Consider the following 144,179-nt stretch of genomic DNA (forward strand, 5'->3'; position numbering starts at 1 on the left):
TCAAGACCTATAGGTCCTGAATACTTGAGAGCGATCACTTCCATCAGCTCCATATTATGGCAATTGTAGATGAGGCCCTCCACCATATTGGTCTGAACAGACAATATTCACCGTAGGGATATTCCAACAATTACAGTCAGCGTGACCGAGCAGAGAGTGAGTATGTAACCTGATTCACTTTCCAGAGCAGAGTTAGGAAACCCACTTACGCATCCTTTGCTGTGCAAGAGCAACAGCAACATATGAGGGTTGACGAGCTTCACGGAAACCCAGCGGTCACTGTTGGTGCCATACTGGCTGCTGAGGAAACATTGCCACTCCAGAATCATGAAGGGATCCCACTCGATCAATGAACAGCTGCTTCCACCGAGCCTCCATGATGCATTTATGCTGAACTAATTATCTACAGCAGGCTTTTGACATTAAGCACAAACTAAAAGGACAGTTCCTCAGAGACCGAATCTCTCCTCATCTGTTCTTCTCATGAGTGCTATGTAGCAATCACAGACTGAAGCAAAGCTCAAAAACAAAGGGGCCCATAAATTAAAAGCTGGTTTTGCCAGAGACATCTACGGCTATAATTTCTTCAAGCCAGACCACTGACGTCCAAAGTATTCCTTAAGGTACATTAGCAAATTACTGGGAATTTAGAAAGCAGGAACAGCAGTATCTTCACAATTACATTTGCTTCCTTCTCTCGCATATAATTTTCCACCACACTTTTGTCTAGTTAGCTCCATCCAAAGAAAGAAGTTGATCCATACACTGAGCAAAAGAAGCAAAGCAGAAATGCCAACAAGAATTACTTGCAATGATTTAGTGCCTTTGAAGTAATAAACTTAAACAAATATCAGGCAAGCAACATAGAGAAGCATTCAGACAGATTTAAAGTCGTAGGTGCTAAAACATCACAAAGGTTGAGAGGAAAACATACCAGGGTTCAAAGAAGAAATTTCAGACACAAGTGTTTGGACAGCTGAAGGAAAGGCTTCCAAATGTAGTGTAATTACAATCAAGGATATCCCACAGAGCAGAACTGGAGGGGGAGAGAGTGGGTTCATGGACGCATGGAGCATATAACGTCCCCTTTGGTCCACTCTATCTATACCTACATCCATGCTAATCCTAGTTACCAGTACTTGATCCATAGACCTGGATCAAATACTGGTAAGTAGGATTAGTTGGCAAATTAGGGCAGGAGAAGATTATGGAGATAGCAATGGACTAGACTACAGAGGGGTTTGAAAACAAGGATGAGATTTTAAAATGAAGGCAGGTCAATAGGTTTAGGGATGATAAAGTCTTCATAAATGAGTAGTGCAAATAGAATACAGGCACAATATTATATATTAGTTTTATGTTCAGAGGTGTTAAACACTGGAGACTGATGGAAGGATATTTGAAATGAAAGGACAATGCAGAGGTGGAGTTAAAATAGTTCAGAGGTGGAAATTCCCATACTTGGTGATTGATAGCCAGAAAATCAATTTAGGAAGTTACAATGGCAAGACTAGAAATGCTTCTATCTTAACTAGTACTCAGAGTGGAAGGATGCCTACACTTTGGAACATAGCTTATGATGAAGATTGAAGATAATACTATTAGCCTTTACATTATTTACCAAAGGAAAGGTCTAATCATCCTGTAGCAGTTGTTAAGGTGAACATCGCCTTCTGCGGAAAGTTCAAAAGTGGGAGATGAAAGGTGCAGTTCGCTCTGTTCACGGTACACATGGGAATGTGTCACATCTTTAGATGAGGCTGCTGGCATTGTGTTCCCACTTGTCAAATTTTATTCAGCTGCTTCGATAATTTAAGGTTATTTGTTAAATAACGAAACAAAAATCAGTTCTCGATGAACATTTTCAACTCGTTTTGAACTGCACACACAACTAAAACAATTGGAACAATGAGGATCTTTAAGGAGACAGACAACTCCTGGCATTAAAGTACAAGTGCAAAAAAAAATCAATGAAATATTTTGCTAAGAATATATTCTATTTGAAAGAGTAACGGCTAAGAAAATTTAATAATGCTGTTGAGACTTTTATCATTATTTATTCATGAAACATTTTGTCCTCAACTATGTACCGGATATGTAAAATGCATAAAGTGCAAGAATGTTGACAGATGAAATATATTACATATATTCTTCCTGATGGATATATGAATGGGTACATCTTGGAATTAGCAATGGTATTTTGATCTTAAAGTATATTTTATAGTGTGAAAAAAAGAATAGATGACAGCTATCTTCAAAAATGATTGGCAATGTATCCCAACATGCATGGAAAGGCCGGAGCCTGGGAAATGACTGAAAATGGCTTTCCCAGAAATAGCAAAAGGTTTAATCTCTTGACCTCTGCCCATTGAACTATAAATATTATGAGAAGCCTTGATGGAGAAAATGGAAAGGACCCATTTCCCTTTGTCGAGATTGCAGTAAACAAACGGCGTGGGATAAAATTAATTAATGAACAGATTAGAGGAAGTATTAGAAAAAAAAAGATTTTATTCAATACTTGATGGGAATCTCAAACTTGCTACTTTAAAAAGGAAATTGATGATAACTTGCAGAGCTGTAACATTCGTGGCATTCAGCCAAATGCTGGGAAATAGACTCAATCTAAAGTCCATGTTTGCACCAAGTGGTCTCCTTCTATGCCAAGTTTTTTTTAATGATCGAAATTAATTTACTCAGATTGTAGGAGATGCTCAGCGCGTGACAATGCAAATAATATTTGCTGGCATGCAAGTATTGAAAAATCAATCACATATTAGCATAGGTTTTGTGTTACTGAATCTAAATGCAATGAGATATACCTGCGCAGATGTTTATTCCACTTTGATCTTTGGTAGTATCTGGCAGTGACAACACATATCACTCAGACTTTCATCTGCAATGGATTTTATCTACTTTTGAAAATGTTGTCTGGATTAGAGAGGAAGTATTAGCTGTAAGGAAAAGTCTTACATTGCATTGTTTTCTCTGGACCATCTGAGACTTCAATGCTGACCTGCTAAAAATGTATAATGCCAAATAGGTGAGAGGCATAGAAAGGGTAAACAGACAGAGGTGAAAATGTCAAATACTAAAAGGCACAGCAGCAAATTAAGTTTTGTGGTGCACTGTTAGCCAGAATCAGACACACACAAAGTTAAAGACTGTACAGCAGGCTTTAATCCACAAAGACTTCCACAGAGCCAGGCTGGCTGTAGCTGCAGCAACTCTGAGTGAGGCCTCGGGAAGTCGGCGCAGGATTATATCCCGGAGGGTGATTGACACCAGACTGGTGTTGTCCTGTCCTCTTACACTCCTGCAGGTACAGAGGTTGCCCCCTGCAGTAGGCCAGTGGTGTACCACCACAAGTTTAAAGAAGATTTTCAAGATTTATTTTCTACATAGAGAGTGGAATGCAATATCAGGGGGTGGGATAGATGTGGAAGCAGATACAATAATACATTAAAAGGCATTTAAACAGGCATATGAACAGAGAGGATTATGGAAATATAAACTGTGCTCAGGCAGATAGAATTAGTTAAATCTGACATCATGTTCAAGCACGCACAGTATGGATTGAAGGGCCTATTCCTGCACTTGTTCTATGCTCTATGAATCAATATTATCAGGACTAATTTAAAATACATGAATTTTTCCACATTGGTGTCTGACTTGAATCTCTTCGGCTAACTTATTAAGTAAAAAGAACTATAATCTGAAAGATTCAGAGCATAATAGAAGTTCATAGAGGGCAAATACAAAATAAAGTTTGTATTAATCTGAAGAAAATGACAATGGACTGTGAAAAGATTGTTTCAAAAGGAAATAATCGATGTGTTAAAGTGCATATTACATTAGAGACAAAGCTAGTGAATAATCTCTTTCAATTGAGGAAAAATTGATTCAGACTGAAAATGACAGAATCTCTGTATTAAAATTCACTGCTAATAAAGTAACACGTGTCATCAGTTGAAACTGTAAATATGCAGCTCAACAGGGTAATGTCCTCTAATCTAAACGATAGCAATATTTAATACATTGTAAATACATGGGTACAATACTTATTTTTCCTTAATTACCTATAATGTAAACACAATCTCTTACTGTGTAAGAGTCAAAGATGATCAGTTTTGAGGGGATGATGGAGCTGAATCAGATCATGACTGATTTGATGATAGACTCATCTCCACCTAGCAGGCTTTTCCCCATATCCTTTAATTCCCTTATTATGTAGAAATCTATCCAACCTTGTCTTCAATATACAGGCATTTATTGAGGTCACTTCTAAGATCAGGGATAGAGAGGAGTTAGATCAACGGAAAGCCGACTTCTGCCCTGTACGCTTTCTGGAAGGAGCATTGCGAGGGGAAATCCCCCGAAACCTTTCCACTTTCACTCTTAACCCATGTTTTCTGGTTTGTATGTTGCCTACGTTCATTGGAAAAAACCTATCTATATTTACTCTGTCTATCCCTCTCATAACTTTAAATTCCTCTTTCAAAAGTCCCCTCACTCTTCTACATTTCAAGCAATTAAGGTCCTAACCTGTTTAATCTTTCCCTGTAATTCAGTTCCTGAAGTCCGGACAACATCCTAGTAAATCTTCTCTGCACTCTTTCTATTTTATTAATATCTTTCCTGTAGTTACATGACCAAAACTGCACACAATACTCCCAATTTGGTCTCACCAATGTTTTATACAACTTTATAACATCCCAAATCAATACTTTGATTTATGAAGGGCAATATGCCAAAAGCTCTCTTTACAACCCTATCCATCTGTGATGCCACTTTCAGGAAATTATGTATCTGTATTCCCAGATCCCTCACTCTTCAGTGTCCTACCATTTACTCTGTATGTCCATTCTTGGTTTGTCCTTCCAAACTATCTCATTACTTGTCTGCATTAAAATCCATCTGCCATTTTTCAGCCCATTTTCCCAGCTGGTCCAGATCCCTCTACAAGCTTTGAAAACCTTCTTCACTGTCCACACCACATCCAATCTTGGTGTCATCTGGAAACTTGCTGATCCAATTTACCACATTATCATCCAGATCATTGAAATAGATGACAAACAACATTTCCTGAGGCACACCACCAGTCATAGGACTCCAGTCTGAGAAGCAATCATCCACCACTATTCTCTAGCTTCTCCCATCAGCCATTGTTGAATCCAGTTCACAACTTCACTGTGAATACCTGGAGTCTGAATCTTCCTGATTAACCTTGCATGTGGGAATTTGTCAAAGACCTTAAAGACAACATCAACTTTCCTGGTACCATCCTTAAAAAAAACTATGATTTGTTAAACCTCACCTACCTTGCACAAAGTCAGTTGACTATTCCTAATCAGTCCATGGCTATCTAAATAATTGTATATCCAATCTCTTTGAACATCTTCCTGTAATTTACCTACTATTGTCATCAGGCTCACTGGCCTATAATTTCCAGGGTTATTTTGGGAGACTTTTTTAAATAACGGAAAAACGTGCTACCCTTCAATCCTCCAACACCGCATATTAATTATTTCTGCCAGAGCCCCTGCAATTTCTACACTTGCCTCCCTCAAGGTCCGAGGGAATGTCTTTCAGGCCCTGGAGATTTATCCTTATTTGCTTTAAGACAGCAGGCACTTCCTCCTCTTTAATCTGTACAGGTTCCATGACCTCACTGCTCACTTTCCTTACTTCCAACGACTCTGTGCATGTTTCCTAAGTGAAAACTGATGAATAAAAACCATTCAAGAGCTCTCCCATCATTTTGGCTCCATACAAAGCTGACCACACTGATCTTCAAGGGGACCAATTTTGTCTCATTATCTGTTTGCTCTTAATATACCTATAGAAACCCGTAGGACTTTTCTTCACATTGTCTACCAAAGCAACCTCATGTCTTCTTTTAGCATTTATGATTTTATTCTTGAGATATCAGGAGTTTCAGTAAAAAGAATAAGTGGAGGCAGAGAGACAGTAATTGACCAGAGCTATAGTTTAAAGAGTCTTCCATTAAATGTAGATACTATTTAATAACAACTCAGCAATTGTACACTTAAAAAATCCTCCAGCCTTACCAATGCTGCATTACAGTGGAGCTAAAAAACCTTGAACAATTGGTGTCTATGAAGTTTATCAATTTTATCATTACAGAGATATACACTACAAAGGTCTGATTAGTTAACACATATTGTATTCACGGAAATTAATAATTAATAACGCTGAGAAATTGTACTGAGCAAATGAGTGTCATTAAGCTTTTCATGTTCAGCAAGTAAGATAATTTTTTAACTGTAAATTTTCATGTATGTTTGAAAGCTTAATAGATCGGTGTCAAAGCATTTAATCACATATTTTTCAACATTTGCTTTGTTGGGCTAAGCCTTAATTCTATCTTTCTGTTATCACAGTTGACTATTCCTAATCTGGCATTTTTTCTGGATCGAACACACAAAGGTATTGTGAAGAAAACATGTCAGCTATTTCCTCAGGAGTTTGTGGAGGTTTGGTATGACACCAGAAACCCTGGCAAATTTCAACAGATGTGTGGCAGAAAGTGCGCTAACTGGCTGCATCACAGTCTGGTACGGGGGCACCAATTCCCCCTAAGCAGAAGGTAGTGGACACAGCCCAGGGCATCACAGGCAAAACCCTCCACGGTATTGAGTATATCTACAGGGAATGCTACCGTCAGAGAGCAGCAGCAATCATCAAAGACCCACACCACCCAGGACATGCTCTGTTCTTGCTGCTGTCATCAGGAAGGAGATATAGGTGTCATAGACTCGCACCACCAGGTTCAGGAACAGCTGCTACCCCTCCACCATCAGACTCCTCAACAACAAACTCAATCAGGGACTCATTTAAGGACTCTTACTTGTGCAGCTTATTGATTTTTTAATTCTCTCTGTATTGCACAATCAGTTTGTTTACATTCATTTTCTGTTTACAGGTATTTATTTGTTTACATGCATACGCTGTGTACAGTTTTTTTTGCACTACAAATAAGTGGTAATTCTGCCTCGCACGTAGAAAAAGAATCTCAGGTGGTATGTTTTCTGTCAATAAATCTGAAATCTGATCTTTTATTGTGATAGATACAAATAATGTTGATGAAAATGTAGGTGGACTGATTGTTAAATTTTAAAGTGACACGAAAATTGGCATAATTGTGGACAGTGATGGAAATTATCAAAGGATTCTGCAGCGTGTAGACCGATTGGAAATGCAGCCGGGAAATGGCAGATGAAGTTTAATCCATTCAAGTGTGGGGCGTCACACTTTGGGAGGTCAACTGTAAGAGGAAGGTATACTGTAAATAGGAGGACCCCAAGGAGCATTATTGAAACCTTGGTTTGCACACCCATAATTTGTAGAGAGTGGGAACACAAGTTAAAGGGGTGGTAAGGAAGGCATACATATTGGTCGGAGAGATGAGCCTAAGTTATTCTGAAGCTGTATAAAACTTTATTTTGGCCGCATTTGGAATATTGCGTGCAGTTCTGGCCATCGCATTGAAGGAAGGGTGTGGGGCCTTTAGAGGCAGTAGAGAAGAGTTTCTCCAGCATGTTGCCTTGATTAAATAATATAAGGAGAGATGCGACAAACTTGTTTATTTTCCCCCACTGAAGCCTCAGAGGCTGAGGGAACATCTGAAAGAAGTAAACTTTTCCCCAAAATGAATTTGGTTCACAATAAAATTAAGTACGAAAGAAAACAGTGCAGTAGTTTGCATAATTAGTGCTACATTCATATATTCATTAATGTATATTACATTAATTCTCTAATTTACTATGTACCATCATTGCCAGCTCCTGTGCTTGAGGGCCTTCCACTCCAGTCTCAGCCTTTCAATATCTGATAACAGAAGGACTCCAGGCTGTGGTATTTCCCCACATACCCCTTGTGATGTATCGATGGCCTGTATGTCCCTCATCACGTACTCCTTCAACCTGCAATGTACCAGTCAGCAGTATTCCCTCACTGACATCTCAATGTGCTGGAAGATCAATACGTTTTGGGGAAATCAAAGAGTTTTTCACCGAGTTGATGATTTTCCAGTAGTCCTGGATGTCTGTCGCTGTATGTATCCCGGGGTACAGCCCGTAAAGAGAGTCCTCTGTCAGAAGAACTGTGACAAGGACTCATACATCCTTCTCACACTTTTAGCAAATATACAGTCTGCAAAGTGCTGGGCGACTGTCTCCACTCATTGCTGTTGTCTAGGGGGCAACATACATTGTGGGTGATATTCAGATTGTACAGGAAGGATGTAACCAGAAGGGCTCCTCTCACCGCCATCCAGGACAAGTGGTTATTTATGAGCTCTGGTAATGAGGCATTCTGCCAGATGTCCTGGACAGTGTGCTCAGGGAATACCCCACAGTAGCTAGAGTCCTCATCTCCTGGTATCTGCAGGTCATTCATTTCTGACCATTACCTGATGGATGTGGTCAAAGGGATTTGTCTGTAAAAACTTTTATTATGAGATGCATACCCTCAACAACAATTTATTTTAAAAGGTTCACTTTGTGAAAATAAATTGGAGATTATAGTGGGCCAAGTGACCGTGCGGTTAGACGGGCCAAGTCGCCACCCCAGTTGGTTGGTACAAGATTGCGTGGCCCCCCCTTTCCTTCTCAGAAGCCTGCGTTGGGTGACACGCGTTGCCTGGCGATGTCGCCACTTCCTGGTTGCACGTTGCTGGACAGGCAGTGACTCTGTAACACGCTGACGTCCCCTAAAAGCCACATGAGAGATTCAAATAAAGTCAGTTGCTGGATCATCCTCATGTTGTGTGGACATACTTCATTTCAGTAGTGCTGCTGTTAGCAGCCGCTACAAGATCATGATAGACAACTTAATACTGAACACAAAGTTAATTTCAGATTTGCTCTATCACGTAGGAAGTTGGAGAAATATTAAATTAACTTTTATTGAATTTAACATGCTTAATCACATAATGATGCTGAGCCAAGCTTGTAGGTTGACTGTACATGTCACATAACAAATGTGAGGAGCCCAGGGTTTGTCTTGGTCACCAATTTGTTGTGACATTGACGAGACATTTCTGCTGTATTGAATCTTCCTAAAGACAATAAATGATACTGTTAATTATACTCACTATGATTTTGCCTGAAGAACATGTGCATCAGTGTGTTCAATATATATTCAATGTAATGCACAGCATCTATATATGTGAGCTGCTTTAATACCTGTCTGCAACTATCCTGACAAAGCATAATCTGGCTTATGAGACCATTTGCATAACACCTGCACTGAGCACATGCCCAGGCCTGCTTGGACTAACCAAATCAGCTTGCTTTGCAGGCAATATAGTAGTAGACTTAAAATGTGACATGAAATCACAAAAATAGGTTATATCTAAAAATGCTACATAATAGGAAAACTTCAAGGGAGAGTTTCATGATCAGCAGACAAAAGCCATGAAATGATCCAACAAGTTTTCGGGAAGCAAAATCTATGTTGACCCGTGTAATAAATCTTTCTTACCCCTCCCACCCGGACCAGGGTGGGAATTTTAAGTACTAGAGGGTATAGCTTTAAGGTGAGAGGGGAACGATTGAACAGGTATTACAAATTTTTACTTTATATGCACGGAGTGGTCAGTGTCTGGAACATAATGCTAGGGGAAGTGTTGGAAACTGACACATTTAAGAGGCAGTTGCACGGGTGCATGAACAGGCAGGGAATGGTGGAACATGGAATTAATTTATTATAAATTGGCATCATGGCTGGCATGGACAATGTATGCCCAGGGCTTTTTCCTGCACTGTATTGTTTTATGTGCGATGATGTCATTGGTATCCTTATTTTCAGACATATTCAAAATAGACTGAATGCCTCGTCAATAAGCAGGTTTCATCACTGTTCTGATGACTGTAACAGATGTCCAAAGAGGATATTCCTGCCGATTCTTTCTGAACTTTTAATTAAAATTAGTGCTGGAATGTTATTTGTTGCTGGAGAGAGGAGGTGATTCTCACACAAAGACTGAAGACTGGCACACTTTGATAGAGAATGATTCAAGCCTGTAACATTGTCCAGAAAGGGCTACAAGAGTTAACGTTTTAAGGTGGTCACCCTTCGTTAGAAATTCGACCTGAAATATTAACTCTATATCTCTTTTCACACAGATGTTGCTTCATCCACTGAAACATTCCAGATTTTCTGTTTGTATATCAATTTTTTTAAATTTGAGATTTTATTTTCATTTATAAGAGTAATGTGTTAGGTACAAATGTGGATTATTCAAAGCGATAAATATTTTTATCTCGACATACAGCAAAGCAGCAAGGCTTTCTGGTCCTCGACCCAGTGCCCGTCCCTTCCTCAAATACATGAATTAGCCTGCAATCCCGGTATGTTTTTCGAGGGCTGGAGCAAACCTGAGCACCTGGAGGAAACCCACGCAGACCTGGGGAGAATGTATAAACTCCTTACAAGAGTGCCAGATTTGAAATCTTGTCACTGGTGCTGGCATTGCACTAACCGCGATGTGCATTTCCCTTAGAAACTGCATCCCTGCACAAGTTGCTGTTCAAAATTTGCTTCACAACTGGTGCTTTGTTTCAATAAAGAATATGGGTCTGAGTACCTAATTGCACAATCAGTATGGGAACAAAACTCCAATTTAGACGATTGTTGATAAGATATAGTCCAACTGGCCTGATTCTGTTAAAGGCTGTTTCTTCTGTTGTACAAATCCTTTATTTAAGGTATGTTTCAAAACATACTCTCTGAGACACCCCGATTATCTCGCACTGAACCGGAAACTGCCAGCAGACAGTTATTTGGGAATCTGGTTGCAATCACTTTCTCAATCAATAAGACATCTATAGCATAGAAGAGTCATGATCATATTGAAAGTGGGGAATGTTGAGGAGACTTTTGATCTCCACCTGCTCCGATTGTCTTGTGTTCTTGTGTAGAAGTGCAGGTCGACGGTGGAACTTTGGAATGGGCACCATTTGTAACAAAACTCAAAACCTATAAAGAAGGCAAACTGAAGACTTTGTGACTGAAATAAATCATTCTGAAATCAGATCACAATAGATATTTAGCCATTGTCAAGATTTTCAAGTGAAATCAGAACTTTATTTAGAGGTCAACGACAGGAAGCCTGTAGCTCTGTTCCTTAGCTCAAAGGAGAAACTTGACACAAGGGCTAATGCCTCCCATTCGGATTGACCAGAAATTGCAAAACCTGCTGATCAGGTCAAAACCTCAACAGAGCTTTAAGAGTCCACCTCCATTCCATTTTCAATTGGCATGTACATCATGAATTAGATTTGGAATCATTAATGGGGAATACCTATGTTCAATTTTACTCTTCCCAGTAAATTAGATGCAAGAGTGACCATCTGCTGTGATTGCTATCTAAAAGATCAGTGTTTTGCAGAGTAATTTCCAAATCTGTTCTTCCATGAGATGCTTAGGAAATCCAGTTTATTAAAAGCAAAGCTGAACTACTAACCCAACCTGTATGTGTGGCAGTTTCTACTGTAGCGAGCTAATATATTATTGCTTCCCATCCACTAGTAAGCCATATTTGGTATTGTATTGTAAATCAGTGGTAATGGACACTGGGATTGGAATCAAATCAATGGTGAATGGATCGCACTTTCAAATTTCATTAGCCATGACAGAGAAGGTAACAGTTGTTGTTCACTGGGAATATCCAGTTAATGTGAAATGGTTATCAAGGGTATTTCAACGTGAATTGGAAGATTATTTTAATCCTGTACAATTGATTAATAAGGCTGTATCTGGAATCTTATGTGCAATATCACTTTCAAGGAGGTATTGCGTGTTCAGAATACAATATTAAAAATGATCCTTGGACTTAAGGCGTACATTATAAACCTGAAAAGAATGATGAAATTCATCGCGGTGACAAATATGAATAATGCAAATCTAAATCATTGACTTAAATTTGACTGTGAGTGTAGATTGAAGAACTTAGATGGTAAATTAACTCACACTGGAGATTTCCAGATGAATTATAATACCTTAAATAAGGGATTTGTACAACAGAAGAAACAGCCTTTAGCTGAATCAGGCCAGTTGGAGTATATCTTATCAACAATAGTCTAAATTGGAGTTTGGTTCAGATACTGATTGTACAATTAGGTGCTCAGACCCATATTCTTATATTTTACTAATAAAGGTATTCAGGTTTATAGAGGCTGTGAGGAAGATTAACATTATTATAGTTGTTAAATTAATTTCCCCAGATGCTGTGCTCCATTCCCCTTCCTCCCTCCTTTACTTCCTATGGACACTGCGTGACCTGCTAAGTTTCACCAGCACATTTGTGTATTGCTCTCGACCCCAGCATCTGCAAACTTTCTTGTTTAACTCTTCACACAAAACCTTCTCTTTAGCTCTGTTTGTCCAAATATTGAAGGGAGACGTTTTATTTTATTTATCTCAAATCACCTTTCGTTAATTGGTGAATCCATACCACAGAGAACCAACCCTATTAAATGCAGCTACAATGGACCAGTGAACAGCATGTTCAATGTTCCTAACTCATACATGGGAATCCAGCTATAATTTTCCATTCCTTATATAGGTTTTTGGAGGCTGAATGCAATACATTGACCTGATTATACAATAATATGTTTAGCTAAATCAAACAGAAATTAATCACCAGGGCAGCGCTTCTTTTAACATTTTCTGATTCTGATAAGACACCATCCACCTGAAGTGCCTGTGTTTGAGGCATGTCCATCCAAATATTTCCAACATTTTCTTCCCTTTTAGATTTTCAATATCTGCACTGTATTCCATTGTTCCTCATGACATCTAAGAAGACTATTCTGCCCATCAAATCTATATTTGACTCAGAACAAGTAGAAACACATAAATGCTACAGACACGGTTAACGGAGTGGTTAGTGAAACACCATTACAGTGCCAGCAATCCAGGTTTGAACCCAGCGCTGTCTGTAAGGAGTTTGCATGAGTTTCCTCTGGGTGTTCCAGTTCTATTCCATTTCAGAATGCACGGGTGTTGTAAGTTAATTGGGGTATTTGGGCAGTACAGGCTCATGGGACAGAAGGGCTTGTTACCATGCTGGATGCATGTCTAAATTTAAAATTTAACTCAGCAGGTCTTGCAGTTGATAGAACCACTACACTGCCATGTCCTATTTAGATCCTTGTATGTCTTGTCCTAATAGAACAAGGCTGCATAAAATCACTGAGAAGATAAGGAAGTGTGGATAAAGACAGGTGGAAAACATAAAGCGTGCTGAAACTGATTAGTGGTTACCCAAGTATAGTTATTTTCCTTTGGAGGATGAGAATCTTGTGTGAAAGTGAGACTGGAGGTTTGGTACTCCAAGGATCAGTATAATCCTACCGTTTCCTTTTTCTTATAGATTGTCCCTGAATCCACACTTGCCTAAGCTGCTGCAAGGCACACAATTCCTTCCCTTCTGATGGATTTCAATTCACTCCCTTGCTGAGATTCAGAAATCTTTCTGCTTCTTCAGATAGAGCTAAATCAAACTTCCAACAGGGGCAGCCAAACTACGGCCCCCGGGCCCATTAGAAAAAATTGGGGGCGCTGCTGGAGTTGCTATAATGGCAACTCTGCCACTGGTGTGGATCCATGGAGAGCAGGAGCAAAGTCTCAGCCCTCCCCTGCACGGACCAACCGTCCAGTCCAACTGTCAACGGCTCTGTACAGGCTTCAAATGACTTGTTAATGGTGGTTGAAAATGGCCAGGCTTAATATTGTTTGGTCCACAACCAAAAAGTATGGACCCTGCTGCTTTAGAGACCCAACGGTCTGTAATCTAGAGCAAAATACAAATTGCTGGAGGAACTCAGCAGACCAGGCAGCATCTGTGGAGGGAAATGGATAGTCAACACTTGGGTCAAGATTCTGCCTCAGAACAGAAAGTAAAAAGGGTACATAGCAGCAAAAATGTGAGAGAGTGGAGAGTGAGGCAGAGGCTGGCCATTAATAGATGGAACCAGGTGATGAGCAGGAATAACCAGTTGCAGGCTTGGGAAGCGGTGGATTTGGGAGACAGTGGATGGTGGATGAACGCAAACACAAATAAGGAGAAAAAAGAAAGGGACTGATTTGAACAGGCAGAATATGTGTTATAAAGAACAAGATCTCATACTCAGAGTGGCCTACAACCCAATGGAATAAACGGCAAACTATTCAAACTCACATAACCCACACTACATGTTCATTTATCTGCTCCACCCCCCTCCATCCATCATCATTTCATTTCTCTCCCTCACTTGGGTTCTTCTTCTCACCACCTTTCTCTTATCAGGTTCAACTTACCAAGCCTTTTTGTGGAAGCAGAGTGACGTAATTTGGCAGCAGAATCATTGCTAATACCTCCTGTTACACTTGCTTGGACTATAACCTCTTCACGACCATGTATTATTTGAAAGCCAATTGATGCACTGATTGAGTTGCCTAGATTTTTAGCAACATTTTTGAAGTTCATCATGTATCCTTCTGATCCTGACTGTTCAGGTTATTATGCAATATATTAAACTCACATCTGATCATCTTTATAATTGGAATTCCATTGAGGTAATGGTTGGATTAGTGGCTCAGACATTTGGATCTTCACTTCTAAGTTATCACCTTATAAGTGAGACCACAGGATCATAAAGGATAAGACCAGATTTAAGTCATTCAGCCCAACAAGACTGCTCCACCATTTGAATCATGGCTGATATACACTTCCTTTCAACCTCACTTCTTGCCTTCCCCCAATAATTATTTGCACCCTTACTCATCAAGAAGCCGCCAATCTCCCCTTTAAATCTACCCAATTACATCTGCCACAGCCGTCTGTGTCAACAAATTCCAGATTCATCTCCCTCTGGCTGAAGAAAAGTGTCAAGACAAGTTGGAATCCCAACTTACATGCACAGTATGGCAGAGATCTTTCACCTGCTCTTTCTTGGTATTTGGTTCAATGCCTGGATCAGTGAAAAACACACAAAACCAAAAAACTATACAACAGGGTTTATTCGACGTAAAACTCCACAGAGCCAGCTGTGAGATTGCGCTGCTGTAAACTCTAAGAGTGACTTCGAAGGGCCGGCTCAGGCTTATATCCTGAAGGGTAATTGACACCTGACCAGGTGGGGCTTGGTCCATTCTGGTCATCTGATTGACAGCCAGCCAGGTGTTGTTTTGTCCCCATGCTCTTCTGCAGGTACAGAGGTTTCCCCCTGCAGTAGGCCAGTGGTGTACCACCACACCATCTACCCGATTAAAGTCCCAATATTGTATCCATTTCCTGTCAACATTTTAACCATTACAATGGAGAAGCTAAGAGCTAGGGCAATGTTGTAAACGTCTGATGGCTTTATTCATGAATTGGATTCGTAATGTTGTCAAATGGGACCTTGATTGAGAAGTAAAAATAGAAAATGCTGGAAAATTCAACTGGTCAGGAGCATCTGTGGAGAGAGAAAACAAATGAGTCTAAATCAGCCATTCTCAACCTTTTTTTGGGGGGTATGGTCCCTTTAGGACTCTTCTCAATGTTCATGAGCCCCCTTCCCTGTGAAGCAGTCAAGTTTTGGTTTCTTCCGTACTTCTCTCCTGACGACTACATTAAAAAACAAAATACTTCTGTTTCGAAAGGTGAAAAGAAAACAAGGCTTTTACTTAATATGCTGTAGCCCCCAGTGAGATTGGCTGATATAGTTAGCAAACAGGAACAGGTGAACAAAGGGAATAAAAAGTACAATCTGCTGGAGGACTTCAGCAGGATGTGCAGCATCCATGGGGCAAAAAATAAATTGTCGAAGGTTTGGGCTAAAATCCTTCATCAAGAGCAAAGCAAACAAAAACATCGTCAATTTAAAGGGTGAAATTATATAGAGACTGAATGGACTGATAAGCTCCTTTTTTCTGCATGACGCATGCTAACGTCATGATGTCCAGGTGATGTTGTAAGGACTGCCCATCTGGGATGCGCCCAATTGGCCAGAAGCTTTAAGTGAAAAAAAAAGTTATCGGTTGTTGGAAACATTAATTCAATTAATTCAAGTGTCAGGAGATAACCGGTGAAGTCCTGAGGGATCACGAGCGAATCCAGTGATGAAACTTTGTGGGTGGAACAACAGGCTGGATTTTACCCTCAGTGACAATGGGGCCATGAGGCAAGTCTGAAAAGACCAGGAGACTGATTGAGCACAGATATCACAAAACACAGATGAAGAACTCTCAGGAGGAATATCAGCTTGTGGTGCACAAGGAGCAAGGGCCCAAATTACAAGACAAAGCTGAGAATTTGGGAGTCAGACAGGAGCAGGAACAGGAAATGACAGGGTTATCCAGGGAAAGTGGAACAAAATGCTCAGTCATCCCAACTTAAAGGCAATGCTGAGAGTTAGGCCACTGTGTAAAATCTATGAAATCAAAGTCTGGTTAGTTTGATACCTGTATCATAATTATTGAATTCGGTAGCCAGTTAAAAATTTGTGAAAGTGCTCTAATACAGGTAACCTCCACTGCAGTATGCTTAAGAGTTTTGCCCACTAGCCTCAGAGTCAGAATACTGTAGAATGAAGACTCCCCATATGGCCCAACACCAATGTGAACCAAGCTACTCCATTTATCTGAATTTGGCCCATATTTCCAAACCTTTCCTTACCACTACTTGTCTAAATATCTTTTGAATAATACAATGGTTCTTGCTTCTACTACTTCATCTGGGAGCTCATTCCATTGTGACAGAGTATATAGATATATATATATATATATATTATATATAGATATGTTTCTGGGAGATAAATTGGGAAAGGTTTGTTCGAGTAGGTCACATGCAAACACTTTAAAACAGATCTTATTTGAAATACTGAAGCTATGTTAGACATAGTGGCTTCTCACACCTTTCTGCAAGAGCTTTGAAGAGTGCTCAACAGAAGTCACTAATGGATAGTTGTTTACACAAATGAAAAAGAATGTTGGCACTGCTATTGTCTGCAGGAGAAGGTCATGCGGTTTTGCAAGCAGAGAGAGTCAAACAGTCTTTCTATCAGAGTGTGTGTGTGAGAGAGAGAAAGAGAGAGAGAAAGAAGGAGAGATCACTTGACAGTGTCAGCCAGCAGAAATTGCTCGGACTGAAACAGGACAAGCTGGCAAGTTTTGGAAGACAACCTGGTTGAAGCCCTTGTGGTTCAGGACTGGCTGTCTAGTGTTTCACTTGGAATAAGAGAAACAAAAAGGAACTCTGTAGTAACCTGAGAAAAGGAGGTTATCATCGAGAGAACCCTGACGGGGCAAGTTTTATCAGCAAGACATTGAGGTGACTGATGGAAGTACATCAGTTGTGGATGTCCTGGAACTACACATCTCTCTCTGAAAACCAACAAGAACCTTCCTGAGTGGTAACCATTTACTTTGTGAACACCAAAGCCTGGTGAACTTTATAAATGTTAAATTCTGTGCACAGTATAAGAATTGCCTGCAACCAGTGAACTTGGAGGAATGAGAAGTGAGATTGAACTGTGAATCAAAGAACTTTTCTGAACTTACACACACATTACATACATGTGTGCTTAGAATTAGGAGGGGGTTAAGTTAGGTTAAGTTAAGTTAATAATAGATAAGTTGAAATTTGATTCTGTTTTCACGGTTAAAGATAATTAAAAGCAACTTTTGTTTAAGTAACCATTTGTCTTGGTGAATACCTACTGCTGCTGGGTTTATGGGTCCTCTGGGCTCGTAACTCCATAAACTCTCCACCTTTTTTGTGAAGGTACCCCTGAGGTCCCCTTGCCTTTATTTTCCTCTCACCTTAAATCCAGGGCATCTGGTTTTCAGTTCCATTGCCTTGCAAAAAGGCTATTATGTTTGACTTTATCTATGCCACCCCACAATTTTATAAACCTCTGCAAGATGCCCACTTAGCCTCCTATATTCCTGGGAGAAAAGTCCCAGCCCATACAATCTCACCTTATAATTCAAGCCTACCAGTCCAGGTAACATTCTCATTTATCTTTTTCTGCACACTTTCCACCCTAGTTATATATTTCATACAGTTGGATGACCGAATCACAATCCTACCAACATTTTGTACAGTGGTAACATGACATTCCTGTCACTGTACTCAATGTCCCATCCAATGAAGCATACAAAACACCTTCTTTACCACCACCTACCTATATCACCACTTTCATGAACTATTGTATTCACTCACAGTTCCATAAGATTAGTATTCAAAGTGATTGAGTCACTATTTGCATTGGCGATAAAATGTCATCTATTTTGTCTTCTATAGATCATCAAAGCTGGAGAGAAAGAATATCTTAGATGTCATGGCTACGTTTAATAAAGCCCATCACTCTCAAATTCATAAATTGTTTCCCTGATTGGTTTAAATGCCCAGTAGAACACAAAATGTAGAATAGGAACAGATCCTTCAGCCCAACAATGATGACAATTTTAATTGACTCCATTAGCCTGATCAAAATCTCTCTCCCTCCATTCCCTGCCTATTAATATGTCTAAATGCCTTTCAAACATTGCTCTTGCATCTGCATGTTCCAGACAACTACCACTTCCTGTGTATAAACACCTGCCTCAGTGTATCAGGGAACAGTCGTAGAACAAGCTGGCATTGGAAGTGGTGGATGCGGATTCGATTTCAAGATTTAAGAGAATGCTTAGATAGTGACATAGATGGGAGAGGATCAAGGGGTATGATCGGGGGTCGATCGGTCTTGGCAGAATACATACTTTGGCAAAGAATGGCTGTAGTGTTCTATAATTCTATAAATAACTGTTAAACTTTCCCCCTCTCCCCTTGAAGGTATGTCCATGACCATTTGACATTTCCACCCAGGGAAAAAAAACTCTCTGATTAGGCACCTTTACTATGCCCGTCATAATATTGTAAACTTCGATCAGATTGCCCGTCAGCCTCCGACACTCAGGAGAAAACAACCCAATCTGTCCAATGATGCCTTCAGAATCAGAATTAATCGTCATAAACATGTCATGAACATCATTGTTTTGCAGCTGCATCAGAATGCAAACATTTATATAGGGCACCTTACCAAATTAATAAAAATTATCCAAGGAAAAAAGAAAAAGATAGAATAAGGAAGTGTCTATGGTTCATTGTTCATTCAGAAATCTGATTGCAGAGGGGAAGAAGCTGTCCTTGTGCTACTGAGTGCTTGTCTTCAGACTCCTGCACTTTCTTCCCAATGGTAGCAGAGTGAAGAGGGCATGCCCTGGGTGGTGGGAGTCGTTGAGGATAGAGGCTGCTTTCTTAAGACACCACCTCTTATAGATGTCCTTGATGGAGTGAGGACTGGTGCCTGTGATACTACTGGCTGAGTTAATAACCCTCTGGAGCTTTATCTTGTCCTGAGCGTTAGCACTTCCATACCAGACAGTAATGCAACCAGCCAGAATGCTCTTCATGGTACACCTGTAGAAGTTTATATTGAATCTCCTCAAACTCCTTAAAAAATATAGCTGCTAGCAGGCCTTCTTCATGATTGCATCAGCTTGGAGGCTCCTCTGGGATATGACACCTAGGAATTTGAAGTTCTTGACCCTCTCCACTTCTGACACCACTGGTTCATGTTCTCCTGATTTCCTTTTGAAGTCCACAATCATCTCCTTGGTTTTGCTAATCCTGAGTGCAAGGTTGTTGTTGTGACACCACTCAACGAGCTAATCTCTCTCCCTCCTGTACACTTCCTCATTGCTGTCTGTGATTCTGCTGACAACCCTGGAGTCATCGGCAAATTTGTAGACAGCATTTGAATGGTGCCTAACCACAATTGTGGTGAGTAGAGTAGAGCTTTGAGCTGAGTCCGCATCTTTGAGGTGCACTTGTGCTGATTGTCAATGAGGAGGAGACGTTCTTTCAAATTCATATTGACTGGTCTAATGAGGGAATTAAGGATCCAGTTACAGAGGAGGGTGCAGTGGCCCATGTTTTGAAGCTTGTTGACCAAACTGAGGGAATAATGGTGTTGAAGGCCGAGCTATAGTCTATGAAGTGCAGCCATTTGTATGAGTTGTTGTTGTCTTGGTGTTCCAGAGCTGAGTGGAGAACCATAGATGTTACATCTGTTGCGGAGTGATTATGGCATTTGGCAAATTGCAGGATGTCCACTCCTTAATTTAGGTATGAGCTAATTATCGCCATAACCAACCTCTCAAAACATTTCATCACAGTAAGTATTGAGGAGCTCACTCTGCTCTTCTTCGGTACTGGGATGACTGATGCCCTTTTGAAGGAAGTAGGCACCTCTGACTGCAGCAATGTGAGGTTAAAAATGTCCGTGAACACTCCAGCTGCTTAGGTGGGACAAATTTTCAGTACCTTGTCAGGTAGGCCATCAGGACCTGATGCCTTGCGAGGGATCACCCTCTTGAATGATGCTTTGATGATGGCCTCAGAGACAAATATCACAGGGACCTCAGCCTTTGCAAGAATTCTCAGAGGTACTGTTGAGTTTTCCTTCTCAAATCACCTGATAGCTAATATTTTCTAATCCTGGTTGAAGACAAAGATACTGCAGATTCTGGACAACCTGCTGGAGGACCTCAGCAAGTCAAGCAGCAAAAATGAGGGAAAAGGAATTGTTAATGTTTTTCAGTCTGAATTCTTTATGAAATCTGGGCGCCAACCTTGAAAAATCTAGAACCCAAACATATCAGTTCCTCCGACACCCCTGTCACTAATTCTGCTCAGTACTCTGTGTTCCTTTAGCAGATTGTGGTTAACATCCTGGTGTCTTATGCACCCTCTCCAAACACTTTTCCTGTAATGAAGAGACCAGAAGTGCACACAACTCCAAGTGTTGCCCAACAAATGCTTCATGACTGTTGAAGCCGAATATTGCCATTTCAGGGAGTGAAAATAAAAGAAAATATTCAATTGTCCAACATCTTTTCACAAAGCAACACAAAGGCATTTACAACCAAATAAGTACTTCATAAGCTGAGGTCAGAGTTGTAACATCATAATCAAGGTAGCCTATTTGTGCACAGTAAGTTCACACAAACAGATTAAGCAACACTGATTGAAGCACTTAAATGATCAAAATACCAGAAGTGGCTCCTCTGCTCTTCCTCGAGTAGCATCATGGGAGCCTTTATACTCAACTGAGTGCTTGCCCCAGTTTGAGAGTGCAACTCTGACAATTCTATATTCCCTCAGAAGTGCATTGTTCTGTTAGTCTGGCATTTAGAACCAATGCCTCAGAGTCAGGTCTTTGACCCGAAACGCTGAGGCTCAGAGGTGAGTATGCCAACCAATTAGCCATGACTAACATTCTTTCACTGATAATTATGTGTTGTCTGTAAAGACAAAGGAGAGATTATCTGGAAGACTATCTTTCTATATAAAATTTGGTTTATTGTGATTTACATGGAGAAGTATCTATTTCAACAACAAGGACATTATGGTTTAACAGCAACAAATCTAAATATGTACATGTGCATGTAAAAAACTTCAAGTAACAAGACTGGAAGAATCACAGATGATCAACACAAATCAAATGAATGTGCATTAGAAATAATATTTTGTCTCATGAGCTCTCAGAGGAGATGCTAGTAAATCTATCCCCAGGCAACCTCATGGGGTTAACTTCCATTTATTCTTCATAAATATCTTTTATTGCAGTAGAATTAATGACTGCAGTTTCTTCAGTGAATGAAAAATCAGAACAAAAGCTTGGTTCCTACTTGTTCCATATCAAAAATGTAAAGGTTCAGCATTTAATATACCATACAACTCTTTTAAGGTCACATTGAAGTTTAAAATGTCAATTTAAAAAAAAAATTCATGGAATTCAGACAGACATCTTCAGTGTAATCGACATCAATTCTTATTTTGAACAAAGTTGTACAACCTTCACAAATCTTCTCCTATTTCAATATCAAGTGGAAAATAAACTTTATACATATAAAAATTGGTTTGTGACCATGCTTTATACAATATATAACATTACAAAATTAACAGATTTAATCCCCATTCTAACCAACATATAAACAAATTCAGTCAGCTGGAAAGTCATTAGTCAACAGTTCTTGAGAATGACTATTCTCCAAAGAACATTGTAAGTGAACAATACATATAAACGGGACTTGCATCTTACACTTTTCACAAGCCAAAAGCATATTTTAAAATGGAAAATGGAAATCATTTACATTAGAGGTCTGTCTTGCAAAAGGGTGATAAAGATTTTGAAACAATAACATTAAAATAAAGTAAATTTTAAAAAAATGCCTGCTTAACTGTTAAGAGCCCAGAGGACTCCAAAACCCAGCAGCATAGAAATTCACCAAGACAATGGTTACTTAAACAAAAGTTGCTTTGAATTTTCTTTAAACATAATAACAAGATCAATTTTAAACTTATTACTATTAACTTAATGTAACCTAACTTAACCCCCTTCTAATTCTAAGTGCACGTGTATGTAATGTGGATATGTTCAGGAAAGCTCTCTGTTTCACTGTCCAATCATTCACTTTTCACTTCTCCAAGTTCACCAGTATTAGGCAATTCTCATGCTGTGCACAGAACTCTACATTCATAATTTCTACCAGGCTCTGGTGCTTAAAGTTAAAGGGTTACCACTCAGGAAGGTTCTTGTTGGTTTCAGAGAAAATTTGTTGCTCGTTGGACACACACAAACTGATTTCTTTCAATCAGTCACTTCAGGGTCTTGCCGAAAAAACTTTGCCCCATCGTGGGTTTCCCAAATGATAACCTCTTCTTCCAGGTCACCACAGATTTCCTCCTGTTTCCCTTATTTCAGGAGAAACACTCTATCCAGCCATTTCCTCTTGTACGGACTACAAGGGTTGAGAACAGGCTGAACTCAGAATTCACAACCTGTCTTTAAAATGGGGGTTTCAACAAGCCTGCCAGTTTGCCATTTTGTAGCCTCAACTGTTAACTGTTGAACTGACTTCTCTCTCTCTCTCTCTCTTCCTTTCTCTGCTTGTAAAAACCATATGACTTCTTAGAGGGCTCCAAGCCCAATCTTATCATGATCTCTGAGCCTGGACTCAATATCTAGATTCAACAAAGCTCTTACATTTTAAATGTGATGTCTTTTGTGAAGTGATACTTGTTTGTGAAATGTAACCTACACTAAATCCCTACAATCTATATATCTTAAAGACATATTTTACCCATAACAATTCTAACATAACTCATAACACTGACCTTTTGAAATTGGTGCAATGTTTCTTTTATTGAAATAAAGAAATGTGGATTCTTTTAAAACAATTATTCTTTATTAGCTATAGAATTTATGATTATGTGGAGGTATCCATCTTGAATCCAACTGAAGCTGCAACAAACTAGTCTCTGACTCCCTCTAGTGGTCAGCAATATTACTAGTGTAGCGGCTACTATGGCAGAGCTACTAAAGAAATACAAACACACACAAGAGTAGTCAACTCAAGACTGGTTTATTGAAGCTTTACAAGCGGCTTTTATTCCCTGCCTATCCCGGGCTCCACGGGACAAGGTGGGACTTTGTTAAGGGACAGCTGCTGGTCCCGCAGACCAGCAGGTTTAAACTGAGACTTGTTAACATCCCTTGCCTTTCAGCAGGGGACCCAGCTGATCAATGTGCCGGCCCTCGGCACTCAGTACCACTAGCACGTCAGCCCTTAGTTAAGTCCGTGCCCTGCACTGACAGTGGCGGTACACATTACCGCGCTGAGCACCCGGTCGGCCCACTACCCAGCCACTACACTAGCACCATATCACTATATACCCTTTCCTTGAGATGTTTAATCTAACAACAATACTCACTAATACAGTATTCATTTCAATTTAAAGTTCAACACATATTTAAACACAACATCAGCAGCATAAACTTTTTTAAGGGCGCAATTATTTTTCTTTTAGAAATTCAGTCTATCACTGTGATCTTCTTTACACAGGTACTTGTGTCAGTTCTGCTGGTCCCCTAACGTCTAAGCTCTGTTGGTGTTCCCCTATTGATGGGCAGGCTGGATCTTCTGCATTTATCTGTTGCTGCAGTGCCTCTTGCGTTTTCAGCTGGCTCTTTTAATTCCACCTCAGTATTTGACCATCCTTTGTTCTGACAGTGGAGGATCTGGGATTTACTTCCTCCAGTACTTTTTGTCCCAAGTGCTGGAATCTCCGAGTCTCACTGTGTCATGCTGTGTCAGTGGCTTTATGCTTCTTGCTGGCTTCTCATCATTTTCTTCTTGTCTTCCTTTCAGACGCCTTTGTTTCCATTCGACATCTTTGGCATCCCTGTTCTTATTTGGGTCTGAAGAGTGATGTGGTGTGTAGTGTATCCCATCAGAAGCCAAGCGGGTGACATGCCATGTTCAAGTGGTGAAGCTCTGTAACTCAATAATGCTAGTTATGGATCGGAGCACCCGTCTAGTGCTTTCTTGTGCAACTGTTCAAATATGTGCACTCCTTTCTCTGCTTTACCATTTGACTGTAGATGCAAAGGACATGAAGTCACATGTTGAAAATCATACTTTTCTGCAAAATTCTGGAATTCTCTACAACTGCAGCATAGTCCATTGTCGCTGTAGACAATTGAGGAATTCCATGTCTTGAAAATTTCTATTCACATATTTGATCACACAAGCAGCAGAGATAGTAGGAAGCAGTCCAATCTCTGGATAGGTCGATAGATAATCAATAACCAGCAAGTAATTCTTTCCACCCATGTGGAACAGATCTGCCCCAACTTTCTGCCATGGTTCTGCTGGTGACTGACAGCTGGTGGTGGGGGGGCGGAGACTTACCAATAGTTCCCATGAGTGCGTGACATGTCACTTACCACATCATCATTGAGGTGGGATCTACCTTAAATCGCCAGGTTGGCAATTTAATAGGTAGATCCCCCTGCAGTTTAAAAGATGGTTCCAACACCCTTACCCCTAGTAATCACACCCGGGTCCCAGGAGGGCTACTCAGGTGCTGCAGTTTAAAAGAACCTAGTGATTGAGGAATGGCAATTCTGGTATGTCAAAGTAGAAGCCCATTGACAACACTCAGCTCAGTTCTGATGTTGTAGTATGGCTAATATTCATCTCTAGGCCATCGTTCATTCAAATTCTTAATTACCTTCAGTCGAACTGTGTCCTTTTCTGTTTTGGCTGTGAGCTGCTTGGATATCACGTCAGATACAGGAAGAGATTTAGTGATTAGATTCACATGGAGATTCACATCTGTCTCTGTGGAACTCTCATTGTCTGCTTCACTCTGCGTCATTGCCCTGGAGAGTGCAACCACTAACACAATAGGTTTCCCTGGTGTATACACCCTCTTAACTAGGCTTAACTTTTCACTTTTTGTCACCCAGCAGTGATTCATCTCCATCTGGGACTACTGTGAACCTGAGGTGGTGCTCTTTATCTTTAACTTTCATCCTGAATTTGCATCTACCTTTCGTTTCGATGCTCTGTCCATTGTAGGCTTTGAGCTGTATAGGTTTTGCATGGATTTATGGATTTATCTTCTTTGCCCTAATGTTGTGCTCACAGATCAAATTAAACTTTGACCCCGTGTCCTGTTTAAAAAGAATTTTTTTTTCATTTGTATGCAATGATACAGTTTACTTAGTCTACTTGACGCTTGGCTGTTCAGTGCCTGTTGGTTTATAATCTTCCTGCGCTACCATGCCAATGAAAAATGTATCACTGAGGGCAGTTTCTTCTATAGAATATACAGTGTGCACAATTTCACTTCTGTTTATCTTCCCTTTGGGAAAAAACATTGCTTTACATACTGATTCTGCCCTTTGCACTTATTACAGACTTTTCCATGGGCTGGACATTGTTTTGGTACATGTTGAGTGCCATATCATTTACATTTGAATGTCTATCTATCTTCTTGTTTTTTCCTATATCTCTTTTTTGGTTTGTATGTGTGTCTCGACACTGTGGCTACAACTATGCCTTCATTTTCACTGGCATTTGCATTCTCACCAAACTTTTTTGCATGCTGCAGAGCTAATTCACTGACGTGGTTTATCGTCACAGGTCCCGCTAATGTAAGCTCTGTCTCTCATAGCAACCTCTCTCACTTTCTTATCAATCATCCCAAACACAATTTGATTATGGATCGTTGAATCTCACAGCAATCCAAAATTATATGTTCTTGCTTTTAATTTCGAGTCAGTTAAAAACATATCAAACTCTCTCCCTGCAGCTGCGTGCACTAGTGAAACACATACAACTTAAGTGTTTCATTTTTCTTTGGCAAACAGTGTGCATCAAATAACTCAATTACTTTGTCAAACTTGTCCTGGACTTCTGTCTCAGCAAAAATAACTGTATTGAAAATGTCTACCACTTGAGGTCCTGCCATGGTAAGTAGCAGTGCAATCTTACATGCATCAGGTCTGCTATAGAATCCAGTGGTTTGCAGGCACATCATGAATCTTTGTTTAAACAACCTCCACTCATGGTTGACATTCCAGTCCAATTTACAGCATCAGGATTCTAAACTCTCTCTAAATCTTTACTGATACACATTCTGCACACTCCTGGTGTTTCTTCCACTTCTGATACCATGCACACTCCTGGAACCATGTGATATTTCTTATATTGCAATAAAAAATGAGTTATTTTAAAACAAATTTACATTATTAGCTATAGAACTTATGACCATCTTGAATCCAACTGAAGCTGCAACAAACTAGCCTCTGATGCTCTCTAGTTGTCAGGAGGATCATTCGCACTCTATCACTACAATTTTAAAATGTAAAGTGGATGAACAAAAAGGTTTTGTGCAAAGCAATCTACAATTGGCGAGTAACGAGATTATTTAACATGGCAAGGGACAGTTGAACATTGTATAACAGTCAGGACATTTTCTAGGTTAAACATTTTGCAAAGTAAATTGCAATATATATATAATATCAATTACATAATGACACCGGAAGTTTATTTCTAATCCACCAAGACAATCGTTTCCTGAAACCACTGTATTTTTAAACCACCTAAGTTTTGTGTATGCCAAAGCAGAAATTGAGCACAGGGTAAAAAAAAACATTTACCTGAGTTTTGTAGCATTATCCAAAGAAAAATAAGAAATAAATTATGTGCACAAAATGTGATCTTTCATTTGCAGGTCCAAGGTGAAATTATGTTAAACTGGAAACAAACTAGAAATCAATTAATGGCAACATTAGCAAAAACAGAATTCTACTTAGGTTCAACACTATGCGCGTGAATAGCATTTCCAGAAACAAGCAAACTCCGTCAATCCAGCACACTCAGGATTTTAATGATACTGGATTATTGGAAGATGTTACAATTGACAATACACAAAAAGTATGAGCATTAGAAAATTACTCACTTTGCAATGTGCAGATTTGATCTTGGAATTTACAATTAAGTGGAAACTCTTAGTCCAAGCATGTTGTTCACTTGTTAAGTCACACAGTTTTTATAATTTAAGCAACTGCATGAAAATAACTCGTGTAAAAAGGCTTAACTATGGAATCACCTGATTTGTGATCTAATTTTATTTATCCAGTCTCCTTGTAATCTGATCTTTTTTTGTTTTAGTTCATTTTTTTGACAAAAAAAATTGAGTTATAATGCAAGTTAATCCCTTAATTTGCACTGGTGGCAATAAACTATTTACTGATGACTCTCAAAGAACTCGAATCAATAATACACTCAATTTTTCCTTTTCCTTAATTATACATTTTACTCCATAACTTGTACATTAGCTTTCAGAATGTATTACAGAACTTAGTTTTATTTAAACTTGAGTGAATTGACAGAAAATATTGATATTGTTTCTTCACTGATGATAATTTTACAATTTCTTTTAAACTATTACTTCTGTAAGATGCTATTTATTCAAAAATATGTTTTTGAGTATATTGTTAATGGGTAGTGCAAAATGCATGGCAAGCAATAAAACTCTCTAAATTGCATTGGGTGCAGCCAATCAGTTGTGGGTACCAAGCCGAAGACACCACTGGATTAAGTGATTTGTTCCAGTTAGGTGCCAAGGTTAATTGTTGCTTCCCATCCTGGGCACCATTTGGCAGTACCTGTTGATGGTTATATTTCCCTGTAAGCCCATTATTGCTGAATCATCTGATTCAAAAGTTTATTCCTTGAGGGGCAATCCATTCCTTGCTCCCGCAATGATATGCAAAATAAAATTTCAATCTCGAGATGGGAGGGGGAAGACAGGAAAAGGGTGAATGGTGGAAAGGGGAAAGCATAAAAAGAGGGGATGGAGGGGGGAAATTCAAGTAGAGAAGTGAGGGATAGAAAAGGGAGGAGGGCAGAAGGGTTGGCGTAGCAGTTATCGCAATGTCTTTATAGCGCCAGTGATTTGGACCGGGGATCAATCCTGCGCTGACTGTAAGGAGTTTGTACTTTGTTCCTGTATCTCCATGGGTTTTCTGCAGGGGGGTCCAGTTTTCTCCCACCATCTGAAATGTACTGGGGGTACATTAATTGGATGTAACTTGGGCAGCACGGACCTGGGGACTGAAATGGCCTGTTACCGTGCAGTATGTCTACATTTTTTTTTAAATAGAGAGGAGGGAGGGGAGAGAAAGAAGAGGAAATATCTTTTAACAATTATATCAATAGTTACCTTTTGAATGCAATGAAGGAAATTATTTAACATTTGACAACTGAAATTAATAATTTCATTATTATATAGCACTAATTTAACATTTAAGCAGATCAAATTAGATCAAATATTTTGAATTATTTATTGACAATAATATAGAAAATTACTGTTTAGCACCATTGCTGAGTCACTTTAACTCTATCAAGCAGTTTCCAGGTTTATTTCTGTGATTAATGACACCTTTGCAGATCAAGTTAATGTGAAGTTGAATAATTCAAAAATATTAATGATGCAGTCTTCAACAGCTCTCAAACCTGTGCTAAATGGAGCCACTTCTAAGTGAATTAATGACATAATCATGGAAAATCAATTTAAGTTAATTTATTCACTCTACCTCACCCTGCAAGACCAAGAGCAGATGACTATGGTATCTAAATCCAGTAAAGGATGAGAATAGCACCCCAGGGATGTACGTGCTACCAATTACGAGACACGAGGCCCCACTCATCAAGTTTATTGTCATTCAATTGCACAAGTAAAACCCGACAAAACAGTATTCTCTGGTCCTCGGTGCAAAATGTGCAGGAAACAATTAGACGTACCACACATACAGACGAACATATATGCAGGACCATTGTATGCAGTTTTGGTCATCTAACCACAGGTAAGGTATCAGTATGACAGAAAGAGTGGAGAGATTTATTGGGATGTTGCCTGGACTTGAGGAACTGAGTTACAGGGAAAGGTTAAACAGGTTAGGACTTTATTTCCTGGAGATTCGAAGAACAAGGGGAGATTTGATTGAGGTATTTAAAATTATGAGGGGGATAGACAGAATAAGTGTAGATAGGCTTTTTTCCCCACTGAGGGAAGGAGAGATAGAAATCAGAAGAGATGGATTAAGAGTGAAAGAGGAACATGAGGGGGAACTTCTTCACACAAAGAGTGGTGGGAATGTGGAACAAGCATTCAGCTGGTGGCGAATGCAGGCTCAATTTTAACATTTAAGTGGAATTTGGACAGGAACATGGATGGGAGAGGTTTGGACAGCTGTGGATTGGGTGCTGCTCAGTGGGACTGGACAAACAAAACGGTTCAGCACAGACTAGAAGGGCCGAAGAGGCTTGTTTCTGTGATGTTCTATAGTTCTAACTTAACCTGACGTAGATGTTGAATAGCTTTGCAGGGCATTGTGCCATTTATCTCTCAGGGAGGAGTGTGGAATTGTTCTTAAAAACCATGCAGCCACATGGATAAAAGTCTGATCGATCTCTGCGGAACAAAAGACATCAATGATCTTGTACTTGTTGAGTGAATGAATTGCACTTGCACACACTGCTCGTGGACTTTATTAATTTTTACCTGCTCAACCTGCACATTTTAAGCATATTAATTACAAGTTATGTGGTAAGAACAAGTTTACCATGATAACATCATATTGGAGTGGTGCATTTCTGCAGAGCATTGAACTCTCACGCAGGATGTCACAGTGTGGTAGAACACTGGCTCATACCAGTAATTTTATTCATAAGGTGAATTCCTCATTGCATGCTCCATATTTGAAAGAGAGAAAAATGTCGTACTGAGACCCAGTTGCTCTTCTCCTACTTCCCAGTAGCTAGAAAGGCATTTAGTGGCCAAAGGCAAACGTTTCTCTTGGTTTTGGAAAATGAACAGTGCAGGGTTAAGAGAGGGTTATGAGGAACTATAATTTTAACAACACTCAAACTAGATCATTTATTTAACTTTATTTCTCAAAATATAACAATCAATCACTACAGATATCACAGTTTGTAAAACCATTGAGTACATTATGTTGCTAAGATGTCAAATTATCTTGCACCTTCTGTTAAGCTTTTCATAAAATATATTTATACGTCACTTCTTTCCGACAGTCAATTAAAAACTCATTTTTAATTAATGTGCCGTGGTTTCATCAGCAAGTTATACAATTTTTTTTGTTTCTCCAGGGCTTTGAAATTGCAGACTATCATAATTCAGACATTCTATATGCAGATAAATGGTCAACCCTCAAGAACATTGGAGCACTCCAGAGCAATGTAGTATGGGACTAATGGCAAAATACTGGGCTGTGACACTCAAGTCAAACCAGATGCCAAGGAACATCATGAACAGGTATTTAGCAGTTGTCTGATTTTATTTCCAAAAATTCATGGCGTTAAGCCTGTTAAAAATATTCTAATGCAGCAGATAAATTAATTTCACAATTTGTGATTGCTGCAATATTGAGAATACAAACGTGGTGTTAAGGTTAGGCAGGAGAAAAGAGAGCAGAGCAAGATAGCCATGATGAGAAACCAGTGCAGAAATAGGCATATTGAGTGTAATATTGCATTGAAAATCAGGAATGAAACATCAGGGTACTAATAAAACTTATCCAAAAATAAATGCTAAATTTTAGAATGTTTTAAAGACATTGAGAGTGACACTGAAGGGACTCTTTTGCTTCTCTTTCTCTCATACAGTAAGGGGCTCTAGGTGACATTAATGGTGAATCTTTGCCTTACTGCAGGCAGAAGGCAATTTACTGTAATATTACATGTTCTGTACCATCATATGCCCATAATTTTGGATCTTGAAAAAGTTCAAAAATCAAGAGACTTTGTGGCAAGACAGAAAAGATCAACAGGTTCCTTACCAATTTGACTGATAGATTTCCTAAAGATGGTGGGAGAACATTGAATGGAACCAACCACACAGCCTTTAAAATCTTCTCAGGGACATTGGGCCAAACCAGCTTGTACTGTGGAATATTTCTTCACAGTGGTGTTTATTTTATAAGCATTCTTTGAGTTGATGCCAGATCCTTCATGTTACTCCCAAGTGAGATGAAAAAAACCCCAGAAATTTTAGTGAAAAAAGCATTGCTGGATAAACTCAATGGGTCAGGCAGCATCTATGGGTAAAAATGGTCTGTTACCATTTCAGCTCTGGAAGCTTTATTGAGACTAAAGTGAAAATAGGGTAGTGTTATGTTTATAAAGGGGAAAGAAGCTGGGGATGGAGTAAGAGGTGAGAAATGTATAGGATAAAAAGGAGGAGAGGTGGAGAGACAAGTAGAGAGAGGGACCGCTGGAGGATGAGGGAATAGAAAAGTTAGAGAAAAAAAAGAGTAGGCAAAGATATGGAAATAGTGGAATCAAATGGAGATGGGGATAGCTACAATTTGAAAAAAAAAATCAAGGTTTAAATCTGAATGGGAGGAATACAATGTATTGTTCCCAACGTTAACATTCAGCCTCACCTAAACATAGATTGTGTGACCACTTCACTGAACCTTGAATGATCTGAGCAGAGAAACACAAAAAACTGCAGATGCTGGAATCTCGAGCAATAAATAAGAAGCTGAGGAGAAGCAGCGGATCAGGCTGTATCCATGGAGAGAAATGGTCAGTCAACGACTTGGCCAGGACCCCTTATCAGTCAAGCCCCAACCTAAAATTTTAACTGACCATTTGCACCCATGGATACCGTTCGACCCACCGAGCTCCTCCATCTTCTTGGTTTGAATGGATTCTTACACAATCAGGTGAATTGGGCACATTATACCTCGATATTATTGAAGAATAAGATTGTCAGCTCAGGAGCAGACATTGGAATTATGAAATGATAACTCATGGGTTGAAATCTGCCACAGAAATTCAGTTCCCAGATGAGCAAACTTGGTCTGAACCAAGTTGGGATAGTATGACTAATACGATAAATGTAGGATATACATTAGAATAATATAATTCTTTGCATCAATTATATCTCACACCACAGAAATTAAATAAATTAAATTCAGACTGATGTTTTAGATGTGGCGAAGAGAACAGGAACTTTTTTTTTTACATTCAACCGGGCCATGTTCTAAAGTGAGTCCTTTTTTAGGTCGATCTAGGAAATTTCTCAGAGTAGATTACAGGAATTAAATTTCCACAAAATCCAGAATTATTATTACTGGGTAACATTACAGGGATAAGACCTAAATCGAAACTATAAATATCAAATAGAATTTGTTAAAATTGCATTGGCAGTGGATAGAAAATGTATAGTTGTTGCATGGAAGTCCAATTCACATCCAAGTATGGCACATTGGAATGCCTGGTTGTATTCCACTTGAGAAAATTACCTATAATCTAAGAAATAAGTATGACCTATTTTTACAAGTTTGGCATCCCTATTTACAATTTTCGGGTGTAAATCTTTAATTGTGTTCTGCCTAACCCTTGAGACCTGCGTTGATCTTCTCCAAAGAAAGTGAAATAGAACATCAAATTATGATCCGTGGATTGCGCGGCACTTTTCAGTGATCCATTCAGCTTTCTTTTCTCTTTCTCCTTTTATTGCTTTTTCTTATATCTACTCTTTGGGGTTTTTTCTTGGGTGGGTGGGTAGGGGTTAGGGCATAACCATCGTGGAGTAAGTACTGGATTTACTTTGGTACTTGTAATTTTTAATTTTGTAATTGACTGCATGTATGGCCAAAAATTTTTAATGAACTATTTAAAAAAAAAATTCAGCTTCCTTGAAGTCAATGGAAGTGATTTCAGATGTAGCGTTTATCGCATTTACTGTCCAAAATGTAGTTTGTGGTACCTCTGTGGCTGTTGTGAAACGCAGTGCACATAGCAGAAGACCCACAACCAAATGGGCTTCTTCAATTAGTAGCACTGACTGCATCAGTCAGAATACAGAGAGTTATCTAACGGTGTGTTTTTCTCCTCCTTACACTACACCTCCAGTGTTCAGTCCCAAAACAGAATATAACATTCTCCTCGCGCATTAGCATAGAAGAAGAACAGTAATTAGAGTTTTGCAAAATATTTATTTCCCATTTTTATGTGACAATTGGATCTAGAGTATTGGTAACAATTATTTAGGGCCCAGCATTTCATGTGGTTTAACCCACTGTTCAAACTCTTCTGCTGTAAGGAAGCCCAACTTGACAGCCATTTCTTTTAATGTTGTGCCTTCCTTGTGGGCTGCTTTGGCAATCTTTGCTGCTTTATCGTAACCTGTTAAGAAGGAGAAATTAAAAACCATGACTGCCTGGTTGTGAACAGTCCAGAGCACACCAATTCACTGGCAAGCAGGGCATCACATCTCTCCACAAAGTAATCCATGTAAGTGTGCTCTATTTCCAAGTTTCAATATACTGTATGGTGCTTGCTATTCAAAGATGTACACCAGCTGCTGTAGAAGGTCTCTCTCTGGCGACTGGTCAAGAAGTATACAGTGCAAGAAAAGTGAATCAGAATGTGGGAATAAAAAAACACACAAGCTGACAAGCACGTGCAGATGTGTCACAGTCGAGAGAGCCTATCTAGAGATCAACGAAATATGGCTAGCACTTTCACATTCAACCAGATAATGATCTAGGCACTGCCTGTGTAAATCAAGCCAAAACACAGGTACAGGAACAGTGACTGGAAATAGCCTTCAGGTTTCTCGACAATAATTGCAGTCCTCCGGAATTGCATGCATACAAAGAAACTTGCAGATAAGCAGCTATGCAATCTTTCTCTGCTGGTGGATCAACAGTTCTCCATATGATTGCATCAAATGGAGCTGACGCTGTGAGGGGAAGAAAGCCACAGAATACACTGACACAGTGGGGAACTTCAACTTCCATCACTAAATAATTCACAATCTAAACTGGTTGTAACCTGAAGGACAAAAGTTTAGGGCTGGTTGTGAGATCAAAATAACATGTGGATTTCACCGATGCCAATCGGTCATTCAGATTGGGGTCTCCCTCATTGTGCCACTGTGAAGACCGAGTCTCACCCTGACACTGGCAACCTACAATTCATCACAACTACCAATCAAAGTGCCATAAGATTCAGCAGTTCAAAAAAAAAACAACATGCAAGATACAAGCGGAACATATAAGACACTGTAACCTGTTGGCCCAGCATTGCTCATCCCCAACAGAGTCCAACAGAGTGTACACCACGACACTAGGCCCTTTCAAAATGCCTTGTAAAATGGGGTTAACCTGGCAAATTGGCAAATTACTGGGTGAAAGACCATTTGAAAGGGCCAAACAGGGCAAGCCAGGTCAAAATCCACCTGGGTCCCAGATCTACCTTGGCAGTTGGCAGAGCGGTTCCAGCAGCATGGAGATTATGGGTAAGGAAGATGGCCGTTGCTCCTGCACTCCCACATTGAGTGGCATGTTGCGGCAGCAATCACCCCCCCCCACCCCATTCAGGGCAGCGGCACGTCGTGGCACCACCCTCCACCCCTGATGACTGTGTGGGGGAGGGGGTAAATGGTGTTTAGGAGAACTTTTAAAAGAAAGGGAACAGAAAGAACACAAGGAACAGGGGATTCCCTGTGGGGTTGCCTGTGACTGCATGACACGTCACTCACCACGCCATAGCAGAGGCAGGATCCCCCTTAAATCACCGGGTTTGTAATTTAACAGATAGGTTAGGCTGCTGTTTGAAAGGTGTAGGAGGCACACACTACCCAGTAATCTCACCTGGGTCCTAGGAGGGCTATCTAGGGGATGCAATTTGAAAGTGCCTACTGTAACCAGTCGGCCCAGCATCACTCACTCCCCAGCAAAACGTGAACCCCGAAACTGTTATCTGTTGACCCAGCATCACTCACTCCTCCAGATGTGCAAAATCAGATGAGGAATGAACAGAATAATCAAGCATATATGGACCAAAAGGAACTGCTGCCAAAAGCGTGATGCAAGCTGATGAACCCACAACTCAAGAGTAAACAAGATGGACAGAACCAAGCTAGCCCACCACCAACACAAATTAAAGTTCTGCAGGCCCAACACTTTCAACCCTGGTTAGCAGTGGACCGTTAAAAGATTAAGCTGGAGAGTTTAGTGAAATATCCTCAACAACATCTGTACCTATCTTCATCCACTTCCTGCAGAAGAGCTTTCAACCTTATCCCGGGGTCCAACATCACTGAAGACAGTTGTCAGCCTACTCAATTCTCGTTGCATGACATTGGGAAAGAATTAAGCTCACCAAACAGATCAAAAGCTGGAGACCCCAACCACACTTTACGTAGGCCTGCGTTATTAAATTGCTACACAGTTGGAAATGAGATTAATGGCGCTCTGTCTGCGTTAGTGATTGATTATGACTTTAGTAACTCCCACACAAAAGCCTGTTCGCTTGAAAACCACGGGAAGTTTCTCAGGGATGCTGGCATTACAAGCAAGGCAAATAGCTGATGAGTGAGGTGACTTGCTAGTAATCCCTGCATCCCAAAAGAATGAATAGGAAGCATGCCTAGCATCCTACACCTCCTTTCATTGTATAACAAACTGAAATACTGATTGTATAGAGTTAATAAACCATCGTAATACATCCAATTATCCCCATCCACATTTCTCCCGATTGACAGAAAACGTGTAACTTCTGAGACTCCATTTTTGGTTTTCACCTTGTTACCTGAATATGTCCAGTCCAGGTGTACTATTGTCTTTCAAGTCAACTGCCTGTTATTTTTTTCAATGTTGGCGACAACAACAGATCCAAAATGTTTTGAGTTGCTGAAAGAATTGCTTATTTTTAAGTCTACAACACTATTGAAGAACCGCTGTAAACCTTTCACTCGTTCCCCTGATTCAAGTCAAAGGAGATTCTTTTCTGTGAAGGTCAAGATCTTCTTTCAAAGATAAGAAATGCTTTTGTTTTGCCTTTTATTCTTACACAGCATTACATGGTGGCATGCTAGGTTTATGATACATAGAGTAAGCAAAATAAGAATCTAAAATCAGACCTGAAGTCATGTACCATGCATTGACAGTCAACCACAGCCGGAATATTGTTCCCAAGTACTTCATTCTGGTTCTAACTCACAGTCAGCACTTCCCTAAATCGAAGACAAAGAAATAACATCAACCATTCACTAACTATTCCCTTACCGATATGTGGATTTAATGCTGTCACCAGCATCAGCGACTCACTCATCAACTTGTTAATCCTTTCAGTGTTAGCCTGAATTCCAACCACACAATTGTCTGTGAAGGAGACACATGCATCTCCAATCAACTGGGCTGAATTCAACACGTTTTTAATCTGGAAGAGAACAAAAAAAATCTCATCAATTTGTCTTGGGAGATTAGAACCTACAGTTAATACAAAAATCCAAACATTAGTCAAGCTTTGTCACCATACTGTGAAATATTTTCCCTAACCTGATGCAAAGGTAGAGCAGATTGAGAGATTAATTCTCATTTGAACTCAGCACTTTTAACACAATCCAGCACACACCGTTCAATGGTCTTTACTATAAAGAACAGTTTTTGTTTTATAAAACAATTTTTTTTTTGAAAATTTTATTTAATAGTTTTGTAAAATACAAATCAAATACAACAAATTTAAAAAAAAACTTACAAACACCCCCCCTTACTAAACTAAAAAAAACTCCCTTCCTGGAGCCTTAAAAAATGGGTATTAAATATTCACTGTTTGGTGTGCCAACTCTACAACATTTATTTAAGTTCGATAGACATACATTCTAAATATAAATCCCACATATCAACAAAAAAAGAATAATTATTTCATAAATTATATGTTATTTTTTCTAAATATAAACAGGACTGTAATTCATTATACCATCTTTGTAGACTCAATTGTACATCATTCTTCCATGTAACAGCTCTACATTTTCTCACTAATGCTAACCCTAATCGTACAAAAGCTAAATACAGTTTAATCATTCATGACTCTACAGATAATAGATTCATATAACCCAATAAACACATCATTGGATCCAATTGCAAGTCTATTTTGAACAAATCTCTCAAAAACTTTACAACTTCTTCCCAAAAAGGTTTAACTTTCTTGCATAACCAAACTGAATGTATAAAAGTACCTCTTTGCTCTCCACATCTGAAACACAAATCTGTTAAACTAAATCCATATTTCTTCAAATAAAACAATATTTATGAAGCTAGATTTCTACAGCTCTTTAAAGAAAGATGCAACTGTACAGTCCACTGGAGAGGTTGCAGCTGGAGTATGGTGTGTTGTTCTGGTCTTCTTACTTGAGTAAGGGTAGACTGGCCTTGGAGGTGGTGCAAAGGAGTTTCACCAGGGTGATTCTAGAGCTGAGTGAATTAGCCTAGTGGAGAGATTAAAATGCCTGGGACTATACTTGGTGGAATTTAGGAGAATGAGAGGGGATTTTATAGAAACATACATAGTCGGTATGGTTAACGCAACGCTGTTACAGTGCCAATGACCAGGGTTCGAATCCTGCGCTGTCTGCAAGGAGTTCGTACGTTCTCCCCAAGTCTGTGTGAGTTTCCTCCGAGTGCTCCAGTTTCCTCCTAACATTCAAAATGTAATGGGGTTGGAGGTTAAATGAGTGTAATTGGGTGGCATGGATCTGTTACCATGCTGTATGACTACAAAGAAAATATAAAAATAGGTAAGATAGAAGCAGAAAGTGGGTTTCCACTGGTTGGAGAGACCAGAACTAGGGGACATTGTCTCAAGATTCAGGGGGACGGTAAGTTGGGGAGCAGCCGCCCCAGCACGCGCGCGTCCTCGCAGCCCCAGCTACGAGGGCGTGACTGGCTGCCGGCGCGCGCACCGTTCGTCATTTGCGCCCCCTCCCTCCCCTTGGACCCCGCGATGGGGGGGGGGGGGTTGAATAAGGCGGGCAGTGAGTGATGAAGTCCCTCAACCCCCCATCTTCCCAGGCCTAGGCTGAAGACTCCCTCTCCCCCCCATCTTCCCGGGCCCAGGCTGGAGACTCTTCCCACCCCCCCCACACCCCCACCCAACCCTCATTAGGGGGTGAGAAAAAAAAAATAAAAAAGATTCAGGGGAATCAATTTAAGATGGAGGTAAAGAACTGCTTCTCCCAAAAAGTCGTGGATATGTGGAATTCTCTATCAAAGGAAACAGTAGAGGCTACTTCATTAAATATATTTAAGACAGATAGGCCTTTGCGTGGTAGGGGAATTAAGGTGTATGAGGAAAAGGTGGGTAAGTGGAGTTGAGTCCACACCCATGATCTTGTTGAATAGCGGAGCAAGCTCGACAGTCCAGATGCCCAACTCCTGCTTCCATTTCTTATATTCTTATGGATTCCAGAAATTGGTGCAAAGGTCGAGCTTACATTCACTTGGAATGGATGAGAGCACTGCAAGGGTGAAGCTTGATCATGAACAAGAAAGGAGACGTGGGATATGATGACAGGCAGAGATAGAATAAGCAGAAATGGACGAGGTTTGTGAGGACAGAAACACTTGCACTGACCAAATGGACTGTATCGCGACTATCCATGGTAACAATTTAAATAATTATTCCTCACAGCAGGAAAAGGGCCATGCCTAGGACAATAAATTCGAATATCAACAAACTCAAGGGAGCATCCCAGGCCTTAACAAACCGCTTTGGATGAGAATATGAAGCAGAGGGAGGAATAAATTTAAAAAAGAAAACAACTATTTAGCCCTCCCGCACCATCATAAAGACAAAACAAGGTTAGAGAACTATTATTTATGTATGAGAATGTGGGTGTACGTGAAAGAGTGGACGAGAGAGTGAGAGATCACTGGAAGCACACTCGGATATATGCCTCAAATTAGACTGCAGTTAGGAGACAACCAATCAACTTTACAAAGACAGCTAATTCTTTTGTTATATTATACCATGAGAAAGGACTCATTCACTGACCAATTGCAAATTACTCCAAAAAAAAAAGTCAGCTTTAACTTACCATCATGGGCTTGAAAACGTTCAGCTCAAAGTGGCCGTTACTTCCTCCAACAGTAACGGCGACATGATTTCCCATGACCTGGGCAGCTACCATCGTAACAGCCTCACACTGGGTGGGGTTCACCTTGCCTTTCAAAACACAGAAAATCAAATCTGACGTTTGCAGAAATTCAAATGTTATTTACTCCATTTTAAACTCAAAAACACAACAGCTGAAAAAGAATGAGATGAAACTGCCTCTGATGAGCACGTCCTTTGTCCTTTTCATGACACCATTTATTGTGGGTCTCCACATCCCATTTTCTGCATGTACTCAAAAAGGATTGATGTTTCTCCAAGCAGCCAATGGCTTCAAAACCTCTGAACTCAAATTGGAGTCCTCACTAACTAAAAGAAAGGGATTTAAAAATGATTACATATTGTGCCAGAGCCAGGCAATTTGTCATGTACTTCTGGAAAGAACTGGGACTGTTTTTACACGCACATCAATGCTCTGCTCTGCTAAAGATCTCTTAAGTCCACGAATCAACTGAGATATTTTGCAGACGTCAGTTTGATCTTGAAGGTAGAAATTTGCTCTTTCACATCACTTTTGCAAAGGAAGTCAAGTTTATTCTCACCCGATTACACAAGTACAACCTGACGAAACAGTGTTCGGTGCAAAATACACAGACACACAACCAGACAAAACACACCTACAGACAAACAATACATATCCACAACATGTACTGATGTACACAAATAATTTTTTTTTAATGTTTCATGATTATGAGAGTCGCAGATGGTTAGTGTGAGCAGTTCCTTTGGTCGTTCATTATTCTCACTGCCAGTGGGAAGAAGTTGTTCCTCAGCCTGGTGCTGGCTCTAATACTCCTGTACCTCTTTCCTGATGGGAGCAGCTGAAAGATGCTGCATGCAGGACGGAAGCAGTGGTGGACTAACCATTAGACTGAGTAGGCTGAAGCCTAAGGGCCTTCAAGCAACAATAGAAATAAGAGCCTACAACAATAGAAATGATATTTTAACGATGCCAAAGGGAACTAAGCCACAATATTGAAAGTATTTTAAAATTGCAACAATTTGTAGCTTTGAACACCCCTGATGATTGGTTTTCACCTATTCACTGAAATCAAAAAAACAAGGGGGAAGGGTTGGTGTAGAAGACATTAGGTTTTCTCACATTGCGGGCAAGCGGTGACCCTACTTGGACTCAGGTGAAATTCAAGGGAAGGCAGGACCTCCCGGGTCTTTCACACTGTGGTCCGAATTCCATTTGGGGGGGGGGTCACGCTCCCAGCGATGACATAGTGAGTGACGCATTATGCACTCACAGGAGTTCCACCAGAAGTTGGAAGAGTGTGTGTGTGAGTGTGTGTCAAAACACACAGAGCAATTAACAGAATTAAATGATTTATTGAAGGCAAATTGAGGTTGACAAGCTTAACTGTTGAAATAACAACATGATGACGTGGCACGCAATTGCTGACGTCACGCCTCCGCTTCCCCTGCTTGGCCATTTGCTGATTCAGACCGCTGAAGGAGGGTGGCCCCATAAAATTACCTGGGAATCCCCATTTTACGCGGTAATTTTCCTGGTCCGATATTTTCACACCATCAATTCACAGGAAGCTTCTCGGGAAGATTTCGTGGGAATCCCCATTTTACATGGCAGTGTGAAAATACCTATTGATACAGTGGTGTAGTGTTGCTGGAGCTCACCAGAGCGCCGCTCCAGCACCACATCGGTCCGCTCCGGCACCTCACGGGCCTGCTCAGGGCAGCAGCCCAATGTGGGATCAATGGCTGTCTTCGTACACATCATCTCCCACATAGCTGGAACCACTCTGCCTGTGCCAGCGCAAGGAAAGCGCACATGCCTGTCGTCACCTGCCTTCTATCCGTAACTATGTACCCAATTGTCATTATATTGTTAAATCCAACAATTGTAATCATAATGCAGGTAAGTTTAAATAACCCATACACTTCATGAATTTTTATTTTCTATTCAAATATTTTATTTTATTTTATATTTTATAAAATATTTAAAATATTTTATTTTCTATTCAAACAGGGGTGGGACGTGGGAGTACTAGAAATCTAATGTTAATAAAATTGTTGGATCTGATTTGGCCTTCATGTGAAATAAACAGAAGATAAAATCCACTCTTAATACGTGGGCCAAGGACTGAAACATGTCCTGGCTCCTCTCTGGACATGCAAACAAAAGCACCATGCAAATGTATTCTCTGAAATGGGCAGTGGATTATCGATGTGGTGCTTGTTCCCTGTTGGCCTCCTCAGAAATTAAGTTAAGGGCAATGTGTTACAGGCTGAAAAACAAACCAACAACTGATTGAATTCAATGTCGAGACCAAAAAAAATCTAAAGTGGTAATATTCATACAAATTAGCGTGGACTTTAGTGAAGCCTATCTGCAATGGACTTTTAATAAAACATAATTCTCATCGGATTATTTACACTTTTTTAATTTTGAAGTTCAGAAATGAATAATGGAATGGAGAGTGCCAATTTTTTGCTAGATACTCTCATAATTGAGTGAACATTTAATCTAACCATAGGGGATCACCTCCATGGAGATGTGCATTATTGTGTAGAAATAAAAACACCTATTATTCAAGTTATAATTATCAATTCTGGAAAAAAAAATATTTCCGGTCGTTTTATGACGGTAGCAAAATCGCCTGCTAAAATTAATATTGAGCTACATTATCAGATTGAGGCCAAAGTAAATGTCTCGATTCCAATCAGTGTGTGAACAGAAGAACCTGTGTATTTGATCATATATCCCTTGACAATCTGCTGTCACTGTTTACCAGCATGAGCAGTTACTTTGTGACCCTGTGGTACAGTATTTGTGTAATTACAAAGTAAAAAAAAATGATGTCGCAAAGCGAATACATGACGTTTCTAAATTTTAATCTGGTATTGCAAAACGCTTTGTGTTTGAATAATGATGAAGTAATTTGTACTTCAAACATCATTTGCATTGATGGAGACATTAAATTTGAGAGAGGAATCAAAAACATAATAAAATATGGAGTTGCTTCGATGATAATAGTTGGTTATCATAAAAGTGGGTGAATGCCCCCCCCACCAATGTCACCCACCTGGGGGCTTTACTAAAGCTCAGCCAAGGGCTCGGGTGCTGGTTAATCCTCTACTGGGTGGAAAAGGTCCTCAGTGATTTTGTGCACCCTCTTCAGACAATGATCCCAGTAGATCACAGAGGGGGTTGTGGTGGTGAGAGAGACTCCAGTTATCCTCCCAGTTGCTCTTACAGTCCTGTGGATTGACATCCAATCCATTTCTCTGCAACTGTACCACACTGTAATGCAGCCGGCCAGGACGCTCTCGATAGAGCTCCTGTAGCTTAACTTTGCCTTGCCTGTTTCAGTCTTCTCAAGAAGACAGTTGCTGTTGAGCCTTCCTGACAAATGATGTTTGTCTACAATAGGTCACTAGATAAGCGAACTCCAAGGAACTTGGTGCTCTCCATCTCTCCAATGCAGTTGTTGATGGTGGTCATTCCTTGTCCTCCTGAAGTCCACGATCACCTCCTTTGACTTGACCATATTGAGACCTAGGTTGTTACTCTCTCAGCATATCACAAGATTTTCCACCTTTGATGCTGATGAGGCCAACTAGTGTTGCGTTATCTGAAAACTTGATGACACTGTTGGAGTTGGATCTGACACTGTTGCAGCTGCGGTCAGTAGCATAAACAGGTAGAGGCTGAGCACACAGCCCTGAGGTGCACTAGAGGTCTGCGTGATGGAGCTCGACATTCTGCTACTGACCCAGACAGACTGTGTACTTTCCGTCAGGAAGTTCAAAATCCTGTTATAGAGAAGGATATTGAGTCCCAGCGAGGACAGCTTCTCCACCAGCCTCTGGGGAATGATTGTATACTGAAGTCAATGAACAGCAGCTGAATAAGGCATCATTCTCCAGGTGGGTGAGGACAGGGTGAAAGGATAAGGCGATATCATTGTCTGTGGAATGGATTCTTCTATAGGCAAATTGAAATGGGTCCAGCCTCTCTGCGAGGTGTGCTTTGATGCATTCCATCACCAGATGCTAAAAGCATTTCATAATGGTGGAGGTCAGTGCAACAGGGCAGTAGTCATTGAGGTCTGTTATCGTTGTCCTCTTGGGTAGTGGAAAAGCTGTAAACTTTATGTTCTGTGCATTCATGTTTAAAAAAAGGCAATCTAGCCACATGTATATTCTGTAAATTTCTACCAGTCACTATAGGTTGGAGAATTACCTGGCATGATGCTGCTCCCTGGCTCATTCTCAGGCAGAATGAGTTCCCCCAAACCAGAACGAGGTCCAGAGCCCAGAAAACGAATATCGTTGGCCACCTTCATCAAACTGCAGGCAACAACATTCATGGCACCACTCAGTTCCACCAAGGCGTCGTGTGCAGCAAGAGCTTCAAACTTGTTGGGTGCAGTTACAAATGGCAAACCTGAAAACAAAGGCAGCGTTATTTTCAGTGCTTATTGATTGTAGTGTGTGCTTGAATGTCAGTTTTCACCGTCAGTTTTTCCCTACAAAAGGTCTTTCCCAGCATTTGACAATTTAATCCCTCCACACAGAAGTATGGCTAATCAAAGCAAGATTGGTTTTATAATGCTGAGTGACAGTTGCAGGAATTTTATTTTATTGCAAGATGGCTGGAGGCAAGGGACATAAAAAGCAAATGAAAGGAAAAATTAACACCTTAATATACAAAGTAATATGTTTGTGACTGGTGTGTAAAAATATAAAAAGTGCAGGTCTCCAGTTTTGTTAAATTCCATTCTTTCAAAATATAGCATCTGAATTTGTATCACAGAGTGGGCCTATTGATGAATCCCATTGGTATTCATTGCTGTTATACAATATTCGTTGTCCAAAGAAGAGTTCTCACCCAGGATTGTGATCCAAAATACAAAGAGTTTTAATGTCTGAAAAAAAAAACACTGAACACATTTTTAGCTTTATTTTGGTTTAATCAGCAATTATGCTTTTTTTTTCCCCCTTCCAGCTCTCTGCAATGTCCAGTATTGGATCTGTTCCCTTCATAATCATGTTTGCATTGCAGAAGATTACACCATTTAAACATTTTAAATCATTTAAAAAAGCATTTACTGTTTCGTGTGCAGTCTGACCTGTGAACTCTGAAACTTTGGCAGCCACCTTCTCCGCGAACCCAATCCGAGTGTTCAATCCAGTTCCCACTGCAGTCCCACCAGCCGCTAGTTGGTACATTCTTGGCATTGCAGATGTAATCCGTTCCATGCTATATTTTAGCTGTTGTACGTAGCCACTAAATTCCTAAAATGAATGAACACCAAAAGCTGTGAAGTCCAATGAATATCTTAAAGGTAAATCAGGCTGCTTGAAAGACTATTTCATAGCAGATTACCAGGGTCACAGTAATCTGAAAAGAATTGTTTTATGGAGACTATGCTAACAAGTTAACCTTTTATTTTAGAGTCAAGTGTTCAAAATCAACTTAGATTTATGGCATGAAAGCTTTCTCTCACTTGGCCAATCACAGTTCATTTCCTGATATGGGACACTACAGAAAATCAACAATGTTTTCCCACAAATAAAAATTTCCCTCAAAGAAGCTGCAAAACTGTTGGTGAGCACTGCTGGGGAGAGGAGGGTGGGGGGGGGGGGGTGCAGGATACAGTGGTGGGGAGGTTTGTGGAGGATTAAAATCTACTGCAGCTACATTGGAATTCAATGCAAAATAAGAATAATCTGTCCATGTGTACCTTTACAGTGTTTGATTATAATCTCATGTCTAACTAAAGAGTGTTTGATTTTCCCAGGGATGCGCAACTATGGTCAATGAACACTAACATTTGAAATTACCTTTTTGTTTTGTCATCACTGAAGTCAGCACATATCTGGCTGGACACTGTGAGGCGCTGCACAGTTCGATGCTTAAATTCTCAGCGTCTCTTTCAAATTCTTTCAAAGCTTTGCCCTTTCCTTATGCCTAAAACCTTCTCGAGACCGACAGATTCAATCCCTACCTTCAGCCATTGAGGACCAGCAATCCCTTCCTTTAAATCACCTTCTTTAAACACTGATCTAAATTCAAGCATTCTTTTTATCCCTTTATAGTCAGGCAATAATACAGAAAATATAGTACAGTATGTTTCTGTTTATCCAATTAAAAAACACAACCAAAATCCTCAGTTACCTGAAAAAAAATTTGACGCCGACATGACGGCACAAGTTGAAAAAAATGATCTTTTCTTAAATTTATGCATTTATCTTATTTTGTAAGCAGACATCACATTTTCAGGTAAAAATTAAACATTATTCATGCTTGAAAAACCTTCTGCGTTCTTTCTTGTTTCTCGCAGATACAAGTATTTGGCTGATAGTTTTACTGAGCTATTTAAAGGAATTTCTTAGTTATCTGAAAAATCCAGTTAACAGAAAAACGCCCGTTCGCAAGCATTTCAGATAATCGGAACCATACCATATTACACAAAATTTCCTTCTGCCTGCAGTAAGAGCCGCCATTTGTGTTGACCGGCACCCCTTACACTATAGAGAAAGAGAAGCAAAATAGAGACCATTCAGAGACACTGAGTGTCTGTGGATTTGTCTCCAGCATTCCCGCAACCTCAGCGACTGCACAGAACTCTGTTCGATCCAACAGCAATCCGTGCTCCAACATGATTTAGGAAGCCCTCAGCGCCCAAAGCCCTTCTTGATCTCTGCCTCCTCATGGATTCTGGTTCTGTGAGTCCCACGATCATAAGTCGCTAACCACTTGCAGCCTGTGTTGGTCCTTCAGCCCATTGAGTCCTGTGCTGGTTTGCTACCCTGATCACCATCATGCAGGGTCCTACAGCCGCTGAGCCCCTCCCTGGTCCGCTGCCATGGTCACTGTCCTGTTGGGTCATCTCCTCTGCTTTTCCTTCCCAATGGGGGTGGTGGGGGTGTTCTCCCTGTTTCTGGTACGGTGTGCTAATCTGCTGTTCCCCCAGAGTGTGCAACCCCTCAGAGCCGCGGCCAAGTACAGACACTTATCATCTTGGGCACAGACTCTGAGGTTGCAAAATACTGTCAGCTCCACTAGCAGCCTATTTAAAGCCTGTATGGAGCTGCCGGAATTAGGATTGGGCAGTTGGACCCCACAAAGCAGCCCTATGTCTCTGTTCCCTGCTCCCCCATGTTGTCAACACCAGTGACTACACTGCTGTTAGAGCAGATCCGCTGCCCTACCAGATTCTTTCATATTCACTTTGTCCTTTCTTTTGGACAATTGCTTCAACATCTTTTGGAGCCAAGTGTCAACTTTTGAAGGTTCCATATTAAAGGAAATTGTTAATGTTGTTCCCAACTCTTTCTTATGTAACTTATACAAATACCTACATCAAATCAATTCCTTATGACAGTTAAAGGACAGACATTAGTTCCTATTTAACTAATTGAGAATCCAGGTATGAATCATTTATTATTATTAATTAAATAGGGGAGAAACCTTAGTTGAATAGAATTAGAAATCTCAATTCTCCAATATATTTATGATTACATTAACCTTCTTTCTTTCTTCTTTCTTTCTTTGGCTTGGCTTCGCGGACGAAGATTTATGGAGGGGGGTAAAAGTCCACGTCAGCTGCAGGCTCGATTGTGGCTGACAAGTCCGACGCGGGACAGGCAGACACGATTGCAGCGGTTGCAAGGGAAAATTGGTTGGTTGGGGTTGGGTGTTGGGTTTTTCCTCCTTTGCCTTTTGTCAGTGAGGTGGGCTCTGCGGTCTTCTTCAAAGGAGGTTGCTGCCCGCCAAACTGTGAGGCGCCAAGATGCACGGTTTGAGGCGTTATCAGCCCACTGGCGGTGGTCAATGTGGCAGGCACCAAGAGATTTCTTTAGGCAGTCCTTGTACCTTTTCTTTGGTGCACCTCTGTCACGGTGGCCAGTGGAGAGCTCGCCATATAACACGATCTTGGGAAGGCGATGGTCCTCCATTCTGGAGACGTGACCCATCCAGCGCAGCTGGATCTTCAGCAGCGTGGACTCGATGCTGTCGACCTCTGCACATTAACCTTATTGTGCTTTAAATGGTACGATCGAAACTGAGTGGGTCACGGAGCGTTCTTTTTCCCCTTATTTAATGGTCACTTGAGATCTGTTAAAATGGAGTAAATCAGATGAATGGAAACACCATTCATCAGCCTCATACATAAATAGGTGCAGTGTCTTCTGTATGATACTGGTTGTGGGGTTGAGCAACCTCTGCAGAGAATACCATTAGGTTCTTCCCCCCCACCACCCCGCCCACCCACCCTTCCACACTTATCTTTGCTTCCTCGAGAAGCACAATGCAAATATTTTTATAGATCTGTACACTCATATTTCTGGTATAATCTTTCCAAGTCTTCTCGGCACCCTGTCTTGAACTTGATATCCCTAACAAAAAGCAGCATGCAGTAATCCAAACAAGAGATAATCAAAGTGCGATAAAGGTTTAGCATAGCTTTTACATTTTTCAATGCAATTCCTCTTGAAGAAAATCCAAATACTAGAATTGCTGTTCTAATTCCAAGCCGTTTAATAAAGGCATTACAGAAAAAAACTGCTGGACAAAAAACTGCAAGTGCAGTTTTGTCCTAATAGATTCCACTCTGAATCCAAAACCTTGGTCAAAGTGGTATTGGGGGTTGTTACACCCATTCAAATTACTTTACAGCTTTGTCAAATAAACATTCAGGAAGTGTCTATACTCTCTGCAAGGCAGTTGATATAAAGATTGCTGCAAAGGGGTACTGTCGCAATTATTACTGTATATGCCGTTATATAGGATGATCCACTTAAAAATTTCATCTTAAAATCGGATTGTCCTATACCACGGGTCTGAAATTCTTACCATGACGATGAAGTCGCAACACTGCCGCCATCTTCCTGCTGACTCCCAATGCAATCTCCCGCATGCCCCATTAGTTATTTGCGAAGCCTCAGTGCTCCTCTGCGGGGTCCATCCACCTGGGTCTGACTGCTGTCAGCTCTCCACAGACGTTAAGAGGCCGGTTACTGGAGCTGACTGTGGTTTATTTTAAAATATCCATTTAAAATTTAAACCCTTAAATAACATTATTAAAATATTGTGATTTGCTTTTAACAGCATCCACTGGTCAGCGGTAAGTGCCAGATATTTTGGCGGGAGGGGGGTGTGGATCATCACTCAAAACCAACATTTTAGGTGGAAATTATGAGGTTGTCCTATAAACGAGTCATTATATACAATGGCATATATGTTAGATTTTTTTCCCACCATTCCTACTATATCACACGAGTTCCCTTTCTAAACTGTGTTGGATATTAAGCCTGTTCATATTTATTTTCAGTTAATTATTTCTATTAAGTCAGATTTCATCAAACAAAACCCACCTGCCCTAATGACAGAGGTACTGCATCTTGCGTATGTGTACGGCCAATCTTGATGATGTCTGCAAATTCCTTGGCCTTGGTCTCCATAGCGTCATGGAGTTTCTGTAAACCAGGCAAGAGCACCTCATGGACCTCCTTAGCAGCGGCAATATGCATGGCCGTTGGAAACGTGTCGTTGGAACTCTAGCAACAAGAAAAATGGGAGATCAAAATTAACTGAACACTTAGAATAATTAACACAACAAACTAATTTTTTTTTGACATACAGCACATTAACAGACTCTTCTGGTCCATGACCCCATGTCACCCAAATATGCCAATTCACCAACAATACATGTACATTTCTGAAGGGTGGGAGGAAACCAGAGCACCAGAGGGATCCCACACAGACACAGAGGAAACACACAAACTCCTTACAGATTTGATTCCGGGTTGTTGGCGCTGTAAAACGTTGCACAACCGCTAAGCTAACCGCGCTGCCCATGGTTTATAAGCTGCATTTCAAAATAACTGCATGGGAAATTCCTAATTTAGTCTTAAGTAATTGCAACTGTGGCAACCCACTTAGCAGCAAGCGAACTGGCTCCCAAAGTGGCGGGCGTGCTGTGGAAAACGTGGGAAATCGACCTGCATCCAACACAGGGTTTGATCTGGGCTGATGACATCACTGATGATGTCACATCCTATCCATGCGACAAAGGCAGATATGTATATAAGCCCAGCATGTAAGCCTGAAGGTGTCAGTCTTGCACTAGACTCCGTAGCCCATACATCAACTTGACAACGCGTACAGCGATTCCACAACATGTACAGCAATAACTATAGTTGCTCAGTATAGAATACTTTGCTACACAATCTTATTAAAATTGTGATAGTCGTATATTTGAAATAAATCACCAGGTAATAAAATATTTTTTTTAAACTGCATCTGCTGAAAACCTAAACATAAAAAAACAAAATGGCAGAAGCATTCAGCAGGTCAGGCGGTATCTTTGGACAGAGAAACTAAGTGAATATTTCAAGTCTGAGACCCTGTATCTGCTGAAAGGTTTCAAACATGAAATATTAATCCTGCTTCTTTTTCCACAGATGCTACCTGATCTGCTGAGTACTTCCAGCACTGGTGATTTGTTTTGTTATTTCCTATTACATACAAGACAGAAAATGTCATTCATTTACATGAGTAACATTAGGGTAACTTTGGACCTTGATGTCTATGTCTCGAAAGGACAGAACTGTGGTGGTGACCAGTACCTGGCTCTTGTTTACATGATCATTGGGATGGACGGGATCCTTGCTGCCCAGTTTACCTCCAAGGATCTGAATTGCCCTGTTGCTGATCACTTCATTCACGTTCATGTTAGTTTGTGTCCCAGAGCCTGTCTGCCACACCACCAGAGGAAAGTGGTCATCCAATTTTCCAGCAATCACCTGCATGATAAACATAGAAGGCTTCAATTTAAGGATTTTATTGCATGGAGGCAAAACAGCACCAAGCTTAAGTCAGACTTAGTGACAAAGAATATCGGAAGTTAAATTGTTCTTACCTTTACAATAGGAAGTGAAGAATGTTGCTCAAGTCAGAGAACATCAGACCAAACAGTCCATCCATTCTCATCCATCACCATTACCAATCCTAAACTGAATGCGGGCTGGGACGTCGCTTTGTGGAGCACCTTTGCTCTCTCTGCTGCAACAGCAAGGACCTCCCAGTGGCCAGCCACGTCAATTCCACACACCACGGCCACACCGACACATCTGTAAATGGCCTCATGCATGGCCAAGTTGAGACCATCCGCAAATTGGAGGAACACCAACTTACATTACGTCTCAGCAGCCTCCGACCAGACGCCACCCATCTTCGACTTTCCATTTCTGTTAATCACCACCCCCTCCCCACCAGTCTCTCACTTTCCCTCATCCCTCTGTCTCCTTTCCTCCAGCTTCCCATCCCTTTCCCTTCCTTCTCTTATCAGACAGCCACCCATCTTGGCATTCTGCCCTCTCCCCCTTATCACTTCTCTCTTTTCTACCCTCTCACCTGTAAAAAAAAACCTACCTGTTAGTCTCTGATCATACTCCTTCCCCCCACACATTTATATTCAGGCATCTGCCTGATTTTCAGCACTCCTGGTGAAGGACTCAGGTCTGAAACATCGACTGTTTCCTGTGAATACTACATGACCTGCCACGTTTCTCTTGCACTTTTGTGTACTGCACTAGAACCCAGCATCTGCAGGTTTTATTGTTTATCTCAACTGTTCATTTTCCTGCCCGAATCCATTTGTCTTTTTAAATAATATTATTCTATAATGTAATATTTGGAGCAGCCAACTTCTATATTAACTGAATATTTGCATTTTACTGCATAGTCCTGCCTGATGTTTGGAAAGTGCCACCCATTGGCCATACCAGAGCATGGCAACAATAGTGGCCGGAGGATCATTACAGAGACAGGGGAAGGCAAGGAAATAAAACTGTTTGTAATCACATTTATCTTTGACTATACCCTTAAATATTACGTACTCTGTATGACTGCACCAAAGAACTGTTATAAATTTTTTTCATGGGATTTCTTGGGAATGTAGTCAGGCCTTGAGATGCAAATGATTAACAGGGCACTTTGAAATGGACACATGAATAACCTTTGAGACTAAAATATACTGGACTGATGACTTGGCATCAATACCAATCATTTCAGTATTTGCTAGGTGCGTGTTGTTTAAATTTCAATTAAATATAGCAAAACCCCAGTATCCAGCACCTATTGGGATTGGCAGATGCCAGACAAGTGAATTTTCTGACTGCTTGAGATTGAACATTGCGTAATTGGTGAACTGATCGCTTGGAGGCACCAATTTTAATTTTTTACCTATTTATTTTCTGTGATTTTTTGCAGGTTGCTTGAATTCCAAAAAACGTGGATTTTACCGTACAATCCAAATTCCCACACACCTACGATACAAATTATTGTTGAAGAATGAAATACGTTTTTACTTTGTAATGAGAAATGACTGCTTTTCACCACAACAGCTAAACGTGAATGATTTAAAGGATCGTGCCACATTCAAAGTTTATGTAATAAAAACAGCACTGCCAACCAGAGAAGTACAGTGTAACAGGGTTCTCTCAGTCCAGGGAAGACACAACCCGTTTTACACAGAGATCCCGCTATACTGCCATGAAGAAGGCCCATCATTTACACTGAACCAAACAGCGGTGGCATAATGCGATTTGGCGCTGTGACTATTTCCGCTGCCGCTTAAAGGCGGGACTACAATGACACATTGTTTTCTGAAAACCATTCATTAAGTCAGCAAAATTCAAAAGTCTATACAATGTCCTCTCGATGCTTGGTACATAACACTTCGTCTCATATAATGCATGGTGAGTACAATAAGAGCACAGTTGGAGTGAACTGCTCAGTCAACATGCACCTGTGCAACTTGGTGAAGTAATCTGTGTATAACTTTAGTTTTGATGAAGTGCCCCAACCAAAAGGTTGACTGACCATTTCTACCCATGGATGTTTTCTGATCTAGTGAGTTCATCCATCAATTCTTTTGTTTTCTCAAAATTCCAATATCAGCAGCTTTTTGAGTAGCTGCTCTCAAACTGCCAGCCATCGCAAGAAAGGTAGTAGACTGCAAAGCAAGGTCGCACCTTTCCTTCGATCCATTTTCAAAAATGTTGTTCTCCTTGCAAGCTTTCTTGGAGCTCCTGCAATACCACTTCAGGTCGCCCCTGTTCTGTGATCTGCTTCAACACCTCTAGATTTGCCATCATTTCAATTCAGTTAAAATGGTTTTCTTCCCACACTACCCATGCATATTCCACCGTAGATTTTATAAATCATCAAATTACCTCATCTGCTGCCTTCATGATACTATTTGCAATCTTTGTGTCCAAGCCATAGTCCATATTCACTTCCGCAGCAGCTCTTTTCAAAATGCCAAAAGCTTTTATCATTTGGATCTGTGGACAGAATCAGTGGAAACAACATCAAATATCACTATTTTTTTCTTCTCTACTTCACAACAGAAAGATACTGCTAGAGTAATGTGTTTGGAAAATGTACCTTGATTGAATCAATAAAGAACAGAGTTTCTGTTGTGCTTTAGTTGTACACTTTGACAGATCATGCAATCCATTTCAGTTACAGACACTGCAAACAGGACCTGTGATGTAGTACTGGACAAAATTGTGATTATAATTCTCAAGGGGAACGGAAGCTCCAATTGTGTTTGCTGAATTACTTTCAAAATCCTGTTTTCCAGATTTCAACAGTTTGAAAACTTTCAATGATTCAGCAATGGCACAGAACCCAAAATCAAAATCGCATTTAAATAAAAACAAATGAAAATGAGTGACATGTTTTTCAGTGCAGAACTAATTATATAGAGCATTATTGAGGGAGAACATGGAACAGTGTGTACAGCTTTATTCTCCTTACCTAAAAAAAGAAATTGACAAGTATTTGATTAGTCAGGGCATTAAAGATTAGGGAGAGAAAGCCAGGGAGTGGGGCTGAGTGGGAGGATAGATCAGTTCATGATTGGAATGGTGGAGCAGTCATGATGGACCATTGGGCCTACTTCGGATTCTAAGGTGGTTCAGCTATTGTATTCATTTAAAATATAAATATCAAGGATATCAGGGAATATGGGGTTAGAGCTGGGGCATATCAGCCATGGTGTATGGTGGAGCACGTTTTAATGGCCAGATAACCTACTCCTGCTCTTGGTTGTTATGTTGTTAAATTATATTAAAACATCTTGGTAAAATTATTTTTCATGTAATCAGAAGAAAAACTGCTGCATAACACAATTGAAAAAATTCTTCTAGGATGCCAGGTTCCATCCATCTCCAAAATTTATTGTCCTATTATTCTACCCAATTATTGATAGGCCAGAGACTGCAAACGTCCCTTAACATTTCGAGAAGCAAATTGGGAAATAAAACTAAACACCCTGCAATAAAACAAGGGACAAGCAGAGATGAAATTTCTGATGTTTGGAAGGGTAAGAATCTTCCTTTAATATCCAGTAGTTGCCAAATACTTACTGGCATCTTCTCAGATGCCCCTCCGATTTTGAAGTTCATCATTGATCTCACTGTCTGGGCTCCATAAAACCTGTCATTTGGCACCTTCAATTCACCAAAGGTATCATACTCAATTCTGAATCCATCAGAACTTTCCTGCAAAAATTAAAAGGTTCACATAAAAGTGGCTGTATAATTTTCAAAAGAAATCTCAAATTCCATTAGACATAATGCAATGCTAAGCTTTAGAGATCATGGACAAAACTTCAGAAAGGACATCAAGGTTACAGCAAGAAGCCCAATCAGCTTACCAAGTCTGTACCAGTTCTGCAAGAGCCTTCAAACTAGCCTCCCTCTTTTGCTTTTTCTTCAGTCATGAGTTTCCTTTAAAGTCCCATCCCACTTTTTTTTTAAATGGAAAATGTAAATGATCATTTTAGGTTATTTACATGCATACATCCATCTCCAAAAATTATTGTCCAAGTTGCTCAATTGCACTACCTTAATATACAAAAACATACATTTATATGACACAATCAAATTGTAAAATATCCCAAGAATTTTTGCACAAGCATTATTTGATATGAGCCACGCGGTCAAGCATTAAGATGGGTGATCAACACCTTGGTCAGAAGCAAAAATCAACCATGACATGACAGAGACTAAATTATTAACTCCTGTCTTCCTTAAGCAACTTTGAAAGGTATCACAGAGGAGACAACAGATGCACAAAACTGAAAGGCTGAGCACATGAGGGTCACCAGTACAGATGTGTCAATTAAGTGTATCATGGCAAACAATGTTCAATGACCATGATGTATTGAGGTTAAATGTTTGTTAGAAGTGCAATCTACAAAATCAATGTACTCAGAAAACAGGGACCATTTAAAAACCTGAGTTTACAAGAGGAAAGAATTATACAATATCTCCTGAAGAAAGTCCTCATTAGAGGACAACAAACTAATCTCTACTATTTATAGCAATGTGGTCATAAGACTTGAGTGACCATCAACTCCACTCTGGCTAGAAATATTGGTAATCACTCAAAATAATCCTGGACAATCATTCTGCCCTTCAAAATGTATTTAACTTCTTCATTTATCCTCTTTTCTAATGTCTGGAGTGAAGGTGTGAACCAATATGAAATTTATGCTATGGCTTTAACTGAACCTTCACCAATCGTGAAACTGGATATTCTGGGATTTGTGTTCCTTATAGATGAGGCTGCTTAGGGGAGACCTGATAGAGGTATAAAATTACAAGGGGCATAGATGGGGTGGACAGTAAAATAAATTCCCCCATAACAAGGCATCTAAAACTGGATGGCATAGGTTTAAGAGGAGGAGACAGAAGGTTAAAGGGTTCTGAGTACATATTCAATTCAATTCCCACACCCTATTCCCTTACTGACATGTCTGTCCATGGTCTCATCTGTAAATTGGAGGAACAACTCCTCTTCTTCCACCTGCCATCCTGATGGCATTTACATTTACTTCTCCGGTTTCTATTAGAAACCACCTTCCATCTCCTTTCCTCTAGCTCTGTCGCTCTCTTCCCTTTTCCCTCTGTCTCCTTTCACAGAGCCAAAAACAATGATCACCTTTCCTCTTACCATATCCACTTAACACAGTATGTTTGTACACCTCCCCTCCCATTCTTCTCTCATTATTTCCCCAGCCTTTCATTCACTAAAACCTTGAGGAAGAGCTCAAGCCCGAAACTTCAGTAATACTGTATTTCTTAACCTCGTAAGGATGCTGCGACATTACTGCATTCCTCCAGCATTTCTGTGTTTTGACTACAATCCCAGTGTCTGCAGACTTTTGTCTTTCATTTAAGATAAGATAGATACTTCATGATTAGCATCGAGAATCTTTTGAGCATGGAATCCAAAGAGCTTGTTTTAATTCTGTAACCATGATTCTCAAAATTAAATGGAATTAATGAATCCTAAACACAGTTGGAACTTCATTGTGATGCACAGTACTTAAAAAAAGGTCATAAATAGAAGCATGTCTAATATCTAAACTATTAAAAACATACTATGTTAATTTAAGCAACTGTTTCAGTTTGAGATTCAAAGGGCTGAATAGGACACAGGTCAGCCATTGTCAAAATTGCCCTTTAATTCGACTGTGCAGAATTGTTGAAGGATGTTGAAGCAGATTTTATTTTCTGAATTAGACTTTGTGAAGGTAAAATGACACCAGAGCTGGGCTGATTTGTGAGCAATTACGTTGAATAAGTACCTTTCAATCATGGGCCTTGAAATCAGACAAATTGCATTTTCATGAAAATTATTCCTCCAACTGGATGTCTATTTGTTGCTTGGACAATAAATTGCTTACAGAAAGAGATCCCAACTTCTGGAAATTGTATTTCTAATTTGATTAGATCCCTGTTTAAAAAAAACTACCGAGTCCACTGTTAAGAATCCCAAGAAGGAGGTCTAGGACTTGCTGCCAAAGCCAACTGCTCTGCCTACCAAGCTCTTTCAGTCAGCTCTGGTAATTGGTAATTGCTCTTAAAATAATCCTGGACAATCATTCTGCCCTTCAAAATGTTTAACCTCTTCATTTATCCTCTTTTCTAATGTCTGGAGTGAGGTGTGAACCAATATGAAATTTATGCAATGGCTTTAACTGGACCTTCACCAATCGTGAAACTGGATATTCTGGGATTTGTGTTCCTTATAGATGAGACTGCTTAGGGGAGACCTGACGGAGGTATAAAATTACATTGGATATCAGCGATTCATCAAACGTCTTCCTGTTTCCTTTTCTATCTTCAGAATCGAGCACTAAAGATCAGAAATAGCCTCAATGATCTGACATTTTCAAACTCCTGAAGTGAAATCACCTCATTTGTTCCAGACCCAATAAAATTTATGCAATTTTATATTTGATGTCCTTTGATTAATTTCAAACTCTTCAACATAGGTTGAACTTACTGTTTAATATAAATATTAGAATTAATATGCTCATTATTGGGTAAGACTGTGAAACCAAAGTATAATTTGATGATGAGGATCTTTATCATTATTAAGGATTCTTTTGTTAGGAACATTCTACATTTTGACAATGTCAAGCAATTACCTTTTTTTCTTAATCATTTTATTAACATATTTGCTGGCAGTTATTAAAACATATTCTGAATATTGCTTTCATTTTACCTTTCCGAGAAAGTGTACTTTTCTGCATTTCACTAATTTATCAACAAAATTTAAACGTTCAAAACTAAAAACTATTTCTTAAAATAGGCACCAGATTTTAAACTAGTATTACGAGTCCAGAGGAACCCAAACCCCAGCAGCGATAGAAATTCACCAAGACAAACGGTTACTTAAACAAAAGTAATTTTTAATTTTTTTTAAACATAAAAATAGGATCAAACTTCAACTCATTACTGTTAACTTAACCTAACTTAACCCCCTTCTAATTCTAAGCGCACGTATATAAGTTCAGAAAAGTTCTTTGATTCACAGTCCAATCTCACTTCTCACTCCTCCAAGTCAACCGGTATCAGGCAATTCTTATACTGTGCACAGAATTTAACATTTATGAATTTTCACCAGGCTCTGGTGCTCAAAGTTTTTTTTTAAACTTTATTTATTCGTTCAAAATACAGAAAATAAGTAACATATATAACAATAAACAAAGCATGAATGTTATATTTTATATATATTAAAAAAAAGAAAGAAAAAAAAGGAAAGAAACCCGCCCCTCCTCTTTCAGCCAACTCTCCTAAGGAGAGCCATAAAGAAAAAAGAAGAAAATAAAGAAAAGTAAGGCATACATATTAAAATCTAGTCAATATAAATCAAAATGTAAATATTCTGAATATAACAACCACTTATTAATAAAAAAAACTATAGTTATCTGCGAAACATATGCAATTTTTTCCATTATTAAACAATATTTCATCTCATTATGCCAAAAGTCTCAAATTTAATCATTTCAGGTAAAATCATATCTCTACCGAACACATGTTTTTACCAAAGATCAAACTTGATAAAAATACACTTACGCTTAATCAGACTGTTTAAACCCCGAACATTAAAAGTAGCAAACTTCAACTTTGACATATCCACTAATATTACTAAAAACTAATATCAATATATAAAGACTCAGATCAACGTAAATAGGCCCTCCAATAGGAGAAAAAGAAACCACAAATTAAAGTCTAAATAAAATGAAAATTAAAAAAAGATAAAAAGAAGAAAAAAAAACCCCAAAAAACTACCAAAAGGTAGTAATCCCTAAACAAAAGTTGGGTGTGGATCACGCACCAGTGGCTGATGACTAGTAGAACATAGAGCAAATTTCTCCATCCCCAGCCAAACAAAGAATAACAACAAGATATCATAATGACATAAAAAGAAAATAAAAATAAAAAAGTTCTTCTATTCATCCAAGAAATTCCAGACTCAGCGACCCCATTTCAAGGAAACAGACTCTTTCCGTTCTCATTTCTCCCATTTCTTCTATTTCCAGAACAACCAGATTTTTCTTTAGGAGACAATGGTGGGCTACATCTTTGTCCTCTTACATCTGGCAACGAGTCAGCAAAACTCAGTGCTTCACTCTCATTCTCAAAAAACCGAGATTGAAAGTCTCCACAAAACACCTTCAACACTGCCGGATAGCGAAAAGTAGACTTATAACCTTTACGCCACAAAACATCTTTAACTGGATTAAATCGACGCTGTCGCTGAATAACCTCTTGACTCAAATCAGGATAGAAAAAAACTCTACTATTCTGAATCATTAACGGAGCTTGTCGTTGTCTCGCATTTTGCACTGCTAAACAAAGTATCGTTTCTCTCTCCAAATAATTCAAACATCGAATTATCACGGGTCTCGGTGGTTGACCAGGCAGAGGTCTTCTTCTTAAGGCTCTATGAGCTCTTTCCAATACCAGACCTCCAGAGAAAAATTCCTGCCCCAGTATTTGTGGAATCCATTCGGTAAAAAAATGAAGAGGGTCTTGTTTTTCCATACCTTCTGACAAACCAACAATCTTCACATTATTCCTTCTACTTTGATTCTCCAAATAATCTACTTTCCTCTCTAACTCCCTCTCACGTTCTCGTAATTCATTAATGGATTCTTCCACCTCCAACACTTTTTCTGTATTAGAAGCCACTTGTTGTTGACATTTCAAAAAAGCAGCCTGAAATTGTTTATAAGATCCTCACAAGATGCTTCCACACATATTTTAACTGTATCCAGTTCCAAACTGAGCCTCTGAGACATTTCATTCAGCCTAGGCTGAATGATGAGGCTTAGCTGTTTACACTGTAATTCAGAAAATCTCAGCCCCTCCTTTCTCTTGCGTAGTGGCAGAACCAGGTAACTGTAGCTCCTGCTGCATCTCAACAACAGGCAGTTTAACAGTTTTACTGCAGGTCTGGACTCCCAGCGACGGCACCCCGACTTCCTCAGGGGGCCAACGCTGTTCTCCCCCCGCAACCCGTTGTTGATTCAAAAACTCACAAAAAAGACCAAAATATTCAGATTGGAGTATATATATCCTGGGGTATTTCAAGCAATGGAGTCGTCTTCTTGCGTACCCCCTCGGCAGGCTGCCAGAATCAGGATCCACATCGGGGGCACACGCACCTTCCTCCTGAGAACGGGTAATTCCAGCGATGTCCTCCTGGTGAGTAGTAGTTATTTTTTCAGCTCCCACAGGAAATCTCTGTGGTTTAGGCTTAAAAGAAAGCAAACCTGAAGTTGTAGCAGACTGTTTAGGCTCTAAATCTTCAACTCTCTGAAAATGTAGTTTCTTCTGTACTCGAGGTTTAATCTTTTTACCATTAATAGCCATAACAATTCCTTGATACTTTAAGTTTTAAAAAATTTAAACCTGAAAACAAAGAGTTAAAAATGGGTTCTTAAAAGTCTGGCCAGAGAGGTCGAGATTACACGTCTAGACTCTAAGCCATCTTGCCATGCTCCCATGCTTAAAGTTAAATGGTTACTGCTCAGGAAGGTTCTTGTTGAGAGATTTGTTGCTTGTTGGACGCACACAAACTGATGAAGAAACTTGCCCCATCATGGGTTTTTCCAAATGATAACATCTTCTTCCAGATCACCACAGAGTTCCTCTTGTTTCCCTTATTTCAGGAGGAACACTCTAGCCAGCCATTTCTGCTTGTAAGGACCACAAGGGTTTTGAACAGGCTGAACTCAGAACTCACAACCCATCTTCAACAAGCCTGCCAGCTTATCATGTTCCAGTCCCAGCTGCTGATACTGAACTATTATACTCAATTCTCTCTCTCTCTCTCTCTCTCTCTCTCTAAGAGAAGAATCCTGTTTGCTTATTTTCCTCTCCTCTTGTAAAAACCATAACTTCTTGCAGGGCTAACCCAATCCTCAAAAGATCTTATCAGCACTTGAGCCTGAACTATTTATTTGAACCTGCTTTTTAAAATTCCTTCCAAAATAGTTTATTGTCTTTGCAAAGGCTTTGGTGCCTTAATGTCTCACTTTCAGGAAAGCTCTTGCATTTTAAATAAGATATCTTTTGTGAAGTGCTTCTCTATTTGTGAAGTGACCTACTCACTGCACCCCCACAATCTATCTCTTTTAAAGATATATTTATATATAATATAATCTGTCACACTAGCAACAATGAGGAAAACAATGAATGCCATTTAGAACTAAAAATTGAACAAGTTGACTAGATGTTATATAAAAGCAGTATTAATCTAGTACACACTGGATATTTTGAGCACTTTTAAGTGATTCTAAGAGACAAGATCTACTGCATTTAGAAATGGAACACTGATTAAGGATGGTGAACATGGTTTTGCGCAGAGGAAATCACATCCCATGAATTTGGTTCCCTTTTTAAAAAAAAAGTTGACCATGAAGATCAATGAGAGCTGGGCAGTAATAGACAAATAGGTGTAGGAGTAGGCCATTCAGCCCTTCGAAACAACACCATTCACTGTGATCATGGCTGATCATCCACAATCAGTATCCTGTTCCTGCCTTCTCCCCACATCCCTTGACTTTGCTATCTATAAGAGCTCTACCTAACGCTTTCTTGAAAGTATCTGGAGAATTGGCCTCCACTGACTTCTGAGTTGTGCACATGAATTTTAACAAGGCCTTTGATGAGGTATGCCCTAATAGACTGGTGCAGAAAGTGGAATCCAGGGTAAAATGACCAATTGAATGCAGAATTGCATTGATAGGTGACAGGGTGGTAGTGAATGTTTGCTACTCAAATTGGAGCCCTATGAACAGTGATGTGCCAGAGATCAGTACTGATGAAAATAAAATAAAATGTGAGTTTTAAAATGGTACCTGAAAGGGAAAAAGGGAGGGAGGGCTGCTGCATTCCTTTCTTGTTATTGCTTGGGAGTTAATAAGAAGCTCCTTATTTGGCAGAGTGTTGTGAGACTAACTGAGGAATCCCAAGATAATTTTAAGGAAATTGTACTTATGTGGAGCAGTCTACTCGAATGTTCCAGAAACTAGAGATTACGAACCGTAAATTAGGTGATATCGTAACCCACGAGTTAATCTCCTTTGTAGTAAGTTAGCAGCTTTTAACCGTGCTTCTCGCTGTAACAGAGTTCTCACGCTTTGCAAAGTGATTAAAAGTTTGTTTTTGCACCTGTATTCATGTTTGCTTTGGAGCAACCTCAGTTCCACTTTAACACAGAATCTACTGTTTGTCTCCTACATTAGCAACTTAATGACTATGTAGTTAGCATGCTTTGTAAGTTTGTGGATGACACCAAAATTGGTGGTGTAATGCTGTTGAAGAAGGTTATCAAAGATTACAACAGGATCTAGATGGGTAAGTGGGCCAAGGAATGGCAGACAGGGCAGTGAAGAAGATATTTGACACACTTGCCTTCATCATTCAGGACAAGTGTTGTTAAAGTTTGGAATTATTTCTGAAAACAATTGTTTGGAATACTGGGTTGCTGAACATTGAATAAAAATGTTGTTTTTAAAATTATTATTCCATTACAGAAGGCCTCTAAAAACTATGGCCTCCATTGGTTAGACACAAAAGTCAATCGCTATACTGGAACCCCTTCACATTCCCTTTCTAATGCTTAAGTGCGCCACTGCTGTAACTGTAACTCCCTAACTAACAGTATTTGATGTTCTGTGGAATTCAAGGCAGTAACTACCCAAGGGAAATTAGCCCTACCATTAAATGCTAGTCCTGGCAGTGACACTCCATAAATACAACACCCATGATTTATTAATGAAAACCAGAGTAGTCAAAACATCATCCACAGTAACTTTAAAAAGTTGATAAATATTTTGCAATATGAAATAATTGTACACATTAAATAATTTGAGGTAGAAAGAGATTTAGGTCGATGGTTTCCCTCCTTCAAAGAGCAGCTGCAGACAAATCCAATATGAATTTATAGACAGTACATGATTCTGTAACCATGCAAAAGTGGTAATCAAACAACTGAAGATATCTATCAACGATAAGATAGCCAGACAGTCCAGCTTTTGAACTCTCTGTTCTCCGTCCAGCGCCACCTCAAGCCAGATGTTAATTTGTCCTCCATTTGGGGGTGTAGGCCCTACATTGGCAAATGAAGGACAAATTAAGGGGAAGGAAGGGCACTTATCCATTGGCATCGCTGTTTCCCCATTCAAGCTCATCTCCCTTGATAACAAGGGGGCTCGCAGCTGTAGGTCTGCTGCGCCTTGAGACGCGGCAGAACAGGTGCATGAGCCTGTAGCATGACGTGCCTTGATCGACATCAGGCCAGGCCACTGGAGAAATAGCCATCGTCTGCAGACAGGGCGAGGTCGCGACCATTCACGAGGATGGAGGGGAGGCGCTATGCGGTGGCGGCAGCAGGTAAAGGAGATGCCGTGTTTCGCGTCCCTCACCTGGTGTGCGCCCGGCGCTGGTGCGCGCAGCACCCGCTGTGCACCTGGCGCTGGTGTGAGCCGCAGCCCCTGGTATGCAACCAGAGCCGGTGTCCGCAGCACCTGGTGTGCTCCCGGAGCTGATGTTTGCAGGGTGTGAGCCTGGAGCTGCAACCCAAAACCCAACCTGTGTGCCCAGGGTGGGTACCTGCTGCTGCAAATGGGTTCCCAATCCTGCCAATGGGTGCCTGCTACTACTGATGGGTACCCAGGGTGGGTGCACACTGGTCCCTGTTAACCCCCCCCCCACTCGCATCCAGCTGAGAGTTTTTGACGTTGACCCTGCGTGTCCTCCGTTTTGGAAAGTTAGAAATGGCTACTGGAGAAAGATTCCAAGCCACTGGAAAAGAAAGACGTCTGCCTGCTGTACCTTGCACATGAAAGCATTGCTCTCAACGATAATAGAAGCAAAATTGCAATCCATTTGCTAAACAATCCGAAGGGAAGCTGCACATGAAAGGTCGCAACCTATTTAAATCTGTGGCTCACGATTGTTGATGAACAGTTTGAGGGTAACACGGGCCTGCTGGGTTTTCAATAGAGCGAACCAACCCGAATAGATTTATTTGAGGAAATAGTCAGCCGAACACGGCTTCAGAATGACCTTGTCCGAATGGAACGTTGCCCTGTGGAACCCGGGGTAACCCCGGGCCGCACGGGCGTGATTGACATGGTGTTGGGGGGAAGAGACATGTATCGAAACGGCAACGTTCGGACGGGAACCCCCTGCGAAGTTGCACTTTCCGCATCCGGCGCCTTGCAGGGAAAGGCCGCAGCGGCGTCTTGTGCTTTGGTTCATGGGGTCGGGGGGGTGGGGGACACACTCACCATTCTCGGACCCGTTGTCACAGCAGCGGCCGGGTGCAAGCTTTTGGCAAACAGTTCATCGACCTGTCTCGCTCGGAGTTTGCCGTGGACGCACCGCAGGTTTCGGACGAAGCGGAGCATGGTGACGAGGAAGGACGGGGAGGAACCAAGGGCAGAGTGGGGTGTAACTCTGGAAAAAAAATCGCCTGCGATCTCATTTCACTTCTGCAAGTTTAATGTTGCTGCAAGCCTTTGGGTTTGCATTTTTATGAATGAAACATTTTTGCATCTGGATTTTGAATATGCTGTTCAGGTGCTTTTAAACCTGAACTCTACATTTCATAATTTTTAGGAACGATTTAAAGGCAAAGTTTACATAATCTCCACCATTCTTTGGAGACGAGATGTGCAGGGGAAAAAAAAGAGATTTGCCTATAGCAATATAGGACGCCCTGATCAAAATTAAATTCAAATTCGTATGTACATTGAGATAAAATATTGCACTACCAGTAACCAATACACTCTAATACACAGAAGAACCTTGCTGGCCTGGATCCCAGCAGAGGAATGGCAGCAAGAGATTGACCTTTATGGCCCAGGACCATGGGGGAGTAATCATAGGATACCAGTCATCCGTGGGCGGGCCAACTCCACATAGGCAACCAACAATACAATGGAGGAAAGATATCACCACATTCACCCTCCCCCCCACCCCCAGACCTGGAATAGAAAAAAACTGCCAAGACTAAAGATTCCAGCTCACCGGTGACCTCCTCTGTCTATGGGACCTGCGGGGGGCAGGGGTGGGAGTCGTCTGCTGTTCCGCCGGCTGAGTGTCTACATTCGCCAACTTCCTAGAGAAGGCAAACATGCATTCGTGAGGGGTGGCGGTACAAAGGAGCGAGCAGATGGCATGCAATGCTTCCGGCAGGACATCCTGTCAGCCCGCCACTGGTAGGTCTCTGCACTTGAGGGCCAGGAGCACAACGTTCCAAACGCTGGCGTTCTCCCGTTCCACCTTTCCATTACCCCTGGTAGTCCTACTGGTGGCTACGCCACTTGCAAGAAAGTACTGCCGCAGCTCCTCATTCATGAACGAGGAGCCCCGATCACTGTGGATGTAATCAGGGTACCCAAACAGAGTGAAGATACTGTGTAGTGCCTTAATCACTGTGGCCGAGGACATATCCGGACAGGGGATGGCAAAAGGGAACTGGGAGTATCCGTCAGTAACGTTCAAGAAATAAATGTTCCTGTTTGACGAGGGAAGGGGGCCCTTGAAATCGACGCTCAGTCGTTTGAATGGGCGAGTGGCCTTAATGAGGTGTCCCTTGTCAGGTCTGTAGAACTGTGGCTGGCATTCTGCGCAGACCCGACAGCATCTAGTCATAGATCTGACATCCTCGATGGAGTACAGGAGGTTCTGACTTTTGATAAAGTGGAACAGTCTTGTAACTCCAGGATGGCAGAGGGAATCGAGTAGAGCTTGGAGACGGTCGAGATGCGTGCTGGCGCATGTCTCCCGGGATAGGGCATCAGGCAGATCGTTGAGTTTACTGGCTAGTACAAGATATCATAATTATTGATGGAGAACTCAATTCTCCACCTGAGGATCTTGTCATTCTTGATTTTACCCCGCTGCTTCGTGTTGAACATGAAGGTGACGGCCCGTTCGTCGGTCAGCAGGGTAGATCGTTTCCCGGCCAGGTAGTGGTGCTAGTGGGGCACCACCTCAACAGTTGCCTGTGCCTCCTTCTTGACCGAGGAGTGCCATGTCTCAGGGCCGTGGAGGATATGGGAATAAAATGCTACTGGCCTGCCTGCCTGGTTTAGTGTGGAGCCAGCGCGGAGTCAGAAGCATCACTCTCCACCTGGAACGGGATGGATTCATCCACGGCATGCACTGTGGCTTTAGCAATGTCCTCTCCGATCTGTTGAAAAGCAGTTTGGGCCTCCACCGATAATGGGAACATGTGGACCTAATGAGGGGATGGGCCTTATCGGCATAGTTGGGCACCCATTGTGCATAGTAGGAGAACAGCCCCAGGCACCTCTTCAGTGCTTTCAGGGTGTTTGGGACTGGAAACTCCATTAGGGGTCGCATGCGGTCGGAGTCTGGGGCAATGACACCATGTGCCACGACGCATCCTAGGAGAGCCAGGCGATTGGTATTAAAGACACACTTGTCTTCATTGTATGTAAGATTGAGGACCTTGCAGTCTGCAGAAATTTAGCGAGGTTAGCGTGGTGGTCCTGCTGATCGTGGCCGCAGATGATGACATCGAGGTAGGGGAAGGTCGGTGCCAGACTGTGCTCCTCCACCATCCTGTTCATCTCCCTCTGGAATGTGGAGATGTCGTTGGTGACACCAAAGGGAACCCAGAGAAAATGAAAAAGTTTCCCGTCGGCCTCAAAACCTGTACACATTCGGTCACTGGGAAAGAGGGGAAGCTGGTGATAGGCTGACTTAAGGTCAATGGTCGACAATACACAATATTGCACAACCTTGTTGACCATGTCGGCTATCCGGGGACGGGGGTAAGCGTCCAGCTGGGTGAAGCGATTGATAGTTTGACTATAGTCAATGACCATCTTTGGTTTGCTCCCACCCCTGACCACTAGAATCTGGGCTCTCCAGGGGCAGGTACTCGAGGCGATGATCCCTTCCTCCAGGAGTTGCTGAACCTCAGCCCAGATAAACACCATGTCCTCGGCGCTGTAGCACCTGCTCTTGGAAGCGATGGGTCAACAATCCGGGGTGAAGTTCGTGAAGAGCAGCGGAGGGGATACCCAAAGGGTGGTGAAGCTGCAGGCCGGAGCTAGGGGCAGGGGAGAGGTCCACGAGTTGTGGGTTGCTCACTTTGAGGGGCAGCTGGGAGCCTCCGAATGCCATCGTCACGCTCTTGAACTGGCTTTAAAAGTCCAAGCCCAAGAGGATTGGCACGCAGAGCTGGAGCATAACAAATAGCGAGAAATTATCATAACGCTCATCCCCACCATCAGAGATGCAGCACAATACCCCCTGATGTCAGTTTGGTGATCATTGGATGCCAGTGATATCAAGCCACTCATTGGCCAGACTGGGAGCGAGAGTCTGTGGGCAATGTCCAGGTGAATAAAACTCTCCATACTGCCACTGTCAAATAGTCAGTTTATTTTGCGTCCATTCACCTTGATCTGTATCATTGAGCGAGCGATCGGATGAGAGCTGGTCTGGTTCAGCATTACAGATGCCAGGATCGGTGTCATCTTCATCATCGACATGGAGGCCCGATGTACAAGATGGTGGCCTCCATGGCTGCCGAGGTCGAGGAAGAAGGCAGAAGTGGCATCAGCTGCGCTTGTGCAGACCATGCAGAAGGCGGGGGCTGTGGGGGATAAGATGGCATCCTTCTTTGTACGTATGTGATCTGTACCGGAAGTTGGGGCAGGCATAAACGCCATGCTGCTTCGAGCAGAGGTCTTAGCTTGACACACCCACAGATACAGTCCTCTCTTTCCGCAGTCTGGGCAGCTTGCGCCCCTCCCGGGACAAAGCCATTGTGGGTGCATCAGTTGCCCACAGAAAAAGCACTTTGTGCATTCAGTCTCCACCGCTGCCATCGTCGGGACGCCCATCCCTGATGCCATCTCCCAAGATGGCAGCATTTTTGGTGCGCAAATGGAGGGCCCATTTTTGCCCGCGATCAATTCTGCATGGCGCTGGGCAAGTCTAGAGTCCTGATTAACTGTATGGCTCACTTCAGTGGCAACTGGTCTTCTTCGACGAGATGCTGCCAATGCAGTCGGACCTCAAACCCGACACGCAGGCATCCCAAACTAGTTCTTTCCCCAGCATGAGCAGGGCACAAATGAATTCTTCAGCTGATTCACCAGGTTGTTGCTTGTGGAAAGAAAGGAGGTAACATGAGTAGACGTTGTTGATCCTCGGTTTATAGAGGGCTGGAGCTCAGACATCACCTCAGCATACATGGCACGGCCCCTGATTGCCTGGAATGATCTCTGGCCAACTCTCGCTTGCAGTACCTTGAGTTTCTTTTTGTCAGAGCCCACCAGATCAGCAGTGGCCTCGAGGAAATTACCAAAGTAAACTACTCGTAGAGTTCAGACGCTCCTGGGAGTTGGGGGTCCACTTCCAGTTGATCGAGGCGCAGCAGTTTCTCCATTACTGGAGAGATCATTTCTGTGTATTAAATTGTAGGGCACTACCAGTAACCACAGGGATAAGCTGAGGAAATGATAGGCTTTAATACACAGAAGAACCTTGCTGGCCCGGATCCCAGGATAGGAATGGCGGCAAGGGAAAAGTGGCTTGAACTTTATGGTCCAGGACCACGGGGGAGGGGTTATAGGGTATGAGTCATCGGTGGGCGGGCCAGCTCCATATATTCAACCGACAATGATAACTATATATACGATGGAGGAAACATCTCACCACAATTAGAATATGGGAAAAACTTACATACTAAAAAATGTTGGTAACACGGTCATCTAGATTAAATTAAAAATTTAATCATGTTAACTTTACACAGTTACTAAAATATTCATTTTTTTTAAACTTTAAGATTTTATAACATGAATAAGATAAAAGATTACATTAAAAAAAATTAAAAATGAAATAATGAAATTACAATACAACATCAGTAATCTAAACAAACTATACCCCCCTAAAATATTCATTTCTTATCCAATTAAAATATAAGTAAATACATACAATAGAAAACTACAGCACAGAAAACAGGCTATTTTGCCCTTCAAGTCTGTGCCTAAACATCATTCCTCTAGTCCCACTGACCTGCACCCATTCCAGACCACTCCCATCCATGTATCTATCCAACTTATTCTTAAAACTTAACAGTGAGCCCATATTTATCAGGTCAGATGGCAGCTCATTCCAAACTCCTACACTCTCAGAGTCAAGATGTTCCCCCTAAACCTTTCACCCCAAAGCCATGTCCTCTCATATTTATCTCTCCCAATCTAAGTGGAAAGAGCCTACTTGCATTTACTTTGTGTATTCCCCTCATAATATTGTAAACATCTATCAAATCTCCTCTCATTCTTCTACACTCTAAGGAATAAAGTCCAAACTTGTTTAATCTCTCCCTGTAACTTCTGAAGACCAAGGAACATCCTAGTAAATCTTCTCTGCACTCTTTTAATCTTACTAATATCCTTCCTATAGTTTGGCAACAAGAACTGCACACAATATTCCGAATTTGGCCTAACCAATGCCGTATACAACCTCACATAGCATCCCAACTCCTGTGCTCAATTCTTCGATTTATGAAGGCCAAGATGCCAAAAACTTTCTTTACAACCTGTGATGCCACTTTCAGGGAATTATGTATCTGTATTCCCAGATCCCTTTGTTCCTTCACACTTCTTAGTGCCCTACCATTATATATGTTCTACCTTGGTTAGTCCTTCCAAAATGCAACACCTCACACTTGTCTGCATTAAATTCCATCTGCAATTTTCTGGCCCATTTTTCAGTTGGTCCAGATCCTTTATCAGCCCTTGGCTGTTCAAATAATTGTATATCCTATCTCTCCAATAATTTACCCACTATTGACATCAGGTTCACCAGCCTGTAAATTCCTGGTTTACTTTTGGACCCTTTTTTGAAACAACAGAACAATATGAGCTGCCCTCCCCTTCTCCAGCACCTCACCCATGGCTAACGAGATTTTAAATATTTCTGCCAGGGTCCTGTAATTTCTACACTAGTCTCCCTCAGGGTCCGAGAGAATATATCATACCTTTATTCGCTGTAAGGCCAGCAAACACCTCTTCCTCTTTAATCTCTATATGTTCCTTTAGTTACATTTCACTGATGACTTGGCTCTCCTTAACAGTTCCTTATGTTTGCAGAACATGCAAATAAAATTCCTTGCACTGGCAGCCTATGCACAACTTTGTTCCACTTCATTCACTTTCTCCGAATCAAAAGTGCCATGATGGCAACTCATGTTTGCCTCTGTGGAGGGTGCGTGGTGTCTTAGTTTCAGCCCCTTACTTGAGCTTTTTAGACCCCAATATGTGATTGTATTGATGCTGCTTTTTGTTCAAAAGTATCTTCATCTTTGCTATTGTTTTCCATCCTGCTCTTCCACTGGATTCTGACTCATTTGGGGAAAGATCTGAGCCCAATTGCTAACATAAACCTACAAAATCCCTCAGTTATATTTAGTATATCTCCTGTCTTCTCTAAGACCTCCACTCTATATTGACTACATTCTGACTTCACTGCACCTGTTCTGATGATGACACTTTCAACACTGGTGATTCTGAGATGTTTTCCAACCTGCTCGCCCATCAAAGTAGACTTCCATTTCCCACTCATCTGCTCCCATTACAACTTCTTTGTGAGGATAGAACTTTCCTTAATTGACCATATCAGGAAGAAGACTTCAAAGTATAAATATTCACATGTGGGATAAGAGATTTAGAACATCTGAGGAGGATATTTTTTTTCACCCAAAGAGTGGATGCAATCTGGAATACACGACCAGAGGAGACAGCAAAGGCAGGTACTCTCACAACATTTAAGAAGCAACTGAACAAGCATATGAATTGCCCATTTCCTCAAGTCCTGACAACATTCTGGTAAATATTATTTTTGATATATTTTCTGTAGTTTGGTGACCAAAACGACACATAATACTCTAAATATGGCCTTATACAATTTTACCATGACATCCCAATTTCTATCCTCAATAATTTGATTTATAAAAGCCAAAAAAAACCTCTTTAAAACCCTATCAACCTAATACACCATTTTCAGGGAATTCAGTATCTGTATTGTCAGATCACTCTGTTCTACAGCACTCCTCAGTGCTATTGTCCTACCTTGGGTTGTTCTTCCAAAATGGATCACCTCACTTGTCTTGCCCCTCCACTCACCGCTAATAGCCTGCTCTTCTATCACCCGTGACACCTTAATGACTTTCCCTCCGATGGAGCGCATTCAGCAGATGCCCGCATTGACACTCTCGTGTGTATCCAACTTTTAGCCAATGACGTTTGGAGTTCGACATTACGTATCCCCTTCCCAATGGACTTGAGACCGACTAGTTTGTCAAGCGCAGTCCTGGTGAAGGCAGGTTCAGAGAGAGGTCCGCGCAATTTCTGCTCAGGAGGAAGGGACGTTTGGTCTCTGCAAGATGTCATCGCGGGCGAGTCCTTCAAGAGACGAGAGTGCAAAGGCAAAGAAAGTCGCGATTGTTGGAGGTGGCCTGGTAAGGTTCGGACCAGTTCGTTACAACTGCATTCCAGGAGTCAACCCTTGCAAACCGTGTGGCAACCAATCCACTCGTGTTTCAGAGGGCAGCGAATTTTCCAATTGAAATACATAAGAAAAGTACATTAAAATAGCTTAAATAGCCAAGAAGAGGTTTTGGAGGTGTAGATTTATTTGCAAGTTGACAGACTGAATTTCTTTGTTTAAGAAAACATTCTGTAGTACAATGGAAAGATGACAATCTGCGGGAGTAACAATTTAACCCGCATACTTACTAGTGGGTTAGGAGATTTCCTGTTCTTTGGGGGGTGGGGGTGGTTTATTGTGAAGTTCGCACTTCAGAACAGATACAGGCATTATTCAAGCACCTAATGACGATTTTCTAGGGAATAGAATTTGAATCTGCGTTTGAACTCGCCTGATCTTGATTTGCCTCCTTGTCGCTGGACTAAACAATCTATATTGATGATGTATTCAAAGTCATAAAATTACAATTGCTGAAAATCTGAAATGTAAAACAGAAACTGCTGGAACCACTCCGCAGATCAGGCTGCATCTGTGCAAAGAGAAACACGGTTAATGATTCAGTTCAAAGAGCCTTCCTCAGAACTAGGACTGAGAGAAAACCAGTTAGTTTCAAGGTGCTGACAAGTGTGAAATGGATTGGTCAAAAGCAATATTTCTGATATTCTGAGGGAGAAATGCCAGGCAGCTTCTCATTCTCTAATTGACCTCAATTCATCTGTCCTCTTTCTCTCTTCCCCACCTCCCCCATGTTATATAGAGAATTTAGGTTAAAAAGACTTAAGTTAAAATGTGATGATTAATCATAAACAGGGAAGCCAGAACGGACAGGGAGTTTACTAGCAGTCAAGGACAAAAGGATCTGCTGAATATGTTTTTTTAAACCTATCTTTTCATGGTCATAGTGAGAGACATGCAGGAGACAAAGGATTGATAAGAAGGGTGAGAAACAGAATTTAGTGTATGTAGAGTTCACAGCGTACGTAACGAACGTGATAATTAATAATGCAGTTATACTTAGAATGCTTTTGTAATACTAACCAATTAAAACAGTATTAATAAGAAGGGGAAGGGCAAATAATAAGGGTATAAAAATCAATGCACTGTATGTATCGGGGCTTAACTGGTGAGAAACCAGTTGAGTCCAACTCTGCAGACTTGTAAATAAAGCTTGTCGTGTCATCAGTTTTAAAGAGACTCATGTGTGAGAAGTTTTATTTCTGACAATTTTTTTTTTAAACTGATGAGTGAATGATCTTTTTGCAGCTTATCTCCAGAACTCTGCTCTCATCCTATCAGACATGTTCCCTCTCCATCCACCCACTCTGCAGGTCAAAACGTCAATTCTGTTTTGCATTTTACAGGCCTGCTCTGAGTGTTTTCAGTATCATATTGTTCATGCAAAACTTGTGCTGCATTTCCATTCATAGGCCAGAAAATCATAGGCTGTTGACTTCAGTAGTAGGTAAATATTTGGAAGGCATTCTAAGAGATTGGATCTATTGGATAGATAGCCAGGGACTGCCCAGGGATAGTCAACATGGCTTTGTGCATGGTACATCATGTTTAACCAATTGTATAGAGTTTTTAGAGGAGGTTACCAGTAAAGTTGATTAAGGAAAGGCTATGCATGTATCCTGCATGGAGTTCAGTAAGGCCTTTGACAAGGTCCCCATGAGGGGTTAGTCAGGAAGGTTCAGATGCTATGTATTCATGGTGAAGTACTGAACTGGATTTGACAATGGTTGGACAGGAGAAGCTAGAAAGTGGTAGCGGATGATTGCATCTCAGACTGGATGCCTGTGACTAATGGTGTGTCTTAGGGATCAGTGCTGGGACCATTGTTGTTTGTCATCAATATCAATGATCTGGATAATTGTGTGGCAAATTGGATCAGCAAGTTTGCAGATGACACTAAGATTGGAGGTGTTGTGGACAGCGAAGAAGGTTTTCAAAGCTTGCAGAGGGATCTGGACCAGCTGGAAACATGGGCTGAAAATTGGCAGATGGAAGTTAATGCAGACAAGTGTGAGGTGTTGCATTTTGGAAGGACAAACCAAGAAAGGACATACACAGTAAATGGTAGGGCACTGAGGAGTGTGGTAGAACAGAGGAATCTGGGAATATATACATAATTCCCTGATAGGTTTATAAAGAGAGTTTTTGATATACTGGGTTTCATAAATCAAAATATTGAGTGTAGGAGTTGGGCTATTTGATAAAATTGACATTGGTGAGGCCAAATTTGGAGTATTGTGTGTAGTTTTGGTCACCTAACTACAGGAAGGTATCAATAAGATTGAAAGAGTGTAGAGAAGATTTACCAGGATGTTGCAAGGACATCAGTAACTGAGTTACAGGAAAAGGTTAACAAATTAGGACTTAAATCACTTAGCATAGAAGAATAAGGGGAGATTTAATAGAGGTATTTAAAATTATGAGGAGTATAAACAGTGTAATTGCAGGTAGTTTTTTTCCACTGAGGGTGGGTGAGATACAAACCAGAGGACATGAGTTAACGGTGAAATGGGAAATGTTTAGTGGAAACATTAGGGGGAACTTCTTCACACAGAGAGTGGAGGAGTGTGGAACAAGCTGCCAGCTGAAATAGTAAATGTGGGCTCAATGTTAACATTTAAGAAGAATTTGGACAGATAGGAGGGGTATTGAGAACTAGAAATGGTGTAGGTCAATGAGACTAGACAGAACAATAATTTGACACAGACTAGAAGGACCGAAGGGCCAGTTTCTGTGATGTATGTTCTATGTTCCATTTGATATGCCATTTCTCTCTACATTCAACATCCTACTGGTTGAAAAATATGCTGTTTGATCTTGGCTTGTGCACTTATTTGAGACCACAGCCCACATGATATAGACTGAGAACTCTCTCCTATCTCATCATTCTCTCCCATTTGTGGTTTTAAATATGGTGTAACGTTCCTTAAAAATGTTTATTCTGTTTTTAAAAAAAATATATATATCCTGTACTTTTGGGCACATTTTATAGACACACATAGTTTATAAGAGATAAAAGGATGGGTCTTGTACATCAAGATTGCACATGTGATGAAAATGTAGAAAATTTGACCATATTAACTTGGAAGGGGGGGGTGGGCTTACAGGCATTCACCAGCATTCTGCAGAACCAATAGTGCAGTGAGAAGATGACAATATGTGTGATTAACAACTAACTTGTATACTTACTTGTGGCTTATGTGATTTTCTATTTTTTTTGTCCACCCCATTTGGATCGTACACTAACTACATGCAGGCAGGTGAAATGCACCAATTCCAGCACCAATTCATGCTTCATCAATCTTCCTACCTGTGGGGAAGTCTGTGGTGTCACTGTAACCAATTAAGTGTGCCCAGCTTGCATGAAAGGCAGTCAGAATAAAGTTCATTTAGTTAGATTATGTCCTCATTTCTCTTCCATTTTGTCTTTTCTTCATAAATGAATACTGCTGAAAACCAAGCTGCTTTCCCACAAAAACATTGCTTGCACAATGAAAAGTGTTGATGGCATTGCGTGATAATATAATTTCTCCTCCCCAGGTTGGTGCTTTAAATGCATGTTTCTTTGCAAAGCGAGGCTTCCAGGTGGAAGTCTATGAAGTACGGAAAGGTGGGGCTCATTTATTTATATTCTGCTTTCCTTTATTCAGTTCAACATGTTCCAAATTTGCTGTGTTACCATCTTTACAGATGTCATCAAACCTTCCATCATGTATACAATTGTTAAATAATAAGTACCTGAATATGAATATAAATTATCTATATAAAATGGATTTCAGTCTATAGCACCATGCTTTCAGAGTCTTGATTTTTGATTTTTGGGTTGGAGAATCCTATCCAACAATCTACTTGTTTCCTTGGTCATGCTCAGAACCAAAAAAAGATTTTAAAAAGTTTAGATCATTCATTTTATTTTCAATTTCATGGGGCGGAAATTCTCCTTTAGTGGCTTGGGCTGTGGTGGGTGTTGTTGGTGTTTTTTTTTTTGAAGACTTTATTTAAAATTTTATAACTTGAATACAATAGAGAATTACATTTAAAGAAAAATAAAAATAAAAATTAAAATGGTATGATTACAATATTACATCAGAAAACTACACAAAATAACCCCCCCCCCCCGTTAATTGTAACACAATATTAGTAATCTAACTTAAAATTAGTCCAGCCCTCCCTCCCCAAAATAAAGAGTGAAAAGTTAATAAAATTAACAATATTATATATGGAAAAAAAAAATACCCACTTACAAAAAAAGAGATGAAACTTAACCTAAAAAAAAAATTCTAACAACAAAAATTTTTTTTATCAATACTAAAATTTCACGCTTAAACATATATTTAAATCAAACTTAAATGCATATAATTAGCAAACGGAGTCCACTTTAACTTATAAAAAGACATCCTATCCTGCATTGAAAAAGATATCCTTTCCATAGTCGAACAAAATTTCATCTCCAAATACCACTTATCTAAAGTTAATATATTTTTATCTTTCCAAGTAAGTGCTGTACATTTCTTAGCCACGACTAAAGCTAAATAGATAAAGGAAATCTGATAATTCTCTAAACCTAAATCAATTAATGATTGCATGTTCCCTAATAAAAATATATCGGGATCTAATACAAGATGGATATTATATAAACTGTTAAAAAAATAGATTGAATACCTTTCCAAAACTGTTGCAATCGATCACAAAGCCAAACAGTATGCAAAATAGTATTGGCCATTGATCACATCGAAAAGGGTGTTGCTGGTGTTGACTTCCATTTTAATTCTTCTTTTGATAATCAATTTAATTAAAATCAGTTTCACCATGCCTTTGGGCAAAGAACAATATCTAGATCAGGGAGGGGTAGAATTGTGAAATTAAGGGAAAAGAAAAGCTGAAGGTGATCTTGCTATGGTATAAATTGTTTGATCAAACCAGATCAGATTTGAAAATAAGGAGTGACTCGTAAATGACAAGAAAATGCACCACATGTTTGTTTGTGCCCGTCAGCAGGATGTATCATATCTGTCACTTCTATAGACACATAGCTGGATATTTGTGTCACGATTAGCCACGGGTGAGATGTTGGAAGATTGGATGGTGGCTAATGTTGGCCCTTTATTTAAGAAAGGCTGGATGGACAAACCATTGAACTACAGGCTTGTGATCTTTATGACATCCATGGGCAGGTTACTGGAGAGGATTCTGAAAAACAGGATCTACGTGCACTTGGAAACCCATGGACTGGTCATGAATAGACAGCATGTCTGTGCACAGGGAATCGTATCTCATGCATTTGATTGAGAAGTTTGAAAAAGTGAGCAAAAAGATTGATGAGGGGAGGGCCATAGACATTAACTTTAACAAAGCCATTGACAAGGTTCTGTGTAGTAGGCTAGGCCAGAAGGTGCCCTCATTGAAGTATATAAAATTAGGAGGGGCAGAGGTAAGTTAAAGTTTGTTTCTCATGTTTAGGGAGCCTGAATCTAGAGGGCATCGAATGTAAGGTGAAAGGGAAAAGATTTAAAAGACACACGAGGGGCTTTTTTTAAATTCAGAGGATGGAAGATCTGTGGATGGGCTGCCAGAGAAAGTGATAGTAGTGGGCTCAATTACAATGGGTACGTGGATTGTAAAGTTTTAGAAAGATGAGAGCCAAATATGAGCCTTGCTAGATAAATTGGAATCAAGGGGCTTTCTCCTTGCTGTAACATGAGATGACTCTGTGAGAGATTCAAAAATAAAATCTTGCAGTTCCATTGAAAGGCATGAAAATTAAATTAAAGTGCATTAGAGCCATTCTGGACTTGGAAATCGTGCTAAAGGATGGTCAATCTTAATTTGTAACAGCACTGATTTGCTATAGCTTACAAGCAAATAAAGAATACAGTCACTTGTTTCTTTCAGCACGCCATGAAGTCGACTTTCTTTTTATTATTCACTAGACAAAATATTGCATCTTTCTACTCCCCAAACACCACCCAGCTAAATACCTCTGACCTTCTCATTGGCTCACTGCCACATGGATGATCCTGGCACTCTCACTCTCCTCCTCTTGCATCTGAGATTCATCACCTATATACTGACGCTTAACATGCCCTCGCATTCGCACTATTTCTCCCGTGTGTTGAATCGCTTATATCATCAGCGACAGCCGGCACTACTCCTGACGAAGCTAAGTACACGACCGCGAAAAATTCTAAATTGGATAATTGTCTGGCTTAATTTCCCACCTTTTTTTGAAATAGTACTGGTGTGATAGCTCCCTACTGGAAGTCCTCAGGTTATGACATGGTTCTGTTCCTGACCACTGTTTGTAAGTCTGAACAGCTAGGGCAAATGGAAGCAGTGCATGTGAGAGGATCACAGAAACTGCTGTGATGGGAGAGTGAGTGAGCGCAGGAAAAGGAGATGCCAGCTGGCCTCATTGACTCAGTGAGTGAGTCTGCTTAGCGCCCCTTGTTCTTCTTGGCTCGAACCAGTCTCATTTGTTGCAGCTTGGGGTAGAGGGCTGATGGAAAATGCTTATAGTCCCTCAACATCCATTCCATCAGTCTCCCAAATGCTTGTTCATTTGCACAGTGTCCATTATTCAGGCATTCATAATCAGGGGACGACCTGTAACTAATATCACTGCATAACTACCGGGTTAATAGTGACTGATTCTGTTTGAGAATCCTTATGGTTCAAAATATTTTGTTTCTTTTATATTATGAATAGGTATTGTTAGGTCTGCTTTGTTTGAGAATGAGTGAGTCAGACACCAGACTGAGTCGAAATCAAGGTTCTTTATTACCGGATTGTAACACTTGCAACTAACAGTGTTAGTTGGAGAAGGCGCATTCTCCCAATATCAGCAAGTGGTGTTTTTTTTTATACCTCAGGACACGCACTTAGTAAATTATCATACCATTACATTGGCCAATGAATAAGCTGTTGCTACCCTTCTCTGTTAGTCTGCTGCAGATCATCTTGTTATTGCCACACTTATCTTGAGCGTACAAGGTCACACCTGCATCCTGTTACTCCTTGGTACTGGGTGACTCCTTCTCCGGTCCCAACTCATGATGTTTTTACCTTACAGTATCAAATCCTTACAATGCAGAGACTAAATTTGATTAATAGGTCAAGATCAACTGTTTTATTACCATTCAACAAAAATGACACAAAGCAGATGGGTTCCAGAGTCCAATCTATTTGGTTATTAAGTGATCAAAGACAGTGACTGGCCTTGTTGTCTTTTTAGATAAGATGAAAAGAAATTAATCTTGATTTCTGATTGCCACACAGTGGTCCATGCTTGTTGATACATGTCCAGGCATTCAGGGTGAAATTAGTCTTTGTAGTGACATTGCCACAGCTGAACAAACCAACAAAGCTCATGGGCTGAGTTCAAAAATGAAAAATGTTCAAATAAAATGATACAAGGCTACTGGAGATCAAGCAAGAGACGGGCACCCAGTGTTGCTGGAAGATCATCAACTTGGTGAAAGACGCCCTTTGGCCAAACTGAAACTTGGTGGTTGTTGGTCTTTCAGCACACTGATGTGTCAGTGAAGACTAGCACATTCTAGGCTGCAGAAGTATGTACTGAGGGACGCACCGAGGCTTGGTACAGCCAACGTGAGGTCACTGAGGGGAAGAACCACAGTCTAGATTACTTCCATTACTGATATCGAAGTCACTCAAATAACAGACATGAGTAACGACAAGGTGCCACAGTGGTGGCAATGGTGCTAATTAGCGAATGAATATAACAATGCACATTGATGAAATGTATTTATATGACACTAAGGATGTGAAAAGACTTTGAATTTTTTTTTGTAAATAATTTATTGTGAATAAAGTTTATATTTAGGAGAGATAAACAAACTCCAATGTGAAACACCTGACACTGTGATATCGTTCTTTTCAAACTCACTAGCATTCATAGAATTTTGGAGTGCAGGATGTGGCCCTACAGGCCATTGTGCACGTGTAACTTCCTTGGAAAAACTGTATAATTAGTCTCTCTTCTGCTCTTCTCAATAGCCTTGTATAGATCATAGAATGTTACAGTGAAGTACAGGCCCTTCAGACCATGATGCGGTGCTGACCTACCAAAACAAAAACTAAACCCTTCCTACTTCATAACCCTCTATTTTTATTTTATCCATGTGCCTGTCTAAGAGTCTGTTAGGTGCCCCTACTGTTCCAGCTACCCCGGCAATGCATTCCACGCACCAACTACTCTCTGTATATTAAAAAAAAAACTTGCCCCTGATGTCTCCCTAAATTTTCCTTCCTTCACTTTGGATGGATGTCCTCTGAGGTTTCCTACTTCTGGCCTGGGGGGGAAAAAAAGGTGCTGGCTGTCTCCCTTATCTCTGTCTCTCATAATCTTGTGGACCCCTATTAAGTCACCTCTCATCTTTCTTTGCTCCAAAGAGAAAAGCCTATCTCTGCTAACCTTGTATCATATTACATATTTTCCAATCCAGACAACATTTTCCCATTTCAATTATATGTTGAGTTCTTGATTGATTCTTCTGTCAGCCCTTTAGATAGTAAGTATCAGAATATTTCTTGAGGATCCTGCACTTGAAAGTAGCAAATAGATAGTGAGGTAAATATATATGGGAGAGTGATTTCCAAATGCTCTTAACATTTCCCATTCTCTTTCTGACAGATATTCGAACAGTTAAAGATGCAAAGGGGAGAAGTATCAATCTTGCTTTATCCTACAGAGGACGGGAGGCTCTGAAGGCTGTTGGAATGGAAGACCAAGTATGGCATAGCTATTCATTTTCTCATGAAATTGAGCATGTTCTCATGTTTATTTTAAGTGGAGGATTAATTGCCCTGTTTATATGCAACTTACTGAGCGAGAATTAAGATAATGGTTTCTCACATTTTCAAGTAGATAAATTCTATTTTAATTCCTAACATGGCATGTGCGCTAATAGAATTTGTCATGACTTCAAGGATGCTGCAAGAACAGAGTGGTCCCAGACATGGGCATATCAGTGGATATCCGCCTGAAATATAAGCTCCTGTAGGAATGAGCAGAGAAAACATCCAGGCAATTGGGAAGGCAGATCATATGGCATGAAACACAAAATTCTGCAGATGCTGTGATTGTAGTAAAAGTGCAGACATGCCAGAGGAACTTGAGGAAATGCTCAGACCTGAAATGTCGGGAATATATCTTTAACTCCAGTGGATGCTGTGAGGTGGGATGAGTTTCCCCCAGCATCCCTATGTTTTTAAGGTAAATCAAATGATGGCCTTTTTTGCAAGATTTGAGTTCAAGAAGAAAGAGGCCTTATTCAAATTACTTTGAGCCCTGGTGAGATGATAAAAGAATATTATATTTGTCTGAGCTACTTATTTAAAGGATGATATATATCTCTCTTTACAAAAGAGGGTGACCTGATTGACCTTTTGAGAACAGATTAAATTGACTGGATTTATGTTTTCTGGAATTTAGGATAATGGGAAGTGATCTCTGATAACCAAGTGATTCATGGATTGGCAGGAAGCTGCTATGAATAAATTTGATTTGCCAGTTCTACTAAACCCAGTTTGACCATGGCCACGATTAATCTTGTTAGTTTGCTTTTATATATTTTCTGCAATTTCTTAGATTAAAGTGGAACTGGAGGGTGTTCACTTTCTCAATGTCTCAATGTCTGAATTAAGGTTACCACCATATCTCAGTACAACTTACAATAAACCATAAATCTAAATGTAAAAAAAAAATATTTTTGGAACTCGCAAAATTCTTGGAGCATTCGAGAAAGTAAATGAAATGAAGATATTTTCCCCTACCTGGTGATTGTTAACCAGGGATCACCACCTCAGAGTAAACATTTGATCATTCAGGATTGAGTTGAAAATAAAGCTCTTCATTCAAAAGGTGGTGAATCTTTGGACTTGTCTATCAAAGAAGTTTGTGGGGTTTGCACAGGAAAGTGACACTGAGAAAAGACGTTGCATCTCCTCGAATGGAACAAAAGTCAGAACTGTCCACTCCTTTTTCTAATCCTCTCATTAAAAACAAAAGTATGTAAATAGCAAGGTGAGTTCATGAGATTAGCAGGCAACGTTAAACTGAGCCATGAAATAATATATTATCGTACAAAAGTACAAAAGCATCTGGGGCTTTTAAGGACTCCTTTGGAAATTTTTATGTGGAGGCAAAGAACATGGTTAAAACGTTAAGTTGATGCCCTTTAAATCTGTCTTGTTAAGACACCTAGTCCAAATGAAATGCAAGCTAGCTTGCTGAAATAAAGTGAATTATCAGTATTGCACTGACACAAAGGAGCGATTGCTGGAGGAATGGAGTATTACCAAATGATGTTGAACAGTCAAAATCGGGAAAGGGACAAGATGGGAGAATGTGGCACACTTAGCAAAACCACCATGATGGGCAGTTTTCAAAGTTGTGACAAAATAAATGTGCTTTGGGAAGGCATGTGGCACTAGGATTTTGTAAATGGCAAAATTGTGTCGATCTGATTACTTGAATCTTAAAATGGAAATGACTGTTTATATAATTAGATTTTTGGAAAGCAATTAACAGTCTTTATAATGAAGATGGAAGTCAGTCAGGTTGAGAGTAATATGATACAGAAATGAATGGTGGGTGATGAGCAGGGAGAACGGATCCACACAATATTTTTTATACTGACAATGAAGATCTCGAAGAGCCAAATTTGGGTCAGTTTACTTTTTTTTTGTTTCAGGTTTAACAAATGAAAGGAATTAGGAGAAAAGCCATAACAAATTTGCATAATGCAAAACTTGGCCGGGTAACAGATTTTTAGGATAATAAAATGGGGAAGACCATTTCAGATGGAATACAGTAGGCACTTTTGCACAGCTACTGAACAGCAGAAAGTTTCTGCTCCCGTCGGTGGCAGGGTCTGAATGTCGGGATGGAATTTTTATGCAAATTCAATCCATAATTTTTCCACACGTACCCTTATACATTTTTACGGAGCAGCTGTAGTGCAAATGGACCGCAGCCACTCTGTAAGAAACAGGCCTAATGAATCCGACATCCCCCCTTAGACAGACTCCGCAACACAGGAAGGCTGTCTAAAAGTGCCCCCTGTGTAAACGACTACATCAGGACACACGGGAGGTAAGTATGCTAATTTTTTTCAGAATAATTTTGAAGTTTCTGTGTAAAATAAATAAATAAATAAATAAAAAAAAAAATAATAATAAATAAAATTTAAAAAAATAAAATAAAATTAATTAAAGAAAATACCATGATCGTGAAGTAGAACATTTAACAAGAACCACAATAGAAACACAATGCTTAGAAATTCCAATGAACAACAAATAATACTCTAGAATTTGTAGCCGTGACACATCATTGGTATGGGCTTCTTCTCCAAGTCAAATAACTACTGAGATTAACATGTTTGGGTGTAGTGATTAGATGGGTGTTTCTGGTCTTCAGATGTGTAATGGCCTGCCTGGAGCCAAGTTCTGGGAGCTAATGCTCCTGAGATAGTATGACCAGGAATTCATGGCCAATTAGCAAGCATGTTGTTTTTTACCAAGGAGGTTCTCAAATCCTTAAACTGTTGCTCTCCACCAGTTAAGCTGTTGCTTGACAGTGGCTTGCAAACCACATGTGGCTCTTTTATATGTAATGTGGAGCTCACAGAAATATGTTGGCTGGTGAGATACCAGTGCTCCTGAAGCCGCCCTGGGACATTATGATTCCTTGCAGCCAGACGAGGGGTCCCAGGACAGTAACAGCCCAGGCTGTAAGACAAGAAGAGGGAAAAGGGAGTGGGCACTGGAGGAATGGCCCCACAGAGAAGTGGAATGAACAGAGCATGCTAGAGGGTTCTCCTCACTCAGGCCAGGCCTCACCACAGCAGAGCCCCACAAAAGTGGGGGGTGCAGTAGGAGAGTCAGGCAAAGCTGAGGGTCTTCTGCAGGGAGTGACTGCAGAGGTCAGGAAGCTGGGGCTGGGCCAGGAGAGCTCCAATGAAGCATGGCTTACACCAGAGGCAGGATGTCCAGGTACCCTGGCAGGGGAGAAGCAAGATGACCAATACAGGGAGGAGAGGCTGGAGGGTGTCCACAATGAGGACCTCATTCAGGTGCCAAGCCAGGACAGAGCTGGAGCTGGCAGCAGCAGTGAAAGCCCTGTAAGTGGCCAAGGGCAACCCTCGCCCTACCAGATGGAGAGATGGCACCAGGCAGCACAGATGTTAGACCTCTCCAATACCTCAGCCTCTTCTCTCAGCAGCTGCTCCTCCCATCCCACCAGTGACTAAGAAGAGGGGAGCAGAGGGTGGAATGGGGAGGAACAGAGCTGTGGAACCCCTGGCCTCGCCCTGCCACATGAGGCAGCTTTTCATCGGATCACTTCCTGCATCGTGTGCTCAGCTGTTGGTGCTGCAATGGTGCAGGTATCTCTAGAGACCAGTGGCAGCAGTGTTCCCGAAGGTAACACATAAGAAACAGGAGCAGGAGTCGCCCATCCGGCCTGTTGAGCTTGCCACCATATTCAGTTAGATCACAGCTAAACTGGCCATAGACCCAACTCCTTGTTTCCCCCATAACAGTAAATTGCCCTATGATCCAAGAATATATCTTAATGTATCTTATATACTGTAGATTTAATGAAGCAGTCTCTACTGCTTCCTTGGGCAGAGATTTCCATAGAAAATCAGTCAGGATTTTAAAAATATTTGGTATGTTTATGTGTACTTTTGATTATTGAATCTAATACAAAAAACTATATCCAGTATTGTTCATGCATGTACATGTATTTCTTAATATTTATATGACATTTTTGTAACAAAATGTGCATGTAAGAGTAAAAATTTGTATGTAATCTTTTTTATGTCTTGCGGCCAGTGCCGGATTAAGGTATTGTGGGGCCTGTAACCTTTATTTTAAGAGGCTGGCTGGTGCACGTGTGCTGAGGGGGAGATGTGACAGCAGCACACGAAGTGCCGTCTAGTGCATGCACAATGAGGGGGAAGTGTGACTGTGGTGTCCCCCCTCCACCCCGAGAGAGAATTTCGGATGCTGACCCTGCATGTCCGTGGATGTAAATTTGAAAATGTCTTAATTATTCTTAACAAAATGATGCAAGTTTTCTCAGATCACTATATATTCAGTGATTACCAGTGGTGTATCTAGGGGACATAGCGGCTATGGCAAGCATTGAAATTGCACCTCCCCATCCTCTGTTAAAACTTATTTACACATTTTGCACTTACACTGAAATTGGGCCCACCTTCCCCTCTCCTCTCCCCCTCTGTTAAACTTGCTTAAACATGTTGTTGAAACAAACCTTACTTATGGCAGTGGCAGCTGGCTCAATGTGGGATCAATGGCCGTCTTTGTTACCCTTAATCCCTCTCGCAGCTGGAACCGCCTCGGTGATTCCCCGGCGCAGTCGTGCTGGCAGAGTGGTTCCAGCTGCATGGGAGATTATAGATAACAAAGATGGACACTGCTCCTGCATTGAGCTGTCGCCGAGAGCTGCGGTTGTGGCCCTGAAGCGGCCCAATCAGATGCTGGGATGGGGCTCCAATGAACTCCAGCAGCACTGCGACCCTGCTGCCGCATTGGGAGTTAGATTTGTGGGGTGTGGAGGGGGGGGTGAGAGAGTGGGCAGCTGGGGATGGGGGTGGGATGAGGGGGGAGATGGGCAGGCAGACAGCCAGGGCTAGGAGCTAAGCTGTCAAGCAGGGTGAGGGCAGTGCCCCCCCCTCCCCCCTCCCCCTTAAGGTTAGCCATTTTAGCCAACTATCACCTTTAATCGGGGTTATTAACACAGATTATCAGTGTGGAATCTCATAGCTGCTGCACAAAGATGAAAAAGAAAATGTTTCTCCTAATTCATTAACGTGGGGCCCCTTGAAAATCCGGGGCCTATAGCATATGTTACTTTCGCTACTACTGTACATTAATCCAGCCCTGCTGTGGCTCTCATACATATCAAGCTTATCATATGTGGCTCTTACATTAAGCAAGATTGGCCACCCCTGATGTATGCTATGGGACATGGTGCCAGGATGTGAGTGATGTGGCTTGCCTGTTGGAGCTGGCTGAATGCATTCAATTCTTTACCTTAACTTGTGATCCTTAATGACATTTTCCCCCCACACTCAGGCTTGTTGTGTTGAACACAAGTGTGATTGGTGAAAAAAAGCCTTCACAAATTATTTTCTGTATTTTCCTCAAAGGAGATGCTGCTAAGTATTTCAAGCATTTTCTGTTTAATGAAGTATTGTAAAACCTTTTAATTTTATGATTGTTTCACAAAACTCACATTTTTAAATTTCTTCAATTGTAATTCCCTCATCAGGTGGTTTCCAAGGGCATTCCCATGAATGGTAGGATGATCCATTCCCTTTCAGGCAAGAAGTCCTCACTCCCTTATGGAAAAAAAGGACAGGTAAATTTTATGTTGTAGTGTTATTAATCACAGAACCGGGTCCTTTGGCCCAACTTTACCATGATGACCAAGTTGTCTTCTGAATTTGTCCCAGTTGTCTGCTCGGCTCATATCTAATGCTTTGAGAGGTTGGGCATGGCCAAAATTAACATGTACTAAAGCAAATACCTGGTCCCACAGCAATTCACCTATCGTCACAATCCTTCCAAAGCAGATGCAATATCACTGGATCTCCACTCCCCTCTGGATCACGTAGAAAGCAGCATCTCATACATACGACCGCTCTTCATCAACTACAGCTTAGCCTTCAACACCATTATTCCTTCAGTGCTGATCAACAGGCTCCAAATACAAGGCCTCTGCATCTCCTTCTGCAATGGGATCCTTCACTTCCTCATCAGAAGACCACAGTCAGAACGAATTGAAATCAACGTCCCCTCCTCACTGACAATCAACACAGGAACACCTCAAGGATTTGTGCTTAGGCCCACTGCTCTACTTGCTAGCCACTGTGTGGCTCAGCATAAGTCTAATGCTATTTACAAATATGCCGATGATTCCGCGGTTGGCAGCAGAATCTCAAATGGCAATGAGGAAGCATACAGGAGGAAGATAGATCAGTTCATTGACTGGTGTCACACAAACAACCTTGTGCTCAAGGTTAGCAAAACCAAGGAGATGATTACAGACTTCAGGAGGAAGTCCTCATCAAGGGCTCAGCATTGAAGAGGGTCAAGAACTTAAAATTTCTGGGTACCATCATCTTAGAGGATCTGTCCTGCAGTTTGAGGAGATTCACTGAAGACTCTCAAAAACTTCTACAGGTAAACCATGGAGAGCATTTTGGCTGGTTGCAACACTGTCTGGCTTGGAGATGCCAATGCTCAGGACAGGAAAAAAGTGAAGGTTGTTAAATCAGCCTCCGACATTACAGGCACCCATCGAGGACATCTACAAGAGACAGTTTCTTAAGAAAGAAGCCTCTATCCCAATGGTTCTCAACCTTTTTCTTTCCACTCACATACCACTTTAAGTAATTTCTATGCCATTAGTAAGGGATTGCTTAAGGTGGTACGTGAGTGGGAAGGGAAGGTTGAAAATCACTAGTCTACACCCAACTGTTTCTGAAATATTTTGCTTGAGAAAAACTGTCATTGGCCCATTTCCTTTGGAATTATGAAACCGTGCACCTAATGAGTCAATTAGGTACGATTTAAACTGTGGTTTTCAAACTCTTTTTCCACCCACATCAGCAATCCCTTACTAATCACAGAACACCTATAGCATAGGGACCACTTAAAGTGGTACATGAGTGGAAAGGAAAAGTTAAGAGCCACTGCTCTATCATGAAGGACCAACACCACCCAGGCCATACTATCTTCCCTCTGCTTTCTTCTTTTCTTTCTTCTTCTTTGGCTTGGCTTCGCGGACGAAGATTTATGGAGGGGGTAAATGTCCACATCAGCTGCAGGCTCGTTTGTGGCTGACAAGTCCGATGCGGGACAGGCAGACACGGTTGCAGGGGAAAATTGGTTGGTTGGGGTTGGGTGTTGGGTTTTTCCTCCTTTGCCTTTTGTCAGTGAGGTGGGCTCTGCGGTCTTCTTCAAAGGAGGTTGCTGCCCGCCGAACTGTGAGGCGCCAAGATGCACGGTTTGAGGCGATATCAGCCCACTGGCAGTGGTCAATGTGGCAGGCACTCTCTGCTACCATCAGGAAAAAGTACAGGAGCCTGAAGACGAGCACTCAGCGGCACAAGAACAGCTTCTTTCCCTCTGCCATCATATTCCTGAATGAACAATGAACCGATGACACGGCCTTATTTTTGAATTTTTCATACACTTTTTTAAATAATTTATTTTGTAAAGTGGTTTATGTAAATTTTTACACTCTGATGCAAAACAATAAATTTTGTGACGGATTCATGACTATAAATTATAAAACGAATTCTGATATCCCTCTACCTTTCCAATTCGTCTAATTATCAAAGGTAATTGTACCCACTTCTACAATGTCATCGGCCAGCTCATGCCATATATGCCGATGATTCTGCGGTTGGCAGCAGAATATCAATGGCAATGAGGAAGCATACAGGAGGGAGATAGATCAGCTCATTGACTGGTGTCACACAAACAACCTTGTGCTCAAGGTTAGCAAAACCAAGGAAATGATTACAGACTTCACTTGAACTTATGCCTTCTACTCCCTTTGATTCCACTACCCTGAACAAAAGACTGTGACTATTCACCTTATCTATTCCCCTAATAATTTTGGATATCTCTACAAAGTAACGCCTCAGCCTCCAGGGAAAAAAAGTTCCAGTGTATCCAGTCTCTCCTTATAACTCGATTCCTCCACTGCAGCTAACATGCTCATAAATCTTGTGCAACAAAAAGAATTACTGCATTTAGCCCTACCAATCTTGCAAAATCTTGCAAAAATCCAGGAGATTTTTTTGAAAGCATATTCAATGTTGAAGCCCAGAAGCTGTCAGACCTGCAGACTATGTCCAACTCTTGCATGTTGTCGACTTCCGACTTAACGATTTGAAGACGGCCCAGGGGTAATCTACGAGCCTGTGGACCCCAAGTGGGTTACTGTATGTTTAACGTCTGCATGTTGATATGATGGGGTCACTGGGCAAGGGAAACACTTGGGCATGGCTTGGAAAGGACAGGAACCAGGTTGAAGACTTGTCAGGCAGCTGATGACATTGGAGGGCTGACAGATGCAGTTCACTTGCATACGCGAGTTGCGATCCATGACATAATGATTACAACCAGGTCGATGGAAGAAATTTTGTTGCATAAATGCTTTTTGAAATTAAATAATGTGCAGTATGAAAAACAATAATTAACCACCCAAGGCCTTTTGCATGACCCAAAAGTACTTTCCTTCTGGCAAATATAAAGGATATTCATTTCTGTGGGGGTGGTGGGGAGGGGGGGAATAAACAAACTAGAGCAGGAAACATTAGCAAATAATGAGGAGTAAACTGGAAGAAGGAAACCGAGAGGGACAGATCCAAACCCCTACCTTTTCATCGGGTGCGTGTTAAAAGGTAAACAAACTGCACAAAATTATGTTTTTTCCAACTTGAATTTCTGGACTCTACTGCAGGTGATGGAAAATTACAGTATGGCCCTTTCACTCGGAATGCAAATTCCTGCTCCCTGCAACTCCCCCTCCCCACCTGTATGGATTTTTTTTTCCTATCCTGTGCCTTCGTGTCAAAGTGCAAAACAAATCATTGGTTTTGTTTGCTTTTTTGGACTTGCAGCTGCTTTGCAAAACAAACAAGTGACCCTCTACAGCAACCATATTTCGACTATCACCCAAGAATTGTATAGTATTCAAAATTGTCTCCTTGCCTTCCAGTATATCCTGTCAGTGGACAGAGGAAACTTAAACCGAGAACTATTATTTGGTGAGTTAATGCTTTCAAACTCCTTCCAAAGTTGTTTTGTTCTGTTTTTTGACATCCTGCTAAAATGTGCTCGGTTTGTTTGATTTTTCAGCTGCTAGCCAGTACCCAAATGTGAAGTTAAACTTTGAAGAGAAGTTGCAACACTACAATATAGAGAAGGCACTGCTGACATTTATCAGGTAACCTCCAGTTGCCCTTTTGTAAAGCCAAAATTCAAGTTCTGTTTAGTCTGCAGATAAGATAGGCCTGTCGATCATAGAACTAGCGAGCACAGAACTGCAAGTGTCTTCAAGGGAAGTGAAGAATTAAGTTGTGGCAAGTAAAAACTGTTTCCTCCAGTGTGACAACTTCTCTTTGGCCTCAGGTGTTAAAATAGAGAATGGGCGTGGATGCATCTGCTTTTTGTGCCAGGGCATGCGTGGTGTTTTTTTTTGTGCAGTTTCATGCGGGCAGATTCTTAAATATCACTCGACAATCGCATTATCAAATGAAAACAATGCATCAGACTCTTGTTGCCAGATTTATTTCTTTAAATAAGAATAAGTAGTTTCAGAGCCTCAACATTAATATGCCATTTCTGATAGTTCCCCTTTCCAAATAATTCCTTCTGCTCTTTCCATGCTCATACTTGGCATTTCTCAAGTTCAGTTTCTATCCATTTATAAAATGATAACATTGGGGTTGATTCCATGAACTTCAATTAACTGGCTAGAATATATAAAGTACAAATTCATCTCCGAGTGGTGCAAGAGAGGTCTTGGAGCAAGAAGGTCCCCGTTGGAGTCGGAGTCGGAATAAACTTTTGCATAGCCTGGAGATTGTTTCTGATTACCTTTGCAGGATGAGATCATTGATCGATTTTGATCACATCTTGAGGGTGGTTTTTCAGGTCATTTCTGTTAAACGACCCTCAAGATGTGATCCTGACTCCAAGCCCTGTTTATTTGGACCTACTTTGCCCCTGCCTTTCTTTACTTCAATTGTTTAAATGCATTATTTAAATTAGTAATCTGTCCTTCAATAAATCGAGTCATATAATAATTGCATTTTCCGACTGACATTCAGCTGTGCGGTTTTGTAGATCCACAGGGAAGGTTGGAAAAAATATACAACTTAATTGCTTTTTTTTAAGTGAGCATTTCAAAATCCATTTACAGCCACCATGCAAACTAAAAGCAATTATTTTTTTAGTAATTGTACATTCGATGTTTTTTAAATAATGGTGCTTGCTGCTGCAATTGTCATGTGTCTTGATTGTCATTTGGAATTATTCATCTGCAGTTGACAAAAGTGTACGTTAGCAAGACATACACTATGATTAGACTACATTAGCAAGAGAAGCACAGGCCACAAAAGATGTGCCAGAATCTCATTGGCTTGTTCATTTAAGTTTATAATTTACAGATACAGCATGGTAACAGGGCCTTGAAGTTCTGGTGTGACTAGTTAAACTACCAACCCTGTACATCTTTTGGAAAATTGGAGGAAACCAGACACCAGAAACATGCAAACTCCTTACAGACAGCACCGGATTCGAACCTGAATTGTTGGCCCTTTATTTTTAAAGGAAGTCTTCATATTGGATGTTTTGAAACATTTAGAATTCAAGTCTTTCAGGCTTCATGTCATCTTCATTAAATCGAATGGCTTTGTGTTCACACCAGACCTGACAGCTCCACCTTTGAAGTTTCACATGACCTCGTTGTTGGATGCGATGGAGCGTTTTCAACCGTAAGGAAACAGTTCATGCGACAACACAGGTTTGATTACAGCCACGTTTACATCCCTCATGGTTACATGGAGCTTACAATACCTCCTAGAAATGGTGACGTAAGGATTAATTTTAATGTTTTAAGAAATATTCTTCCCACTTGCTTTGTCCCTGTTAAAAAAGGTCCACATTAAAAATGAAAACATTTTTCTTCTAGTTTGCAATGGAACCCAATTTCCTTCACATTTGGCCCAGAAACACCTTTATGATGATCGCTTTGCCTAACCTGGTGAGTATTGCCTATTTCTCTAATGGACTCTTCTCATACCTCTGCTGCACTAGACCACGTTTTAGCTGGGTGCTGTTTGGATTTGTGGAGCTTTGGGGTTGAATGGGAACTCACTCTTTGGGGCTATGCACTTCTGAGCTGCCGATGTAACATGATTGCATTTAGTACAGCAAAACCCCTGGGGATGGGTAGATGCCGGACAATTGTATTTTTCAGTTGCTTGGGATTGTGTGTTGTGTGAACTAACAGCGAGGTGCACCAATTTTAAACAAGTAATTTTTACCTATTTATTTTCCTCAATTTTTTTTGCCGGTTGCTTGAATTCTGGAAAACCCTGGTTTTACTGCATTAAACTCTTACCGTGTAGAACCAAGAGTTCTCTAATTAACCCAGATAATTAAAAAAAGATAGTTTTGCAAATTTATTTCTATCTATTTATATAGTATAGCTACTGTAGTTTCTATCGACATAATGGAATTCTAAGTTTGGATGGATTTCACATTCTTCATCAAATGGAATTAGATGGAAGGTCAGTTTGGATTATGCTCCCTTGGAACTAGTTTGAATAATCTGCAAGCACCGACATTCATTTTGGTTTTGGAAAGGCTAATTTTTTTTTTATAACCCTCTAGTGTATAAAGTATTTAAATGCCATATTGTTTACTTTACCTGGACAGGACAAGTCATTTACGTGCACTTTGTTTATGCCTTTTGAAGACTTTGAGAGACTTACAACAGGAGATGAAGTGCTTCAGTTTTTCAAGAAATACTTCCCGGATTCTTTACCGCTGATAGGAATGTAAGCATTTTTTTAAAAAAATCAAGATATTTACTCCGCTACCAAGTTATCATAAAATCACAAAATGGTCACAGCACAGAAAGTTTCCTAAGATTCATCCATAACTGCGTAAGACCAATTCACCTACAGGTTTTTTTTTCATTTCAGATACTTATTCAGCTTTCTTTTGAATGCTAACATGGGAATTTAACTCCACTGATATTCGTCCAGATACTAATTATTTGCTATGTAAAAACTCTTTTCCTCTGGTCATTGTTGGTTCATTTCCCAACCATCTTTATTCTATGGCCCATCAATGGAAGCAGTTTCTATACATGTTCATGATTTTAAGTACCTTTATCAGATCTCCCCACAACCTTTTCTATTCCTCAGAGAACAATCCTACCTGCTCATTCTATCTACATAACTGAAAGCCCTCATTTGACCCAAACAGCGTGGAAACAGACCCTTTCTCCCAACTTACCCATGCTGCATTTGGCCTGCATCGTTCTAAAGCTATTTTATTCATGTATCCTTCCAAATTTTTCTTTAAAGTTGCAATAGTACCTGAATCTGGCAGCCGGATCCATCCAATCACCACCCTCTTCATTAAAAAAAAAGTTACCCTTCAGTTTATGATTAAATCTCTCCTCACCACCCCCACCCCCTCACTTTAAACCTGGGTAGGAAGGGAAGGTTGAGAATCACTGCTCAAGACACAATTGTTACTGAAATATTTTGCTTGAGAAGAATTGTAATTGGCCCATTTCCTTTGGAGGTATGAAACCATGCACATAATGAGTCAATTAGGTACGATTAAAACAGTGGTTTACAAACTTTTTCTTTCCACCCACATACCACCTTAAGCAATCTCATGAATCACAGAGCATCTATTGGCATAGGGAATACTTAAAGTGGTATGTGAGTGGAAAGAAAAAAGTTGAGAACCACTGATCTACACCCTTACTGTAACCTCCTGCCCTCTGAACATAAGAAACAGGCCATCCAGCCCATCAAGGGTATTCTGCCATTCAATATGATCACGGCTAATCTAATGATAGGCTCATCTCCACCTACTTGCCTTTTCCCCATATCCCTTAATTCCCTTACTATGTAAAAATCTATCCAAACTTAAATATATTTACAGAGGTTGCCTCCACTGCTTCAATGGGCAGCGAATTCCATAGATTCACCACCCTCGGGGAAATACAATTCCTCCTCAATTCTGTCCTAAATCATCTACCCTGAATTTTGAGGCTATGTCCCCAAGTTCTGGTCTCCCCTACCATTGGAAACAACTTACCTATCTCTCTCTTATCTAAGCCTTTCATAATTTTACATGTTTCCCTCAGATTCCATCTCATTCTTCTAACTTCCAGTGATTAGAGTCTGAGAAGAGACAGGAGTATCAAAGCCAACCCACCAGTCTAAGGAACAACTTCTTCCCATGGGCAGTGAGAATAATGAACTACCAAAGGAACGGCTCACACTAACCATCTGAGACTTCCATTTGTACAAAGCAATATTTATTTTTATAGATATAATACTTGTCCTACATGTGTATTATTGGTCTGGTTGTGTGTCTGCATGTTTTTGCTCCAAGGACCAGAGAACACTGTTTTGTCGGGTTGTACTTGTATAATCAGATGACACTAAACTTGACTTAACTCACTCTCCTCATCCCTGGAATCAACTTGGTGAGCTTCCTCTGCACCACCTCCAAATCTAGTAAAGAGACCAGAACTGCATGCAGTATTCCAGATACGGCCTCACCAGTGCCTTTTACATTTGCAGCACAACTTCCCTGATTATAAATTCAATCCCTCTACCAATGAAGGACAATGATCCATTTGCATTTGGACTTGCAGTACTCATTCTCACTTGACCATGACTTCTCCTCTGCCATAGTGAAAGAGCCCTCAATCACGCCCCTTAATTTGTTCACATCTTCTAGCAGCCCTTCTCCTCGGCAGAGCAGGATAAGAATTCCCCTTGGTCCTCGCCTACCACTCCATCACCCTCCATGTACAACAGATCATACTTTGCAATTTATGCCAATTCCAACAAGATTCCTCATTGGAAACATCCTTCCCTCCCACTTCCTTTCATCATTTTAAATGGATTGCAACTCCCTGATCCACTTTTATATCCCTGCCCACTGGTCCCCAGCATATGGCACTTTCCCACACAAGGTGTCCTTTAACTACTTCCTTTCTCTCCATCCAGAAATCTCTCCTAACCACTGGCCCACTTCTGAATAATTGGTACTGCATCACATCCCCCTGGTCTTATAACATCATAAGATATAAGAGCAGAAGTAGGCCATTTGGTCCATCGAGTCTACTCTGTCATTCCATCATGAACTGATCCATTCACCCATTCAGCTCCCTTCTCCTGGCTTCTCACCATAACCTTTGATACTCTGACTATTCAAATACCTATCAATCTCTGCATTATATACATCCAATGATTTGGCCTCCACAGTCGCCGGTGGTACAAAAAAAAATCCAGAGGTTCATCACTCTCTGGCTAAAGAAATTCCTCCACCTCTCAGTTTTAAATGGGCACCCTTCAATCCTAAAGTTGTGCCTTCTTGTCCTGGACTCCCCTACCGTGGGAAACAACCTTGCCACATCTACACTATCCAGTCCTTTTAATATTCAAAATGTTTCTTTGAGGTCCCCATTCATTCTTCTGAATTTGAAGGAATACAGACCAAGAGCCGTCAAATGTTCCACACGTGCTAATCTCTTCATTCCAGGAATCATTCTTGTGAATCTTCTCTGAACCCTCTCCAGTGCCAACACATCCTTCCTGGTAAATAAGGAGCCAAAAACCCTACGCTGTACTCTAAGTGAGGCCTCACCAGTTCCTTAAAAGTGTCAACATCACATCTTTTGCTCTTTTATCCTATTATTCCAGATAAGAATGCTAACGTGCCATTCCCCACCTTAGCCTGGAAGTTAACCTTTAGCTTATCCTACATGAGGACTCCAAGTTCAGTTCATTTATTTGCCATCTCATTGTACCATTACAACCCAACAAAATAGCCCTCTCTGGTCCACAGTGCCAAACACGCATGCAGACGTACAACCGAGCATACAGTGCCCAATGGTCATGTATTAAAATAAATATTTTTAATAAATAGTAGTCGCGGAAAGTTGTTATAGCAATTGTTCAGCAGTCTTACAGGGTAGAAGCTTTTCCTCTGCCTGTTTATATCTTTACCCCAACAGGTGTAGCTGGCAGATGTTATGTGCGGAGTAGTAGGGGTCCTCCTTGATTTTGCGAGCCCTCTTTAAGCAATGATCCTGGTAAATCACATCATTAGGGTGGGGGGGGGAGGGAGATCCCAGTGATTCTTTCTGTCACTTTTATGGTCCTATGCATCGACCTCTGATCCGATGCTCTACATTAAAACTGTGATGCTGCTGTCCAGGACGCTCTCGATTGAGATCCTATAGAAAGTTGACAGAATGGTGGCTGGTAACCTTGCCCACCTCAACCTTCCAAAGAAGTGCAGTTGCTGTTGTACCTTCCAATCAAGTGAGAAGATGTATGTCCAGGATAGGTCACATCTCAAGTGAACTCCAAGGAACAAGGTTCTCTCCATGGTGTCATGCACCTCCAAGTACTCCGTAACCTCATCCTTGACAGTGCACTCCAACAATTTCCAACTACCAATGTCAGGCTAACCGGTCTATAATTTATCTTTTGCTGCCTCTCTCCCTTTTTGAAAAATGGAGTCTCCTTTGTAATTTAGCAGTCCTTCGGAAGCATGCAGGATCTTGGAAGATCATTACCAATGACTCCACACTCTCCATAGCTACTTCTTGCAGAATCCAAGGATGCATTCTATCTCGATCAGGAGACTTGTCTGCCCTTAGACCATCCAGGTACCAAACCACCTTCTCACTGACGATTATGACAGGACTCTCCTCTCTTCCCTGACATCCTTGAAAGTCAGGTATAGTACTAATGTCTTCCACAGAGAAGACTGATTAAAAAATAATTCAGTTCCCCTGCTATCTCCCTGTTTTCTATTACAATTTCTCCAGCAAAATTTTCTATCAGCCCTACATCTACACTCACCTCCTTCTTTACTCATAATATACTTAAAAAAAAACATTTGGTATCCTTTTTGATACAGTATTATAACTGTTCTTGATTCTGGCTGGACATCCTTTCTGTCCAGTAATCCAATATTTCCTTCCCATTATTTCTTTCTGACCTTCACTACCATTTCTCAAACTCCTGTTCATCAATATTCCAAACCCCTTTTCCTGCCTGTTTCAGCCAAATGTCCCCATTATTCTGATAAAAATGATTCAAAGTGCAATGTAACTTAATGGATCCACAGTAGTCCGATCAAACATTATTAGATGACAATTAGAAGTGGGTTAATTCCTGGATATCTTACCAAGCACTCTGTTACTTGGAGAGGAAATGAAGACTTATTCTATCTAGGGCCTCACAGTTCTCTTGGCCTAATTTTCTTCCTTTGAACTTCTTAAGATGTACTGTTTGCCCTGATTAATTTACTCAGACACCTTTGTTTTTACTGCAGCAATGAGGAATGAAGGAGATTACAAAACCACCAGATTTAAAATCTCTTGGTTATTGAGATAAAGGGTACTCAATGCAAATAAAACTAGGCACCAGGAATGAGGAGACCTAGTTGTATTTGTGCACAAGTCTGAAAGAATCAGGGAAAATCGCAAGAGTGATTTATAATGTTTATGAGCTCAAGAGTGTCAGACGTGAGAGATGTTTGTAATGCAAATATACCAAGGAAACTGATTATTTTCCATTGAATGCAGTAAGTTGAGAGTTGATATGTAATAGCAGGCACAAAATGTTGGCATTTGAATTGAAGTGAATGAAATTATTGCCATTAGCAACAGGATCAAAGCAGGAAGATGAATTGCGAAATATCCAGAGATAACGTGGGGAAAACATTTTCATGGAGCATTTACAAGTTGGAATGTTCTGCCTGAGATTATGGCGAATGCACATACAACTTTGATTTTTTAAAAACGGGTAACTGAGTAAATATTAGAAGCCAAAATACTTCTATAGCACCTCTACTTCCTGTGAAGGCTGAGGAAAGTCCATCTCCCATCCACCATCCTGACTACATTCTATAGAGGATGTATTGAGAGCATCCTATGCAACTGTATCACCACCTGGTTTGGAAGCTGTACCACCTTGGACCACAAGACTCTGCAGGGAATAGTGAAGACAGCGGAAAAGATAATTGGGGAACCTCTTCCCAGCATGAAGGACATCTACAACACTTGATGCAGGCTGAAATCCACACATCCCGCATGTAAACTGTTCTCCCTTGTGGCATTTGGCAGAGTGGGAAACACTTTTCCCCCCCAAGCCATCAGGTTCCTGAACTCCCAGTACAGAGGTGGATAGTGTACTGTTGGCTTTCAGTGTATAAGTCTTAATATTGTAATGTGTTAACTGCTCTCCTAAATTGTATCTATGTAAATATGCTCCGTGGGCCTGGAGAAAACCTATCTCATCCTACTGTGTGAACGTGGTATGAATGATAATAAAAGTTGACTTAAATTAACTTGACTACTTGCAGGGCTTTGGAGAAAGAGAAAGACAATTGGATTAAGTAAATTATTATGTAGGTGCCAAAGTGGACTCAATAGACTAAATCACTTTTTTTGTTCTAACAATTCTGTGATGAACTTCATATCTGGTGTCTCTGCTCTGAAAGTAAATGCTTAGCATTTTAATATTACAACCACTGCAAACGCTACAGTTGATATACCACTTTTCTATTACTGGTTGTCATACCATCACTGTGAAATCTTTTACCTAGAGTAACCCGTTACTTGCTGAATTGGTTCTGTGTCCTTTCATTAAAAGCTAATTAAAATGCTTCACAGAAATTATTGGGACTCTTTCAATGGTTCACATCTGGTATATGAAATTTATTCATTAGACTTTTCAGTCATTCATTGTATGCAAGTCTAACCTAGCTTGGTTTACTTAACCCTGTCTAGTTAATTATATCATCTTGTTTATGGCATGTACTTTTTTCCCATAATCAGTGTAATTTTCAATTCATGGATAAGAATAGACCATTGAACAAATATTATCATAAAAATAACTTCCAACTTTTAAATATTTTTGCACTGTTATGGCCCCAGAGGACCCCAAAACCCAGTAGCAATAGAAATTCACCAAGACAAATGGTTACTTAAACAAAAGTTACTTGTAATTTTCTTTAAACAGAAAAACAGGATCAAACTTTAACTTTTTACTATTAACTTAACTTAACCCCCTTCTAATTCTAAGCACATGTGTATGTAATGTGTATAATTTCAGAAAAGTTCTTTGATTCACAGTCCAATCTCATTTCTCACTCCTCCAAGTTTACCGGTATCAGGCAATTCTTATACTGTGCATAGAATTTAACATTTATGAATTTTCACCAAGCTCTGGCACTCAAAGGTAATTGGTTACCAGTCATGAAGGTTCTTGTTGGTTTCAGAAAGAGCTTTGTTGCTTGTTGGACACACACAAACCGATTCCCTCCGATCAGCCACTTCATTGTCTTGCCAAAGAAACTTACCCCATCAGGGTTTATCAAATGATAACTCTTTTTCTGAAGGTCACCACAGATTTCCTTTTGTTTCCCTTATTTCAGCTGAAGCACTCTAGCCAGTCATTTCCTCTTGTATGGCCCACAAGGATTTTCAACAGGCTGAACTTAAAACTCTTCAAATTGGGGTTTTAACAAGCTATCAGCTTGCCATGACTGCAGAAACTAGTTTTTCTCTCTCTCTCTCCCTCTCTCTGCTTGCAAAACTACATGACCTTCCAGAACAGCGAACTGCAATCAGACAGATTGAGGCACTAAACTCAAACTTCTGAGTCCGTTCATCTATTGCTTCTAAAACAATAATCCATTTACATCTGCCTTTGAAATTCTTTTGCAAAGCAGTCTCCTTGTTTTATTGTCTTTGCAAAGCTCTCGGTGCCTGCGTGACTCACTTTCAGCAAAGTTCTTGCATTTTAAATGAGATCTGTTTTTGAAGTGTTTGTGACCTACACTACTCCCACAATCTATCTCCTTCAAAACCCTATCATTACAGAGTTCTGTGTTGTGTATTGGCCTATGTGTTGTGTGGTTTTATGTTTAAAAAGTGACAGTTTGCTTGAGAGAGCCAAAGTGAAGGTGGACTGCTGAGAGAGTGGGAGGCAGACTGAGCATGTGCAGAAAATGAAAATAAAATTCTGGACTTGGACAATAAACCACCACTGGGCAGTGCTGTGGAGTGGAAGAAGGCTCAGGGCATGAGTCATGGTCTGGACGACAGTTTAGAATGTTGGGATTTCAAAAAGGATGAACATTCCGAAGACAGCCAGAAGGATCCAGACCAAGCCAATGGTTCCTCTCTTTACAAGCAACTCAAGACAACCTTGAATTTTGTGCTCTCTCTCTCTCTCTCTCTCTCTCTCTCTCTCTCTCAAAGATCTTTTGGCTTCAGTTTACCAAAAAAACTGAATTTTGTTTATGTTCTTTGCTTCGGTGGAGATCGAAGTTTTGTGTATGTTTTGTGTCTAAGTTTTTCTGTGGGCTGGTTGGAAATATAACCTAGACTTTGATTATGTATGTTATATTTAGGATTGGGAATTTAATGTGGTTCACTAAAACGTCAGTTATCCTACCCTAATGTTAAAATGAATGAAATGCAGTTGTTAAACAATTACTGAATTTCTTAGTAGAGAGAACTCGTGGGTTCATCATGCAACATAATTCCTTTCCAGAGGGGGAACAGGCTGAAAATGGGTGGATGGGAAGGTAGACTTAAACAAAGAAAAACAGCTGATTGCAAGAGTCTGTGTGTGCTTGTTTGAGCTTTAACATTTGAATGTGACTTTGTTTTCCAGTGAGGCACTGAAGCGGGATTATTTCCGTTTGCCAGCCCAAGCAATGATCTCTGTGAAATGTTCCTCCTATCACATTGGAACCAAGTGTGTGCTCATGGGAGATGCTGCTCATGCAATAGTTCCTTTTTATGGGCAAGGCATGAACGCTGTAAGTGTTGTGTGTTGCTGTTGGGCTACGTTGCCTTCAGATCTTCTGTTAGATCAAAAGGCAATGATAGCTTAAAAACAAAATACTCATCCGTAACCCCTTCAATTCTTTCAGTTAATTCTGTTCAAGATTTAAGGTTTGAAAAGTTTTGTGATCTTAAATACTAATCTTTTCACTCACTACAGTATCATTATTGACCAATTGAGTTGTGGTTGAAAGTACTGGTTAGGCTACAGGTAGAGTTTTCTGCCTAAATATGGTCATCACATTTAAGGAAAAGCATGAAGTCTCTGGAGAGGATGCAGATAAGACTTCATAATCTTGAATAGTCCTACATGATTGTATGGTTCCCTCTATGAAAATCAAATAATCCTCAGTATCCACTAACTATCTGAACATATTACAGGTATTCCCCACTTTATGAAACTAGAGTGTTCCTAGGAGACCTTTTGTAAGCTGAAATGGTGTAAAACGAAGACCCATTCACTACTATTGAAAACTATTTTCATAAAAAGCAAAAACTCTTGTAAAAGAGAACACAGCATTCTCCGTAAAAGCAGATTTTTTGTGTGACTCTACAAAGCAGGGTACACCTGTGTATTTCTTTTGAGATAATTCTGTCCTCGGGAAATTTTGTCAAGTTAATAGTGGTGAGTTCTATGCCAATCCAAGATGCCTTTCAGTCCTCATAATTAGTTTCACTCTTTCTTCAGTGATGGATATTTTAATTTTGGCCTTGTTGCTTTTATTTCCACAAGACGTTAATCATTGTGTTCACTGCAAAGGCCCACTTCAATATCAGCACTCACACTAAGTAATTATACAAAATAATCAGAGATGCTCGAGTATAAATTATCCCGCAGGAATTATTTCAACGGAACAATTTCCTACCCATGGAAGGATTTAGAAACAGCAAAGGTAGCATTTTAATGACAATGGAATAGCACAAACAAAACAAAAGGATTTACTTTATTATGTTGTTTTCTTAGAATAACTCTCATCTCTGATTTCTGACACTACTGCAATTAAATCCCCATCTCATCGGATCATTAATTCAGCTCCATTTTTCTCCATTTCAAACCATGGAAATTAATAATCTGAAGAGCAGTTTAAATACAAAATCTATGCATGAACAATTTGATAGGTATTTGTCACGTTGTCCAAGAAGCATTCATGAGAATAATTTAATGAATGTCCAAAGGCTGCAGAGAACTTTTTGATGTATTTTTAGTAATTTTGACATTTTTTCAATATGTCATTTTAGAGGTCTTCCTTCAGCAAATAAAAGGTAAAATGCATGACAATATAGAATACCTTTTATTTGACCTCTAAAATGACATATTGAAAAAATGTGGATTAGGCAGATTCTCACGTTGCATTGGAGTCATTTCTGTTTCTGTAGTTATAATTTTACATGGAAAGCATCTGAAGAGAGAAATCTGCTCGTAGTTCTTTTGAAGATTGCGGGAAGTTTCACCAACTTCTAAGACTATTTTCTTGTTTTTCTCTCCTGAAGGGTTTTGAAGATTGTATTGTCTTTGATGAACTAATGGACCAGTTTCACAATGACCTTTGTGAGTCTATAAATCTTGTGGAGCTCAGTTTGTAATTTTTATTGTCCTTGTGGTCCAGCTTTCTCCAATAATGATTTTAATGGAAACCTTTTTTAACCAAAGAAAAGGAGGTGGCTATCTGAAAATGATCTACCAGAAGTGGTTGAACTGTTACAAAGTTTAAAAGGCATTGAGAAAGGTGCTTGGATAGGAATGGTTTGGGTGAATTATATGGAAATAGGATGAACATGTGTTGTCAATGTGGTCAGCATAGACAAATGAGGGAAAGTTTCAATGCTGAAACATAATGATTCTGTTCTAGAAACTGCTAGCTTCTCATTATGTAAAATTGCATTGGTTTCACATGGTTCACCCTGGAATTTCACACAGCAAAAGAGGATTTCAAACTGGAACCAGTGCAGATATTCAGTCTAATTAAAATGCAGTTGGGTCTAAATTTGGCTGCACGGACTCGTGGGCTGTAATGGCCTGTTATCATGCTGTATGTCTACATTTACCTACATTTTAAACTTGAAGGAAACATATTTTTGAAACCAAATTCCTAAAGTGCCACCTGTAAGTCTGGAAATAGTACACAGGATTGTATAAGCATTCATATGTACACACTCATGCTTGAATATTTGAAAAGATACAGGCCCTTCTGACCCATGAGCCCGTGCTCCCCAATTAACTTACTGACCCTCTTATGTTTCTGGAGGGTGAGAGGAAACCAGAGCATCTGGCGAAAACCCATGGGGAGAACATAACAAACTCCTTAAAGACAGCACCAGATTCAAACCCGGGTCACTGTTACTATAATAACATTGTACTAACCACTGTGCTACTTTATAAATGACCTCTGAATTCAAACATAATGCATTCTTAATGGTCATTTTCAAATTGATCTCATTTTGTTGAGCAACGTTTTTCTCCCCAGAAAGTCTGCCAATAATAAAGTGACTTTTTATTTTATTCAAATTACAAGTTGATGTTTTGAGGAGCCTTTTGAACTGAGAGCAATTCTACATTGCAGCTAAATGCCTTCCTGAATTTTCAAGGGTGCGTGTACCTGATGACCATGCTATAGGTGATCTGGCTCTGTACAACTATGTGGAGGTGGGTAGAAAACAGAATTCTTTCTTAAATAAATAGATTTTGATTTGATGACAAGGTTCTATGTGGGGCGTCTGAAGTCATTTGCTTTCTGAACTTTGTATCTTCTAATGGTTGATCGAGATCCATTCTCATCAAAACCACAAGGATGAATCAGCAATTCACTGCTGGGGATAGTGAGTAGATGAAGGCAAATTTTATTTGAGGGCAATCTAATTTTAGCCTAAGCTTAAGAGAATTTCTCAGCTCCTTCCTGGAAGCTGGGGTAATATTGCTCATGAAATGTACCTGCTTTTGTCAGACAACATAAAATGATGAGGGAATTTTATTCTGTCTCTATTTCATCACCGGGGTCAGCTACAAAATTTGTGAATGGAGATCTAGAAACACAGGGCTAAGGACATGCAGTAATGAAGCACACAATGAATGGGGCCACCTAGTATTTTATAATGTGGGAAGAAAAGCAATAAAGGGTATGGGAAAGATGAGATTGATGCTGGAAAGTTGACCAGTATGAATGGGAGAAAAAAGATGATGTGTCAGGTCAGAATCCTTAATCAAGATTGAGTGCACAAAAGGGAGCTCGCCAGTATAATGAAGACAAAGTGTGAGAGGTCAGACAGGAGCCTGGGAGGAGTGATGGATGATGAACAAACCAGGAAGTCAAGGCGGGTGATTGGCGGGTGCCAGACAAAGTTTGGGATGGGGGATGAAAAGAGAAGAAAAGGGAGCCAGGTGGAAGAAAGCAAGAAGTTTATTGTCATACTAGAAAACTGAAGCCACACAAAGTGTTGAAAGAACTCCAGCCAGGCAGCATCCATGGAAAGCAATAGACAATCAACGTTTCAGACCTAAAATCCTTCATCAGGAATCAGGTAGCAGAAAACGAATAGGGTGGAGTAGGAGACAGCTTCAGGGGGTGATGAGTAGAGTCAAAGGCTGCTGGTGGTAAAAATCTGTTAGAGAAGGTGATAATGGTGAAACTAAAGTAGCCTTAGCCTGAGTTTGACTGCTTCACAGCAAAGGGGGCCCATGAAGTTTGAGCAGAGTCCAAGGACATATGCAAGAGTTTGAGAAGGGCTGATTTAGATGATAATCTGGTCAATTGGATCAGCAGATGACACAAAGATTGGAGGCATTGTGGATGGTGAGGAAGGCTTTCAAAATTTGCAGGGGGATCTGGACCATCTGGAAAATGGGGTAAAAAATGGTAGATAGAATTTAATGCAGACAAGTGTGAGATGTTGCATTTTGGAAGGGCAAACCAAGGTAGGGCATATATGGTAAATAGTTGGGCACTAAAGAGTGCAGTAGAACAGAGGGTTTTGGGAATTCAGATACATAATTCCATGAAAGTGGTGCCACAGGTTTGTAAAAATATATTTTAGCGCAGTGGCATTCATAATCAAAGTATTGAGTATAGGAATTGGGATGTTATGGTAAAGTTGTATAAGACTTTGATGAGGCCAAATTTGGAGTATTGTGTGTAGTTTTGGTCAATTAACTGAAAGAAAGACACCAATAAGATAGAAAGAGTGCAGAGAACATTTGCTCGGCCTTCAGGGAATTACAGGGAAAGGTTAAACAAGTTAGGAGTTTATTCCCTGGAGTGTAGAAGAATGAGGGGAAATTTGATAGAGGTATAAAAAATTATGATGGCTATAAATAGAGTAAATTCAATTGGGATTTTTCTGCTGTGTTTAAGTGAGATACAAACCAGAAGACGTGGTTTAAGGGCAAAAGGGGAAGGTTTAAGGGGAAGTTCTTCACACAAAGTGGTGGGAATATGGAACAAGCTGTCAGCTGAAGTTGTGAATGAGGGCTCAATTTTAACACAAGAAAAATTCAGACAGGTAGATGGATGGGAGGGGTATGGAAGGATATGGCCTGGGTGCAGGTCAGTAGTTCAGCACAGACCAAAAGGGCCTGAATTATAATGTTCTATGGTCCTATACAACCTAACAATTGCAAATTAGCTGCACCAATTGAATACACTGACTTCCCTGGTGGTTTTCAAGGAAGTTCATGAATCATCTAGTGGAGTGCAATAAAAAGCAATTTAGATTTTCCTGAAAGCACTCTTTGTTTAAAGCACTGAATTTAAAAAATGTCCAATTTAATTTGCAATGGTCTTGAAAAGAAACCCACTGATGATTACAATATAATGTATTTTGGTACAATACTTACTCTCCTTACTACATTAAGGCCTGTGCAAAACGATCAGCCTTCATGCACTTTACAAATCAATTGATTAGAGGAGTTGATATGTTATGTGGAAGTTATTTAAGACATTGGTGAGGTCAAGTTTGGAATATCGTGTGCAATTTTGGTTACAGGAGAGAGTGCAGAGAAGATTTGCTAGGATGTTTCCGAGACTTCAGGAGATGAGTTACTGGGAAAGATTAAACCGGTTAGGACTTTATTCCTTGGAGCGAAGAAGAATGATTTGATAGAGGTTTACAAGATTATGAGTGAATATGAGTGGATGTGAGTAGGCTTTTTCCCACTTAGATTGGTGGGAGGTCATAGTTTTAAGGTGAAAGGGGGAAGGATTAGGGGGAGCATTAGTGGAAAGTTCTTCACTCAGAGAGCGGTGAGAGTGTGGAACGGGCATTATGCGGGCCCGATCTTGAGTTTTAAGGATATCTACATGGAAGTAGATTAGTGGGATGAGCAAAATAGTGCTCAGCACAGACTATAAGGGCCAAATGGCCTGTTTCCTGTGTTGTAGCATTCTATGGTTCTATAATTATTACAATTTTTAGTTCCAGTTGCAACATGATTATTACAAGTTTTCTTTGTTTGCTTTCAGATGCGCAAGCATGTGAACTCAAAATGGTTTATTTTCCGTAAATACGTGGATAATTTCCTCCATTTCTGTATGCCAAAGACTATTGTGCCATTGTACACCATGGTAAGATAATTAAAATTTGTGTATTTTACACGATCACACCATTCATAGGGAATGTAACGTTGTTTAAATCCTTTCTAAAGCTGTGGCTTTTGTTTTAGGTGACTTTCACCAGAATAAGTTATCAGAAGGTGATAGAACGGCACAAGTGGCAATGCAAGGTATCTGATTAACTTTTTAAAAAGGGATAATCGAATAAACCATCACAGAAACGGAACCATTGATACATGATGTATGGGTTGACATGATGACAATTTAAATGAGACATTTGCCTGCACTTGGTCGAATTGTGTCTGACTAAATATCTCTTAAATTTTGCTGTCATCATCTGCTTCCACCATGCCTTGGCTATGCATTCCAAGCATTAGCAACAGTCTAAAGCTTGCCTCAGATCACCTCAAAACTTTCCTCCCTCACCTTAAAGCTAATGCCGTCTCGTATTGGACATTGGGGGTGGGGGGGGTGGGTGGAGGTAAAAGACAAAGACTTGTTCACTGGATAACAATTTTTTTCCAAAGTTTTGGCTTCCTGAAAAAAAGTTGGGGCTTATAATAGACATCTTCAAGCTGGTTGATATATCGGACTAGGTGTTACAATCCCTGACATTTCAGTATTGGTTAGATTCATCCTCTCTCATCGAGTTTGTACAGTCAGTTGCCTCAATTACAATAATGGAGGATGACCACTAGGAAATATTATCTGGTATCTGGTACAAAACGCCAAGGCAGGCCCACAACAGGCTGATCAGAGGTGGATGTGTCTTCCATATCCATTACTCCTAGTGGTCATTTGGAGCTTAGATAGGATTCCTCTTTTTTTTAAACCAGTGACTGCTCATTTCAGCTGAGTTGGAGAGGGATTTAATTGCCTTTCTGAGAGCCTGCCCTGTGATTTCTACTTTCTTCAGAAGCTTTGTCATGGATTTTGCAACAAATCCTCTACAACCAACTTCAACCAGGCACACCCTCATTTTCCAGCATCACTCTTCTGCCTCTGTGCCAGAGAAGTATAATGTAGTGTCTTCTGTTCTTGTGCTTCATACATGGTACCCTCAATAATGAAGACAATCTGCTAAGAGCTGGACCAGAGTACCAGATCTGGTCTTAGGTTGGTGCTGGCAATTTCTGGTGGAAAGATAAGTTGCTGGCCGAGGTCTACAAGCAATTTCCAGTCTCTGTGGCCTATGCTTTGGAGTGAGGAGGAGTGGGTTCTGTGACTTATTCCCTCCAAAATGAAAGGTACTAGGCCTGGGATAGTGTCTAGGCTTTGGGTGTTTGATGTCAGGGCATTCAAAATTAATTTTGAGTTTGACTGCTAGACATCTCGGCACTTGATTGTGTCATCATATATATTGACCTTGGGTGAGACTGACATTACACCCAACCAAAATATGCTTGAGGGTAGCAGGAACTGCGCAGAGGGGACATCCTGGGTCCTCTCCCAGCCACAGATTTAGGTTTGTGGGAGAGGGCAGGACATCATAAGTGTGCCTCTTGATAAAGCTTGTTCTATTTGACTCTTTATTCCACAGGTCCATCCAGGTTAGTCTCCTTTCAATGCCTTCCCATCTTGTCCATTGACTTTGTTTTGGTTGAGATATGGCTTTGACAAACCTGGTTGCTGCTTCTTGTCGGTGCCCTTCCTCCAGCACCATAATGATGCTAACATTCTGGATTAGTTCAACTGACCTAAAAATGTTTTGCCGCTGATTTTTGTTCGTATGCAGTACACAATGCCTCTCGTGTCAATGTTCAACAATAGTCGGCTAGAATTGATGGATTCCAGTCGCCCTGATACCACCTTTCCATGGTCACAATGTCCTGGGGAAACATTTCACCCAGGACTGCACCAAGATCAGCAGGGAAGAAGTCCAAGTGCGAAAGCAGAAAATGAATTATCAATGACATGTCGCACTTCATGGTTTTGTATGTTTTTTTTAAAAAGTAGAAACTACAAAAGTTGTAACTCCCCACTTAACTGGGTGTGGAAAGAAATAAATTTCCCCCCACCCCCCCACAGGTGTGGATGACTTCTGAAAGCTTCAGCAACATCCATCCCCCCCCAACCATACTAATAAAATTATGTCTAAGTCAGCTCACAACCCCAATGAATTCAATCCCAAAGCTTGTTCTGGATCATCAATATCAATCAAGCTCTTTGACATATTTATCTTCCCGTTCCAATTTCCATTCTTCTTATCAGATGTCTTCCTCTTGGGAGGAGAGTGCCTTTCAGGAGCCCTGTCTGGCAAAGAATTGGCAAAAATTAAAGCATCGTGATCACTCTCAAAAAACTGTGATTGGAAATTACCATAAAAGATCTTCAAAACTGCAGGGTTTCGAAAAGAAAATTTATAACCCTTCCTCCAAAGCACCTCTTTAGCAGAATTAAATTCTTTACGCCTTTTAATAATTTCTTGACTTAAACCCAGATAGAAAAAAAACCTTATTTCCCTGTACCATCAATGGGGACTGATATCTACGTGCATTTTGGACCGCTACTCTCAAAATAGTTTTCCTATCTTGGTACTGTAAACATTGGATCAAAACAGCTCGTGGAGGTTGACCTGGATATGGTTTACTTCTTAAGGCTCTGTGTGCCCTATCTAATTCCAAACCTTCCGAAAAAAATTCCAATCCTAATGCTTCAGGGATCCATTAAATTTTTTTTTTATTGGATCCGAACCCTCAATTCCTTCCAGAATTCCCACTATTTTAACATTAATCCGGCGGCTTTGATTTTCCAAAGAATCTATCTTCTTCAGTAAGTCCTTCTTCTGAATTTTCCATCCAACAAAAGAATCTTCCACTTTTTCTAATTTTTCTTTATTACGTTCCACTTGTTCTTTACAAACTTGAAAGGCACCTTCCATTTTCTTAAAATTGTCTTGAACTGTATCCACCATATTCAAGCATCTATTCACATCAGCTTTAACGACAGAAATATCTTTCTTAACAGAAGAAACTTCTTCACAAATATTATTCATTTTTTCAGTCATATTCATAAATCCATGATCAATCTGAGTAGACATTTGTGTTGACATATTGATGAGCTACAGATTCCAAAATTGTAAAAACAGCATCAAAATTGGTATCACTAGTCTCTCCTTGAGGTCTACCTTCTCTCACTTCAGTAACAGTCAATGATGATTCTTCCATTTCTTCAATTTGAAAATAAGTTTTTCGTTGTTGCCCCTTTGATTCTGCCATCGATTTCATCACCTTACTTCTGGACTGCATACCTACAGACCCAGACTCAACGTGTTCAGGCCATTGCCGGCCGACTTCACTGAAAGCCCAAACCCTGTCTAAAAGATCTTGGACGCACTGCGCATGCCCGGCAGTGCCAGGACCCGCGCATCGGGCCCGACCTGTAGACTCTGGATATGCTACAGTGTGCCCAACATGGCGGGCGTGCTGATCAAGATAAGAAGAAAAAATTGGAAGCCCGGCGCCATCTTGTGAGGGCGCTGGGGAAATACTTAAGTGAGCTGGAGTGCGTTGCTGCTTAGGTGGCTGTCCAATCGATTTCGTGAATAGGTAGGCCTCATTTCTTCTGTACTCTTAAAAGGAAGTTTCTTCTGAATCTGTGTTTTTGATTTCTTTGTATTAGCAGCCATTGTAGTCTTTCAACATTCAGACAACTTCAGAGCAAACTTTCAAGACTTTTTTTACAGTATTTTAATTCGGGTATTTATTGGTCCAAATTGGGGAAGACGGAATTATACTTCTTCCTTCGCCATCAGGTCACCCACTCACCTCCCCCCCCCCCCCACCCCCATGATTTTGTATGTTTGAAGTAGTCTTAAAATATGACAGGACATCACAAAAATAGGATAATTTAAGGTAATTTTCATGATCAGCAGCCCAAAATCTATAAAATACACCCAGAAGTGTTCAGGATGCAAAATCTTCCTTGTCCAGTATTAATTTATCCAGTTTGTGCTTCTCAAATAAGAAGCAAATGGACTTCAAAGGTTAAATTATCCTGCACATTTTAACATGCATGCAGTAGAGTATTTAGCCATTGCATTCCTGTAGCTCAGTGTTGGCAATCTTCCAAAAAAAACAAATCAAGCTGCACCGGTTTTTTTCTGCTATTCTCACTAATCACAACCAATTGAAGGTGAGTGGGAAATGAGTAAAATTGCTTAGGTCTGTCCTGCCTATGAGGTCAAATTCAATCTGGAAAATTACTGCCCGGTTAACTACTCACAAATCAACAGCAATGTTGTGGAAGGGAGAAATTATAATGGTGGCAAGTGGCACTAGTTTAGCAATCATCCATTGTCAAATGCTCAGTTTGGGCTCTGCCAAATTCACTTACCTCCTGAACCAAACATAGACAAATGATCTACTCTAGCAGTAGAGCGGGACATCAAAGCAACATTTGATTCTGGCATTAAGAAGCTGTGGCTATACGAGAGTGTGCAGGAATCAGGAAACATCCTCTGCTGGTGGGAATCATACCAAGCAAAAAGGAAGATGGCTTCCAACCTCATCCAATCTCAGGCACAGGACATCTCTGTAGGTGTTCCTCATTGTCATGCTGTAGGCTGATTCGCAACTCATCAGATAAAGGTGTACTCCACAACCAAACCTGTACTGTAACTAGGCCTGGGTTGATTGGTGGCAAGTTATATTTACATCTCACAAGTGCCAGCAATGACATATTCAAGAGAAAATCCAGCTATCATTCCCTGTATTACCACTATTAATATCTTGGGGGACACCAATGACCAGAAACTCAGCTCCAGTGGCCATATTTACCATGTGATACAAAGGTGGGTACTGCAGTAAGTTGGCACAACATCTACGGCCGAACAGCCTGCACTGTAGTGTTCTATAATTCTATAAATCTCCCTTCCTACCTCCCCAAAGCTTGTCCATCATCTTCAAGGCTTTCAACAGGAAGATAATGAAATTCTGTTCCCTTGTCTGATGAAGAAGCTCGGCACCAAGAGAACACCTAGCAACCCACTTGAAAACATAGCTACTCCTATGCACAGTCATTCTCTCCACATTGCCGTTGTCATACCGACGCTCCTGTTCAGCTCCAAATCATGGGTCCTCTACCGGCATCACCTATGGCTCCTAGAACGCTTCCATCAGCGCTGTCTCTGCTCCATCCTCAACATTCATTGGAGTGATTTCATCACCAACATCGAAGTACTCGAGCTGGCAGAGTCCGCAAGCATCGAATCCACGCTGCTGAAGACCCGACTGTGCTGGGTGGGTCACGTCTCCAGAATGGAGGACCATTGCCTTCCCAAGATCGTGTTATATGGTGAGCTCTCCACTGGCCACCGAGACAGAGGTGCACCAAAGAAGAGGTACTAGGTCTGTTGAAAGAAATCTCTTGGTGCCTGCCACGTTGACCACCGCCAGTGGGCTGATCTCACCTCCAACCGTGCATCTTGGCGCCTCACAGTTCGGCGGGCAGCAACCTCCTTTGAAAAAAGACCACAGAGCCCACCTCACTGACAAAAGACAAAGGAGGAAAAACCCAACACCCATCCCCAACCAATTTTCCCTTGCAACCACTGCAACCGTACCTGCCTGTCCCGCATCGGACTTGTCAGTCACCAACGAGCCTGCAGCAGACGTGGACATACCCCTCCATAAATCTTCATCCACGAAGCCAAGCCAAAGAAAGAAGATCACAACACTTTGTAATTTGGTGAAACTCCACAACAGAGTGGAGTGGATATTCAAAAGAACCATTTAGCTCTTCCACCCAGCTGTGTAAACATATCAGCAAATTTATGATGTTGATGGTGATTAGAGGAAGAGAGAGGAAGGCACATGGCTACAAAGAGTGTTCAACAAAGGTGATAGCATTAGCTTAACATTACAGGATTGACTATATTGAGAGAGAGGGGCTCATTGAATGAGCTTTTAATGTTCCTGTCAGCAGGAACTGTCAACACCTGCAGCGAGCAACAATTGAAAGCCTCTCTATCCATTATCCAGTTGCCCCGTTTAAATATACCACTGAATGCATTTAATTTGACCTTGAGTTTCAGCAATAGCATCAACAAGACTGGGAGGATTGTCTGAAGGGATGACATTTCCATGGCACTCATTTGATAACTCGTTAATACAAGCGCTACTTACAACATCTTGAAGACAAGCAGCCTCTAAGAACCAGCATGAGGGGGTTTTGACTTGGAGACATCCTCTGAGTTGTCCATCCACTCATGGTTTTTCTAATTGGAACCATTCTTTTGGCGTGAGAATTGCATCATTGGGTTAAAAACAGTTCAGCTGGGCATCTTCTGCAGGAGCAGAAATGTCCTCCAAGGAAAAACATGCAAGTCTGCAGGCGTTGAAGTAAAAACACAATGCTGGAGAAACACGGTAGGTCAAACAGGGTATTTTACGAAGCAATTTTGGTCTCAAGGTAAATCCATCAGGACTTAAGCCTGAAATGTCGGTTATGTACCTTTATCTTTGCTCTATAAAATACCGTTTCTTATTTCCTCCAAGGAAGTGTGTGGACTTTGGTGCTGTAATTCCCTGGTTGTTCAAGGTCCATCCCAATCACTGGCATCTCATTGACTGAACATCTGACCCTATGAGCTCCCTGCCACTGCTACAGCAGTGACCTATTGCTTTTTTCCGACACGTTCCATGCACATTTCCTATCCAATCCATTTCGCCACGCCACAGCTCACACCGACATTGTTTCTTCAGAGCTGACTGCAGGTGGCTCACAGCGTGACTTATGCTAAAATATGATCCGATTGTTACGTGCAAGATAGGTAAGGCAATTTCTTTTCCTTTCAGGTCATCAATTCCATGTTGTGCTTGGTGGGAGGATCAGCAGCAATTTTAGGAATGGTATTGCTCTTCAACTTCCTGCCCAATTCATTTCATTTCCTCGAGCTGTGGAACCGGGATTTCAGCTTCAACTAATCAAATAAGAAACAAAATTCCTGTGGTTTAACCTCCGCCACCCCCCACCCCAAAAAAATCAGAGCGCAAGGGAATGATAGAAAGCACCGTCATTAAGCATGGGCTGCAATAAGTCCATTTCAATTCTCGAGAAGAACTTTGTCCTTTCTCATTCATAACACAAACTGCTTGCCAGGAATCTGGGGTCTGCTCCTTTGGGCAGCGACTGGCCAATATTAACAGGGCAGTGTCTCCCTGACCAAGAAACAACGTCCTTTTGAAATGAGACGGGATCCTTGAAGTCTGAAAGGCAGGATCTTCTGCCACTGATCAATCACCTCATTAGAGAAGGTGGCGGATGGCATGACCTCCAGATTAAATTAGAATGCTGCCACATGGCTTCAATGACTACACTGGGAATCAAATTTAAAACAAAAAGAAATGCCAGGAAATGATTTACAATTGAACAAAGCAAACATGATAAAAATAAATTCTATTGTTTAAAGCTTGAAACCATTTGGGCACTGAAATGCTACCACAAAGCTGCTGAATTCACTCACTCCAAAACTTCTAAGGAATAATTTGCTTTATGCACATATAGAAAACTTCCTAGAAAGTAACTGCATTGAATACCTATGGGTGGGTTGTCAGTTTTCAAAACAGATCGTCCTTCTGCTGACTTAAAATTCAAAGGTGCAAAGAAAGAAAATCTGCACGACAGGACTTGTATTTTCAACTGAACAGTACAGCATAGAAACAAGCCCTTCAGCTCATGATATGTGTACTGGCCATAATGCCCAATTAAACTAGTCCCATCTGCCTTCACGAGATTCATGCCCCATTCCCTATTAACACAGATGGAAGCCATTTGATCCATCCAAACAATGCCAGTCCCCAGAGCAATCCAATTCAAATTTCTCTGTAGCAATACAACTAATTTCTCCTACATATGCCCATCAACCCCATTCAATTCCCTTTGCTATTAACCTACACGGGTACAGTGCAAATTTTTTAGGTGCCGGAGCTGACAAAATGCTTGCCACTTTCAATATCCTCTCATCCAATTTGTGTACCTGCTCATGACATGAACGGGATAAGGAAGTTGCCCAGTACATGAAATGAGCAGGTACACCAACCTGATGTCACACACATGCACACACACATGCTTATAATGTTAAGACCAAAACCAAGATGAAAGAAATATATGAATTCCTGAGCTCCACAGAAATATAGTGATAAGACATCAACAAGATTATAGTCTATCACTACATTTCAGTGTATAACTGGTACAATAAAACATATAATACCTAATTTAATAGTATGACAAATTATTGCATGGTTTACACACTAATTATTGGCAGAAGTTTGGAAGATTAATTCCAGCAAGGAACGTATTGTCTAATCCCCAAAATGTGTTGTTACATCTCAAACCATCAACAACAGAAGACACAATTCAAAAAGATTAAATTTTAACTCTATTAAATGACTATTAACAATATAACACAGTTAACACCACTATAAATATATGTAGCAAATATACAGATATATATTTATAAACAGTGTGTATGTGGAAAAACCCAGAGCATTACAGTCTGTGTCCAATATTCGAAAAGGAAAATTCCCCAAAAAACCCAGGTCAGTCAGTCAAGTAAGTCAGTCCAAAAAACAGTCCACAGAATTCAATCTCAAAGTTCAATGTCTAAGTTCAGTTCTTTAACTGATAACAAAGGATGTCATATTGAACGTTGGAGAAATGACAGATGTTGCATTGCAGTTAACTTCTGAATCTTCATTTATGAGGCATATGGATTTCATACAGCTCTTCAGCTGGCCTCTGCCACTCCAACTGCCACTCTGCTTCACAGCTGGATTCTCCATTTGTCTCTAAATTTCCAAACAATTGGGAAACCAGCACTCAGATGCATAGATTTCTTAGTAGAAATCCATCCTTTATAATGACAGTCCACAGTCCAAAGGGTCGGTCCATGGTCCACAATTCCTCCTACCCACAAATAAAATTTTGATCTTACAGATCAAAATTTTAGTAATTAATTAAGATGTCACAATATAAAAACAAAGCACTGTGTTCATTATAAGCACACATAGTAACTAATTTCATTTACAAAGTTTAGCATCTAGAAAGACAATCAGCAATGACATTATCATTTCCCTTAATGTGTGTTATCATCAAATCATGTTCTTGTAAAATCAAACTCCAATTTAACAATTATCTATCCTTATTTTTCATTTTACACAAAAAAATGGATTACGATCAGTATATACCATAAGTGCTTTTTGATTTGTGCAAATGTAAACATCAAAATGTTGTAGAGCCAACGCAAGACCTAACAACTCTTTCTCTATGGTGGAATAATTCTTCTGATGATCATTAAACTTATTCAAGAAGTAGGATACAGAATGGTCAAAATACCAATGGTCTAATGATACCATTCTTCAACGTGCAGTCCATTTCCTGATCTTTTCCATATTCATCCAATAGGGGTGCTGTTTAATATGTGGGGCATCACCTGCATCAACATCATGATAAGCTATGGAAATCCTCTGAGATACATTTCAAAATAAATTCTCAAATTTTAAAAATAACTCATTTGTTTCCTTTTCTGAAGTTTCGAGATGAGCAAACTTTGTTTCCCAGTTCTGCAAAACCATAGAATTTTCCAACCTCGGGCTTATCAATTTTTGTGACCCATGACCTTCTCTGAAACTTGTTTTACTTTTTCCTCCTCATTATCCTGTTCGGCAACCATCACCTCTGGCGCAAGTTTATTCTCACTGTGAGGCTCAAAATATGGCTTAATCATATTTACATGACAAACCTGAGTTTCTCATCTGCAATTAGATGTTTCAATAACATAAGTGACTTCATTAATTTTAGACAACTACATAGGGTCCTGAAAACCTAGCCCTAAGAGGATCTGAATGTGTAGGAAACAGAACCAACACTTTGTCACCAGGTTTAAAATTTCTCATCTTTGTCTTGCAATCATACCAAGCCTTCAACTTCTGTTGAGTGCCCTTTAAATTCTCCTTTTGCCATTTCACAAGATTTATGCAACTGATCTTTAAATTTAAATGCACTTCATTATTAACCTACTGTTCCTTTAATGACATTAAAGGGCTTTTCATCTCATGTCCAAAAATCAACTCGAATGGACTAACACCAAGTGTTTTTGGACAGATTCCCTACTGCAAATAAAAGCAATGAATCCCTTCATCCCAATCCTTTTCATTCTCAAAACAATAAGTTCTCATCATGTTTTTCAGGGTTGAATGGAACCTCTCCAAGGCCCCTTATCACTTCGGATGGTATGCAGAAGAAACAATCTGCTTAACTCTCAATTCATAAACCACTTGATGGAATAAGCCTGATATAAAATTACTCCCTTGATCTGATTGAATTGCCCTTGACAGACCAACCAAGATGAAAAGCTTTAACAAAGCCTTCACAATTGCCTTTGTTTTAAAGTTTCTCAGAGGAATGGCCACTTAATTGTCAACAAATACCGATTCCCAGCTTTGGTTTTGGGCAATGGGCCAACACAGTCCACAATCACATTCGAGAAAGGTTCACCAATTGTAAAGATTATAAGTGGTTAGAAGGGTCCCCCTCCTGACCCTGATTAGGTTTACCCACCACCTGACAAGTGTGACTGGCCCAGCAAAAGCTTACAACATCCTTTCTTAAAATAGGGCAATAAAATTGTTTCATTGTCTTTTCCATGAGTGAAAATGGTGATGCTGTAGCAGTAGTACTGCCACTGGTGAGGACCTTCAGGGAGTGAGGGAATGGAAATGCAGTGCTCCTGCGGGGTCCAGCCTCCAAGTCAACTCCCATTGGCTTCGCACAGGCTTTGAATGGCCTGTCGTGGGAGCCAACAGTGGTTTTAGTTGAAATCCCGCAACTGCAGGTCTGTGCCCAAAATGACGGTGCCTATTAATCGGCAGCAGCCACTATGGGCTGGAGACTCTGAAGGACAGGAGCAGGGCCCCAGAGGACATCTGAGAGGGAGAAGTGGAGGAGATGACTCGTGGGGACGTGGACCATGGCAGCAAACCAGTGAGGAGAATCTGCGGCTGAGGGACCAGTACATGCAGCGGGCTACTGCCAACTTAAGGCGAGAAACTCATGGAAGCTCTGCACTGCTGTTGGGAGACTCATGCCAAGTTGCAGACTGCTGGAGACCGGCTTAAACTGGTTGGAGGGTTACCACATATTGGAACTGGGGTGTAAGGAGGTGCCGAGGGTGTTGGAGTGCCCTTGACTGTGTTTGAGATTTGGATCTGGAGCTCAGGTAGCCAACGATTTAGATTGGAGTCTATGTGGCTGAGGGGGCTGCAGACATGCTGGAGGTGAATCTATGGACACTTGATGACTCTTGGGAGGAGCTCTCTTTTGATTCACTCTCTCTGACTGTAAGTCTGTCTGTAAGAGGCATTTAGGTAATTTCTGCTGGTGGCGAATCTGTCTGCCTACAGCAGGCAAAAAAGAAATTTCATGTAATATGGCAATGTTTTATTACTATGAAAATAAATTGAATCTTGAATGCTCTAACACTTCTTCAAACTTCTCTGTTTTTAGGTAGTATTTTGCAATTTTCCTCCTAATCTCCACCTTTTTCATTCATGTTTCTACTGAAGCAGTTGCCACGTTGTTGGCAATAGTCACCAACTCGTGCTTGTTTTGATCCTTTTTCAAAATCTCGAGAGGGTAACGCAAAAATTCCGCTATTTCACACACACACGCACACACACTAACCACACACGAGCTTTTAGTTATTTTTACCAAAGGAATTTCCTAGACCAGACTGGAATTTTATCAATCACCAATCTCCAGCTTGATTCAGACTCAGACAATTGACCACTAATCAATCAACCTCTAAGCTCACAAACTTGTTTGAATCCTGGATGAGCCCCCACTTTGTTACATCTCAAACCAGCAACAACAGAAGATTCAATTCAAAAGGGTTAAATTTTAACTCTATTAATGACTATTAACAATATAATATCTTAACACAATTAACACCACCATAAATATCTATAGAAAATATATAGATATATATTTATAATCAGTGTGTATATTTAAAAAAAACATTATTACGGTCTGTGCTCAATATTCAAAAAGGAAAAATTCCCCCCAAACCCCAGGTCAGTCAGTCAAGTAAGTCAGTCCAAACAACAGTCCACTCAAAGTTCAAAGTCCAAGTTCACTTTAACTGATAAAAATTGACATTGTATTGAACATTGGAGAGAGAAATGACTGATGTTGCATTGCAGTAAAGTTTCAAATTCTCACTTATGAAACCTATGTATTTCACACAGCTTTACAGCTGCCGTCTGCCACTCTAACTGCTGTTCTGTAGCTCCAACTGCTGCTCTCTGCTTCACAGCTGAATTCTCCCATTGTTCTTTAAAGTTCCAAGCAATTGACGAGTCAGCACTCAGCTATACCACAAGTTGCACAGAGTCCTTAGCAGAAATCCATCCATTATAATGACAGTCCACAGACCAAAAAGTCAGTCCATAGTCCATAACAGTGTCATGTCTCTCCCTTCTTTGTCTCTTTAAAATGCCTTGTCTCTTTCTGTACATACCTTGAGTTTTTCCTATCACTCCATATCATGAGTTTCCCTCGCTCTGTGTCTCTCTGTCCTAGTCATTCTTTCTCTCTGTGGGGATTGCCTCTTGGAATTTTGTTCTGTTTCCTTCCTCTTGCTTTCCTGGTCATTTATTCTTCCTCCACCCAAACCCTCAGGTCACAACTCTCATTGTTCCTACTCCATGCCTTTCACTTTCCTTCCTGCATCTCTTGCATCTATCTAGGTCATGTCTCCTTTCATATGGATTCTCTCTCACTATGACAACCCTTTGTTCATTCTTGTCCCCTCCCGTCCCTGTCCCCAACATGATTTGGGTCTCTCTAGAAATTTCTAGGTCCCCACCCCCCTCTCTCTCTCTCTCTCTCCCTCTCTCTCTCTCTCTCTCTCTCTCTCTCTCTCTCTCTCTCTCTCTCTCTCTCTCTCTCTCTTGTCCCAAACCTCATTCTATCTACATCCTGGTCCTACTCCATTCCATCTATCTCTCTCTCTCATCTTCTCCTCTAACCCAAGTTGAGGTCTGTTGATCTATCTCCCCAGTTTCCCTCTATCAAATATATATCATCTGCAAACAAATTAATTGTTCACCTATTGTAATTCCTTTAATACTAGGATCTTGTCTTATAGCTTGAGCCAGAGGCTCTATTAGCATAGCAAACAATGCTGGTGAAAGAGGACAACCCTTTCTAGTTGATCGAGATGACGTAAATGCTGGTGAAATCTGTCCATTTGTCATTACTCTTGCAGAAGGACTAATATACAAAGCTTTAACCCAACTAGTAAAACATGGTCCAAAATTAAATCTTTCTAAACCTTAAACAAAAAATTCCATTCAACACTATGAAAAGCTTTTTCCGCATCTAATGCTACTATCATTGGTTGATTAACCTGTTGTCTTGCAGCGTTAATTATTGAAATCAATTTAGTAATATTATCTGCAGAATATCCAACTTTTATAAAATCAAAAATCAGCTTGATCAACATGTACTAATTTTGGCAAAAGCCAATACTTTTGCCACAATTGTATAATCCACATTCAATAATGATATTGGTCGATAAGAATCAACTTTTAAAGGATCCCCATCCTTCTTTGGACTAACAGTAATCAATGCTCTTGAAAAAGATTCTGGAAATAAACCAGTTTCAGTTGCTTTTTTCAAAACTGCTATATAGACCGATATTAATAAATCATTAAATTATTTATAAAATTCCATTGTGAACCCATCCTCTCCAAGAGACTTCCCTCCCAGCATCAATTGTAATGCTTCCTTAAGTTCCAATTCCATAAAGATACTATCTAAATCCTTAATATCTATTGCACTCAATGATGGTAAATCTAAATTTGATAAAAACGAATCAATTTGCTCAGTATTTTGTATACCTTCCGATGTATAGAGACCACTATTAAAAAAAATTAAATTCCTCATTAATTTCCTGTGGTTTATAAGTAATCTCTGAACTTTTCCTATTTGCATTAATCGTTCTTGATGCTTGCTCAGTTTTCAATTACCAAGCCAAAACTTTATGTGCTCTTTCACCTAACTCGTAATAATGTTGCTTTGATCTTTGAATCATTTTTCATATTTATATGATTGCAAAGTATTATAATATAGCTTTAGTTTGGACAATTGTATCTTATTATCTTCAGTAGTGTTCTTCTGAACTTCTTTCTCTAACTTTTCCATTTCTTTTTCCAAATTTTGAGTCTCTACCAGATATTGCTTTTTTAACTTTTGCTGTATCTGACCTCTTAAATATGCTTTCAAAGCGTCCCATAAAACAAATTTACTCTGCATTGAATATTCATTCATTTGCAAATGAAAAACAATTTGATCTCTAATAAACTTAACAAATTCAGATGTTTTTTAATAACAATTCATTAAATCTCCAGCGATAAACATTCTCTATCATCTCTAAACAAAATGCCAACAACAATGAATGATCAGACAATGTTCTACTTTTATACTCAGCATGTGTAAATCTACCTTGTCACTGTGCTGAAACTAAAAATAGATCAATTTTAGAAAACGAACTATGCTGAGTAGAATAGAAATAAAAATCTTTTTTAGTAGGATTCAATTTCCTCCATATTTCTACCAAATTTAAATCTTTCCTCATCTTGATTATTCTCCATGCCATTTTAGTTCTATTCACAATTGTTGGAGATTTATCTAAAAATGGATCCAGGCAGCAATTAAAATCCCCTCCTATCAAAATATTTCTATTTGAATGATTCAGATTTTAAAAATTTTCTGTAACAAATACTTCCTTATCCTCATTCGGTGCATAAACGTTCATCAATGTCCAGGTTTCAGAAAATATTTTGCAATTCACCATCAACACTCTACCAGCATTAGCAGAAAAAGAATCCAAAATAAATGGTACTTTTTTATTTAAATCAAAATAGCAACTCCTCTGGTTTTCGAGTTAAAAAAGAAGGAATCACATAACCTACCCAATCTCTTTTCAGTTTCAAATGTTCTTTCTCTGTCAAATTAGTTTCTTGCAAAAATGCAATATCCACCTTCAAGTTTTTAAAAATAGTCCAAAACACGTTTCTGTTTTATCAGATGATTTAACCCCCTTAACATTAAAAGTCATAAATTACTCTTTATTTCCAACAGAGTAGAACTCAACACAGTGAACCCTTACACTAAAGATTTGGCTCCTTTTACCCCACCCCCACCTCCCTAAATCAACTAAAAAAATTTTTCTTTCTTTGGCTTGGCTTCGCGGACGAAGATTTATGGAGGGGGTAAAAAGTCCACGTCAGCTGCAGGCTCGTTTGTGGCTGACCAGTCCGATGCGGGACAGGCAGACACGATTGCAGCGGTTGCAAGGGAAAATTGGTTGGTTGGGGTTGGGTGTTGGGTTTTTCCTCCTTTGCCTTTTGTCAGTGAGGTGGGCTCTGCGGTCTTCTTCAAAGGAGGCTGCTGCCCGCCAAACTGTGAGGCGCCAAGATGCACGGTTTGAGGCGTTATCAGCCCACTGGCGGTGGTCAATGTGGCAGGCACCAAGAGATTTCTTTAGGCAGTCCTTGTACCTTTTCTTTGGTGCACCTCTGTCACGGTGGCCAGTGGAGAGCTCGCCATATAATACGATCTTGGGAAGGCGATGGTCCTCCATTCTGGAGACGTGACCCATCCAGCGCAGCTGGATCTTCAGCAGCGTGGACTCGATGCTGTCGACCTCTGCCATCTCGAGTACCTCGACGTTAGGGGTGTGAGCGCTCCAATGGATGTTGAGGATGGAGCGGAGACAACGCTGGTGGAAGCGTTCTAGGAGCCGTAGGTGGTGCCGGTAGAGGACCCATGATTCGGAGCCGAACAGGAGTGTGGGTATGACAACGGCTCTGTATACGCTTATCTTTAAGAAAAACACTCCTTACAAAAATCTAAACTTGAGATTAATATATATTAAAAAACCCTCCCCGCAAATAAAAAAACACCCCCCGAAAAAAAACCTGCAGAGCAGTAGCCCCCCCCCCCCACAGTCGACTGGGTGTGATCAATACTACTAGGGGCAGATGACTTCAATACTGCTAGGGCCAGACTTTCAAAAGGATGAGTTCATCAATTTATTGTCCAAATTGAATTGAAGTAACAACCACCACGTCAATTAGTTGTATCGTTTCCATCTTCTGCAGTTCAGTGCTATTTCCATTCTTAGCCTTAGCAATATTGCTTATTGGCTTCTTGGAAAGATCAAAACTCAACTTATTATCTGGTAAAGAATTTGCAAAAGTTAAAGCATCCTGAGCTTTCTCAAAAAACTGATGCTGAAATGGCCCATAGAACACTTTCAACACTGCTGGAAATCTAAATGTCGATCTATAGTCTTTCTTCCACAGCCTGATTAAACTCCTTACATCTCATTATAACCTCCTGACTTAGATCTGCATAAAAGAAAACTCTTCTGCCCTGAACCATTATTGGGTTCTGGTCAACACAGGCCTTCTGTATGGCAAAACATAAAAATGTCTCCCGATCCCAATATCTTAAACATCTAATAAAGACCGGTCGCAGAGATTGTCCCAGAAAAAGCTTCCTTCTTAATGCTCGAGGCGCTCTATCCAATTCTAATCCTTCTGGAAATAGTGGACCCAGGACCGATCCCTGAGGAACTCCACTAGTTATCGGCCTCCAATTGGACAAACAATTTTCTATGACATCTCCCATCCAACCATTGCTGAATCCATTTCACTACCTCCTTATTTATACCTAATGCCTCCACCTTTTTCCTAACCTCCTGTGGGGAAATTTTTCAAAAGCTTTACTATTGTCTAAATAGACAACATCCACAGCTTTCTCTTCATCAACCTTTTTTGTAACCCCCTCGAAAAACTCAATCAGGTTTGTCAAGCATGATCTACTCCTGACAAAACCATGCTGATTACTCCCTATCAATCCCTGTACCTCCAAATATTTGTAAATACCATCTCTCAGAACCCTTTCCATCAACTTTCCCACCACAGATGTCAGACTCACGGGCCTATAATTCCCAGGTTTACATTTGGACCCTTTCTTAAACAGCGGAACCACATTTGCAACCCTCCAATCCTTTGGCACTACCCCCGTGGCAAGTGACATGCTAAATATCTCTGTTAATGGCCCCACTATCTGTCCACAAGCCTCCCTGAGTGTCCTTGGGAATATTTTGTCCGGTCCCGGAGATTTATCCACCTTTATCTTTTTCAACACAGCCATCACTACCTCCTCGGTTATCCTTATGTGGTTCATGACCTCCCCACTATTTTTCTTTACTTCAACTGGTTCAACATTTTTTTTCCCTAGTGAATACCGAGGCAAAGAAATCATTCAAAATTTTCCCCATTTCCTCTGACTTCTCACTCAGCCTACCTTCGCTATCGACAAGGGGTCCAATTTTATCCCTCACTAATCTTTTACTTTGAATGTACCTATAGATTTATTTTTACTCTGGATTTATTTTGGATTTATTTTTACTCTGTCTGCCAAAGCCTCTTAGTCCCTTTTTTTAGCCTTTCTAATTTCTTTCTTAAGATTCCTTCTACACTCCTTGTAGTCCTCCTTCAAATTCTCAGCTCCCTGCTCTTTATACCTCTTGTACACCTCCCTTTTTCTCCTAACCAAATTTCCAATATTCCTCGAAAACCAAGCCTCCCTATGACTTCCAGCCTTTCCTTTGATCCTCACTGGGACATATCTACTCTGTACCCTCAAAATTTCTTTTTTGAATATCCTCCATTTTTCATTTACATCCTTACCTGAAAATATCCTGTCCCACTCAATATTCCCCAAATCTCTTCCTATTCCTTCGAAATTTGCTCTTCTCCAATCCAGAACCTCAACTTTAGGCCCCTCCTTGCTCTTCCCTAAAACTAACAGGGTTATGATCACTAGACCCAATTTGTTCTCCAACATTAATGCCCGAAACCTGACCTAGCTCGTTTCCAGTATTACACCATCCCGAGTCGGTCCTTCTACTAATTGATTTAGAAAACATTCTTGAACACATTTAACGAACTCTAGCCCATCCAACCCTCTAACTGTATGGGTATCCCAATCAATGTGCGGGAAGTTAAAATCTCCCATGATCCCTACCTTATGATTCTCACACATATACGTTATCTTCCTACAAATTTGTTCCTCTAATTTTCTTGGCTCATTTGGTGGTCTGTAATACACCCCTATTAGCACCCTCATGCCTCCTTCACCCCTGAATTCCACCCAAACAGCCTCACTGGACGATCCCTCCAGACCATCCTGCCACCTCACGGCAGTAATGTCCTCCTTAACAAGCAGAGCAACTCCTCCCCCTTTTTTACCCCTGATCTATCACATCTAAAACAAATGTATCCTGGAATATTAAGTTGTCAGTCCTGCCCCTCCTGTAGCCAGGTCTCACTAATTGCCACAATTTCATGACCCCAAGTATCTGTCCATGCTCTAAGTTCATGTACCTTGTTCACTATGCTTCTTGCATTAAAATATATGCATTTCAGAGAATGACCCTCACATATATTCTCTTTTCTACCTTTTACCAAATCTCCATCCTACCTTTGTTATCGTTATTATTCCTATCTAGGTGGCCATGCTCCCTTGAACTCTTCAGCCTGACATGGAGCGGGTCTCCCCGCAGCATGGAATTGGTCCAGTACTTCGCAGAACCGCGATGTTGGACGCATGCTCATAAGCCCCGTTGTGCGGTAGCATGCGGTCGTCGGCACGTCAGTGCATGTCAGGACGCTGCCGGCAGTGCTTCCCTGCTTGTACCCTGCGCAGCCCTGCTCAGCTCATCACCCTCTGAGGTTTCAGCTCCATAAATTAATCGATCCTGGTGCATCTTCCACTCGGCAGGCCCAGATTTTTCACTTTTTCCCACAACTTTAATAACTAATTTCTTTTGTTTCTGACCTCTTCCTTTCTTCACTTTTTGCAGCCCCTACACTTGATACTTTGTCAGATAGACTTTTTTGATCTTTAAACAGTCTTTGAAATTCGGGCATTAATTAGTTCTCCCTGGGAGGAACAGATCCCGCGTCTTTGTTCTATGCCATCTTGCCACACCCCTCCAGAATATCTGGATGAAGATGATCAGGAGTTGTTATTGATGACAGCAGAAGCAATAGAAGGTAGGCCCAAAACTACAAAAATGGATTCTCCTTTTAAATCAATTATTTCACCTACTTTAACAAATCCTTCACCTGGACCTGATGTGGTTACAATGTTTGAAGAGTTAACAAAGCAAAATGAAAATATTATGGCCTACATGACTACTGGGTTTCATAATGTAGATGTAGATGAATAATGTAGATGAAAAAGAGACTCCCTAATCAAAGTCAATTTGAAGATATAATAACAGATACATCTGTTCTTAAGAAATTTATTACTAACATGTATATAAAATTACAAGAAACTACAAAGGAAAAAGATTTATATGTATAAAAAATGTGATGGGAGAAAGATTTATATATACAAATTCAGGAGGAAATTTGGTCAAAATTATGTCATTAAAGTGTTACAAATACAACAAATGTTAGATATCAAATGGTTCAACATAATTTTCTTCATCAATTATATTATACTACTTATAAGTTAAATGGACTTAATTCCAATTACTTAAATAAGTGTTTTCGATGTGTGAAATAAATAGGGACTTTTTGCATTCAATGTAATCTTGTGAAAAGGTGGAACGGTTTTGCAATGAACTGAGTTTATTACTAGGACAAATTGTGAAGATAAAGATACATAAGGATCCAAGAATATTTTTTACTTGAGTGTGTGTGTGTATATATATTATAAATATATATATATATATATATACATCTATATATATTACACACACACACACACATACACACACACACACACACACACACACACACACACACACACACACACACACACACACACACACACACACACACACACACACACACACACACACACACACTGCCTAAAGAAAGCTCTTGGTGCCTGCCACATTGACCATTGCCAGTGGGCTGATATCACCTCAAACCGTGCATCTTGGTGCCTCACAGTTCGGCAGGCAGCAACCTCCTTTGAAGAAGACCGCAGAGCCCACCTCACTGACAAAAGACAAAGGAGGAAAAATCCAACACCCAACCCCAACCAACCAATTTTCCCTTGCAACCGCTGCAACCGTGTCTGCCTGTCCCGCATCAGACGTCAGCCACAAACGAGCCTGCAGCTGACGTGGACATTACCTCTCCATAAATCTTTGTCCACGAAGCCAAGCCAAAAAAAAGAAAGAAGATGTGTGTGTGTGTGTGTGTGTGTGTGTGTGTGTGTGTGTGTGTGTGTGTGTGTGTGTGTGTGTGTGTTTATATGTGTGTGTGTCAGTTCTGCAGTTTTACAGTTGGGACTGGAACAGGCCAAGCTGGAAAGCTTGTGGAAAACCCCATTTGGAAGACAGGTTGTGAGTGCTTGGTTCAACCTGGTCAATGCCCTTGTGGTTCATGAAAGAGGACTGGCTGCCTAATGTTTGACTTTAAATAAGAGAAACAAAAAGGAACCCTTTGGTGACCAGAAAGAAAAAGGTTATCATCTGAAGAACCCTGAGGGGGCAAATTTCTTCAGCAAGAAACTGAAGTTGCTAATTAGAAAGGAATCAGTTGTGGGTGTCCTGCAAACAACAAATCTCTCTGAAAACTGACAAGAACCTTCCTGAGTGGTAACCATTTACCTTTCAAGCACCAAAGTCTGGTGAATTTTATAAATATTAAATTCTGTGCACAGTCTAAGAATTGCCTGCAACTAGTGAACTTGGAGGAATGAGAAATGTGATTGGACTGTGAATCAAAGAACTTTTCTGAACTTACACACACATTACATACACGTGCACTTAAAGTTATGGTTAGGTTAGTTAAGTCAATAGTGATAAGAAAGTGTGATTCTGTTTTCATGTTTAAAGATAATTAAAAGCAACTTTTGTTTAAGTAACCATTTGTCTTGGTGAATATCTATTGCTGCTGGGTTTTGGGTCCTCTGGGCTTGTAACATAGTGAGGTGCAAAATTGTATACCTATGGAAAACATTATGTATAGTTTAAGGAATCTAGTGGAAAATTTTAATAGTATTTGCAAACTATATATGAATTTTATGAATAATTTTCCATCCACCTCTTCTACCTTATCCACTCCTTTTAATCAGAAATGTTAATAATAATTAATGATTGTATATGCTAGTATTATTGTATATTAAATGGTAGGTGTTTTCTTTTTTTCCTTTTTCTTACTTTTGGGTGGGGGGGCATCGGGGAGAAAAATATATAAAGTTTTTGTGTCATTAGATATGGATATCTGATTAATGTTTTATTCATTGTTATTTCTGTAATGATACAAATAACTAAATATATTTTTTTAAATACCTAAGGTAGATTTGTTTAATTCAAAAGAAAAGTGGAAACAAGATTTAGATACGATAATAGATCAGCAGGACTGGCACAGTTTATGAAAAGAAGTTACATCTAATACTATAATTGTAAGATTATAGATTACTCCACTATAACTTTCTACATCAATTAGATATTACACTTCAGAAAATGCAAAGATGGAGATTGAATTTATTAAATCAAAATTTTAGAAGTGGAACAGATATTGGAACATTTTTGTCATTGTACTTGGTCTTGTTCGAAGGTTAAATCTGCTTGGGTTTCTATTACATAATTTTTGCAATGAATTACTGGAGTGATTTTTTTTTCATTAAATCCTGAATTTTTGTTGTAGGAAATTTTGAAAATGTTTCAGATTCTCAATCAAAATTTATTGGGTTTGCTTTAGTACTAGCAAGGAAATGTATTGCTGCAACATGGAAATCTGATATTTTATGCCCCACATCTCCATCGGGCACACAAAACTCAAAACGGTCAACCAGTTTACCTATCTCGGCTGCACCATTTCATCGGATGCAAGGATCGACAATGAGATAGACAACAGACTCGCCAAGGCAAATAGTGCCTTTGGAAGACGACACAAAAGAGTCTGGAAAAACAACCAACTGAAAAACCTCACAAAGATTAGCGTATACAGAGCTGTTGTCATACCCACACTTCTGTTTGGCTCCGAATCATGGGTCCTTTACCGGCATCACCTACGGCTCCTAGAACGCTTCCACCAGCGTTATCTCCGCTCCATCCTCAACATTCATTGGAGCGACTTCATCTCCAACATCGAAGTACTCGAGATGGCAGAGGCCAACAGTATCGAATCCATGCTGCTGAAGATCAAACTGCGCTGGGTAGGTCACGTCTCCATAATGGAGAACCATCGCCTTCCCAAGATCGTGTTATATGGCGAGCTCTCTACGAGCCACCGAGACAGAGGTGCACCAAAGAAGAGGTACAAGGACTGCCTAAAGAAAGCTCTTTGTGCCTGCCACATTGACCATCGCCAGTGGGCTGATATCGCCTCAAACTGTGCATCTTGGCACCTCACAGTTCGGCGGGCAGCAACCTCCTTTGAAGAAGACTGCAGAGCCTACCTCACTGACAAAAGACAAAGGAGGAAAATCCCAACACCTAACCCCAACCAACCAATTTTCCCTTGCAACCGCTGCAACCGTGTCTGCCTGTCCCACATTGAACTTGTCAGCCACAAACGAGCCTGCAGCTGACGTGGACATTACCCCTCCATAAATCTTCGTCCGCGAAGCCAAGCCAAAGAAAAGATAGATGGCATGTTGAGATTTAAAGTTGTATTCCTTTGTGGAAAAAAATCACATAATTTCAGGGGTAAATAATTTTTATTCCTGCAAATTTGGAGCCCGTACGCTAAAACTATGAGGCTGAAATTATAATTTACCTAACATTATTTTTTTAAAAATTCTCGTGAATGAATAATAATCTTATGTTATTTGGGTTTTTTTTTGAGTGTCATCTGAAGCAATCTGAATTGATTACTATGTAGTTATGATATTATGTATTTTAGTCATAGGATTAGATTAGGTTTGGGGGGGTGGTAGCAATGTTAGAAGGGGTTCTTAGTTAGTTTTAGCTTCAGTTGTTAGTTTTTTTATTCTTTAATTTTTTTTCATTTTATCCAGCTATTTATTTATTTATTTATTTATATGTTTTATTTTAATTTTCAAATATTTTTCTACATATCTTCATCCTATATTTGTTAAGATTGTATTATGGTTCTTCTTAATCTTACTTATTATGATCTTATATTTGTTGATTAAATAAAATATTCCAAAAGGGGAAATTGGAGGAATGAAAGATCAAATTTATCGTTAGAGAACACACATGACATCACATACAACCATAAGACACATTTTCCTGTGGGCCATTCAGAATTTCTACTCAATTATAACTGTAAACTTGATTCAAGAAAAAGAGAGACGTATACAAAAGAGAGAAATGTGACCAAATAAATAAATGTAAACAAACTGATTGAAATACAGAAAAAAAATTCAGTAATAAATAACGTGCAAAGAATCCTTACATGATACACTTATTGAGTCTGTTGTTGACGAGTCTGATGGTGAAAGGGTAGCAACCGTTCCTGAACCTGGTGGTATGATACCTCTTGGCTGATGGCAACAATGAGAATATAGCATGTCCTGGGTGACATGGATCCTTGATGATTGCTTCTGCTCTCCGACGGCAGATGTTCTTGATGGTGGGGAGAGTTTTGCCTGTGATGTACTGGGCTGCGTCCACCACTTTTTGCAATGTTTTCCACTCAGAGGTATTGTGCCCCAATACAGAGGCATGATACAGCCAGTCACCACATGTCACATGTTTGTAGAAGTTTTCCAAAGGTTCCTGATGTCAACCTGAACCTCTGCTAACTCCTGAGGAAGTTGAGGCACTGGTGTAAATGTTATTCATCCTCCCACAACCACTTTCTGGCTGTCTGGATCTCTGGAGCCTTGCTGTTTGGCCTATATCTGCGTGCAGGCAGAAACATCACTAGATGATCCTACTTGCCAAAATGCATTCTCAGGAATGAATGTTAGGCCTTTAACCAGAAGGTGTGATTAAAATTTAGAGATTATTCTTGGGGGCCAGTGGAGGTAGGGACTCTTACTTAATAAGCACTTGAATCATCAAGGCATAGAAGGTGACAGATCAAGTGCTAGTAAATAGAACATGTACCAATGGTTACTTGGTCATCAGGGACATGGTGGATATAGAGGGCCTTCTTGTGTGTTGGACGACAATAAAAATGCCACCCTCTCCATCTGAGAAGGAGAAGCAGAAGAGACGATCCATGGGACTGTGAGCACGGAGCTGGACCAGTGAGGAGGCTCTGCAGCTGAGAGTCCAGTTCAAGTGGAGAGCCGCAGGTGACTTGAGGCGAGGAACCCATGGAAGCTGCAGGCTGCTGGAGACTGCGGTCAGGAGACTCGCGCCAGGCTGTGAACTGTTGGAGACTGACTCGAACTGGCCAAAGGAGGACCAGGTATCAGAACCGGGTTGTGAGGGGGTGCTGAAAGGTCCCTGACTACGTTGGAGGTTCAGATCTGGAGCTCAGGTCACCAATGGCTTTGACTGGACACTGTGTGGCTACAGGGACTGTGGAAGCACTGGAGTCGAATCTACAGAAATTCAGTGACTCCGGGAGGACTCTCTTTTGTTTCTCTTTCTCTGACTGCAAGTTTGACTGTAAGAAATGTAAGAGGCACAGGGAATTTCTGTCGGTGGCGAATCTCTCTGCCTTGCAGCAGGAAAAAAAGGAATTTCATGTAATATGACTGTTTTATTACTATGGCAATAAATTGAATCTTGAATTTGTTTGGCTCATCTATGGTTCTTGTGATAGGGTTTCTTCAAATAATTCTTAAATACTTGCAACCTGAGAACCTCATCTGGTATGCTTTTTTAATTCCAGATTTGAAATTTTATGGTTTATTGAAAGCATGTAAACTCTATGGAATTTTTCACTGAAAATTTAACACAATGTAATAAACTGTATGTATCTAGATGAAAGAAAAATGTACAGTGAATGGATTTAGACTTTTATTTGGTGGGGAGGGGGGTGTACTGGTTCAGACTTACACTAGAGGATATGGTGTCCCATGGTTATTGATGATAAGGACATGCCTATTCTCCATATATTTAGGTATGCAAATTAATTGGGGAACTGGAGCTTTTTCACCTCATGGCAGAGGAGGACTTCAAAATTCATCCTGTGGAATTTGTGACACTGAAACAGAAAATCATGTACGTGCAATATCTGTGGAAATAAAAGCAGAGTCAACATCTCATATCCGAGACCCTAGCATATGCAATGCTTGCAATTTCTTGCCATCCACATGTTCCATCAGTCTGTTTGCTATGCTAGTTGCCCTAGCTGTTGGGTTAAGAAAAGTCACTGGGAGTTCACAGGCAGACCCAGAACCTTAAAAGGAGAATCCTTTTTGTGCTGTAACGAGCATAGAGATCAAGAGGAGCAGAGGGGAAGCTGGAAAGTAGACTGCAATTTGACTCTTCTCCACTGCCCAGCCATCCCAATGCAGCATCTTGGGTGCATTGAAAGACCTGCAATTTTGCCTTTGCAATATTCAACCCACAGTGAATATCTTCTGATCCCATGTTACCTGTTTCTAGTGATTTAATGTTATTCTTATTAACAAAACCATGCCACCTCTTCTGCTTAGCCGCCTATCCTTTTGATACATTGTGTTACCTTGGACATTCAGCTCCCAATAACATCCATCCTTTAGCCATGACTACATGATAGCCACAACATCATACCTGCCAATCTGTAGCTGTACTACAAGGTCATGCACTTTCAGATTTATTGTCATATATGCATGTCATCACATACAAGTCTGAAATTCTTTTTTCCTGCAGGCAAGGCAAAATTTACCATTTATGGGTAGTGCAAATAAAACTGTACTCAACATACACATGTTAAAAAAATGTAAACAAACTGCAATACAGGGAGATAAATTTGCAAAATAATCCATAAATGAGACTCTGATTGAGTTAGTTGTTGAGGAGTTTGATGGTAGGGGGGGGGGGGGGGTGGTGCGGGAGGCAGCTGTTCCTGAACCTGGTGGTGCAAAAATTGTGTCACCTACACCTCTTCCTGATGGTAGCAGCGAGAACAGGGTGATGTGGATCCTTGATGATTGCTGTTGCTCTCTAATGGCAGACTTCCCTGTAGATGTTTTCGATGGTGGGAACATTTTACCTGTGATGTTCTGGACTGTGTCCATTACCTTATGCAGAGATTTACACTCAAGGGACCTCGTCCCAGACCATGATGCAGCCAATCAGCACACTTTCCACCTCACACCTGTAGAAATTTGCCGGAGTTGCCAAACTTCTGCAAACTCCTGAGGAAATAGAGGCACTGATGCACTTTCTTCACACTGCCATTTGTGTGTGGGGTCCTGGAAAGATACAGACATCGACTCCCAAGAACTTAAATTTGCTCACCCACTCCGCCTCTGATCCCCAAATGATCACTGGTAAACCTATGGTTTTCCCTTCCTGAAGTCTTGGTTTTGGTGACATTGAGTGCAAGATTGTTTTTTTGGTGCATCATATAGCCAAGTTTTCCATCTCCCTACTGCATGCTGGCTCATCGCCCCTTTATATGCAACCCACTACCGCGGTACTTCCTTGTGCTGCATGCCTTAAAATACAAAGCCTTCAGTTCTGTATTCTGTTACTTTTTTTTGGAGTCTGTGTCCTTATTGCATTGCAACCCATTCCACTGGCTGCAGTTTTGCCCTATCTATCTGTCCTCCCACACACCTAGCAGCTGTCTCCACTTGCACAACCCCTCCCTTCCTCTGCCTCTTCACTTTTGCTCCAACCCCCTGCCAAACTAGTTTAAGCACATCGACCTCACCCCAATAGCATTAGCAAACCTCCCTCGAAGGATATTAGTAACCCTCCTGTTCAGGCGAAACCCATTCCACTTGCATGGATCACCTCTTCCCCAGAAAAGGTTCCAATTATCCAAGAACCTGAAACATTGGCCCCTGCATGAGCTCGTTAGCCAGTAATTTAACTGCACTATCTTCCTGTTCTGACCTTCCCTATCTCATGGCACTGGGAGTAATCCAGAGATTACTACCTGGCAGGTGTTGCTCTGCAGCCTCCTCCCAGACTCCCGAAATCTGCTTCACAGGACCTCTACCCCACTTCTGCCTATGTCATTTGTACCAATACATACAACAACCTCAAGCTGTTCAAAATCCCCTTCAAGAGTATTTTGCAACCGCTAAGACATCCTGGACCCAAGTGCCTGGGAGGCATCACACCATCCAGTGCCTCTTCTGCGATTGCAGAATCTCTCATCTGTTCCCGTGACTGACTTAACCCTTCCCTTCCGACTGCATTGCTATGGCTGTTTCCTTTCTCAGATATGTCATCTCCTCAGCAGTATCTTGTTGCTGAGGGGAATGGCTACACTGATTTATTTCTCCCCTTACCTCTCTTGGTGTTCACCAATTGACTAGTTGCATTCTGCTCAAAAGTCTTATCTATGACTTGTTCAGCCTCCCGGATGATCCTTAATTCATTCTTAATATGGTCTTTCAGGGACTGGAGTTGGCTGCAGTTGCCGCAGGTGTAGTCATCAGGGAGACCGTAAGATTCCATTAATTGCTACATCCTATAAGAGGAGCATTCACTGACATATCTGCTATCACTCCTGCATTGTACCACAGGCAACCAAGACCAATTCATCAATAACAAGAAAAATAACTTAACTGTTGCTTCTGCCACAACTTCTTCTCACGTAAGCCTCAGAAGACAAATATGGAAGGTTTACGGAGATAAAAATAAAATAGTGCCCTTGAGGCAGGAAAGAGTTCAAACAGGGCATTAAGGCCAAAAATGGCCATGAAATATCCTTGGCCAGTTAATTTCAAGGCATTTTATACTTGCATTAAATACAAGAAGGTGACCAGGATAGGATAGCATTCAAAACAAGGTCAATGAATTTGAGGTATAAATCAGTATAAAGGGGTATGATTTAGTGGCCATTACAGAAATGTGGGTGCAAGGTAGAAGGAATTGGGAAGTAAATTATCTAAGGATATCAGGTAATGCAGAAGGACAGGTAAGGTAGTGGGGTAGCACTTTTAGTTAAGGATGAGATCAGGGCTATAGTGTGAGATGATGTAAGATCTAAGGAGAAAAAATATTGAATCCATCTGAGTGGAGATTAGGAATAGTAAGGGGAAAAAAAAAACTGGTCAGAGTTGTCCATAGGTCACCCAATAATAACATTACAGTGGCACAGGAAACAAAGCAAGAACTATTGGAGGCATGCATGAATGGAACAGCAGTCACTGTGGGGGACTTCAACATGTATATAGGATGGATGAATCAGCTTGGTCGAGGAAACCTTGAGGAGGACTGCATAGAATGCACACATGATGGCTTTCTTAATTAGTATGTTACTGGACCTATCTATCTTGGATCTGGTCCTGTGCAATGAAACAGGTAAAATTAGTGATCTTGTTATCTGGGATCCTCTTGTAAAGAATGATCACAGTATGATTCAGTTTCTCATACAAATGGAGGGTACAATAGTTTGGTCTAAAATCAGTGTATTTTGCCTACATAAGGGAAACTACAAAGAATAAGGGAGAAGTTGGCCAGGGTAGACTGAGGGACGGTTGAAGAACAGTGGAAGACTTTCAAAGGATGTATTGAGTTGGGATGATGTATAGAGAATTGGTTAACCAATAGAAAGCAGAGTTGGGATACAGGGATGCCTTTCTGGTCAGTAATCAGTGGTGAACGGGATGTCACAAGCGTCGGTGCTCGGCCGACAACTGTTCAAGATGTACATTAACAATCTGTAAAAGAAGACAGTGTGTAATGTATCTCAGTTTGCTGATGACACTAAATTAAGTAGAAAATCAAATTGTGCAGAGAATATGGAGAGTCTACAAGGAGATATAGATGGGTTAAGTGAGAAGGGAAGAGTCTGGCAGATGGAGTACAATGTTGGTAAATGTGAGTGTGGTGAATGTCTGTCAAGCTGCCTGTCTCCCCTCTGGCGAGCCTTGCTGTACTAACATTGGCTGTGCATTATCTCTACTGTTAAGGACAGTCCCCTTGGGAATGCACCTCTTGTCTTTCATTATTGTACCATGAGTTTCTGCTAATAAAAGCCATGATTATTGTTTGACCACATCGTCTTTGTCTACTTCACCAGCTGGCACTTCAGTGAGGTTGCCCATTTTAGAAGGAAAATGGAAGATCGGATTATTATTTAACTGGCAAGTGATTGCAGCATGCTGCTGTGCAGAAGGACTTAAGAGTGTTTGTGTATTAATTGCAGAAGGTTGGTTTGAAGGCAGAGCAGGCTGTTAAGGAGGCAAATGGCATGTTGGCCTTTATTGCTTGAGGGACTGCATTCAGGAGTAGGGAGGTTGTGCTGAAATTTTACATGGTCTTCTCAAGGCCACATCTGGAGTAATGTGGTCTTCTTCCTTGAGGAAGGATGTACTGGCTTAGGAGATGATGCAGAGGAGATGCACAATGTTGATTCCAGAGATGAGGGGGTTAGCCTATGAGGATAGATTGAGCCATCCGGGACTCTACTCACTGGAATTTAGAAGAATGAGAGAGGATCTTCCAGAAATGTATTAAATTATGAAAGGAATAGATAAGATTGAGGTCAGTAAGTTGTTTCCATTGGTGGGGAAGACCAGAACTAGGGGATACAGCCTCAAGATTCAGGGTAGTAGATTTAGGATGAATGAGGAAGAACTGTTTTTTCCCAGAGGGTGGTGAATTTATTGAATTCGCTGCCCATTAAATCAGTTGAGGCTACCTCAATAAACATATTTAAGTCAAGGTTGGATAGATGGTTGCACAGGGTCACCACCAGAATGTATGTTGGGGGGGCATTAGTGATTTTGAGGGGGGTTTGTTTCACAGTGGGGGGGGTTGCTGGCAGGGTCCTTTAGACAGGGGGACTGCTGGCAGGGACCTGTCAATGGGAGGGGTGGGGGAGGGGAGGCTGGCAGGGACCTACTTATCGATAATGCCATCTGGCCCTCCGACATGGGGCACGATGGCACTCTTTTTATTGCATCCTTCATTACTAGATGCTACTGGCACTTAATGCATGTTAGTGACGCAGCTGAGGGTGGGTGGAAAGTCGCTAGCATGTGTCAACCTAGACGCTGCTAATGCAGAAGGGAGTGGAGTAGTTCTGACGTCCAGGGATGGCGGCGACTGTATGGGTGGAACACAGCACCTTGTTTGGGGGCAATGCCCATGGATATCCCCCTTGATGCTGACGTTGTTAAAAAATAGGAGAATTAAGGAATATGGGGGAAAAAGGCAGGTAGATGGAGATGAGCCTATCATTAGATCATCCATAATCTCATTGAAAGGTGGAGCAGGCTCAACAATCTGAATGACAAATTCCTACTTGTATTTCGTATGTTCTTGCGTTCAAACTCCTGAAGGACTAAAGTAATTTGTGTTCAGATCCATAGCCACACAACCAGATAGGGTGTTAAAGAAGGCAAATGGAATGCTTGCCTTCATTGGCCAGGACATTGAGTGTTAAAGTAATTATTTCCAGTGATCATGGATCCATTAACTTTAGCTTAATGATGGAAAGGGATAGGTCAGGTCCAAGGTTGAAGGTCTTCGAATGGGGGAAGGCCAGATTTGGAGAAATGAGAAGGGATTTGCAGAGAGTTATGTGGGCTGACCTTTTTGCCAGAGAGAATGTAGAGGAAATTTGGGGGGCATTTAGGGGTGAGATTTTGAGAGTACAGGATCTTTATGTTCCAGTCAGGCCGAAGAGAGAGACTAAAGGTTCGAGGGAGCCATGGTTTTCTGGTGAAATTAAAAAGTTGGTTCAGGACAAATATAAAAAACAAGGGATTGAGAAGATATGTGGTCATTACTTAGATTGCAGGAAGAACCTTAAGAGGGAAATTAGAAAGGCAAAAAGAGGGTATGAAGTGTCCATAGCTAATAAGGCGAAGGCAAATCCTAAGGGTTTTACAGATATGTGAACAGTAAAAGGAGGGTTAAGGATAGAATAGGTCCACTGGATGATGGGACCTGTGAACTATGTCAGGAACCGTATGAGATGGGAGAAATATTGAACAACTGTTTCTTTTCCATATTCATGAGGGAAAGGGCCATTGGACTATATGAGATAAGAGAGGCAATGGGCTTAGTTATGGAAAGGATAGGGATTAGTAAAGTGAGAGTTTTGGAGCTCTTAGGGTCAATTAAGGTGGATAAGTCTTAAAAGTAAACAAAGTCAACCACTAGAGCAACCAATGTGATGTTTGGACAATTCAGCCCAATGTGGTGGAAGCCTGATAGTGTGGGCCCTGATGGGACTTTTCCCAGGAATTTAAGGGAGATCAGGGAACAAATAGTGGGGGCACTGACAGTGATTTTTCAAAGATCACTGGAGGAGGGGGTGGTACCACAGGATTGGAGGGATGAAAATGTTGTTCTATTATTCAAAAAAGGCAGATGGTGTAGGCCAAGTAATTATCGGCCAGTAAGTTTGACTTCAGTGGTGGGGAAGGTTATGGAGGGTATTCTTCCAGAGAGTATATACACATATCTGGATAGGCAGATATTGATTAGGGGCATCCAGTATGGGTTTGTAAAGGGAAAGTCATGTTTGATGAATGTTGAGTTTTTTGAGGAGGTGACAAAAAAGGTGGATGAAGGTAGAGCGGTGGATGTGATCTATTTGGATTTTAGTAAGGCTTTTGATAAGGTTCTGCATGGAACATTAATAAGGAAGGTTCAGTCACTAGGAATTAGTAGAGAGATTGTGACATGGGTTCAGAGGTGGTTGGGAGATAGACAGCAGCGAGTCATGGTGGACAACTTTATGTCAGGTTGGAAGCCTGTGACAAGCGGAGTGCCTCAGGGATCAGTGCTGGGTCCCTTTTTGTTTATCATTTATATTAATGATTTAGAGGAGAGTGTGGTTAACTGGGTAAGCAAATATATGGATGATACGAAAATAGGGGGAGTGGTGGATAGTGAGGTAGATTTTCTTGGATTACAGAAGGATTTGGTTTGTTTGGAAGAGTGGGCTGAAAGATGGCAGATGGAATTCAATGTAGACAAGTGTGAGGTGTTGCATTTCAGTAAAAATAACCAGAATAGGACATATACAGTTAAGGGGAGGGCATTGAGGCACGCAGAGGAACACAGGGACCTGGGGGTTATGGTACAGAGTTCACTGAAGGTGGATTCCCATGTAGACAGGGTGGTTAAGAAAGCATATCATGTGCTGGCCTTCATAAATCATAGTATAGAGTATAGGAGCTGGGAAGTGATGCTGCAGCTGTTTAAGGCATTGGTGAGGCCAGGTTTGGAGTACTGTGCTCAGTTCTGGTCTCCAAATTATAGAAAGGATTATAGATAAGGTGGAGAAGGTGCACAGATTTACAAGGATGTTGCCTGGCTTACAGCATCTGGATTACAGGGAGAGGTTGAGGAGATTGGGACTTTATTCATTGGAACGTAGGCAACTGAGAGGGAACGATAGAGGTTTTTAAAATTATGAAAGGAATAAATAGACTAGACATAAGCAGACTCTTTCCCCTAAGGGCAGGAGAGGTTGGAACAAGAGGCCATGAGTTCAGGGTAAGGGGGCAACTCTTTAGGAGAAACATTAGAGGTGGCTTTTTCACTCAGTGAATGGTGGCAGAATGGAATGATCTTCCAAATGAGATAACTGCATCAGGGTCCCTTCTGTCCTTTAAGAGAAGGTTGGATGTGTACATGGAGATGAGAGGGTTGGAGGGTTATTGGCAGAGAGCGGGAGGTTTGAGTTAGTGAAGTTGTTCTAGTGAACCGGTGCGGACTCGAAAGGCCGACATGGCCTGGTTCCACTCCGTAAATGATTATCATAATTCTAGAAAACTGGAGTTAACTGGAATTCTGGTCTTCCCATTGGAGAATGTGTGTGGAAGCCTTGGAATGGGTACCAAAGAAATTTACCAGGATGTTGCATGGATTGCAGTGTACAAGATACAAGTCCAGTTGGGCAAATTTGGGTTTTCTCCAGTGCCTCAACTTTTAAAAAAGTTCAGAGAGGTGCCTTGAATAGGCTGCCAGGAGTAATGGTGGAAGATACGAGTGTTTAAGAGGCTTCTAGACAGACCCCTGAAAATGCAGTGAATAGAAGAATATGTATCACATGCAAGCATCAGAGTTTTAATTTAATGTTGGCATCATGTTCAGCACAACAGACCTGTTCTCGTGCTGTACTGAATTATGTTATTTAAACATCAAGACCTTTCTTCATTAACAAGATTGTGAATCCCACAATATCAGGCTTCAACCACATTGGGCTGAATTGTCCAAACATCACATTGGTTGCTCTAGTGCTTGACTTTGTTTACTTCTGGGTTAAAGGACCTCCATCCTGACCTCTCTTGGTGGGGTGGGGAGGCTCTGTATGCTTATTTCCAACCCCAAACTCATTTCCTTCTGTAGGTGAAATTATGAGCCAGTGGACTGGAGCAATTCATTTCTGTACACAAAGGGATACACATTGAAACCAGAAGTCCAAAGAAGAGATTTAATGTCTTGATTTAAACATGTAAAGAAAGTGTAGGTGCAATAATCGTTTTCCATCTAAGTTATTCCCCCTCCTTCACCTGCAAAACAAATATTCTCACTAAACTTTGCAGCATAAAGTTAGTTCAAAAATAAATATTTTTTCTTATTCTGCCCACCTCATCTGCAGCTCAGCCATATATTTTTAAAAGTTTATTTCAAAGTTAGACAAGGTTTCAAAAATTTGCTAGTCTTTTCCTGAACTTAGTTGTTTACATATAAGGCAATTCACCAGCATACCGTGACTGTTACCCTTTCAGTGGTTTAAGGCGTCCCAGAGGCTTTTACTCTTTTTAAGTTTGGGGGTATAGATTTAGGATTAGTTACAGTCTTTTTTTCTTCAGGAACAAGGGATATAATGAATTCTGTCTGATCATTTATTATTAGTTCTGATGTTCATTTTTATTCTAGGATACATTGTAATTACTTTGTACCTTTACAGCATATTGTCCTTGTTCTTACAGTTTTTGTTGTATATAAAATTCAATTTAAAAAAATTAAAATGAGAAAAAGAGAGAAAGATAAAATCACTGCAGGCAAAGTCTTACAGCTTGTTAATCAGATGGAGTTTTCAACACACTCGGCAACACTGCACAAGTTTTTCAGACGCTATGACAAGTGCTGAAAAGTTGTTAGCTTTCAGTGTTTAGTACTTCGGTGTAAGTGTACTTTTGACCAGGAGAAAAATGTCTACTCAGCACAAAATAGCAAATTACAGCATGTGTTTGCAGTTCTTCCAGATTGCTTCTGGTGATCCAACGATGCTCACTTCTTATATGCTTTGGCAGGTGGGACAGGGGAGAAAGTGGCATTTTCACAGCTTTCTCCTAAATTTCCCGTAGGCTATTGTCTTGTCAAAAAGACCCAAACCAGAAATTGAAAGCAGACAGCAACTGTCTACTTTGTTTGTTGGTTTATTTTGAATACGGCTGTGCAATATGATTAGTTTTATGAACGCAGATGAATTGCCTTATATGTAAACAACTAAGTTCAGGAAAAGACTACAAATGCTTTGTTTGTTACATACAAAACAGTTAGCCACTGTACATTCATGTTATTCATTAAACATTAAAATATTCTATAAAAGTGTGCTACATCTTATTAAACTTAACTTCAGTTTTCAAAACGTTAAGTTCTGAAACTATGACATGACCACCTCGCTAAGCATATTATCCACAACATTCTCAGCATCATGGCTGCTCCAAAGCATAGATTCTCAAGGTGGGACATATGCCCCAACTGTCGGGCATGAGAATATTTTGGTGAGGCATAGGTCTTAAGAATAATTTTAGCGGGGCGTAGGAATATTTTGGGAAATAATTAAAAAGTTGGTTTGAAAAAAATAAACTCGTTATGTTGGTGTGAAAGATGTGACTTGGCAACGCTGTCAATACAACAAAATTGTGATAACTTCCAAGTAAAATCACTTTGTTCTTTTTATTTACATAACGTCTTTTTGCTCTTCCGATGTTGCTCTGTTGTTTCTCCATTGTTTCTCTTAATTTAAATGTTGTTACCCTTGATTAACATTATAATCATACTTTTTTCTGACTGGCCTTATTATCAACCATTCCAAATTATCTCATTGTCAATGAGGATTACAAATTATTTCAACAATCATGTCTCTGTCCATATCTCTTTACTTTTTCAGTTCAGTAGTGAATGAGATCTGCAACTGTATCAAAACTAGCATATTGATGGGAGGGGGATTGGGAGTGAGGGCAGGTCAGCCTCAGAAAAAAATAGGGACCCCAGAAAGTATGGCATGTTTTGATGCCCTCTCTGCGAGAAAAAATGTCGGAATCTGCGCTAGTGATATTTTTCATGTTTTTTTAGGGTCATTATTCTTCATTTGATTCGATCATTACTTTTATTACATTTTTCAATTCTAAGACATGACAAAATATTGATTAATCTGTTTCCAGGAGCTCATGATGAATATTAATATGTTTCAAGGACTTTGTGCCGTTGTATATTCAAAATGAGCAGATCAAGCAAGGAAAATGTTCATCAATATTGAGTGGAGTTCTTGAAGTTTGGGTTTATACCTGCTGTACACGATGAATGTGCACCATTTTGCCTATTATGCCAACAAACTTTGACAATGAAAGCAGGCCATCTTGAAGTTCATTTGATGGTAAAACATTCTAACCATGTCAATTCAAAATTGGAATATTTTATATCACTGATAGAGAAGTTTGAAAATAGATCAAAAATAATTTCATTATTCCACTGGAATACAAAGGTCAAAAAAAAATTTTCTACCAGACACAAGTTTTGAGCTCCTGAAGAAGAGGAAGGAGTTTAACGCAGCAAAATCGATCCTATGGAAGAAAGGCTATAAATTTATATTAAGATATCCAGCGGTGCTTAAAATAGTTATCCCGGGGCAGCAAAAGAGACTGTTCTCAGATCCGGAGAAAGCATGAGAATTTGCAGGAGGCCTGCAAGACAGAAAGAGAGATGAAGAGATGTAACAAGAACAAAGATCAATGACAAACTACATATAAAGAAGTAAAAATAATGTATAAGTAAGAACTAAAGGAAGGAAGTAAAGGGAAGTAAGGGAGAAGGGGGGAAGAAAGAGGAGGGGTTAAAAAATAAAAATTAATAAAATTAATAAATAAATAATATGAAAAGAAAAAGAGAAGAAAGGAGGGGGAGCTTTGTTGTAATGGGAAGATAAAAGTCTTTTCTGGAGACGGTTGGGTGGGAGAAAATAACAGTCACTGCGAAATCAGTTGACACTTGCGAACGGGTTTGCAGTCCAAATGGAGAGGGGAGTTGTGGTTGCCCGGCAAGGGACAAGGGGCGACTCAGAGAGGGGGGGGAACACTTGGGGTTAAGGGAATTTTAGATGTGGGAATGGTTGAAATATTTTATGTTTTAGAAGTGTTGTCATACAGTGTGTTCAAAAAAAGAAAACTGAGAAATGGAAATGGGGAAAAGGGGAAAGTTGGTGGTGAGGAAGTGGAAATGAGATGCAGACAAAGTATGAAATGGCCATGTTGAACTATATGACTATAAATATTTACAGAATACATAACCAACCAAATCAAAGGGAAGAGGCTATTAAATTTACTGGTAACAGAAAAAAATTGATATAGCATTCATGCAGGAAACACATTTTACTGAAGTGGAACACAATAAATTAAGGAGATACTGGGTAGGGCATGTAATGGCAGCATCATATAACTCAAAAGCCAGAGGTGTAGCTTTATTAATCAATAAAAATGTACCAATCAAAATAGAGGAGGAAATAATGGATTCAGCAGGGAGGTATGTAATGAAAAAGTGTCAGATATATTCAGAATTTTAGAATTTGCTCAATGTATATGCACCTAATGAAGAGGATCAAAAGTTTATGCAAGATATCTTTTTGAAGATTGTAGATACACAGGGGAATATATGGATAGGAGGGGATTTAACCTTAATTTGGATTCAAAGATGGATAAAAGTGTACAAAAGACTAGCAGAAAGAACAAAGTAGCCAAATTTATGGTTAAATCAATGCAGGAAATGCAACTTATGGATCTATGGAGGAGACGACATCCAAAGGAGAAGGAATACTCATTATTCGAGTAGACATAAAACATACTCAAGGATTGACCTGTTCCTGTTGTCAGTCCATATCCAAGGGAGAGTTAGGAAAACGGAATATAAAGCTAGATTGTTATCGGATCACTCACCCCTGTTATTAGCAATAGAGCTGGAGGACATCCCACCAAGAACGTATAGATGGAGATTAAATTCCATGCTACTTAAAACACAGGATTTTAGAGAATTAATTGAGTGCCAAATTAACATGTACTTTGAAATAAATAAGGAATCAATGAAAGATAAATTTATATTATGGGATGCAATGAAAGGTTTCATCAGAGGGCAGATATTAAGTTATGTAACTAAGATGAAGAAGGGCTACAATCAGGAAGTAAAACAGCTGGAAAGGGAAATAGTAAGTACAGAAAAAGAACTAGCAACAAGGGAAGATAAAATAAGAGAATTGGCGGACAAAAAAATAAAATACAAAACACTACAAACATATAAGGTGGAGAAGAACATAATGAAGACAAAGCAGAAGTATTATGAGCTAGGAGAAAAAATGCACAAAATACTAGCTTGGCAGCTTAAAACAGAACAAGCTAAAAGAACGCTATTGGCATCAAGGAAAAAGGACAAACAAATTACATATAACCCAACAGAGATCAATGAAAACTTCAAGGAATTCTACAAGCAATTATACTGAACTGAGAATGAAGAGAAAGAAGACAAAATAGATTAGTTTCTAGATAAAATTGAACTACTAAAATTGCAAGAAGAGGAGCAAAACAAATTGATAAAACCATTTGAAATAGAGGAAATACAGGATATATTAAAAAAGCTACAGAACAATAAAATGCCTGGAAAGGACGGATTCCCAATAGAATTCTATAAAACATTTAAAGACTTATTAATTCCTCCTCTCCTGGAAGTAATGAATCAGATTGAAGAAACATAAAACATGCCAGATTCATGTAAAACAGCAATAATTACAGCAGTACCAAAGATGGGGAAAGATCCACTAACACCAGCATCGTATAGACCAATATCTCTACTTATCTCAGATTATAAGATAATAGCAAAACTATTAGCAAACAGATTGGCTGACTGTGTACCAAAAATAGTAAAACAAGATCAAACTGGATTTATTAAGTAAAGACGAACAATGGACAATATTTGTAAGTTCATTAACTTAATCCATGCAGTACAAGAAAATAAGACGCCCACAGTGGTGGTTGCTTCAGATGCAGAGAAAGCCTTTGACAGGGTAGAATGGAATTATTTATTCAAAGTACTACAGAGGTTCAACCTACCAGAGAAATATATTAATTGGATTAAAGCATTATATAAGGGACCATTGGTGAAGGTGACAGTAAATGGATATATATTGAACCAATTTAAATTAATCACGTCAACTAGGCAGGGATGTCCACTATCTTCCTCACTGTTCGCTTTAGCTCTAGAACCCTTGGCAGAACTGATAAGAACAGAAAATAAAATAAAAGGGATAAAAATTAAAGAGAAGGAGTATAAAATCAGTCTATTTGCAGGTGATGTCATAGTATACATAACAGAACCAGAATTATCAATAAAATAATTACATAAGAAATTGAAGGAATATGGAGAAGTATCAGGGTATAAGATCAATGCAAATAAAAGTGAAGTGATGCCAATAAATAATGCGGATTTCACAAAGTTTAAGAAAGAATCACCATTTAAATGGCAACACAAGCAATCCAATACCTAGGTATTGGACTAGATAATAATCTAGGACATCTATACAAATTAAATTATCAGCCATTAATGAAGAAATTACAAGACGACTTAGAACATTGGAAAGATTTACCACTAACACTGATAAGAAGGGTAAATTGCATTAAAATGAATATCTTCCCAAGGATACAATACCTAATTCAATCATTACCAATTCCCTTAACAGGGAAATTCTTCAATGAGCTAAAGAAAATAATAAGGAAATTCTTATGGAAAGGGGGGAAACCGAGGATAGCGCTAGATA

General features: G+C 40.4%; 2 protein-coding genes across 3 annotated transcripts; one reads left to right on the forward strand and one right to left on the reverse strand.

Annotated features, from left to right (window-relative positions):
• Positions 1–33,408: 33,408 nt before the first annotated feature.
• On the reverse strand, positions 33,409–70,436 carry fh (fumarate hydratase). Of its 2 annotated transcripts, none has more exons than XM_069931001.1 (10): positions 70,374–70,436; positions 53,809–53,943; positions 52,609–52,719; positions 49,999–50,175; positions 48,745–48,927; positions 44,493–44,658; positions 43,604–43,807; positions 39,317–39,444; positions 36,507–36,660; positions 33,409–33,618 (listed from the first exon to the last, which is right to left on the reverse strand). In XM_069931001.1, exons 2-10 carry the CDS (start codon positions 53,848–53,850, stop codon positions 33,476–33,478), a joined length of 1,308 nt encoding a protein of 435 aa, XP_069787102.1. In that variant the 5' UTR covers positions 53,851–53,943; positions 70,374–70,436; the 3' UTR covers positions 33,409–33,475. The 2 variants fall into 2 exon arrangements, with proteins under 2 accessions (XP_069787102.1, XP_069787101.1); XM_069931000.1 differs by lacking the exon at positions 70,374–70,436 and adding an exon at positions 63,543–63,695.
• A 161-nt stretch (positions 70,437–70,597) lies between these two features.
• Positions 70,598–114,563, forward strand: kmo (kynurenine 3-monooxygenase). The gene is made up of 15 exons (XM_069931009.1): positions 70,598–70,762; positions 74,347–74,416; positions 79,460–79,557; positions 85,127–85,216; positions 88,592–88,640; positions 88,732–88,819; positions 90,305–90,470; positions 90,569–90,640; positions 91,318–91,439; positions 99,339–99,486; positions 101,003–101,060; positions 102,073–102,155; positions 104,965–105,066; positions 105,165–105,224; positions 111,852–114,563. Exons 1-15 carry the CDS (start codon positions 70,688–70,690, stop codon positions 111,978–111,980), a joined length of 1,410 nt encoding a protein of 469 aa, XP_069787110.1. The 5' UTR covers positions 70,598–70,687; the 3' UTR covers positions 111,981–114,563.
• Positions 114,564–144,179: the final 29,616 nt, after the last annotated feature.

The sequence above is a fragment of the Narcine bancroftii genome, chromosome 4 (genome assembly GCF_036971445.1).
Source record: "Narcine bancroftii isolate sNarBan1 chromosome 4, sNarBan1.hap1, whole genome shotgun sequence".
Taxonomy (NCBI): domain Eukaryota; kingdom Metazoa; phylum Chordata; class Chondrichthyes; order Torpediniformes; family Narcinidae; genus Narcine; species Narcine bancroftii.

Bases quoted from the DNA above. Each gene is read 5' to 3' on its own strand.
- fh (XM_069931000.1), bottom strand. From the start codon at position 63,662: ATGCTCCGCTTCGTCCGAAACCTGCGGTGCGTCCACGGCAAACTCCGA. The intron at 39,445-43,603 runs GTAATTCTCCAA...GTGTTTTGAAAG, and splicing joins AGGGAGCAGCATCATGCCAG to GCAAGGTGAACCCCACCCAG. The intron at 36,661-39,316 runs GTAAGTTAAAGC...GTTCTCTTCCAG, and splicing joins ACGTTTTCAAGCCCATGATG to ATTAAAAACGTGTTGAATTC.
- kmo (XM_069931009.1), top strand. From the start codon at position 70,688: ATGTCATCGCGGGCGAGTCCTTCAAGAGACGAGAGTGCAAAGGCAAAG. The intron at 74,417-79,459 runs GTGGGGCTCATT...TCTTTCTGACAG, and splicing joins AGTCTATGAAGTACGGAAAG to ATATTCGAACAGTTAAAGAT. The intron at 91,440-99,338 runs GTAAGCATTTTT...TTTGTTTTCCAG, and splicing joins TCTTTACCGCTGATAGGAAT to TGAGGCACTGAAGCGGGATT.